General features: G+C 39.6%; 2 protein-coding genes, 1 long non-coding RNA gene and 1 pseudogene across 6 annotated transcripts; 2 read left to right on the forward strand and 2 right to left on the reverse strand.

Moving 5' to 3' along the window:
- Positions 1-2,570: 2,570 nt before the first annotated feature.
- Positions 2,571-34,350, reverse strand: LOC307049822. The gene is made up of 3 exons (XR_013810766.1): positions 34,264-34,350; positions 6,857-6,909; positions 2,571-2,648 (listed from the first exon to the last, which is right to left on the reverse strand). It is a non-coding gene; the product is annotated as an uncharacterized lncRNA (long non-coding RNA).
- A 6,087-nt stretch (positions 34,351-40,437) lies between these two features.
- PCLAF (PCNA clamp associated factor) lies at positions 40,438-47,156 on the reverse strand (the record flags this gene model as incomplete). The annotated part of the gene is made up of 4 exons (XM_079699554.1): positions 47,065-47,156; positions 46,686-46,766; positions 45,497-45,659; positions 40,438-40,483 (listed from the first exon to the last, which is right to left on the reverse strand). Exons 1-4 carry the CDS (start codon positions 47,108-47,110, stop codon positions 40,438-40,440), a joined length of 336 nt encoding a protein of 111 aa, XP_079555680.1. The 5' UTR covers positions 47,111-47,156.
- A 3,105-nt stretch (positions 47,157-50,261) lies between these two features.
- On the forward strand, positions 50,262-120,452 carry TRIP4 (thyroid hormone receptor interactor 4; the record flags this gene model as incomplete). Of its 3 annotated transcripts, XM_079699655.1 has the most annotated exons (14): positions 50,262-50,362; positions 53,195-53,239; positions 55,541-55,710; positions 56,552-56,685; positions 63,953-64,165; positions 66,036-66,114; positions 68,767-68,896; positions 70,785-71,000; positions 74,731-74,857; positions 82,735-82,922; positions 86,161-86,285; positions 87,500-87,591; positions 104,654-104,756; positions 120,154-120,452. In XM_079699655.1, the coding sequence occupies 14 exons, from the start codon at positions 50,262-50,264 to the stop codon at positions 120,219-120,221; spliced, it is 1,791 nt and encodes a 596-aa protein (XP_079555781.1). In that variant the 3' UTR covers positions 120,222-120,452. The 3 variants fall into 3 exon arrangements, with proteins under 3 accessions (XP_079555781.1, XP_079555782.1, XP_079555783.1); XM_079699656.1 differs by lacking the exon at positions 53,195-53,239; XM_079699657.1 differs by lacking the exons at positions 53,195-53,239; positions 104,654-104,756.
- On the forward strand, positions 76,103-77,957 carry LOC307050826 (eukaryotic translation initiation factor 4B-like; annotated as a pseudogene). The gene has a single exon. The product of its transcript is annotated as a eukaryotic translation initiation factor 4B-like (transcript).
- Positions 120,453-135,718: the final 15,266 nt, after the last annotated feature.

The raw sequence follows: 135,718 nt of genomic DNA on the forward strand, positions 1-135,718 counted from the left end.
AATACAGTATTGTTAACTATAGATTCAATGCTGTACTCACCCCCAGAAATTATTTATAACTGGAAGTTTGTACCTTTTAATCACCTTCACCCATGTTGCACCTCCCTTCCCAATCCCCCCACTCCCACCTCTGACTACACCAATCTGTTCTCCTTCTCTATGAATTTGATTTTTACAGACTCCACAGATAAGTGAGATCAAACAGTATTTGTATTTATCTGTTTGACTTATTTCACTAAGCATAAGTACCCTCAAGGTGCATCCACATTATTGCAAATGGCAGGATTTCCTTCATTTTTATGGCTGAATAATATTATTCTGTATGTGTGCCTGGGGTGGTGGTTATTCATTTATCTGTTGACAGGCACTTAGGTTGTTTCCATGTCTTGGCTGTTGTAAATTATGTTGCCAAGAACATGGGGGTGCAGGTATCTCTTCAAGATATGATTTCCTTTCCTTTGGATATATACCCAGCAGTGGAACCTCCATACTGTTGTTTTCCATAGTGGCTACACCAATTTACATTCCCACCAACAGCACACAAGGGTTCCCTTTTCTCCACATCCTTGCCAACACTTAGCTCTTGTGTTTCTGATGACAGTTATTATAACAGGTGTGAGATGATATCACATTGTGGTTTTCACTTGCATTTTCCTGATGATTACTGATGTTGAGCACCTTTCCATGTACCTGTTGGCCACTGTATGTCTCCTTTGAAAAAATGTTTATTCAGTTACTCTGCCTATTTTAAAAACTGATTTTTTCCCTGAGTTGTATGAGTTTTTAAATATAATTTAGATATTAATCCCTTACCAGATATATGATTTGCAAATATTTTCTCCCATTCTGTAGGTTGACTATTCATTTTATTGATGGTTCTCTTTGCTGTGCAGAAGCTTTTTAGTTTAACATAATCCCACTTGTTTATTTTTGCTTTTGTTGAATTTGCTTTAGGTGTCAAATCCAAAATCATTTCCAAGGACATGGAAGCAACCTAAGTGTCCATCAACAGATGAATGGATAAAGATGTGGCACATATATACAATGGAATATTACTAAGCCATAAAAAGGCATGGACATATATACACTACCAAACATAAGGTAGATAGCTAGTGGGAAGCAGCCACATAGCACAGGGAGATCAGCTCGGTGCTTTGTGACCGACTGGAGGGGTGGGATAGGGAGGGTGGGAGGGAGGGAGACGCAAGAGGGAAGGGATATGGGAACAGATGTATATGTATAACTGATTCACTGTGTTATAAAGCAGAAACTAATACACCGTTGTGAAGCAATTATACTCCAATAAAGTCGTAAAAAAAAAAAAGAAGCCTGTGTGCTGCAATAAAGACCCAATGCAGCGAAATAAATAAATAGCAAAAAATAAAAAAAAATTTAAATAAAATTTAGTTGCAATTCCTTTGACTCTTTTTTTTTTTTTTTTTTTTTTTTTTTCGGTATGCAGGCCTCTCACTGTTGTGGCCTCTCCCGTTGCGCAGCACAGGCTCCGGACGCGCAGGCTCAGCGACCATGGCTCACGGGCCCAGCCGCTCTGCGGCATGTGGGATCTTCCCGGACCGGGGCACGAACCCGTGTCCCCTGCATCGGCAGGCGGACTCTCAACCACTGCGCCACCAGGGAAGCCCTCCTTTGACTCTTAAATACCATTTCAACAATCCATAAATACAGAAATTCATGAAAACTGTACTAACGGACTCATATCACATACACATCAACTTTATGCCCTTAGCTAAATAAATAAGTAAATAAAATAGTGAAGCCCATCCCCACCTAACATTACATTCAATAAAGAAATAGCTGAGGGTGCAACAAATTAGAGAAGTGAATCTTGTTTCCTCATACTACATTTATAAGGCTCTCAATGTATGTGAATCTTATAACAAGGAGTGTAATTTTATTGTTTGAAGATAAGCATTTCTCATAGCCCTAGAATGCATTAAAACTTCATCTGGCACTCAACTAAAAAAATAGCAATCCGATCCAGTGTTCAGGGGAAAATTGACCCCACTGGATTTATTTGAAGGCAATATGTGTGTAAATTTAAATTTTTAAATAGTGTAATTATCCTCCACTAATGTGCCAACCCATTCTTCTTCCAGTAGTGGATGTGACTTCTATTTTCTGCATGATGTAGATCATATGCTATACATAAGGAAACAGATAACAGAAGGACTGTTCAGCTTGGTTCAGGGTTCCACTGAATGAGGAAACCACATATTTATAGTGATATTAGCTGTGACATTTTTCTCTATCAGTGCTCAGCAGAGCCCAGGTTTGGGTACAGAGAAGACCAATAGTTAGATTCACACAGGACAGGGACTTTGGCATGATAGTCATTAAAGTAACAGATTACGGAATCTAAGCAGGCTGGAGAAGAAAGTGAAGACTAGAAGGGACTGCTAGAGAATTGAAGGTCCCCAGAGGTTGATGAAATCATAGAACAAGTATAATGGGAGTAAATGAGTGAGAGAGCTAGAGACAAATAAAATTAAAGTGTCCCTGTGTTTACTTCAACTTCTTTATTTATTTTTACTTGAAGAATGAGCAGCTCTGCTAAAAATGTGGAACAAAGACATTCATTTCATTTTAATTTACTTCTTCAGTTGTAGGATCCAGTGATTGCCACAGATCTACAATAAAGAAACAACATTTAAAAGAAATATTATAGATTAAGTAGACATTGTTTTCTGTGCCTTTTTGGGAAGTATAGTAGAAAGAACATTTTTTTCCTCAACCATTTGAGAGTACATTGCTGACAAGATTCCCTGTAAACCCCACTGTTTTGGTTTTATTCCTTATATTATTGGAGTATATCTCATCTTTCAGTGCCATTTAAGTTTTATAAGTTGTACCAACAATGTCCTTTATAGCAAAAGGATCCACTTCATAATTTCAGAATTATGCAAAATATGTTAGGAAGAGGTACTTTCAGACTAAGTAAATATCCCATTCCTAACCAGACTTCCCATTTATTCAGTTATATCTGTGTAAATACCTGGTTTACTGGTTTATTCAGTGGACTATAATCTTTTACTGTCATTTTTTTTTTTTTGCGTACGCGGGCCTCTCACTGTTGTGGCCTCTCCCGTTGCAGAGCGCAGGCTCCGGACGCGCAGGCTCAGCGGCCACGGCTCACGGGCCCAGCTGCTCCGCGGCACGTGGGATCTTCCCGGACCGGGACACGAACCCGTGTCCCCTGCATCAGCAGGCAGACCCTCAACCACTGCGCCACCAGGGAAGCCCCCTACTGTCATTTATTTTGATGTTCACAGTTGGTCGGTAGGAATCCCTGCGAGTTAGTTCCTATGTCCTTTTGACATGTCCCCATCATTCACTGATCACTTTCTTACTTTGATATTCTAGGCTCATCTTGTACTCTACTGCCTCAGCTCTGGAACCAGCTATTTCTGAGGAACTCTGGTTCCTTGAGAATGGTTTTTAAAACCAAGATCTGGGTGACAGATGTGCTCAATGCTATTGGGTGTTGTTCCTCCCAGGCCCTGTTAGTGGATAGAGCTCATAATTATTTTATTGCCGTATTTATTTGTCATGTATACATACGTATATATAAGATCATGAGTTTACACTGATACTTCCAGTGCCAGTTCAACACCACCCAGTTCATTCCACTTTTTTCCCTTTGTTTGTTTATTTATTTATTTGGCTGCATCGGGTCTTAGTTACAGCACATGGGATCTTCGTTAAGGCATGCAGGATCTTTCGTTGCAACACGCGCTCTTCATTGTGACATATGGGCTTCTCTCTAGTTGTGGAGTGCAGGTTTTTCTCTTCTCTAGTTGTGGCATACGGGCTCCAGAGCGAGTGGGCTCTGTAGTTTGCGGCACGCCGGCTCTCTCGTTGAGGCACGTGAGCTCAGTAGTTGTGGCACATGGGCTGAGTTGCCCTGGGGCATGTGGGAGCTTAGTTCCCTGACCAGGGATCAAACCCAAGTCTGCTGCGTTGGAAGGCGGATTCTTTACCACTGGACCACCAGGGAAGTCCCTCCCTTTCCACTTTTGTAATTCTTTTCTATTACAGTGAAAAACCTGACTATCATTTTCCTCAATATGTTTACTTATTTGATCAATATGCCTATATGTAACTGACCTCCCCTTGCCACCTCCACTCACTCCTCATTTCACTTGGGTTCTGATACTCCATGCCAGACTCCCTCTTCCACATGGATGCCATCTTCACCCTGCCTGTGCTCCAACGTACCATGCTGAGTTGTAATTTCCATGCTAGACGAGGACCTACGACCTCCATGCTGGGCTCGTCACCCTTTTCAGGGTCTGACACTCTACTGGGTCCCTCGCTTCTTTCCCACTCCATGGACCTATGCATTTTAAATTTTGAGTTACATGTAATGAAATACACAGATCTTGGATGAACACTTTGATGAGTTTTGATAAATGTATATGCCTGTGGATATTCAACAGCCAAGAAAGTTTCCTAGTGTCCCCTTCCATTTAATTTCCACTTTCCTATAGTCAAACACTTCTGGTTCCTCGCATCATAGATTAACTTTGCCTGTTGTTGAACTTTATATTTTGAATAAACATATGTCTTAGTGATTGTAGGTTTAAAGTGTGTCTTCCAAATTTAAAATTTTTAAAATTGTGGTGTAAAAACAATGTAATACAAAATTTACCCTCTTACCCATTTTTAAGTGTATAGTTCAATAGTGTTAACTATATTCACATTGTTGTGGAACACATCTCTTATTTTCATCTTGCAGAAATGAAGCTCTATACCCACCAAACAACAACTCCCTATTCTGCCTTCCCCCCAGTCCCTGGAACCACTATTTTACTTTCTGTTTCTGTGATTTTGACAACTCTATACATCTCAATATGAGTGGAATCATACCATATTTGTCCTCATGTGTTGTGTGTGTGTGTGTGTGTATTTAAAAGATTGATCTGGCTATTCCAAGTCATTTTCTTTTCCATAAATACTTTTTTTGGGGGGGTGGTACACGGGCCTCTCACTGTTGCGGCCTCAGTGAGAAAGCCCACGCACAGCAACGAAGACCCAACGCAGCCAAAAATAAATAGATTAAAAAAAAAAAGTTAACTAAATGGGTTCAACAGCAGATTTGAGCACGAAAAACAAGGAATCAACAAACCTGAAGGTAAGTGAATTCAAACTATTCAGTCTGAGGAATAGGAAATGAGTGAAGAAAAGTGAACAGAGCCTAAGGAATCTGCAGAACACCATCCAGCATACCACCATAATGGATAATGGGAGTCTCAGAGGGAGAGGAGAGAAAGAGATAGAAATTATATTCGAAGAAATAATGGCTACAAACTTCTCAAATTTTATGAACATGAATCTTCACGTCCAAGCAGCTCAACTAACTCCAAACAGCACGAACTAAAAGAGATCAACACCAGGACACATTATAGTCAATCTAATGAGACACAAGGAACCCTGAAAGCAGCAAGGCAGAAGGGACTTATCACCTACAAGTGATCCTACGTAAGATTAACAGCCAATTTCTCAACCAAGAATTCTACATCCAGCAAAATTTTTCTTCAAAAATGAAAGAAAAACTAAGACATTCCCAGATAAACAAAACCTGAGGGTGTTTGTGACTAGTAGACCTGCTCTATAAGGACTCTGAAAGAGAGTTCTTTAGATTGAAATGAGACGACACTGGATAGTAATTCAAAGTCACACAAAGAAATAAAGAACAAGAGTAAGATAGCTGGGACTTCCCTGGTGGCATGGTGGTTAAGAATCTGCCTGCCAATGCAGGGGACTTGGGTTCAATCCCTGGTCCAGGAAGATGCCACATGCCACAGAGCAACTAAGCCCGTGCACCACAACTACTCAGCCTGCACTCTAGAGCCCGTGACCCACAACTATTGAAGCCTGTGCGTCTAGAGCCCGTGCTCTGCAACGAGAAGCCACCACAATGAGAAGCCCATGCACTGCAACAAAGAGTAGCTCCCACTCACTGCAACTAGAGAAAGCCTGTGTGTGACAACGAAGACCCAATGCAGCCAAAAATAAATAAAATAAAATAATTAAAAAATAAAAGAGTAAAGATAGCTACATAAGTACATATACAAGCCAGTATTATTGCATTAATGACTTGTACCTCCTCTTTTTCTGGCTTACATGATTTCAAATAAGAAAGCATAATAACTATATGTTTAAAACTAGGGCTTCCCTGGTGGCGCAGTGGTTGAGAGTCCGCCTGCCGATGCAGGGGACACGGGTTCGTGCCCCGGTCCGGGAAGATCCCACATGCCGCGGAGCGGCTGGGCCCGTGAGCCGTGGTCACTGAGCCTGCACATCTGGAGCCTGTGCTCCGCAACGGGAGAGGCCACAATGGTGAGAGGCCCGCGTACCGCAAAAACAAACGAACAAACAAAAAAAACTAAACATCTATGTTAATAAGAACACAAGGTATAAAGATACAATAACAAAATAGGGTGCAGGGGGAACAGAGCTGTATAGGAGCAAAGTTTTTGTGTACTACTAAAACTAGGCTGCTATTAGTTAAAACTTGATTGGCATCACGTTAAGATGTTAATTGTAATCCCCAGAGTAACATGAAGAAAATAACTTCAAAATATACAGAAAAAGAAACAAGAAGAGAAAAAAGAACAGTACACTAGACAAAATCAACTACAGTTGACCCTTACACACAGGTTTGAACTGCACAGGTCCACTTATACATGGATTTTTTTCACCACATACACACAGTACTATACAATCCATGGCTAGTTGAATCTGCAGATGCAGAACTGCGGATATGGAGGTCTGAGTGAAGGACTTGAGCATCTGCTGATTTTGGTAATCAAAGGCAGGTCCTAGAACCAATCACCTGCAGACACTGAGGGATGACTGTAATCACAAAAGAAGGCAGTGATGAAGGAACTGAGAAACAAAAAAGATATAAGACAAATAGAAAACAAATAGGTAAATAGCAGAACCAAGTCCCAACTTATAAGTTACTTTAAATGTAAATGAATTAAATTCTCCAATTACATAGCAGAGACTGGTATAATAGATTAAAATCAATCCAACTAAATGCTATCTACACACTTAATTTATATCAAAAAGATACAATAGCTTAAAAGTAAAAGGATGAAAAAAGGCAGTCCATGCAAACAGTACCCAAAAGAGGAATAGGGTGGCTATACTAACATCAGACAAAATAAGAGTTTAAGACAAAAGTGTTACAAAAGACAAATTGTTTCAATGACAAAGGGCTCAATCAATCAAGATGACATAGCAATTACAAACATAAACACACCTAATAACAAAGTCACAAAATAATATGAAGCAAAACCTGATAGAACTGGAGAGAGAAATTGACACTTCTACAATAACAGAGTTCAAAACTTCACTTTCAATAATGGAAAAAACAAGCAGACAACAGATCAATAAGGAAACAGAGTATTTGCACAGCAGTATAAACCAACTAGTCCTAACAGACATATACAGAACATCCCACTGAACAAACAGCGGAATATGTATTTTTCTCAAGTGTACATGGAACATTCTCCAGGAGAGACGTTAGGCCACAAGTCTCCATAAATTTTATTTTATTTTTTTAAAAGATTTATTTATTATTTGCTTATTTATTTTTATTTATTTTTGGCTGCGTTGGGTCTCAGTTGCAGCACGTGGGATCTTTCATTGTGGTGCGTGGGCTCTTGGTCGCGGCATGCAGGCTTTCTCTTCTCTAGTTGTGGCGCTCAGGCTCCAGAGGGCGTCGGCTCATAGTCTGTGGCATGCGGGCTCTCTAGTTGAGACATGTGAGCTCAGTAGTTGTGGTACATGGGCTTAGTTGTGCCGCGGCATGTGGGATCTTAGTTCCCTGACCAGGGACTGAACCCATGTCCCCTGAATGATAAGGCGAATTCTTTACCACTGGACCACCAGAGAAGTCCCCATAAATTTAAAAAGACTGAAATCATACGAAGTATTTTTCATGATAACAGAATGAAAGTAGATATTAACAGAAGAAAAACTAGAAAATTCACAATATGTAAAAATTGAACAACATACTCTTTCTTTTTTTTAATTTAATTTTCTTATTGAAGTACATTTGATTTACAATGTTGTGTTAGTTTCCGATGTATAGCAAAGTGGTTCAGTTATATATGTGTATGTATGTATGTATATATATATATATATATATATATATATATATATATATATATATACTTTTTCAGATTCTTTTCCCTCATAAGTTATTACAAAATACTGAGTATAGTTCTCTGTGCTATACAGTAGGTCCTTGTTGGTTATCTATTTTATATATAGTAGTGTGTATATGTTAATCCCAAACTTCTAATTTATCCCTCTCCCCCTTTCCCCTTTGGTAACCATAAGTTTGTTTTCTATGTCTGTGGGTATTTCTGTTATGTATATAAGTCCATGTGTATTTTTTTTTAAGAGTCCACATATAAGTGATTATCATAGGATATTTGTCTTTCTCTGTCTGGCTTATGCACTTAGTATGATAATCTCTAGGTCCATCCATGTTGCTGCAAACGGAATTATTTCATTCTTGCAAATGGCTGAGTAATATTTCATTGCATGAGTGTATATATATATTATATACATATATATATGTTTTTTATATATATATACACCAAATCTTCTTTATCCATTCATATGTTGATGGACATTTAGGTGGCTTCCATGTTTTGGCTACAGTAAATAATGCTGCAATGAATATTAGGGTGCATGTATCTTTTCAAATTATGGTTTTCTACAGATATATGCCCAGGAGTGGGATTGCAGCATCATATGGTAGCTCTATTTTTAGTTTTTCAAGGAATCTCCATACTTAAACAACATACTCTTAAACAACCAATGGTTCAAAGAAAAAATCACAATGGAAATTAGAAAATGCCTTGAGACAAATTAAAATGAAAACACAACATACCGAAACTTACGTGATATAGAGAAAGCAGTGCTAAGAGGTAAATTTATAGGTATAAATGTGTACATTAAACAACAAGACCCCAAATCGGTATCCTAAGTTTACACCTTAAAGAAGTAGAAAAAGAAGAGCAAGCTAAATCCAAAGCAAACAGACATAATGAAATAATAAAGACTAAACTGGAGATAAAAGAGAATTAAAAAAAAAGATAGAATCAACAAAATCAGAAGCTGATTCTTTGAAAATAAGAACAAAATTGAAAAACCTTTAGCTAAACTAAGAAAAAGAAAGAAAGAAAAGACTCAAATTACTAAAAAATCCAGAGATGAAACTGGGGACAATTCTATGGACCTTAAAAATAAAAAGGATTATAAGTGAATACTATAAACAACTATACACCAAAAAGTAAGATAACCTAGATGAAATGTACATGGTCCTATAAACAGACAAGGTACCAAAACTGACTCCAGAAGAAAAGGAAAATCTGCAGCAAGAAACTGAATCAACAATCAACTTCCACCAGGGAATTTCCTGGAGGTCCAGTGATTAAGACTCTGCACTTTCACTGCTGAGGGCCTGGGTTCAGCCCCTGGTCTGGGAACTAAGATCCCACAAGCTGCGTGGCACGGCACGTAAGAAAAAAAACAAACAAAACACTTCCTCCAGAAGAAAAGCCCAGGACCACATGGCTTCACTGGTAAATACTACCAAACATTTAAAGAATAATCATCAATCCTTCCCAAACTCTCCCAAAATCCAGAATAGGACAGAACCCTCCCTTAACTCACTGTGTGATGCCAGCATTACCTCAATACCAAAACCAGGTAAAAACATTCAAGAAAATTATAAACCAATATCCCTTACAAATACAGATGCAAAAATCCTCAACAAAATACTAGCAAATCTAATCCAACAGCATATTAAGAGGATTACACATTATGAGAAACTGAGATTTACCCCAGGTGGGTCAATAATGAAGACTTACCAATATAATACACCACATTAATAGAATGAAGGAGAAAAAACATATGATCATCTCTATTGATGCAAAAGCATTTGACAAAATCCAACACTCTACCATGATAAAAAATATTCAAACTAGGAATAGAAAAGAAATCCTTGGGACTTCCCTGGTGGTCCAGCGGCTAAGAATCCGCCTCCAACGTAGGGGACGCAGGTTCGATCCCTGGTCAGGGAACTGAGATCCCACGTGCCGTGGGGCAACTAAGCCCAACTAAGCCCTCACATCGCAGTTACTGAGCCTGTGTGCTCTGGAGCCCGCATGCCACAGCTGGAGAGAAGCGTCACAACTAGAGAAGCCCAGGTGCCACAACCAAGATCTCACACATGCAACAAAGATCCCACGCACCACAACTAAGACCCAAAGCAACCAAAAAAAAGAAAAGAAATCCTTCATCGTGATAAAATGACTTTTATTGAGAACCCACTGTTAACAAACTCAATGGTGAAAGACTGAAAGCTTTCCCCCCTGAGAAAAGGAACAAGATGAAGATGCTCTTGTTTGACACTTCCATTCAACACTGTACTGGAAGTTCTAGCCAAAGCAGTTAGGCAAAAAAAAAAAAAAAAAAAAAAAAGCCATCCAAATTAGAAAGGAAGGAAAAAATTATCTCTATTCTCAGATGATATAATCCTATATATGAAAAACCAAAAGAATACCACACACAAATTATTAGAGCTAATAAATTCAGCACAAAAATCAGTTGTATTCTTACACACAGACAATGAACAATCTGAAAATGAAATTAAGAAAACAATTCCATTTATAATAGCATCAAAAAATATACTTAGGAATAAATTTATCTAAGGAGGCATAAGAATTGTACACTGAAAACTGGAAAAAACTGCTGAAAGAAATTAAAGAAGACCAAAACAAATAAAAAGATATCTCACTGCCCAAGGGTTAGGAGACTTATTATTGTTAAGATAGGATTACAACTCAAAGCAACCTACAGATTCAATACAATCCATGTCAAAATTCCAATGGCCATGGGGAGGGTGAGAGAGAGGCTCAAGAGGGAGGGGATATATTATACATATAGCTGATTCATTTCCTTGTACAGTAAAACTAACACAACGTTGTAAAACAATTATAATCCAATAAAGATGTTAAAAAAAATTCCAATGGCCATTTTTGCAGAAAAGGAAAACCTGTTCCTAAAATTCATAAAGAGATTACCATTTTCTGCTCTGACATGTAAAAAGCATGTAAGTCACTGTTCCTGTCCTCACAAGAAAACCGAACAACAAAAACTCTTCTTAGCTCCATCAGAGAATTGAGATCACAGGGTAAATCACTGCCCTGAAAACTGGAGAGAGAGGAGGACAGGGAAAATCCCAACTTACTGGAAGCAAAAGCCCAGGAGTATAAGCCCATTGTTGGAGACATTATTTCTTTTTCATAAATTCTATAAGCAAGGAGAGGATGAAATATTTAAAGTATTTAAAAAAACCAACCTAGAATTCTGGATCCAATAAAATTATCTTTCAGTAGAGGAGAAGTAAAGAATCTGTCAGACAAACAAAAACAGAGGGAATTTATTGTCAGCACATCTGCCTTGCAAGAAATGTCTAAAGAAGTTCTTCAGAGAGAAGAAAGATGACACAGGTCAAAAACTATATAAAGAGCACTAGAGAGGAATAAATGAAGGTAAAACAAAAATTCTTTTTCTTAACTTATCTAATAGATAAGTATAGGTTCAAAATAATAATAGTAACAATGTATTAAGTGATTACACTTTATGGATAAGTGAATGAATCACAGAAATGTTTTAAGGGAAAGGAGGGAGGAATTGGATATCCTGTTACAAGGTACCTGCATAAACCATGAAACAGTGCAGTGTTATTTGGAAGTAGGCTTAGATTAGTTATAGCAAACCATAGAGTAACCACTAAAATTTTTTAATTAATATGCAATTGCAAGGGACAACAAATAGCCAAAATCCAATCTTAGAAAACCTTGAAAAACAAAACAAGATACCACTTATACCCACTAGGATGGCTATAATTACACACACACAGACACACTATAACAAATTTTGGTGAAGATGTAGAGAAATTAGAATGCTTGAAAGTTGCTGGTGAGAATGTAATTGTCACACTTCCTAATATAAGACCCAAATATAAGAGCTAAAACTATAAAACTCTTAGAAGATATACAAATGGCTAATAAGCACACGAAAAGATGCTTAACATCACTGGTCATTGGGAAAATGCAAATCAAAAACCACAAGACACTCATCACACCTACCAGCATGGCTATAATCAAAAAATGGAAAATAAGTGTTGGTGAGGATGTGGAGAAACTGGAATCCTGCTTATGCACTGCTTATAGGAATGTATTTAAAACAACTCAGGAAATTCCCTGGTGGTCCAGTGGTTAGTACTCTGCACTTTCACTGCCTAGGGCATGGGTTCGATCCCTGGTCAGGGAACTAAGATCCTGCAAGCGGCATGGCACAGCCAAAAAAAGAGAAAAACCTCAGCAGTTATAGAAAACAGTAGGTAGATTCCTCAAAAGAACTAAACATAGGGACTTCCTTGGTGGTCCAGTGGGTAAGAATCTGCCTTCCAATGCAGGGCACTTGGGTTCAATCCCTGGTCAAGGAACTAAGATCTCACATGCCAACTGAGCCCAGTGCCCTAGAGCCCACACGCCACAACTAGAGAGCCCTCGTGCCCCAACTACTGAGCCCACAAGCTCTGGAGCCTGCGTGCCACAACTAGAGAGAAGCCCGTGCACTACAACTAGAGAAGCCTGCACACCACAGTGAAAGATCCTGCATGCCACAATGAAGATCCTGCATGCCACAACTAAGACCCAATGCAGCCAAATAAATTTTTAAAAAGAAAAAGAAAAAGAGCTCAACATAGAATTACCATTTGATCCAGCAATTCCACTTCTGGATATGTACCCAAAAGAAGTGAAAGCAAGGACCTGAACGGATGTTTCAAACATGTTCAACATCGTTTCAGTTAAGGAAAATAAAAAAGTTTGGAGATAGTGGTGATGGCTGCACAACAATGTGAATGTACTTAATGTCATAGAACTGTACACTTAAAAATGGTTAAAATGGGGAAATTCATGTTACACATATTTTACTACAATTTTTCTTTAAAGCAAGGAAAGGTAGAGAAGAAACTATTATGTGAATCTGTGCACTAATGACTTAGGAAATATGACAGATTGAGGAGGAGAGTTCCATTTAATGAACAATTATTTAATGAATAATTTAAGTAATGAATAATTACTTAAAATGTGAAATCTGATCAATCATAAACAAATAAAATGGAAACTCTCTACAAAAAAAAAATTGGCAAAGGACTTGCAGAGACATTTCACCAAAAAAGATACACAAATGTCCAATAAGCACTAGAAAATACACTCAACATCATTAGCCATTAAGGAAATGCAAATCAAAATTATAATGAGAGGGCTTCCCTGGTGGCGCAGTGGTTAAGAATCCATCTGCCAATACAGGGGACACGGGTTCGAGCCCTGGTCCGGGAAGATCCCACATGCCACAGAGCAACTAAGACTCTGCGCCTCAACTACCGAGCCTGCGTTCTAGAGCCCAAGTGCCACAACTACTGAAGCCTACACGCCTAGAGCCTGTGCTCTGTAACAAGAGAAGCCACCCAATGAGAAGCCCGCGCACCACAACAAAGAGTAGCCCCCGCTCGCTGCAACTAGAGAAAGCCCATGTGCAGCAATGAAGACCCAATGCAGCCAAAAATAAAAATAAATAAATTTATTTTAAAAAATCATAATGAGATATCACTTATACCCACTAGGGTGGCTATAATTAAAAAATAAATAGGGTAGACTTCCCTGGCGGTCCAGTGGTTAAAACTCTGTGCTTCCACCACAGGGGGCATGGGTTCGATCCCTGTGAGGGAACTAAGATCCCCAACTGCTGCAGCACAGCCAAAAAATGAAAATTAAAAAATAATAAATAAATAAATAGGGGAATTCCCTGGCACTTCAACATGGCCCCAGGTTCAGTCCCTAGTCGGGGAGCTAAGATCCTGCAAGCTGAGCAGCAAGGCCTAAATAAATAAGTAAATAAATAAATAACAAATTTCAGAAGATATAGAGAAATTAGAACCCTTGGACATTGTTGGTGAGAATGTAAAATGGTGCAGTCACGGTAAAACAGGTGGTGGTTCCTCCAAAAATAAAAAGTAGGATTACCATATGACCCAGCAATTCCATTCCTAGGTACATATCCCAAAGAACTGAACACAGGTATTCATACAAAAACTTGTATCTCAACATTCATAGGAGCACTATTCACAATAACCAAAAGGTAGAAACAATCAAAAATGTCCATCAACTGATGAATGAATAAACAAATGTGGTATATCCATACAATGGAATATCATTCAGCCATGAAAAGAAATGAAGTGCTGATACATGCTACAACATGGATGGACCTAGAAAATGTTATGCTAAGTGAAAGAAGCAGACACAAAAGGTCACATATTGGTCTTCCCTGGTGTCACAGTGGTTGAGAGTCTGCCTGCCGATGCAGGGGACATGGGTTCGTGCCCCGGTCTGGGAAGATCCCACATGTCACGGAGTGGCTGGGCCCATGAGCCATGGCCACTGAGCCTGCGCGTCCGGAACCTGTGCTCCGCAACGGGAGAGGCCGCAACAGTGAGAGGCCCGCGTACCACAAAAACAAAAACAAAAACAAAAACAAAAGTCACATATTACATGATTCCATTTGTATGAAATATCCAAAATAGGTAAATCCATAGAGATAGAAAGCAGATTAGTGTTTACCAGGAGCTGTGGAGAGAGAGGAACGGGGAGTAACTGCTTAACAGGTTTGGGATTTTTCATTTGGGGATGATGAAATGTTTTGAAACTAGATAAAGGTTATGGTTGCACAATACTGTCAATGTAGCAAATGCCACCGAATTGTGCACTTTAAAATGGCTGATTTTATATTATGTCAATTTTATCTCAATGAATAAGAGGGTGCTAGAACAGAACTGATAACATCTTATGAAAACAATTACCCAAACATGTTATTTCACTATTTACCGCTTCCCAACTAAAACAAAATAGCACTTAAATATTTCTTAAACTGTCTTAAGATGTTCCTGACCTTTTTCTAAATCACAATATCTCTCTAGAGAGGGAAGAGTGGTATTACAGAAAGCTTCTCAGGCATAATTGACTCAAAGACTTATTTACTCTAAAATCTAAAAGATATTTTTTAAAAGATGGATGAGGTTTTAAACTCACTCACCATGAGCAAAAAGGCCAAACCAAACTCAGAAACTCAGCTATCCCAAGTTACTTTAAACTTTTTACCTAAAAAGCACAATACAAAAATTTCCATTGATTACTTCTCACAATCACTTTTACAATACAGTTTCAAATGGGCTAAATGACTTGCCCTGGTACCCACTGTAAGCACTATTTCCCTTCTGACAGTCACTTTCCCCTTGCTATCTGTCACCTAGGGCTGAAACTTTTGAGTCTTCCTTATCTCTTGGTTTCTAGTTACTATGAGCTGTTTCTTCAAGAGACTTTTGAGGTAGAAGTACTTAGCTTGACATCTGTGTCTCCCACTTATCAACAGTGTGAAAGTTGGAGGTAACCTTTCTTTGCCTCACTTCCTGTCTGTATAATGGGAATAACAGCCACACCTCAGTGGCTTGCTGTGAGAATGAGATAATGTATACAAAGCATTTAGCAAACTCCCGTTATATAAACACTAAACAAACTGCCATCACTATTATTACTGTTCTGTGTTTTCACTAATATTTCCCTAGAACAGGCCCTCCCTGCTGCTAGATTATATCTACTAGATTATGTCTGCACCTCCTCAACTGGCTTCCTTCATTCCTCTTTCAGTAGTCCAAAGGATTCTGCACATCATAAACAGATTTACCTTGTACATACAAATACATCCTGTTACTCCCCAGCTTAAAAAACCTTCAATGGGTCCATACTTATTACAACATCAAATCTAACATTCTCTGCCTTTCATTACCCTCTGTTAACAGCTGTTCTCAAACTTTAGTGTACATCAGAATCATATGGATTGCTTGTTAAAAACATATCGTTAGGGTTTCCCTGGTGGTGCAGTGGTTGAGAGTCCGCCTGCCAATGCAGGGGATGCAGGCTTGTGCCCCGGTCCGGGAAGATCCCACATGCCGCGGAGCGGCTGGGCCCGTGGGCCATGGCCACTGAGCCTGTGCGTCCGGAGCCTGTGCTCCGCAACGGGAGAGGCCACAGCAGTTAGAGGCCCGCGTACCGCAATACAAAACAAAACAAAAAACAAAACAAAACAAAAAACATATTGTTAGAACCCACCCCTGGAGTTTCCAATTCAGTAAGTCTGGAGCAGAGCCTCAGAATTTGCTTTGCAATAAACTTCCAGGTGATTCTGATGCTGTTGGTTGAGGAACCACACTTGGAGAAGTGAGAAGTACTGCTTAAAATACTACCCCCTTCTGCCTCCTTAATCTTATTTCTCCCTACTCCCTAACCAGTACATACGACTTTCATTAGTTTCACAAGCTGTTCCCAATTCTCCCTCCCTGCGTTAACTTTGCTGCCCCAAAAGACTTTCTTGCTTGCCCAAATCATAACCATCCTTTAAGCCTGCACATTACAATCATCTTGGGAAGGCTTTTAAAAATGATGGATGGGGGAATTCTCTGGCAGTCCTGTGGTCAGGACAAGGGTGCAGGTTCAGTCTCTGGCCAGGGAACTAAGATCCCACAAACTGTGGCACGCCACCCCCTCCCACCCACCCCCCCAAACAAAACAAAACAAAACAAATAAAACTGTGGATGTCCCACACCTGAGATTCTGATTCAACTGATCCTGGGACAAGTTTCCCCAAGTGATTCTAATAAGAGGCCAAAGTTGAGATCCACTACTTTACCTTCAATCTCCTTCTGATCAGAATTATGAACACTCACTAAATTTTCTTCCCCCTAAATTCCTACAGTGTTACCAGATTATATTATCAAGTTTGCACTTAGTTACATATCAAACTGTTACTCACTTTCATTTTAAATTCATTCTCACACTTGATCAATGATCACATCTTTAATTTCTATATTACTACAGTACTAGTATGGTGATAATACACAGTAGGAACTCAGTGTTTACTTCCTCACTGACTGGATTCAAACTGGAATTCAAAGCTTTGAGTATTTCTACTCTATACAATTCAGGAAGCTATACTCCTTCTTTTATACTCTGCAAGAAACTCATTTTGTTACTGAGTCATTTAACTCCTTCCTTCCCCAATAAATAAATTGGAAAAAAATACTAATGTATCAAAATGCTGTGGAGAATAATAAAATGATTAATACAATCATAATGGCTTCAGAGTTGCTTCCTTAGAGCAAATAGCCTTTTCTAAATCCATTAAAGACTGTTTCAAAACAGTTAAAGAGAATCAAAGCACACATATTTAACGATGCTGAAGCTCTGAATAGTTCTATGATTTGTTTTCTCAACAAATGTGCATCCTTCAAGCTCTGAATTCACCAGATGCATATTAAATTAATCTGTATTTTCAGTTCTATATAACACTCCACTCTAGTTTTATAAATATACCACCACATAAAGCAGAATTCCATAGTTGCTTTATGACATTAAATATTAACAGATTACCTCCACTGTGCAAAGAAAAAATACATTAAGATTCATGTTAGGGACTTCCCTGGTGGCATAGTGGTTAAGAATCCACCTGCCAATGCAGGGAATACGCGTTCAAGCCCTGGTCTGGGAAGATCCCACATGCCACGGAGCAACTAACCCCGTGCGCCACAACTACTGAGCCCACGTGCCACAATTACTGAAGCCCATGCTCCTAGAGCCTGTGGTCCGCAACAACAGAAGCCACCGCAATGAGAAGCACGTGCACTGCAACAAAGAGTAGCCCCCACACACAGCTACGAAGACCCAATGTAACCAAAAACAAATAAATAAAATATAAATAAATTTATTTTAAAAAATTAACAGATTATCTCCACTGTGCAAAGAAAAAATACATTAAGATTCATTTTAGGGACTTCCCTGGTGGTACAGTGGTTGAGAATCTACCTGCTAATGCAGGGGACACGGGTTTGATCCCTGGTCTGGGAAGATCCCACATGCCACGGAGCAACTAAGCCTGTGCGCCACAACTACTGAACCTGTGTGCCATAACTACTGAAGCCCACATGCCTAGAGCCTGTGTTCCACGCCAAGAGAAGCCACCACAATGAGAAGCCCATGCACCGCAAGGAAGAGTAGCCCCCGCAACTACAGAATGCCCATGTGTAGCAATGATGACCCAATGCAGCCAAAAATAAATAAATTTTTTAAAAAAGATTCATTTTAATACAGCCAAATATGCGCTTGCTAAATATAGGCTATAATATCTTCATTATTTTTGAATTGGCTGATTTCTATCTAGAATGTGAAAAATAACAAATTTGCTCTTAACTAAAGATCCAGTGACACCTGGTATTTAAAGAAATACTAACTCAACACTTCAGAAATTAACCAGGATTTCAACTAAATACCTGAATTCTAATACTGTAGAAGTTTAATTGTCTACTTAAATTTCCTGGAAATTTTACGTCTTATACAATCATTATTTCTTCATTAACTAAAGAGAACGAATTAGTGTATTATGTATGTCAGGAGACCTGGGTTCCAGTGTGACTCATTAGCTATACAATCTAGATCGTCTCTTAGTCTCTCTGCACTTAAGTAGCCTCAGCTGTAAAATGAGAAAGTCTAACTAGACCATTTCCATGTTTTCTTTTACTTTATGATTCCATAATCTATGAAACTCAAGAAACATAAGCATTAACCAGATGGATCCCATTAAAGACAAAGCGAGCTTATGTACTGATTGACTTGGAGAGCAGCTATCTTTGGAAAACCTAAGTGCTTTCACACAAACACATCATTCCTCGTGTCTGTTTTTATTTAACTAGGTGAAAAAGCAAACAAAATCCATCAGACGTGGAGTTATTAAACAATTTTTGCATCATACTATAGATGACTGGAATATGTGGATGTCACAATACCAATTAAATTAACATGTTTAGAAAATAGAAGGTGTCCTAGAAATCCATACAGGACAAGTTTAAAGCCAACTGAAAGAGGATTCTAACAATTACTATTCAGGCTATGTGAGAAACAGTGCCTCAGAACAGCATTTTATTGCTTTTAAAATAGATACTTCCACTCTGAATCCAAATTGGAAATATCAGGCAACTACAGCAGTACCCATGATATCTCTTCCTACTCAAACTTTGCCAGCTCAAGTTTCTGGATGGCCTTCAACAAATGTAACAGAAAGAAGCAAATACTGGGGATGGCAGCCAAGAAATCTGTATAGCTGAAACCTGCACAACTATAAAATGTAACTGGCAAAGGACCTTAACTTTAGTGACAGTTCAAAAATCCTGAATTTAGATCTCCTATCAAGCCCCTTTACCACCTGCAACTGTCATGTGAACAGTACCACATTTAGCTCACACTTCCTAATGCCCAATTACATATCTCAAAGAATTAAAGCACCTGTCAATTAACACCTAATGACCTAGTATCAATCTTTTTGAAAGGGAAACTTGAGACTCTGAACAATGCTTCCAATTACATCTCAGAATGTTAGAAAAATCTCTTTTCAAAACTACCCCCAGGAATTATTTCATACATTTAGTTTCTAAAAAAGAAAAAAATACTCAAGGGTTGGGGTGTGAGGGAGGGATAAACTGGCAGAGCACAGAGGACTTTTAGGGCATTGAAAATGCTCTGTATATTAAAAGGATGAATAATTGTTATGTACATTTTTCCAAACCCATAGTAAGTACAGTACAAAGAATGAACCCTAAATTAAACTACAGACTTTGAGAAATTATGATGTGTCCATGTAGGTTCATCAATTATAACAAATGTACTACTTGGGTAGCGGATATTGATAATCGGGGAGGCTATGCATGTGTGGGAACAGAGGCTATATGGGAAATCTCTGTACCTTACTCTTAGTTTTACTGTGAACCTAAAACTGCTCTAAAAAGTAAAGTCGTTTAAAAAATACCACATTAATATTTTTAGAATAGAAAACATCCTAATAAAACAACTGGACAGGGACTTCCCTGGTGGTGCAGTGGTTAAGAATCCCCTTTGGCAGGGGACACAGGTTTGATCCCTGGTCTGGGAAGCTCCCATATACCGTGGAGTAACTAAGCCCGTGCACCACAACTACTGAGCCTGCGCTCAAGAGCCCACGAGCCGCAACTACTGAACCCGCATGCCTAGAGCCCATGCTCTGCAACAGGAGAAGCCACCGCAATGAGAAGCCCATGCACTGCAACAAAGAGTAGCCCCCCCTCGCCACAACTAAAGAAAGCCCGTGCGCAGCAACAAAGACCCAATGCAGCCAAAAATAAATAATAAATAAATAAAATTTAAAAAAAACAACTGGACATCCTTATGCAATAATATGAATACAGACACAGTCCTTAAACCTTCTACAAAAACTCAAATGGATCTTACAACTCAGTGTAAAATGCAAAACTATAAAAACTCTCAAAGAGGGGCTTCCCTGGTGGCTCAGTGGTTGAGAGTCCGCCTGCCGATGCAGGGGACACAGGTTTGTGCTCCGGTCCGGGAGGATCCCACATGCCGCGGAGCGGCTGGGCCCGTGAGCCATGGCCGCGAGGCCTGCATGTCCGGAGCCTGTGCTCCGCAACGGGAGAGGCCACAACAGTGAGAGGCCTGCGTACCACCAAAAAAAAAAAAAAAAAAAAAAAAACTCTCAAAGATAGCATAGGAGAAAATCTATGTGCCCTTGGGTTTGGCAATGAGTTTATAGATACAACACCAAAAGCATGCTCAATGAAAGAAAAACTTGTAAAGCTGGACTTTATGAAAACTAAAAACTTTCATACTATTAAAGACACTGCTAAGAGAATAAAAAGACAAGCCACAGATAGGAAAAAAATATTTGCCAAAAATATAACTGATAAAGGATTCCTATCCAAAATATACAATGAACACTTAAAACCCAAAAATAAGAAACAATTTAACAATGGGCAAAAAGAGCTAAACAGGCATCTCACCAAAGAATATATATAGATGGCAAACAAGCATATAAAAAGGCAGTTCAACACTGTATGTCATTAGGAAATTACAAATTAAAACACCTATTAGAAAGGCTCAAGTACAAAAAACTGACTATATCAAATTCTAGCAAGTACTCAGAGCAACAGGAACACTCATTCATTGGTGATGGGAATGCATATTGGCATAACCACTTTGAAAGACAGTTTCACAGTTTCCTACAAAATTAAACATAGTCTTATCATATAACCCAGCAATCACACTTGTTCCTTACCCAAAGGAGCTGAAAGCTTATGTACACACAAAACCCTGCACATGCCCCCCCCCCAAAAATGGAAGCAATCAAGATGTCCTTCCATAGTTGAAGGGATAAACAAACTGTTACATCCATATAATACAAAATTATTCAGCAATAAACGGACGGGAGCTAGGAGACTGGTTCAAGATGGCGGAGTAGAAGGACATGCAATCCCTCCCTCCTGAGAGAGCACCGGGATCACAACTAACTGCTGAACAATAATCGACAGGAAGACACTGGAACTCACCAAAAAAGATACCCCACATCCAAAGACAAAGGAGAAGCCACAATGAGATGGCAAGAGGGGCACAATCACAATAAAATCAAATCCCATAACTACTGGGTGGGAGACTCACAAACTGGAGAACACATACCACAGACGTCCACGGAAGTCCACTGGAGTGAAGGTTTTGAGCCCCACGTCAGCCTTCCCAACCTGGGGGTCCAGCAATGGGAGGAGGAATTCCTAGAGAATCAAACTTTGAAGGCTAGTGGGATTTGATTGCAGGACTTTGACAGGACTGGGGAAAACAAAGGCTCCACTCTTGGAGGGCACACACAAAGAAGTGTGCGCATCGGGACCCAGGGGAAGGAGCAGTGACCCCATAGAAGACTGAACCAGACCTACCTGCTAGTATTGGAGGTTCTCCTGCAGAGGCAGGCGGTGGCTGTGGCTCACCATGGGGACAAGAACACTGGCAGGAGAAGTTCTGGGAAGTACTCCTTGGTGTGAGCCCTCCTAGAGTCCACCATTAGCCACACCAAAGAGCCAGGTAGGCTCCAGTGTTGGGTTGCCTCAGGCCAAACAACCAACAGGGAGGGAAACCAGCCTCACCCATCAGCAGACAAGCAGATAAAAGTTTTACTGAGCTCTGCCCACCAAAGCAACACCCAGTTCTACCCACCAGTCCCTCCCATCAGGAACCTTGCACAAGACTCTTAGATAGCCCCATCCACCAGAGGGTAGACAGCAGAAGCAAGAAGAACTACAATTCTGCAGCCTGTGGAAGGAAAACCCCATTCACAGAAAGACAGACAAGATGAAAAGGCAGAGGGCTATGTACCAGATGAAGGAACAAGATAAAACCCCAGAAAAACAACTAAATGAAGTGGAGACAGGCAATCTTCCAGAAACAGAATTCAGAATAACGATACTGAAGATGATCCAGGACCTCGGAAAAAGAATGGAGGCAAAGATCGAGAAGATGCAAGAAACGTTTAACAAACACCTAGAAGAATTAAAGAATAAACACCTAGAAGAATTAAAGAACAAAGAGAGATGAACAATACAATCACTGAAATGAAAAATACACTAGAAGGAATCAACAGCAGAATAACTGAGGCAGAAGAACGGATAAGTGACCTGGAAGAGAGAATGGTGGAATTCACTGCTGCTGGAACAGAATAAAGAGAAAAGAATGAAAAGAAATGAAGACAGCCTAAGAGATCTCTGCGACAACATTAAATGCAACAACACTCGCATTATAGGGGTCCCAGAAGGAGAAAAGAGAGAGAAAGGACCTGAGAAAATACCTGAAGAGATTATAGTCGAAAACTTCCCTAATATGGGAAAGGAAATAGCCACCCAAGTCCAGGAAGCACAGAGAGTCCCAGGCAGGAGAAACTGAAGGAGAAACACACTGAGACAAATAGTGATCAACTAACAAAAATTAAAGACAAAGAAAAATTACTGAAAGCAACAAAGGAAAAATGACAAATAACATAAGGGAACTCCCATAAGGTTAACAGCTGATTTCTTAGCAGAAACTCTACGTGCCAGAAGGGAGTGGCACGATATATTTCAAGTGATGAAAGGGAAGAAACTACAACCAAGATTACTCTACCCGGCAAGGATCTCATTCAGATTCGAGGGAGAAATCAGAAGCTTTACAGACAAGTAAAAGCTAAGACAATTCAGCACCACCAAACCAGCTCTACAACAAATGCAAAAGGAACTTCTCTAAGTGGGAAACACAAGAGAATTAAAGGACCTACAAAAACAAACCCATAACAATTAAGAAAATGGTACTAGGAACATACATATTGATAATTACCTTAAACGTGAATGGATTAAATGCTCCAAGCAAAAGACACAGGCTTGCTGAAAGGATACAAAAACAAGACCCATATATATGCTGTCTACAAGAGACCCACTTCAGACCTAGGGACACATACAGACTGAAAGTGAGGGGATGGAAAAAGATATTCCATGCATATGGAAATCAAAAGAAAGCTGGAGTAGCAATACTCATGTCAGATAAAATAGACGTTAAAATAAAGAATGTTACAAGAGACAAGGAAAGACACTACATAACGATCAAGGGATCAATCCAAGAAGAAGATATAACAATTATAAATATATATGCACCCAACACAGGAGCACCTCAATATATAAGGCAACTGCTAACAGCTATAAAAGAGGACATCAACAGTAACACAATAATAGTGGGGGACCTTAACACCTCACTTACACCAATGGACAAATCATCCAAACAGAAAATTAATAAGGAAACACAAGCTTTAAATGACATGATAGACAAGATAGATTTAACTGGTATTTATAGGACATTCCATCCAAAAACAGCAGATTACACTTTCTTCTCAAATGAACATGGAACATTCTCCAGGATAGATCACATCCTGGATCCACAAATCAGGCCTCAGTAAATTTAAGAAAATTGAAATCATATTAAGCATCTTTTCTGACCACAGCGCAAGAGATTAGAAATCAATTACAGGGAAAAAAACATAAAAAACACAAACACATGGAGACTAAACAATACGTTACTAAATAACCAAGAGATCACTGAATAAATGAAAAAGCAAATCAAAAAATACCTAGAGACAAATTACAATGAAAACACAACGATCCAAAACCTATGGGATGCAGCAAAAGCAGTTCTAAGAGGGAAGTTTATAGCAATACAAGCCTACCTCAAGAAATAAGAAAAATCTCAAATAAACAATCTAAACTTACACCTAAAGGAACTAGAGAAAGAAGAACAAACAAAACCCAAAATTAGTAGAAGGAAAGAAATCATAAAAATCAGAGCAGAAATAAATGAAATAGAAACAAAGAAAACAATAGCAAAGACCAATAAAACTAAAAGCTGGTTCTTTGAGAAGATAAACAAAATTGATAAACCTTTAGCCAGACTCATCAAGAAAAAGAGGGAGAGGACTCAAATCAATAAAATTAGAAATGAAAAAGAAGTTACAACGGACACCACAGAAATACAAAGCATCCTAAGAGACTACTACAAGCAACTCTATGCCAATAAAATGGACAACCTGGAAGAAATGGACAAATTCTTAGAAAGGTATAACCTTTCAAGCTTGAACAAGGAAGAAATAGAAAATATGAACAGACCAATCACAAGTAATGAAATTGAAACTGTGATTAAAAATATTCCAACAAACCAAAGTCCAGGACCAGATGTCTTCACAGATGAATTCTATCAAACATTTAGAGAAGAGCTAACACCCATCCTTCTCAAACTCTTCTAAAAAATTGCAGAGGAAGGACCACTCCTAAACTCATTCTATGAGGCCACCATCACCCTGGTACCAAAACCAGACAAAGATACTACAAAAAAAGAAAATTACAGACCAATATCACTGATGAATATAGATGCAAAAACCCTCAACAAAATACTAGCAAACAGAATCCAACAACACATTAAAAGGATCATACACCATGATCAAGTGGATTTATCCCAGGGATGCAAGGACTCTTCAATATATGCAAATCAATCAATGTGATACACCATATTAACAAATTGAAGGAGAAAAACCATATGATCATCTCAGTAGATGCAGAAAAGGCTTTTGACAAAATTCAACACCCATTTATGATAAAAACTCTCCAGAAAGTGGGCACAGAGGGAACCTACCTCAACATAATAAAGGCCATATATGACAAGCCCACAGCAAACATCATTCTCAATGGTGAAAAACTGAAAGCATTTCTTCTAAGACCAGGAACAAGACAAGGATGTCCACTCTTGCCACTAATATTCAACACAGTTTTGGAAGTCCTAGCCACGGCAATCAGAGATGAAAAAGAAATAAAAGGAATACAAATTGGAAAAGAAGAAGTAAAACTCTCACTGTTTGCAGATGACATGATACTATACATAAAGAATCCTAAAGATGCCGCCAGAAAATTACTAGAGCTAATCAATGAATTTGGTAAAGTTGCAGGATACAAAATTAATGCACAGAAATCTCTTGCATTCCTATATACTAACAACGAAAGATCAGAAAGAGAAATTAAGCAAGCAATCCTATTCACCACTGCAACAAAAAGAATAAAATACCTAGGAATAAACCTACCTAAGGAGAAAAAAGACCTGTACTCAGAAAACTATAAGACACTGATGAAAGAAATCAAAGATGACACAAACAGATGGAGAAATATACCATGTTCTTGGATTGGAAGAATCAATATTGTGAAAATGACTATACTACACAAAGCAATCTACAGATTCAATGCAATCCCTATCAAATTACCAGTGGCATTTCTTGCAGAACTAGAACAAAAAATCTTTAAATCTGTATGGAGAAACAAAAGACTCCAAATAGCCAAAGCGGTCTTGAGGGAAAAAAATGGAGCTGGAGGAATCAGACTCCCTGACTTCAGATTATACTACAAAGCTACAGTAGTCAACACAATATGGTACTGGCACAAAAACAGAAATACAGATCAATGGAACAGGACAGAAAACCCAGAGATAAACCCACACACCTATGGTCAACTAATCTATGACAAAGGAGGCAAGGATATACAATGGAGAAAAGACAGTCTCTTCAATAAGTGGTGCTGGGAAAAGTGGACAGCTACATGTAAAAGAAAGGAATTAGAACACGCCCTAACACCATACACAAAAATAAACTCAAAATGGATTAGAGACCTAAACGTAAGACTCGACACTATAAAACTCTTAGAGGAAAACATAGGAAGAACACTCTTTGACATAAATCAAGGCAAGATCTTTTTTGATTCACCTCCTAGAGTAATGGACGTAAAAACAAAAATAAACAAACGGGACCTAATGAAACTTCAAAGCCTTTGCAAAGCAAAGGAAAATACAAACAAGATGAAAAGACAACTCTCAGAATGGGAGAAAACATTTGCAAACAAATCAACAGACACAGGTTTAATCTCCAAAATATATAAACAGCTCATGCAGCTCAATATTAAAAAAACAAACAACCCAATCCAAAAATGGGCAGAAGACCTAAATAGACATTTCTCCAAAGAAGACATACAGATGGAGAGGAAGCACATGAAAAGCTGCTCAACATCACTAATTATTAGAGAAATGCAAATCAAAACTACAATGAGGTATCACCTCACACCAGTTAGAATGGGCATCATCAGAAAATCTAAAAACAACAAATGCTGCAGAGAGTGTGGAGAAAAGGGAACCCTCTTGCACTGTTAGTGGGAATGTAAATTGATACAGCCACTATGGAGAACAGTATGGAGGTTCCTTAAAAAACTAAAAATAGAATTACCATATGACCCAGTAATCCCACTACTGGGCATATACCCAGAGAAAACCATAATTCAAAAAGACACATGCACCCCAATGTTCATTGCAGCATTATTTACAATAGCCAGGTCATGGAAGCAACCTAAATGCCCATCGACAGACGAATGGATAAAGAAGATGTGGTACGTATATACAATGGAATATTACTCAGCCATAAAGAGGAATGAAATTGGGTCATTTGTAGAGACGTGGATGAATCTAGAGACTGTCATAGAGTGAAGTAAGTCAGAGAAAAACAAATATCGTATATTAACGTGTATATGTGGAACCTAGAAAAATGGTACAGATGAACTGGTTTTCAGGACAGAAATAGAGACACAGATGTAGAGAACAAACATATGGACACCAAGGGGGGAAAGCAGCGGGGTGAGGGGGAGGTGGTGGTATGAATTGGGAGACTGAGATTGACATATATACACTAATATGTATAAAGTAGGTAACTAATAAGAACCTGCTGTATAAAAAATAAATAAAATTCAAAAATTCAAAAAAAAAAAAAAAAAGGACAGGAGCTATCAAGCCTCAGTAAGACATGGAGGAACCTTAAATGCATATTACTAAGTAAAAGAAACCAGTCTAAGAAAAAGCTACAGGGACTTCCCCGGTGGCACAATGGTTAAGAATCCGCCTGCCAACGCATGGGACATGGGTTCGATCCCTGGTCCAGAAAGATCCCATATGCCGCAGAGCAACTAAGCCCGCGTGCCGCAACCACTGAAGACCGAGCGCTGCAACAAGAGAAGCCAGTGCATTAAGCAGCCCGCGCATCGCAACAAAGATCCAACGCAGCCAAAAACAAACAAACAAAAAACCCACATACGGACTTCCCTGGTGGTGCAGTGGTTAAGAATCTGCCTGTCAACACAGGGGACATGGGTTCGAGCCCTGGTCCGGGAAGATCCCACATGCCGCAGAGCAACTAAGCCCATGTGCCACAACTACTGAGCCTGTGCTCTAGAGCCTGCGAGCCACAGCTGCTAAGCCCATGTGCCACAACTACTGAAGCCTGTGCCTGGAGCCCATGCTCCGCAACAAGAGAAGCCACTGCAATGAGAAGCCCATGTACCACAACGAAGAGTAGCCCCCGCTCTCCGCAACTAGAGAAAGCCCATGTGCAGCAACGAAGATCCAACACAGCCAAAAATTAATTAATTAATTTTTAAAAAGCTACATACCATATGATTCCAACTATAAGAAATTTTGGAAAATGCAAACTATAGAGACAGTAAAAAGGTCAGTGTTTGTCAGGAATTCTGGAGGAAAAAGAGGAGGGATGAACAGGTAAAATGGGATTTTTTTCTGGCGGTAAAACTATTCTGTATCAAACTGTAATGGTGGATACCTGTTATTATGCATTTGTTATAACCCACATAACCGTACAACACAAAGAGTGAACCTAATGAAAACTATGGATAATAATAATGTATCAATATTGGTTCATTAATCATAACTAATGTACCACACTAATGCAAGATGTTAATAATGGGGGAGGTAGCCCCCACTGGCCACAACTAGAGAAAGCCCACACACAGCAATGAAGATCCAATGCAGCCAAAAATAAATAAATAAAATAAATGTTTTTTAAAAATGGGGGGGGAACTGGTTGGGAATTAAGTGAATATGGAGAGAGATAGAACTCTCTACTTGCTCAATTTTTTTGTAAATCTAAAACTGTTCAAAAAAATAGTCTTAATTTTTTTTGAAAAAAGTTGGGCACCCACAATCTGAAAGAGTACCTATTGCTACTTTAAACTACAGAAATCCTAGGAAAGTTGGAAAAAAAAAACTAATAAAAGCAAATTTGAATAAGCATTTAAATAAATTTAAATGAAAGAACTTAACTTTTTCCTCTTTTTTTTTGGCCACACAGTGCGGCTTGTGGGATATTCTCCAACCAGGGATTGAACCCGGGCCCCCACAGTGAAAGCATGAAAGTGCCAAGTCCTAACCACTGGACTGCCAGGGAATTCCTGAAAAGAAATTAACTTTAATCTCCTTGCCTTTTTATTGGCTTGGTCATATCTCTGCTCACTAGCACATACATCAGAGAGTGACCTCTAGGAAAGAGAGAAGAAATCCAGCTGGGAAACTGCTTTATCACAGTTATGGTTAGCAATTTAGCCTGAAGAACTGAAATTTGGTAATCATCATGGACACTAAAGGGCGTGCGCGTGCACGCACACACACACACACACACACAAAACTTAAAACATTTTCACATCATTCATTGATGCCAACAGACAATTTAAAGTGTATTTATAAATCTATCAAGATGGAAGTAATGTGTGATACTCTCATTCAGAAGCCCAAAAGTCTTCAATGCCTCTTTTTCTAGGTTGAAGAATTAGAATGTGAAAACTACAGAAATCAATGTGGTCCAATGCTGTTGTTTCTTAGAAAATTTATGTGGCATTTTGATGGAGACATCAAACTGTAGCATTTTGATAGGCTTACCCAGCACCCAGAGGTGTTACACCAAGTTCTCTTTGACAGCAAGGGCAATGGCTACCTGTTCACTCAGCTTCTCTGTCCAAGACAAAATCCAAGAGAATTCCCCTTTCCCCAATATATCTATGCCTCCATAATGATGGGTGAGCAATTATTGAAGAACAATTCCCATCCCTGACACCCCAGCCCCTGCCATAACTACACTGCCTACTTGGAGCTTCTGGGTGAGGAACAGACTACAAGGGCAGTTTATCTGTCTTCCCACATCACCAGAACATTCCTATTGCAAACACAGCATGGCTCTCTTCTATCCAGAAGACTCTCTCTTCAGATCATTTCTGGGATACCATACCAGTTTTACTTTATAGTTTTTCAAAGATGCCTGGGTCTTTCTGGTCCATGCTAAGTGCCCGACTACTGTAACCTGAACTAGACACATTCTTTTCCAGCTCAGTAAATCCAAAAGGCTGTGCTCAGGATTATTAAAGATTCAAACTGAAAAGTGACAAGTATGTGCCCTATGAACTGTATGGTATCACTTAGATGAAAACTATAGCAATTGGCATAAGGTAAGGCAAAACTCACTACTCAATAAGTTTAAGTGGATTCATCAGTAAATAAAAAAAAACAACAACAGAAACTTCTCTTCTGGTTGTAATATCAGAGGAAAAAAAGGATTTATTCTATATCTCCATAATCCATTTTTTAGCAACTTCCACCAATAAGTGGACTGTGGTAAGCACTAACGACAAGAATGGTTTATTAAGCAAATGACGACAAAGATGTATGAAGCTATCTCATGTTCAGATAGTTTGAAATAACAATTACTTTTAACCAATGTCTGTGATCCTTCTGTGTAACTCAATATAAAATGCAAGTTCTTTTAGTTACAGGTTCACCGACATAGCTGAAATTATATAACCTAAATCTACTGAGGGTTTTTATGTAAAAAAAAAAAAATCTGATAAATTCAAAGCCACAAAACATGAAGGGGTGAGGGAACAGGAATCTGAAGCAGATGGCATCTCTCTAATTTTTTTTCCCCGAGTCCATCTTGAACACAGTCCCAATAATGTCAAAATCCAATTTATCTCTCCAAATAAGTAACCTACAAAACATAAAATGCTAATTCTGAAGTAAATTCATTCTTTTTTCTTTTTCTTCCCAGCTTCTCAAAGTTTCTATATTAGGCAGAAATGAGCAGAGACAAGTTAGATGTTAAATAGGGAAAAACTATCGCTCCACAAATTCTTAAGTTCTTTCATGAAAATCTACTTCCACTTATTTGAAGCCATTGAAGCAGTTTCTATCAAGATTGGTGGTAATAAAATCTGTCTATGATATCAGCCTTTTTTTCTGGATACAATGATTATTTATCCTTATTAGAGAGCAAATCATAGTCCAAAAAGAAAGAAGCTCTAAAATAGAAACAAGCTCTGGAAGAATACTCATTTGGTTTGAGGAAAGCACTGCCTGGCATTTTTTAAGCATTTCCACAGTAACTCACTCCTGATTTGGCAGCACCAATAACGTTAACTGTACTTTGTTCATTATATATTCTAGTATGGTATACAAACCTTCCCAATCTTTCCTAAAGTTTTCTGAGATCATCCAAGACATAGACATTAAAGGAAGGTTTAGTCATTTTTAGATTTCCTGACCAGCAAATTCCATAACTGACAATTGCAAAGATCTGTGGAATGGCCACATACTTTGTTTAAGTGGAAAAGGTCATTGAGAAAAGCATTATCTGTAACAGTCTCTATTATTGCCCACATTTTAAATATACCTTTTTACAGCTAGTATCCTAACTCTTATACCAAAATGAATTATTTATTAAAGTGTTATGAGAAGATAGGGAAAAAAATGAGAACTTCTCATGGCTTTACCAAAGCAAGATAATATCGTCTCAACTTTAAGATTCAAAAGATACTGAAAAATAATGATCCAGGAAAACGCAGTTAAATGCTTACATATACACTAAAGACTTTACAGTGTAAAGAACAGCCACTTAGAAAGTTGAATAACCTTACAAAACATGTAGTAAAAACATAATTAGATACCTTATTAATAATTTTAAATATATCCATCCATTTATCAATTTGACCAATATTTATTTGGTGCCTATTATGTAGCTACAGTGGTGGATAAAATTTAAAATAGTATTTCTACCTCAAGAAGCATGCAACATAGCTGGACAGTTTTATGTTTTTTAAAAAAAGTTCAATTCTGCTTAAGAGAGACACAAAGAAGAAATATATTTGAAAATTTCTCTCGAAATTATGGAAAACCTGTAAACTTCTCTAAAAAGTGATACTGAATTACAAAATTTATAACCACTTTTCTCACACAAAAAAATGATTACTAAAGCAAGTTATTTGATTTTTAGCTTTTGAGTATAAAGTACATTAAAAAATTAATAATTAAAAATTACTGCAAATTTCCTGGCTGTCCAGTAGTTAAGACTTGGCACGTTCACTGCGGGGGTCCAGCTTCGATCCCTGGTCAGGCAACTAAGATCCCGCAAGCCACGCAGTGTGGCCCCCCGCAAAAAAAAGAAAAAAAAAATTTACTAACTTCAAGTTACATCAAAAAGCAAACTACATTAGCTGAAAATCTGGCATATAATAGGTTACAAATAACTGTATTGTTTCAAATCTACAAAACAAATGAATATAAACACTTCAATGTGGGCTTCCCCCGTGGCGCAGTGGTTAGGAATCTGCCTGCCAATGCTGCGGACACGGGTTCGATCACTGTTCCGGGAAGATCCCACATGCTGTGGATCAACTAAGCCCGTGCACCACAACTAGTGAGCCCACGTGCCACAACTACACAACTACTGAAGCCCGCATGCCTAAAGCCCGTGCTCCACAACAAGAGAAGCCACCTCAATGAGAAGCCCACGCACCACAACTTAGAGTAGCTCCCACTCACTGCAACTAGAGAAAGCCTGCACACAGCAACGAAGAGCCAATGCAACCAAAAATAAATAAATAAATAAATAAATAAAATTTATTTTTAAAAAAAGTGATTAGCCTGGTACCTGACCCCCCCAAAAAAAAGACTTCATGTTTCTGAGATATATTTCTATATCATCATCACAAATGATTTAAAGGCAGAAATTCATTCCATTTGCATTTATTTTACAGATTATACACATAAAAAGTCTGTATGTTTTGCTAATAGTTTAAATCTAATTAAGGTGAGTGATGCTACTTGTGTTGATTTTATTCTTAAAATTACAACTACTTTCTTCTATTTTATGCCCCAATTTTAATTCTCTCCAGACATGTAATGTTAATTAAGATTTATATACATTACTTTTTAAATGTTTTTCTTACCAATCCATACTACACACATCACAAATCTGAGAAAAACCTTTGAAACGTTATTGGCTATTTCAGTTAATGCACATATTCTGCTTTATTTTTAAGAGTTTTAAGAAACTACTGATAACTGAATTTCATGCTACTTATGATCAATTTCTAGAAGCTACTGAAAGTCCTGTTGTATATATATGTTTTGGAATATTATCCAGTTCTGTTCCTATCTCAAACCTCATTCCACAAAACTGGGCTACCTTGAATGCATAAGATTAAGATTATTAATAATTTATCTTTCAACTGGAAGGTGCTTCCATTTAAAGTGGACTGTTATTTAGATACATTAGCCCCCCCTTACAATACTGATTAGAATTTTAACTCGTTTTACTTATGAAGAAACTGAATCTCTGGTAGGTTCCATGACTTGCCCAAGGTCAACAACTAGCCAGTGGCAGTCCGAGTTCAATCCCAGATTTACCTAACTCAAAACCAATACTTCCACTTGACCATAATTATCTCCTTAAAAGATTATGAGACAGGCTCAAAAGCAGGGAATCTTGTCTCTCCGAAGGTTCACGCAACTATTCTGAGACATTGATAACCACACAGTACCTACAATTCAGTCACTGATTGAAATATAAATGAAGAGGATCTGTGTGCTTCATTTAAACTAGGTCAAGCTCACTGGCAGGTAAGAAAGATGTTGGAAAAGGCTTGCCTCAACATGTCTTGCCTAGACCTCTGTATCTTTACGGTTCCCCCAGTCTATTTTTTAAAAACACGCATATCTACCAAATAAGGCTATGCCAGACCAGCTTACAGTTTGCTGGTTTCCAGAACTGCACTTTTCTAAAATAATTCAGACCAAACTTAATATTGAGCTGGGAGACTTGGTTGAATATGTCAATCTGGCACTCTCCGAACATTCGAAGTATCATTTGGGGCCACAAGCCCAGTTCCACCCTCTTTCTTTTACGCTGTGATGCCTACCCACTTGGGGAGGGGGCTACCGCTCCTGTAGGACACTGGGGCAAGAGAGCAGTAAAGGAAGAAGCGGGGGAAGCGCACGGAAGTTGGGAGGAGGGAGGTCTCCTTACCCACTCTTCTGCCCTAGCTCTGCCAAGGGCGGCTCCCCGCGGTGCCCAGCCGACTCACAACCCCCGAAGCCGGGCTCTGTCCCACAGGGGTAGGCAGAAAAAGCAGGCAATGGAAGTATGGGATTGCCCCATCCACCCCGCCGGGGTCCATGCTCTCCTTCTGGACCCAGAGGATGCTCCCTCTTTCAGAGCTAAACCTCCAGGTGGCAAACTCCCCGTCCACACCGGCCGAAGTCTTCTGCATCTGAGGGGGCGCCTCCTCCGCAACCTCGACACGGCCACCCGAAACTCTCCGCCAGCCGTCATCCCCAGCTCTTCCCTTCCACCCCCGCAACCCGCCAGGGGCACACACGCCGGCCTGCGCCCCACCCAGGATCTCCGCGCTCCCCTCCCCGAGCCGGAGAAGGGGCCCCCACCACCCCCCAGATACACACACACATCCTCAAGCTCCAGCCTCCCGGACCCCGTCGAAGCCGGAGAGAGTACCTGGCAGTGCTTCGGGGTACAGATGGGGCGGGCGCAGCCCCCTCCCGGAGGCGCCGAGTGCTTCTCTACCCACCCGCAGCTTTGGCTTCTCCCGTTCCCAGGAACGGGAGGGAGGAGAGGTGCGGGAGGGGAGGGGGAAGACGAGGAGCCAAACGGCCGCAGAAGCCGAACCGGAACCTCTAGCGCTGGCCCCACCCTCGGCCCGGCGCAGAGCACCCTGGCGCTCCCGATAGGACAAACTTAAAGCAGGCAGTGAGAAATAGACACCACCACTTCCGGGTTATCCCCGCTACCATCCCTCCTTAGCAACCGCGTGGGGTTGCTAAGCGGAAGTGCCTTCAAAGATAACCACCCCCATTACTTATGGGACTAACAGGAGGTAGCTGGGAGCGTGTACTCCTCTTTGGCAACACACTCTTACCTTCTGCTCCTGGTCTTGTGCTGAGCACGGGCTTCGCTGCCAAAGTCACGAAGCCAATCCTGCTTTTCCCTTCACCTGTACTCCCCCTACCAGACCCCAGCCACTATTTACTCCTGTTCCCTCCCTCCTTGAATCCCGGGCGGACCTATTGGCTCCTGTTAAGGCTCTCTCAGGTCCCTCGTGGGAGTTACTTTCTGGCGGTTTAGCAAGCATCTCCCTCTTGTGGATTTTCAGTTGTGTTTCTACTGAGCTTTTAAAGTCTCCTCCAATGTTATGAAACCTTTTTCATGCACTTCGTTCTCCTGTGATAGCCCCTGAAACCGAATGGTGAGAAAGTTTTGTCTTCACCCATCTCTTTTGTAAGGATTGCACATGCTTGTGTATGATCTGGAAATAATTAATCCTTAAAAGAAAAAACAACGAGAAAAGGCCAAAGGAAGCCGGTGATCAAGCTTGGGAAGGAGGAAGACATTTAATCCTCCACTCAGAATAAACTTTCAATCCTATACTGTGGACAAGAAAAGTTAATAAGAGACCTAATTTATTCTTGTGTTGGGGTGATCTGAGCTTGAAAAATACTGGGAAAACCACTGCTCGGAGCAAAAGCCAGCAACATAATTAATCCTCTTTCTAGAAAAATGACCTATATTATTATGGCAGTTAAATATTCAGAGAAATGTAGTTAGGCATTCAGAGAAAAATGAGTAAAAATCTTGGCTTAACTTTCCTATCTTGAATAGGTCTTCTTAAAAGCAATAAAGCTTAATTAATAGTAGCTCCTGAATTTGTTCTCTAGTCCATGGCAGTGAATGTCTTTGCAACTGCTGGCTATTGGTCATAATAATTTGGTCATGATAACCTCTTACTCACTGATATTGGACTGTTGTCCACCTAGCTGGGGCAGAGGAAATGACTTTTGGTAACTTCAAAGAAACAGCAGGTCTGTTGGTTTCCTGTACGTGTGACACAGCATTAAACTGATTCACCAAGAGAGTCAGTTCAGCAAAACCTTTAGGAAATCACTTCAGGTTCAAATGTCACTAGCAGATTGTTAAAGAAGTCTAAAACATTTCCACCCTTGCCACGGACATGCATACATGTGGGAGTATACACACACAAAACTCAAATGGAATCTGAGCACATCCAGTCATTAATTGTTCTTTTAAAAAAACCTGGTTGTACTTGACAAGTGATAAATCTGTTACCATGACAAAATAGAGCTTGGTATTTCAATTGGCAACAAGTTTAAATATTTAAAAATTTTTAATTAGAAAAGTAAATAAAATTATGAGCCCAATGAGCAACAACTTATCTAAAACTATGCTGGGGCTTCCCTGGAGGCCAGTGGTTAAGAATCCACCTGCCAAGGCAAGGGAGACAGGTTCAAGCCCTGGTCCGGGAAGATGCCACATGCCACAGAGCAACAAAGCCCATGCACCACAACTACTGAGCCTGTGCTCTAGAGCCTGCGAGCCACAACTACTGAGCCCGCATGCCACAACTACTGAAGCCCACGTGCCTAGAGCCCGTGCTCCACAACAAGAGAAGCCACTGCAGTGAGAAGCTCATGCACCGCAACGAGTAGCCCCCACTCGCAGCTACTAAAGAAAGCCCACGGGCAGCAACGAAGACCCAACACAGCCAAAAATAAATAAATAAATAAATAAATTTATAAAAAATAAATAAAACTATGGTGGACTTAGATGTCAAATTAAAAACATGAATACGGTAAACCTGTTCTATAGAAAGAAATGTTTTATTGGGTAAAAATAGTTAAGATCAAATGCGGTAGTTTAAGCCAATACAAAAATGCAAATTCCTATGCATCATTCATTTTTCCTGTTGTCTGAAGAAATATGACTTATAATAGCATATAACAGCATTTATTTAGATCCTCTCTTCCTACAGTTTTAAAATAATTATTACTGAGTCACTTTTGTATAGGTGTATGAATACCTGGCTTAACTCCTAAATGATCACGACATGTATAATTCCATCACTTTTAACATACTCATTACTTGGAGACCTCTAAAGATGTATAGCACAGGTATATACATTTTATTGTACACTGAGAACATATACATTTTATTGTAAGTAAATCAACCTAAAATGTTGATAAATGTTTAAAAATTCAAATAAATAAATATGTATATAGCACAGTTCACACCTAAAACTAGGTGTGGGTTTAACTACACTTTTAGGATTTTGTGAGCAGTATCACAGGAATCCATATTCTTTTTAAAAAAAATTATTACCCAAATCAACCTTTTATTTTTTTAATTTAATTAATTTATTTATTTTGGCCACACCATGTGACATGCGGGATCTTAGTTCCCCGACCAGGGATCAAACCAGCGCCCCCTGCATTGGAAGTGTGAAGTCTTAACCACTGGACCGCTAGGGAAGTCCCCAGGAATCCATATTCTTTTTTTGTTTGTTTGTTCGTTTTTTGTTTTTTTTAATTTATTTTTATTTTTGGCTGCATTGGGTCTTTGTTGCTGCACGCGGGCTTTCTCTAGTTGCAGCGAGAGGGGGCTACTCTTCGTTGCGGTGTGTGGGCTTCTCATTGCGGTGGCTTCTCTTTTTTGCGGAGCACGGGCTCTCGGCGCGCGGGCTTCAGTATTTGTGGCACTCGGGCTCCGTAGTTGCGGCTTGCGGGCTCTAGAGAGCAGGCTCAGTAGTTGTGGCGCACGGGCTTGGTTGCTCCACGGCATGTAGGATCCTCCCCGACCAGGGCTCAAACCCAAGTCCCCTGCATTGGCAGGCGGATTCTTTACCACTGGCCACCAGGGAAGTCCCCAACCAATATTCTTAATATGAACCATAATTAAGACAGTGCTCTCAAATCTATGCTAGATCTCAAATAGCCTTCAAGGTCAGTATAGTACCTTCATCCTTCAAATCAATATAGGACCTCTAGCCTTTTTTCTCAATCTCTTGAAAGCTTTTTGTCATTTTTTTTTTTTTTTTTTTTTTTTTTTTTGCGGTATGCAGGCCTCCCACTGTTGTGGCCTCTCCCGTTGCGGAGCACAGGCTCTGGACACGCAGGCTCAGCGGCCATGGCTCATGGGCCCAGCCGCTCCGCGGCATGTGGGATCTTCCCGGACCGGGGCACGAACCCGCGTCCCCTGCATCGGCAGGCGGACTCCCAACCACTGCGCCACCAGGGAAGCCCTTTGTCATTTTTTAATTGTCCCTTGTAATCATTTAAGAAAGAATTAGGTTGTATAACGTTTATTTTTGGGAAAACCAATACTCTGTTAATAATTATTACTTAAAAATTCAAATATTCTTAGGGTTCCACTGGCATCTCCAAATACAAAAGACAAAACAGACAAACATAAAAGATACCAAAATCGATGAATACTTGGGATCAGTTAGAAGAAATATAGCCAGATTTACTTTTTATCTGCCTAAGCAATATACAACACACAAGGCATGGCCCCTTGTACAAGGGACTTAGAGAAACTCACTTAGGATACATGTGACATAAACAACATAATGTTTAGCCTTAGGAAGAGAAGGCTAAAGATGTAACAGCTATCTTTAAATAATTGAAGTTTGTCATGTGGAAAGAGTATCTTGTTCTATGTTATTTCAAGTACAGAACCAAGAAGAGGAGGAGGGGAGTTAAGAAAAAAATCAAATTTTTAACTTGTAGCACTTTCGATTGACATTGCCAGCTAACAAAATAGTCCATCTAATGAAAAGCTATAGCTGGCTTGGGTTGAACAAGGTAGCTTCTATCACTCCTCCCAGTTTTGATTCAGTGACAATCTTTCCCACCTCCATAGGCTATCCTCAAAGGTAAAAGGAACCATTTTAACAACGTTGGTTGGACCAAGGTCCAGCTGAATCTTCAATTTTTCCAAAAGTGAGTTAGCGTGAAGAATTCTAAGTACAGTGAGATTTATAAGCAGTGTATATATACATATGGGAAAAGTTCAGTTAGTTTAGACTTTATTTTCTGCTTTTTAGAAAAATGACAAGTATTTATCATCTCATAACTCTGAGCACACTTTATAATTTTCACTATAGTATTATCTTCCTTTGTGAAACTATGTAAACACAAAATTCCTATGATCCTCACAAATTCCATTAGCATTCAAAAATTCCATAAAAGTAGCTTTAATCATTGTTTGCTCCGGAATTGAACACTAACATTAATTATTTGAATAATCCATTCAAAAAGGAAAATCAGATTAACTTTGTGAAGGGTACAAAATTAAAGCTTACTTTACATTTTTAATGTATAAACTTTATTTTTTGATTCAATTTCAATGTAATTGAAATTTCTCTTATGTTTAGAAGAAGCTAAATTGATAATCTACATTTTAAAAAACCTTTGACAGGGAAACAGATTACATGGGAGCTCTGCCTAATAAAGTTAGACATCACCAAGTATTATATATTTTGAAAGAATTGTATTTGAAAAGACTGTAGGTTCTTTAGGTCAAATTTTTGGGAAACAATTAAATACCAAAATTAGACTTCACTGGACACACCACCATAAAGTTTCTCTCTCCATCAATGAAAAAGCAAATCAGGTTTCATACCCATCAAAAGCCTAATTGTCAAGGAAGCACTTAGGGTGAAAACTCTGGTCTCAATTCAGTATCATTACGTTTAATATCCACCTCTAAAAGACAAAGCAAAAAATACAATCTACAGTCATAAGGACTTATTTTGGAAGTTGATAAAATCAGGTCAGTACGGTGATTTGCATTTAGAAGGAATAAAATAGGAATACCTAGTAGGATATAATCTTAGAAAGCACACATATGGATAGTATTGTGACAATGAGTATTCATTTATTAAAAACAAACTTCAGGAAAGCATTCCTGTTAAACATGGTTAGTTTTGATAACAGGATGTCAGTGAGCAAAAAGCCTGATGAGGAAGCAAGAATATCAGTTACTAAGTACTACTATGCCCACCTCTTCAATTATACCCCTGATTATCTTGAAAAATATAATAGTAGCTCTAAGGACTTTAGACATAGTTCTGGGTTTATGGCATGATTTGCCTTTCATATTTTATTGATTTCCAACTTGAAAAGTATAGGCCCAAAGGGTAATATTTTATGACACTAAACCAAATTCATATTCTAGGAAAATTCCTCTCTTTTAATGTAGTCTATGGAATTTTCCTGCCCAATTCTATGCTAGTATTTTATCTTTTTGTTGTTGTTTTTAGAAGTTTCATCAACCCTTTAAATCCTTAGGGCAAAACTGCCCTTAAAAGAAGGTAGACGGCCATCCAAATTTTTTCAACTTTCCATTTTTGTTCCCCTTTCTTAAAAAGGGTATGGGTTCAGTTTGATTAATACTGACTTTCTTAATGTGCAAAAATCTACCTCTGCTTTTTAAAGCAAATAAAAGGAACAAAAATATGGCATCACTCCAATAATCAAATGCCAATAAAAATGGCAACAGTACAAAAATCTAAGCAAATCTAAAATACAGCAGATTCATAACTAGAACACCATGCAATAATTTTAGCAAGAAAAAGCTTGACAGGTAAAAGAAACCGAATACTGCATTATACTGAATACTAAGTTAAGTAACCATAATTAATCTTATAAACTTTCCAATATCATAACTACTTGCTTTTGAATAACTAAATGTAAGCCTCATTTTTTAAATTAAATGCTTATTCAACAAAGCTAATTGGAACAAATATATTTATGCAAATTTACATCCTAGAATACCAGAGTAAACAGGAGACATCAGTCAAGGGTGAATAAGTAATTTCTATTCTTTTTCATCATCTGTATGATCAGGTGGCAAAGGACATGATCTGTGGAAAGAAGAGAGAACTTCGATAGTCACCTGAGTCAAATGTTTAAAAAACAGAACATAAGTAGTTTTTAAAAACTTACGTAAATCAGGAACATTAACAGTGCAGTGGGTCTCGTCAACTGACCAGAAATGGGAGAAAATTAAACTCCATTAATTGACAAACTCCTACAGATTCCAAATACTAGAGCGACAAAATTTTTAATAATCTATTTTGCCTGTTAATTTGCCAAATCAGTTTCCCCTTTAGGGTATGTTGCCATTTTTATTAAAGAGGGAATCTCTATTTCTATAGCATCTTCTTTCAATATGTTAAGTGGATTGATGAAGAGTACAATCCTTCAGCAAGAACTCTGTGATTATGAAAAGCAAAAGAATTTAACCAATCCACTTGAGCAGAGAAAACAGCAAGTTGACATATTTGACTGTATACACTTTGGAACTATATGAATGTATTATCTAATTAGAAAAACCCCAAAATTGTCTTAAGTTGGCATATGGTAATCACAGCTTTTGAAAAATAATTTATATTATCCCAAAGCCATTTTGTACTCATTATACTTTTTTTAAAAATACATTTATTTATTTATTTTTGGCTGGGTTGAGTCTTCCTTGCAGCACGTGGGCGTCTCATTACGGTGGCCTCTCTTTGTTGCAAAGCACAGGCTCTAGGTGCGCCAGCTTCAGTAGTTGAGGCACATGGGCTCAGTAGTTGTGGCTCGAGGGCTCTAGAGCACAGGCTCAGTAGTTGTGGCACACGGGCTTAGTTGCTCCGTGGCATGTGGGATCTTCCCAGACCAGGGCTCGAACCCATGTCCCCGGGATTGGCAGGCAGATTCTTAACCACTGCACCACCAGGGAAGTCCCTCCTTATACTTTTTATAGAGAAAAAGTCAATTAAAAACTTAATCATAAATCAGAATTTTTTAGAACTGATAAAGATTTGTGAGATCTATTTTAAAATAGTTTTCAAATTAGATCCAGTGAGCCTGGATGGTCACAGGGCAAGTGAGTGAAAGAAGGAAGCTAAAACAAGGATATTCTGACTTGGAATAAGATTACCATTGACTCACTTACTCTTATATTACCAAGAGGTCTTCATTGTACTTTCCTGGAAATTAAATTAAGTTAACAAATGAACACTATCATAACCCAAAATTCTATTTTTTAAAGGACCTGATTTAATTTACTTTAGGTATCATAGTTCTGTTCAAGGTTTTAAGAAGACAGTTTTTCTTGATTCTGATTCTCCCCCTGCATCTGCCTCTGTGAGAATAAAGCCATAGCAGTAGCCATATTCCAGATTAAGAATTAGGGAGACAGAAGTCCTTCTGATATACTGGTAGTTTTCTATTTACTACCAATAGTAAATCTATTGAAAGAGCTCCTATCAAAAGGAAAACATTTTTTCTATTTCTCTAACATATCAGTATGAGATAGATGTTCACTAGCCTATCGTGGTAATCATTTCATGATGTACGTAAGTCAAATCATTACACCTTGAACTCATATAGTACTGTATGTCAATTATGTCTCAATAAAACTGGGAGAAAAAAAGCCAATCTACTGATTTATTATAAATAAAGGGATAATTACAACTCTCTTAAACAAAAACAAATCTAAGACAGAGGCCTAAAGTAATAATATAAACTTCTATTACCTAGTTTTATGTCACAGATTTTATTATACTATGGATCAAAGTGCTTTATGAGACTATATGTGTAATCTTTTCCATATGATAGGAAGCCTGTAATATAGGTTTTATTGCTGTCATGATCAATGGTATAGCCATATTTGGCTATATTGCCAAATATTTTCTTTCATTAAGTCACAAATAATTCAAGAGGACTGTCATATATTCTAGAGCTAATATTGACTATTAGCTTGTTTAAATTAGAATGAGAAAGAACAAGGAAGAATGGTGCCAGTAAGTGAGAAGGAACTAAAGGAGACTTACAGGATCATGAAAACAAGTCTATTAAAAAACTCTATCCAAAAATGTATCCCCTTCCTTGTTGATTTTATTGAAACAGAAATGATAATAGTGATGTAGCAACAAAGTATAAAATTTAGTTACTGCTCCAGAATTTGACACTCCTTTTAAATATCTCATTAGATAACAATTTACTAAATGACCTATGAACAGTATTGAGTAAGTCTTAAAATTTTACATGCATAAACATCATTTTATATGTCAAATACTTTGTTTTAACTGCTCATTAACCATTTATTTTTATTTAGTTGTGTTCAATGCAAATCAATTCCAAACACAATGTACAATCCAAAACAGGTGTACAGTGTTCAGATATGAAGCAAGAGGTGTTCATTCACACACATAGAGCTCACATAACCTGAGATGAGTTGGATCTAGTTGTTCCTGTGTAGACTTCTAAAGATGGCAAATATTGGCTTAAAACTTATTAAGAGTACTATGGCCATATTGGATACTTAACATCTAAGCATCATTGTGTGAACTTGTGAACCAAAGATTTCACAGAGTTTCTATTTCTAAAAAGGTTTCTGTACATCAAGGCAGTTGTATGTAAAGTTTTATTTTCCAGGATCAAGTCCACTTAGGCTTAGAACCATCTAAAAATAATGACTGATGTAGAAAGTGCTCCACGTGTAGCTATTCCTATTCATTAAGTTTTATATTTATATATATACGTTTACGGAAAGGGCACAAAAGAGTTATGAATTATGAATTTAATGCAGGCAAGTTTCCAGTCTTCACTTCCCAAATACCTAATACACATTATTTTTGCTGCCTTCATATATTTGCCTCTTAATTGCAAGATTTGTCAAATATGCCTTCCAAACAGATCAATTTTTTAAGTTGTAAAAATTATTCAATATATGCAGAAATAAAAAGCAATATTTTAAGACTGGTTGAAGTCAATGCACTTCTAATCTTTGGAATCAAGTTAAATGATCCAACTTAGCTAAATAAATCTGGATGAGAATGTGTGATAGGAAATACCTGTTATTTGACTTTTAAGTGCATTTGCTGGGATTACTTATGCTTGGATTTGTAGTAGATTCCAATCCATCATTGCCCTGGAACGTGTCAGTTACTGCAGAAAGTCAAATGCAATGTCAAATCCAAAGCCCCAGAGAAAAGAGTTAAGTTCCCAAGAGAACAGTGAAAACAGTGTAAAACCTGATGGAGAGTATATCAGCATTAAACCAGGACTGCTGAAACAATACACAGAGGATTTGCAGTAATACCTGGTGGTTCCTTCCAGTGTACATCATAAATAGAATCACTGAAGCTTTTTATATTACCTAATCATTTTACCGCCTTCTAGTTTTCGTGAACAAAATGGAAACTGAATCTCCATTCCATAGTTCATCCTTTTTCTCTAGATGAAGATGAAATTATTCTTATTTGCAAGGTACAGTTTGAAGTGTCCATATTTCTTAAGTTATACTTAATCACATCATTAATTCTCGATGTTCTCTCTTTCCAGTCTTGTACATGAAACTCCAGCAGATTTAATATTGGCTTTCATTATCTGGTCAAATCCTTCAGATGCTCTTTAAACTAGTCCAATTTGGGAGTCTCAACATTCTCTGTGTTAATAAAACAAGGGATGGAATTAGTAGACTTGATGAAGACCTGTTTATTTTCCTTGCCACACTGGACTTCTAGATGGCGTATGGATTGGGCTTTAGAATATGGGTTGGTAAACTGTAGATGTTTCTTGGCCAAGTCTCTTAATGGTAGAGATGTAGAAAGGCAAGCAAGACCACAGGAGACTAGCTGTTGACTGCAAAGCACAGCTGACCGTTGTGGTTTCGAACGGAGGACCTTCCGTGCCGGTTAAAGGAACGAATGAATAAATCTGCGTGGGTAGGAGCAGCCCCAGAAGCAGCAGCCCCAGTCTGAGCCTGGCCACCATCCCCTTGCCCATGATGATCACTCCGCCTTGGGCAAGGCTCGCTGCTTGGTGCCGCGGAGGAGGATCACAGGCTACTGGCTGGTGCAGGGGAGGTATTTAGCAGGGTCTTAAATCTAGCCGGAGGCTTCATAATGGCGGTGACGTGGCACCACCAGCGCTCACCACTCCCCACCTCCAGTCAAATAATTTGTTTTTGAAACAAAAATTTCAAAATTCTTTAGAGAGTCTGGACACTATTACTTATAAATCTATTTAAAAAGCAGGTTTCCATTGCTTTTTTCCCCCAATGGTATTTTTTTTTCCCTGATTCTTAAAATATTTGTTGTTGAAACTTGGTAGCACTGAGTATGAGAGGTTTTTACCCAGATATATCACTGTTGATATTTGGTATATTTTGTACAGAGATTTGGTATATTTAGATACATATCTTTTACACAATAATGATTGTACTTTTGTATCAGAATTTTTGCTTAACACTTATCATGAGCATTTTCCTGACATTAAAAGCTTGAAAGCATGATTTAATTATCTTCTTAAAAAGTTTACACAATGAACTCCGCATGTTTGCAGTTTTATCCCCACCTTGTTTTGTTCTGAAGTTTTCTTATGTATTTATAGAGAAGTTGTAAAGAAAATACACCACGGTGTTAGTTTTGGTTGTTTCTAAATGATGGGGATTTCTATATTTTCCAACTTTTCTACACTGGGTATATATTTCCTGTGGAGGCTGAACTAGTAGTTTTTGAAAGGTGAGGTTAATGGAATTCAAGCTGGATAAACCAACATGGAAATTGCTTTTTGAAAAAAGACTATAGAAAACAGACAGAAAAAATTAAAGAATAAAGACCAGAAGTTCATGATTAATAATGTAACACTTATCATCTGAATGGGAACTGATCCTCTTTGAGTGACTGAAATGAGTAAAAATAATACCTTTCATTGATGTTTGAAATTTGGGAGTGACTTATAATAATAGGTTAGCACAGTTTAAAAAACGTCTGGTTTGTATTTTCTTATCTGCTCAAACAGAAATTTTAAAGTTACTCAATATTCTGTTGTCTTTTATTTATTTTAATAAGTATTTCTTTATATTCCAGAATATAAAAACTTACTTTCTCTTTGCTTTTCCCAAGCCACTGCTTCCTGCCTCCTCAGGAATCCTATTCTCTTTTTCTGAATCTTTAGGGGACAGCCTGAAGAATTCTCCGATTCCTTTTTGCCACTTGGGAGTTGGGCGCACACAAACTGGATTCCCTCCTGCATACTTATTTTCAGCTATAAAATATAAACAGATAGAACTAAATAAAAATTAAGAATACAATCACCATTCCTTAAAGGGAAAGTTAATTCTTTAACATCAAATCTAAAGGGTATTAAATGGTGTTACATCCATCTTTAAATTTTAAAATGTGACATGATAAAGCTGTATTCAGTTATAATATAATGTATAACACTTTATTACACTTATCCTTTAGCCTAGAAAAATAGCATTAACAAGATGTTTACAACTAGAAAATATTTTTCATATTTTGTCCACAAGCTGAGCTATTCAGTTAGTCTTATGTACTGTCATACTAAAGTTTGACACACTTTTTCCTGTATGTTCTTAACTAGAGCTTGTGGAATTAATCTTCCAAACTGCTCAACTTCCTCCTAAAAGGAATGAGACAGCAGATGGCATGGTATTTTCTCAACTTCTCCTCGCACAGAAGGAACGATGTGAAACTATTTCCCTGGCCCGGTTTTCCCTCTTAATGTCCCAAAAGCAGTAACAGGAGCTGCAAAGTTGTAAAACACACACACCGACACCAAACTAAAAAAAAAAAAAAAAAAAAAGGAAAGAAAGGAGAGAGGGAGAAAGGGAAGGAAGGACAAAGAAAAATATGTAGAAATGAAAACAAAAACGTGATTAGCACTGTCAACTATAGTTCCGATTCTTAACTAGTAAAGAGGTGCTTAAATAGCCTCTTACAAGAAAAAGCCCAGTTGTCAATACTAAGAAAAATAACAACGCTAAAGTAGAAAAGAAAAACAGGTTTGAAGAGAAACTGTGTCCGTCCCTAACCCGAGACTTGAAATTCTTTACTATGCGACCCACTCCGCCCCGCACCCCTACCCCAGCCCGCCAAGAGACAGGCCCGCTCATTAGAGCAAAAGGCAAGGAAGAAATTCGAGGGTGAGGATCTCAGGAAAAGAAATTCCACGGTGGGGCAGGGAGCTCGCAGGTCAGGAGAACTGTGGTGCCAGGCCTGATCTCCTTTTGAGAAGGTTTCTCCAGGATCTTGCAGGGGCGCTTTTTACCTTTCCTTGACGAAAGCGGCGTGGAATTAGTGGCAGAGGTGGAGGAACCAAGCACCTTCCTGGGGGCTCGAGAAGCCACCACTGCGGAGAGAGGCAAAGAAGGGCATTCAGAAGGGGGCACGAAGAGTCTCAGAGCCACGTTCTCACCACACTCTCCGACCCAGCCTATTGGAGAGGAGAGGCCCGCGATCCAGAACAGCAAATAACCCTCCCCTGTCCCCGCCGCGTCTTCCTCCTGGTTAAAGGGATCGGGCCGCTGCTTCCTGGCGGGCTGGACCAGTTTGGCGGACAGGGTTGTGGGCAGGTCCGGCTTCTCCCGCCCGCGGCGGAGCTGCCCAGGGAACCACCGGCCCTCCACTACCATGCTCGCCTGCCTCACCTTTTCTGTAGGTGCCAGGGACACTGCCTGCTTTAGTCCGCACCATGTTCAAACACGAGATGAGAACAACCAACTGACTCCCCAGCCGAAGATGTTTCACGGGACAAGGCCCCGAAAACGAATCTCCCGCCACAGTTTATATTGGTCCCTTTCCCGCGCGCTCCACTGACTCTCCCAGGCCTCCGCTCCCATTGGTTCCGCGCCTTTCACACGCAACCAATCGCCAGTGTCCAGTGGTGACGGCGGCGGGGTTGGGCGCAGTGCTGACTCGTCCATCAACCTGCAGAAGCTTGTGATTCGTACCCGCCTGAGGTGGGCGGTGCCAGGGCGCTTTCCTGGGGTGCCCCATATGTGGGTGCTAAGATCATGAACTAGGTAAAGGGGCCTGCTTAGAAAAGAAAACCCAGGAAAGACAGCGAATTCCAACATTTCTTTAAAAGTTAACCACAGGCTTAAATCCATAATGTCATTCCTGGAAGTGACACCTGAAATGAAGCGGACTTTTTAATATCTCAGGTATGAACACTCTTTACAGCATCCATAACTAAAACGAGTCTATGGAATGGGAAAAAGCTAATACAATTTATTTACAGGGATTTTTTTTTTTTTTTTTTTTTTGCCAGGCCGTGCAGCTTGTGGGATCTTAGTTCTCCGATTAGGCATCGAACGCTGGCCCCAGCAGCAGTGAAAGCTCCGGGTCCTTACCACTGGACCACCAGGGAATTCCCTATTTACAGGGATTAAAAAAAAAAAAAAACAAAACTTTTTAGGATGGTGTGAAACAAGAAAAAACAGTGAATTGTATATACATACATACATTAGAAGAAACATTATTATAATAATAAAACGTTTTCCCGAGACCTGTATGGTCTCAGAATTCCTTAAAAATATGTCATATGTGCCAAGGGCACATCCCTGGCACATAGTGAACATGATTTTAGAATAAGAGATAACTATTTTCCTTCCCTATGCTTATCTTAAGTACTCACAATACCCCCTGGGCAATGATTTTCACTCTCTGAATACCACGCACAAAACCTGATCAAATGAATTTGCCTTAGGATGTACTTTGTTAAATGTGCACTTGAAAGGCAAACCTGAAAGTGTAAGCATGGCATTAATTCTCTCCAATAAATTATGCTTGAACTTTCAGAATAAAGGCTTCTCAGTACTTTAACAGAATCAACAACTACTTTGTGTTTTTGAATTACAGAATCTAGACAGCAGATGAAATTAACATTATAATAGGAGGAAAGGTATTGCAAATTACCAGTAGCTGTGTCTAAATCTTAGTGTCTAAAATTACAGCCAAAGTCTTATCAGAAAAATCAACAAGCCCTAGGGTATCCCTCCTTGTTCTTTGTCATCCTGCCCCTCTCAATACACAATGTTTCTTCAACGCACATTTTCTCCTTTTCAGTTAAGTGGCTTCTACAAAGGCCTGAATTACCTAATTCCCAGATCCTTGTAGAGATTAGAACTGAGTTGAGAATCTGCTGGTCTTTTCTCTTAGTCCACATGCCAAGTAAATTGCTAGAAAGAATTGCAAATATACCTTTGCACACTGGGGCAATCTACATATTACTACAGCTGTGTTTGTATGTCTGTCTTTTTAATGCCAATTATGATAAGGAAGGATGCAAATTAGAGTAAAAACTCAGAAAAAAAGCAGTGATGTCTAGTAAAAATTCTTAATTTAAATGTTTGCTTTGCAGAAGTCCTTCTCCTTTATAGTTAAAATAGTTGTGTGGTGTGAACCTGAAAATTTTAAAGGCCTAAGGCATTAAGAAAAGTTATAGTATGTACAAATGAAATTTCTGCCTAAATTTATACAAAAGAATATCTTTAAGTCATATTAAATAGGTGTGCTTGCTTTGCTCAGGCATAAATTCATTTTAATAAATGGTAATATGGTAAATGGCATTACATTACATATATTACAAACTAGAGATTTCAATCAATAACATATTCCTTATGAAAAAGAACACTTTTATTCTTGAGGACCTAGTAATTTCATCATAATGTGTGATATACTAAGTCTTATTGTACAAAAAGCTTGTCAGTCTGTCTTCAAGAAGTTATCATTTAGTTATGGGAACAGAACAGATATAAAAACAGGTAAAGGATTTGGATATGTTATAATTAGTATTAAATGTAGCAGACATCTATGAAGAAACAAAACTTGTACCCACTATTTATGAAAATTCAGTCTTTTAAGCTGGAAAGCCATATATTTTCCAAATTAACAACAAAGATAATCTAAACTCAATGTAAATCAACACACATATGATTTTGATTATTTATGTCGGTGAAAACACTAACATAAAAAGGTGGAACAACATCCAATTGATGTAATTATTTAGTATAAATAGCCTAATGGGAATGAAGAGCCTATCCATGTAACACAAAGCCAGTCAAATTGATCCATGAAATATATCAGAAGACATTATGTTATGCTCGCCAGAAAAATCTGGCTAAATTTTCCCCAGTCCGTTGTCCCAATGGAGTAGGGAAGTAGCAAAAGACCCTTAAATCTGGTCATCTTGAGTTGAAATACCTTTAATTTCTTAAAAATCAACACAGAGAATTTATATGGAAGGTCTTCAAAGCCAAATCACATCACCTGTTTTTATTAAAGTTTTTTTTTTTTTTCTCCCTCGAGCTTGCAGAGTTGTCTTGGCCCTCCTGGAAAAGACCTGGTTCAAAAAAGCAAAAAGAGGTTTTAGGAGCGCGAATCAGGTATTAGACTACAAGGGGTATTAATAAAACCACTACCACCGGAGCAAACCCTTACAGCGTTTACTCTAGCCTTCAAGTGCTGTTTTAAATATTTTACATAAAACCAGAACAGTTTAAAAACTGGACCCTCAGGTTACGGGGTATTGTTTTGTTTTTTCCTAAACTGTAGTTTTTAGAGGTATTTGTATTGTCTTAGCGGATTTCCCAATTCTCGAGTCCTACATTTAACGACGCGGAAGAACCACTCGCAGATGGAGCTCTGGTACAAGTGGCAACATCAGGAAGCGGGCAGAAGCAGGAGGAGGCACAGGTGGGAGGGATCTGTGCTGGGGGCGGGGCTACTGCGCGGGGCAGGGCAGGCTGACGGAACCCGCACGAGCGAGGTCGGTGTTGCGCAGGGGACTAGTCCGGCGCAGGACGTTGAGCTTTTGCACCCCAGCTGGTTCCGGCTGGGGAAAATGGCGGTGGCTGGGGCGTTGTCCCGGGAGCAGCTGGTGGGCTGGTGCACTCAGCAGTTGCGGAAGACTTTCGGCCTGGATGTCAGTGAGGAGATCATACAGTAAGACCGGTTCGGGTCAGAGGCGGGAAGGAGCTCTGGGATGTGCACTGGCTGAGCAAAAGGGGAAACGGAGGGGGCTAAAAAGTTGATGAGAGTGAAGTAATGTGATAAAAGGGCTGCGGTTTATCTACGAGCGCCGAATTTTGACCTCCGGCTTTATAGTTTAGCTTCTGGAATAGGGTGCCATGCTCCACAATCGGCTGGTGGGGCCTTTTTTTCCCCAGTAAAACGCCAAATCCCTGATAATTAGACCTGTCTGTCCCAGGAACCAGTTTCCTTATAGATTTTGGAGAGAAGGGGCAAGCCTAATTGTCTTTCCAGAAATTCCTTACTCTGAACATTTTAGTCTGCCCGGTCCGGGTTGTGTCAAATAGGACCTGAAATTTAAATGGGGGTGGCGTGGTACTGTGTAAAAAATAGCTCCTGACTCGGGAGTCCCGGTTCTATTTTCTGTGGTCATTCACCAGTTTTGGAGCCTTAGACAACTTAATTTTCCATCTTTATACCTTAGTTTCCTCGTCTGTAAAATGAAAAATTAGCAGAGATTATCTTTAATAACGCGCTATGATTGTAATGAAGTGGAAATGGTGACATGATTTAATATCTGCTTTCAACTGATTTAACTTTTTTTTTTTTTTTTGGCGAAACTGCATGCCAGGACAAAAAGACAGTTGATGAGTGACGAGGTGGGGGAAGTATCGAGGAGCATAGGAAAAAGGACTCTCGTTAAGATTTGAGAAACTCGTAAGGTTAACTGCAAGGGATGAATTTAACTTGAGAACTAAAAGATGGGTAGGTGGCAGTGCAGAGTTCAGGAGGAGGGAAAAACTTCTACAAAAATTGGACTTAAAGAACCTGGAAGTGTTTCTTGATTTGGTTCCTTGCTCATTGTTGCTGAAACCTAAATTGCAGTTCTAGAGCTTTTGTAGGAAGTAAGGTGAATTTCTGATTTTGGGAGAAAATAGACTTGTTGACAAGGAGAGAGTTAAGAGAGCCAAATTTAAAGGATTATTTTGAACACTGGAATAGACTCAAAAATAACTCAGTTAAGCAAATATTATATGATATCACTTATATGTGGAATCTAAAAAATAACACAAATGATTTTATTTACAAAACAGAAACAGACTCACAGACATAGAAACAAACTTATGGGTACCAAAGGGGAAAGGGAGGGGGATAAATTAGGAGTATGAAATTAACAGATACACACTACTGTATATAAAATAGTTAAACAACAAGGATTTACTATATAGCACAGGGAACTACGTTAAATATCTTGTAATAACCTACAGTGGAAAAGAATCTGAAAAAAATATGTAACTGAATCACTTTGCTGTACACCTGAAACTAACACAATATTGTAAATCAACTATACATCTATTTTTAAAAATTGACAAAAAATATTTTTTAAAAAGACAAAAAAAAAAAAAAAACCCAGCCAAATTGTGTGGCTTCGCTTTACCCTTGTTTGAAGGCAAGATCAGGCTAAGTAGTTTTCAGGCATTTTTTAAAGCAGTGGAATGCTGTCAAATGAAATAATGAAGCTTTGTAATATACCAAACAGAAAAAAGTCAATCAGTTAAAAAAAAAAAAGATTGAGTCTATTTTTGATGAATCAACAATGGAGTATGAATAGTTGCAATCTTCTCAGTCTCAGAATCCAGTTGTATTTTGTTGCTTACACAGTATTAGGAAAATTCCTAAGTCTCATAGATTGTGGTTTAATAGCTCATTGTGCAGCCTTAGATTTTCCTCAGTTAAACTTATCCACACCCTTAAAAGAGGAGTGATCAGAAATTTCTGTTTTAAAGTTGAAGCAATAAGTATGGCTGTACACCTGCTTGCATTTAAAAATATTTATAAATATGTTAGACAAGAATTATTCAAAACTTAAAATAAGCCCTAAAGCTACCTATAATATAATGCTATTGGAACCACTTCCTAGGTTTTCACTAGTTATTGCACAACAGGCTATGATGGCACAATGAAAGCGTTGGCTGTGTAAATTTGCTGTGCCTTGCCTTGCCTGATATTAATTGAGAATTACCCAGGTGTACTATACTAGTGTGCTAGCTAGAACAATTTGACATGAGCAGCCTGAATTTTTTAAAAAGACAGCACAGAGCTACTACCTTCCTAATCAGTGATACATTTATGAGACCTTAAGGTCTATGCACAGAGTTAGCAAAATAAACTTTGTTCCACAATCTGCATTAGTTCATGTTTTGGATGAATCTGTTTTGTTAAGATTTGGTATATAACACATTTGAATGTCTGATGTTCTTTATTATACTTTGTTAAATAGTTAAATGACATTTATTCAATTGTTTCTGAAACTCTTTAAATAATTCCCTAGTGGTTTGAATACTCCAGAGTTAAATGATCCTTGAGGTTCCTTGCAGCTCTGAGTTCTTGATGTCAATTAATCTTTTTTTTAAATGTTTTTAATTTTTATTTATTTATTTACTTTTGTCTGTGTTGGGTCTTCGTTTCTGTGCGTGGGCTTTCTCTAGTTGCAGCGAGCGGGGGCCACTCTTCATCGCGGTGCGCGGGCCTCTCACTGTCGCGGCCTCTCATGTTGTGGAGCCCAAGCTCCAGACGCGCAGGCTCAGTAGTTGTGGCTCACAGGCCTAGTTGGTCCGCGGCATGTGGGATCTTCCCAGACCAGGGCTCGAACCCGTGTCCCCTGCATTGGCAGGCAGATTCTCAACCACTGCGCTACCAGGGAAGCCCACCAATTAATATTTTAATGGGGCCTGGTAAGTTTGGGGATCAAGGTGATTAAACCTTGAAAGTCCTGAAAAACAATTGTGTATTTAAAAAAAAATTTGGTGATGGATTAGAAGATGCTCTTAAAGAGGCACAAAGGCACAGGTTTGTTCACTTATAGATTGTAACTCTGCAAATCGACCACCACATTAGGAAAAGAACCCAGTACTACCAAGGATGGGACAATTACATGATTTTTTTTAATTTAAAGGATATAGCATTATATCCTTATTATAACATTATTATAATAATTTTTCTTACATTTCATACCAGTGTATCTACTTTACAGTTTCTTCAGATCATATAATGCCTTCATGGTCTGATATCTCAATTTTTTCACTTCTTACTTCTCTAATGATGTGACATAGTCCCTGTAGAAAACTAAAAAAATCAGAAAAGCGTAAAGAAGGAAACCAAGATTACCATAATACCACAACCCAGAGATAACCATCATTTCTCTCTTAGTGTTTTTTCCTATGCATATTATAATACATTTTCAAAATATATTCATTGTAGGGAAAAAAAATAAAAATAAACCCAAACTCTTTTTAATCATCTCTCTTAGTGGTAATCATTTTGGTGTATAACCTTCTAGCCTTTTTTCTACACATAAGTGTATGGATATATACATTCCTTTTATAGCAATTGGGATCATATGCTGTATAGTCTGTCCTACTATTTCACTTTATATGAGAGTGTTTTCTCAAGTAATAATAATTACTGAGAAATTACTGAATTACTGAATTCCCTGGCAGTCCATTGGTTAGGACTCCATGCTTTCACTGCCAAGGGCGCGGGTTCAATCCCTGATTGGGGAACTAAGATCCCACAGCTGCATGGCATGGCCAAAAATAATAATAATAATAAAGTAAAATAAACAAGTCAGTGATTTTTTAAAAATAATAATTATTCAAAAATTTCACTTTTTGTGGTCACATATTATATTTTGTAAAGTCCAAAAACTTGAATTCATTTGCCCCTTTCATTGATGAATGTTTAAAATAGTTTCCAGTTTTTCACTAACTCAAATAATGATGTAGTCAAATTTTTTGCATAAACTTTCCTGTCTCTTATTTCTTAGAGAGTTCTGTAAATGGAATTATTGGATTCGTTTTAAAGCACTTTAAATATATTGGCTGATTGATTTATAGAAAAGTTGTACTGACTTGTACTCCCACCCCATTTCACTTTTAGGAACCCTTCATACCATTTTCTTAAAATAGATCTGCTCATTCTGATGTGATGCTAATCTTGATTTATAATTTTTAAGAATGTTAAATCAGTAACTGGTTAGCTTGTAGTATATATTCATATTTTTAGCAAAAAAGAAATTTTAGGTTTTGCAGTATAAAGATGAAGTAATTTGTATTGTTCCTAGGAAAATATAATGACTGCAGATGTGTGGTTATGGAAAGTATTCTTTTTTTTTTAATAAGTTATTTTTAACAGTTTTTTTGAGATGTAATTTTTATTCAAGTCACTTGTTTTAAATGTAAAATTTGATGAGATTTGACAAGTATATATAGCCTTGTAACCATCCCTCAATCAAAACATAAGTAGTCCTTGCTTTGCACAGTAGTATGGAACCATAAAAATAACCATGCAATCTGCAATAAAAAAATCTTAATAAAATGGTCTTAATAAAAAAATGGGGAAATTTTTTATTATTCTATGACCTTCAAAAATGTGTGTCAGGGGCTTCCCTGGTGGCGCAGTGGTTGAGAGTCCGCCTGCCGATGCAGGGGACATGGGTTCGTGCCCCGGTCCGGGAGGATCCCACATGCCGCGGAGCGGCTGGGCCCGTGAGCCATGGCCTTTGAGCCTGTGCGTCCGGAGCCTGTGCTCCGCAACGGGAGAGGCCACAACAGTGAGAGGCCTGCGTACCACAAAAAAAAAAATGTGTGTCAAAATATTAAAAACTCTCCTGCTGTCAGAATAAATTTTAAAAATAGTAAAAACAAACACTTATTTAGTATACTGTAAATTTTTTAAAAAATTTTATTTTATTTTGGAGTGTAGTTAATTAACAATGTTGTGTTAGTTTCAGGTGAACAGCAAAGTGATTCAGTTATACATGTACATGTATCTATTCTTTTTCATTCTTTTCGCATTTAGGTTAGAAAGTATTCCTATGTTAAGGACAGCTCCACAAACCTATCTTCAAAACACCGATTTGATTCTAGAAATACAGGAAGATTACATGAAGGTTATATTATGAACTACTTGAGGTCAGAGTCTTTGTTCTAATCAAATTTATATCCCTAGCATCTAACCTAGAACTTGGCTCAAAATAAACACTGTAATGGATTAATGAATGTTTTTTACTACCTTGATCTCTGTTACGATTATTGAAAAACATAGTATAAGCTAGCCTTGTTTTAACAACTTATTTCTTTGCTTCTTGAGGTATGTTTTGTCAGTTGAGAGTGCTGAAGAGATACGAGAATATGTTACTGACCTTCTTCAGGGAAATGAGGGCAGAAAAGGTCAATTCATAGAAGAGCTTGTAACTAAATGGCAAAAGAATGATCAGGAGCTGATTTCTGATGCTCTGCAGCAGTCCTTCAAAAAAGATGGTAAGTTAAGTTAATGTAATTAACTTAAGTAAATTAAAGTAAAGGTTGAAATATTGGTAAATTAGCTGGTTTATAGGACCTGGTATGTTCTGTCACCCATATTTCCTCACGATTAACTTAAGCAGAATCATATGTATACATGTTTTTAGTTCAGTTCTACTTGATCTGTAATGAGTATTGTTTTAGTTCAGACTTTTTCAACTTAGAAAATATCACAAAAATACTTGTTTATAGATACAAATGTGGCTTCAGAATAACTTGAAAAATTTATACATAGATTAAAGAAAAACTTTAGTTATGTGTATACATGAATGTAAGTAAATGTTGACCAGTTTTAGTATGAATAGCATTTAGAAGTAACTATTAAGTTAAACAGTACAAAAGATGAGCACCAAACTAAATAAGTCATTATTATTATACAGTCTAAAATATCAGATTTTAATTTAACTTTTTTTTTTGGGGGGGTGGTGCCGCACGGCTTGCGGGATCTTGGTTCCCGCACCAGGAATTGAATCCAGGCCCTTGGCAGTGAAAACATGGAGTCCTAACCACTGGACTGCCAGGGAATTCCCTTTAATTTAACATCTTAATTTTAGCCAGTAGTCTTTATTATTGACTACAATCTTGAAAGTGATGGTTTAAATTTAATTCTGATTTGAGAGGAAAAGATAATTTAAAAACCTGCCTGACTTCTTATATTGACTCTAAATATTAAGCATTGCCTTCTCTTTATTAGCTATTAATTCACCAATGAATCCTACTATTTCCAATCTATTTATGTACATATATATATATATATATATATTTTTTTTTTTTTTTGTCTTCTTCTTCTTCTTTAAAGAAATTTTAGATGGGCAGAGGTCAGGAGACCAGCTAAAGAGGAGTAGGCGGAAAGGGAGAAACAGACAGGAAGTTCCTGCATTTACTGAACCTGATACAACCATAGAGGTCAAAACACCTTTTGATTTGGCCAAGGTGAGTGCTTAGAAAATGAGGCTTTTCTGGCTATATGGAGAAGAGCAAACAACTGATACATTTCAGAGAGCAAAGGGTATAAATTGGTCTAGAATGGCAACTTTTCAACAAATGCATGAATTTTAGAGAGTGATAATGATAACATATTACTTTCTATATGGTAGATATTTTTTGACAACCTGATTAAATAAGTATTAAAAGGACATCTTCGGGCTTCCCTGGTGGCACAGTGGTTAAGAATCCACCTGCTGGGGCTTCCCTGGTGGTGCAGTGGTTGAGAATCTGCCTGCTAATGCAGGGGACACGGGTTTGAGCCCTGGGCTGGGAGGATCCCACATGCCGCGGAGCAACTAGGCCCGTGAGCCACAACTACTGAGCTTGCGCCTCTGGAGCCTGTGCTCCGCAACAAGAGAGGCCACCGCAATGAGAAGCCCTCGCACCACAACGAAGAGTAGCCCCCACTCACTGCAACTAGAGAAAGCCCGCGCGCAGCAACAAAGACCCACTGCAGGCAAAAATAAATAAATAAAATAAATAAATTTTTTTTTTTTAAAAAAGGACTTCTTCGCTTAGAGATTGTAGATAGATAGATGTGATAGAAAATATTTAATGAAATACACCAGGACTTCAATTTCAACATTTTTTGTGGCTTTGTACTAAAAGAATGCACAATTCTAGCTGTTTTAAGAGCGTTCCTATTTTAGGCCATTCACTACCCATCATCATCATCATTATTTAGCATTTAGAGCTCTTTCGTATTCTCTCTTGGCTCTAAAAATAGCCCTGTGAGGTAAGCAGAAATATTTATATTCAGGGCAATTTGACAAGCTAAATTTCCCAGCAGAAGGGAATAGTTAATTATGCTAAGACGGAAGAGTAGTGATCAAAAAATTCTGAGTGATGACCATGCAAAAAAACATGGAAAAGTGTTTCCCAAATAATGTGAACTTAAAAAAAATAGTCTTAAGCCTTTTATTAATTGGAATAAAATGAGCAAAGACTATCACAAGCAAAAGAAAAAACACAAATGACCAATAAACATTAAAAATGTTTATCCTTACTAGTAATTAAGAGTCCAGGGCCTCCCTGGTGGCGCAGTGGTTGAGAGTCCGCCTGCCGATGCAGGGGATACGGGTTCGTGCCCTGGTCTGGGAGGATCCCATATGCCGCGGAGCGGCTGGGCCCGTGAGCCATGGCTGCTGAGCCTGCGCATCCGGAGCCTGTGCTCCGCAACGGGAGAGGCCACAACAGTGAGAGGCCCGCGTACCACAAAAAAAAAAAAAAAAAAAAAAAAAGAGTCCAGTTTGTCACCCTAATTGCCTAGACTCTTCTGGTTTTAGCACTGAAAAGTCCTGTATTCTGAGATTTCCCCTAAGTCCCAGGAAAAAAAGGATGGTTGGTTACTTTACTAGTAATCAAATAAATACACATTAAATCCCTGAGATATGGCATATCACATTGTCAAAGATTTTATTTTAAAAAATTTTTTTGGCCGTGCCATGCAACATGCGGGATTTTAGTTCCTGGACCAGGGATTGAACCTGTGCCCCCTGCAGTGGAAGCTTGGAGTCTTAACCACTGGACTGCCAGGGAAGTCCCTCAAAGATTTTAAAAACAGATACAGTGATGATGAAGTTGTATTAAAACAGGAACCTCCTATACACTACTGGTGGCAATGTAAATTGGTTTAAGCTTTCTGGGGGCAGTTTGGCAGCATATATCAAGAACTGTGGAAATGTTCATATACTTCTGACTTATTAATATGACTTAAATATCTAACAAAGTAATCAGAAATGCACACAAAAAATGTATGTTCTGTATAATGTTATTTATAATATTGAAAATATGAACTGACCTGATTTTTTAGCAGTAAGAGACAGATTAAATAAATTATTATTCCCTCATTTGGTGGGATATCATGCAGCTCATTTCTTTTTTTTTTTTATAAATTTATTTAATTAATTTATTTTTCTTTGGCTGCGTTGGGTCTTCGTTGCTGTGCGTGGGCTTTGTCTAGTTGCGGGGAGCAGGGGCTACTCTTCACTGTGGTGCACAGACTTCTCATTGCAGTGGCTTCCCTTGCTGTGGAGCACAGGCTCTAGGTGCACGGGCTTCAGTAGTTGTGGCACACAGGCTCAGTAGTTGTGGCTTGCGGACTCTAGAGCGCGGGCTCAGCAGTTGTGGCGCACGGGCTTAGTTGCTCCGCAACATGTGGGATCTTCCTGGACCAGGGCTTGAACCCGTGTCCCCTGCAATGGCAGGTGGATTCTTAACCACTGTGCCACTAGGGAAGCCCACTCATTTTTTTTAAAGCCGTGGTGTATACAGAACCATTGTTTCTAGGGGAAATACAGGGTTAGGTTTCTGGGAGCCTCTGATCACATTTCCATCAACCAATCAAAACATAACCTCATGGCTTCTCTGGTGGCGCAGTGGTTGAGAGTCCGCCTGCCGATGCAGGGGACACGGGTTCGTGCCCAGGTCGGGGAAGATCCCACGTGCCTCAGAGCGGCTGGGCCCATGAGCCATGGCTGCTGAGCCTGCGCGTCCGGAGCCTGTGCTCCGCAATGGGAGAGGCTGCAACAGTGAGAGGCCCGCGTACCGCAAAAGAAAAAAAAAACATAACCTCATTTTATGTGTGTTTCTATTTAAAGACACTTTATTTAATATATATTGTTGATCATTAACATTGAAGTCAAAGCCAATAGCACTGTAACTCATGCCTGAAGAAAGCTTATCTAATACACCTTTCTTTATTATTATTATTATTTATTAATTTTTATTATTATTTTTTATTGAATTATAGTTGATGTACAATATTATATGTTATAGGTGTACAACATAGTGATTCACAATTTTTATTTTATTTTTATTTATTTTTGTGGGGCTTGCAGGATCTTAATTCCCCCACCAGGGATTGAACTCATGCCCCCTGCAGTGGAAATATGGAGTCCTGACCATTGGACTGCCAGGGAGTTCCTGGTGATTCACAGTTTTTAAAGTTTACATTCCACATATAGTTATTATAAAATATTGACTATATTCCCTGTGTTGTACAGTGTATCCTTGTAACTTATTTTATACATAATAGTTTGTACCTCTTAATCTCCCACCCCTATCTTTTATTCTCTATATATCTGTGAGTCTGTTTCTATTTTGTTATATCCACTAGTTTATTTTTTAGATTTCACATGTAAGTGATATCATACAGTATTTGTTTTTCTTTGACTTATTCACTTAGCATAATACCCTTCAAGTCCATCCATGTTGTTGCAAATAGCAATTTTTCATTCTTTTTATGACTGAATAGTATTCCATTGTGTATATATACCACATCTTTATCCATTTATCTGTTGATGGACACTTAGGTTGCTTCCATATCTTGGCAATTGTAAATAACGTTGATATGAACATTGGGTATATGTATCTTTTCAAATTAGTGTTTTCATTTCTTTTTGGGATATATACCCAGGAGTGGAATTGCTGGGTCATATGGTAGTTCTACTTTTAGTTTTTTGAGAAACTTCCATACTGTTTTCTTTTCTTTTTTAATTAATTTATTTTATTTTATTTATTTTCAGCTGTGTCGAGTCTTTGTTGCTGTGTGCAGGCCTTCTCTAGTTGTGGTGAGCTGGGGCTACCCTTCGTTGTAGTGCACAGGCTTCTTGTTGCGGTAGCTTGTCATTGCAGAGCACGGGCTCTAGGCACGCAGGCTTTAGTAGTTGTGGCTTGCAGGCTCAGTAGTTGTGGCTTGCAGGCTCAGTAGTTGTGGCTTGCAGACTCTAGAGCGCAGGCTCAGTAGTTGTAGTGCACGGGCTTACTTGCTCCGCGGCATGTGGGATCTTCCTGGACCAGGGCTCAAACCCATGCCCCCTGCATTGGCAGGTGGATTCTTAACCACTGCACCACCAGGGAAGCCCCTCCATACTGTTTTCCACAGTGACGATACCAAGTTAACATTTCCACCAGCAGTGTATGAGGGTTCCCTTTTTTCCACATTTTTACCAACATTTGTAATTTGTGGTCTTTTTCATGATAGCCATTCTGAGAGGTGTGAGGTGATTTCTCATTGTGGTTTTAATTTGCATTTCTCTGATAATTAACGATGTTGAGCATCCTTTCATGTAATATACCTATTTTCCATATAAGGTACAGCCTCTTGTGCTTAGGAACATTAGATAGCACTTCCTGTTATGCATGGGGGCCATATTAAATGGTGAGATTGCCAACAAAAAGCACAGAAATGCAAAGAAATGGCACTAAGTAGACTTAGGATACTTGTTTACAGTATGAGAGCTGAAGCAAGAAGGCAGATCACTGCATTGCCCAACCTTAGCTGAAAATGTGTGCATTTGGTGACTCAAATGTTTTGCCATTCTGTGCGTGTCCATGAATGCCTGTGAAAGCACCTGGAGTATTGATTTGGGGGTTACAAATAAATATTAGCAAGTAGGCAAATTTGAAGATCTGGAACCATGAAAAATGATGGTCAGACTGTATGTCCAGTTCCATTTTGGGACTTGTAGGTAAATCTTAATTCTGTCTTCAATTTTCTCAGGCAATTCATTTGGTTATTCAGAAGTTTTTATTGTGTGTCTGTTGTGTGTCAAGAACTGATTTAGGCATTTGAGATATAGCAATAAACAAGACTCATTAAGGTTTCTTGCCCTCCTAGAGTTTACATTTTAGTGGTTCAGAGGAGAGGTAGAAAAGATAGTCAAAGAGATTTTTTAAAGTAATTACATATTGTGAAAACTAACATGAAAGAAATTAAAAGGGCAGTGTGATAGGCAGTTATTGGAAGGGTGGGAGCTAATGTAGGTAGGGTATTCAGGGAAAGCCTTTCTGAGGGAGTGAAATTACAGCTAAGACCTGAACACTGCAAAGGAACCACTATGTAAAGAGATGGGCTGGGAACAATGCCGAAAGAGGGAATAACAAGTGCAAAGGGGAGATGGAGAAAAGTGTTCTCAGAAGTATCAAAAGCCCTGTGTGGCTGGAGCATAGTGGACAGGGGAAGAATGATGTGTAGGTGAGGCTAGAGAGTTCCTGAGGGCCATATGTAAGGCTTTATAGGTCATTAGAAGTAGCTTGGATTAAATTTTAAGCACAATGGGAAGCCAGTGAGTGGTTTTGTTTTTTGTATTTTGTTTTTTGTTTTTTAATTATTTAACCCCTCCTCCCCACCCCTCTGAATGGTTTTAGGCAGAGGAGTGATATGTTATGAATTTTCTGCCTCGCCCTGTTCTCCCCTTCTCTCCTCTATTACTCTGTCTTTCCTCCTTCTCAATAAATACTTGCTGCCTGTTATGGATAAAAGACCTAATCAAAGCACAGCCCTCAATCCCTCAAATGTGTTATTTTAATGTAACTGGATACTTTAAAGGGAGTGAAATAGAAGTTTCTGCTCAGAGATTTTAGTCTTCCCCTCACAAACATCCCTGAGAGCAAAGGTATAATTGACCAGTTTGAAAAATGACAACCTGCTAGAATTAGATGACATCCTTAGCACTTGTCTTAGATTTTAACATTTACCTATGTTGACTTATTTGATACTGTCTGTATATCTCAAGTTTTGGCTTTGGACATTAGGGCGTATTACCTCTCTTTATAGTAACCAAAGAATTGTTACTTTCATTGTTATAACTCTCCTATCCACTAGGACTCCTGAGATTTTTCTTTGAAACTTCAGTCTCTGGAAATGATTGAGAAACTCTCAATTTAAAGGGAAAGTAGGACTACACCAGAGGAGAGGCATCTATGCACCTTAAGTGTCAAAAACTGCTGTGGTCTGAATGTTTGTGTACCACTCAGAATTCATACCTTAAAATGCTAATGCCCAGTGTGAATTAGGAAGTGGGGCCTTTGGGAGGTTCTTATGTCATGGGGGTGGAGTCCTCATGAATGGGGTTAGTGCTCTTATAACAGAGACCTCACAGTCCCTAGCCCCTTTTGCCACGTACAACAAAGAAGTAATTTCTGTGACCTGGAAGAGGGCCCTTGCCCAGCCATGCTTGCACCCTGAACCTGGACTTCAGCCTCCAGAGCTATAAGAAATAAGTTTCTGTTGTTTATAAGCTACCTAGTCTGTGATATTTTGTTACAGCAGCCAGAATGGACTAAGGCAGAGGCTGATACAGTTCTCTTTTTAAAGTTTTTATTTTATAACATACATACAGAAGTGAATAAATGAATTTTCACAAACTGACCATACCTGTATAGCCAGAAATAAAACATTACCATTCCTCTAAAAAACTCCCATGTGCCCCACAATGAAAACCCTCCCAAGGGAAAACACCATTTTGACTTTGAACATCATAGATTAGTTTTGCCTGCTTATAAACTTTGTATAAATGGAGTTAAATAGTATATACTCTTTTGTGTCACATGGTTTATCTCATTGCTATATAGGATTCTGTTAAGTGAATATTCAATCTACTGTTGAACATTTGGGTAGTTTTCCAATTCTAATGCTGCAGTGAATGTTCTTGTATATGTCTTTTGTTGAACATATTTACTCATTTCTGTTGAGTATATGTCCAAGAGGTGAGTTGCTGGGTCACAGGATATACATATGCTCAGCTTTAGTAGATACCAGTTTACACTCCCACGAATGGTGTGTGAGAGTTCTAATTGTTCTGTATCCTTGCCAACACTCTGTATTTTCTGTCTTTTCAATTTAGCTATTCTGGTTGGTGTACAGTAGTATTACACTGTGGTTTTATTTTATATTATCTTGATGACTGATGAAGTTGAGCACCTCTTCATGTATCTGTTGGCTGTTTGGATATCTTCTTTTATGAAGTTCCTGTTTAGGTCCTTTGCCCATTTTTCCACTGTGTTATCTGTCTTTTTCTTATTGAGTCAATTTTTTATAGATTTTTCTTACTTTACTGATTGTTCTTATTTCCAGATCTGTGAATATCATCTGCTTTTAGAGGCATTTTTGTTTTCTATGATCTCCAATTTAGCTGTACCTAAATATGTCACATAAACAGCTTTTATTGCTACATTTACCTTCCACCAGCTATAATACAGGGCTGACAGCTACTAGCAGAAAAAGCAGAGTATATTAGCTAGTTTTTCTAGGGCATAATCTTTACTTAGACCCTTGATTATAACTCATTTGTATTTCTCCTACTTCCTTCTTTCATGGTTGCTGGGAAGGGTATAAGTTATTATTGAACAGAACTGAGGTTTTTCTCTCTTGACTGTTTTCATTGTCATTAATTATTTGATGTTATTTCTGATATCTTTGTATGATCAGGCACAAGAGAACAGCAGCTCCTTAAAGAAGAAGACAAAGTTTGTCAGTTTATATACAAAAGAGGGACAGGACAAGCTTGCAGTCCTGATCCCTGGTCGCCACACTTGTGATTGCCTGGGCCAGAAGCACAAGCTGATCAATAACTGTCTGATCTGTGGGCGTATTGTCTGTGAACAAGAGGGTTCTGGCCCCTGCTTATTCTGTGGTACTCTGGTAAATTGTTTCTTTCCTATTTTACTACTCTTCAGTTTTATACATAGGGACATTCACACCCCTAGTAATTTCTCTTTTTCATAGTAAATTTCTTCCCTAAGGTGTCCAGTAAATTCTTTTTTTATTTTTTTATTTTTTTTTGAAGTATAGTTGATTTACATTGTTGTGCCACCAGTAAATTCTTGTAGCAGGAACTTTAGTCAAAAACCCAAGTTGATATCCTAGAACTGAGGCCTATTTGTGAGAATATTTTGAGAACATACCTTGTTGAGGGATCCAAGTCTTGTGTCAGATTAAGTTCAACTTGAGAAAACTTTAGGGCCTGTAATGTCAAAAATTTTTGTCAGTCTTCAGATGTGGCTCATATTCCTAGGGTTACAGAGCCACTGTGATGTAATCCTCAAGTCTATAGCTTCTTTTTCCAGAACACCTCCTTTTTTTTTTTTTTTTTTTTGCGGTACGCGGGCCTCTCACTGTTGTGTCCTCTCCCGTTGTGGAGCACAGGCTCCAGACGCGCAGGCTCAGCGGCCATGGCTCATGGGCCCAGCTGCTCCGCGGCATGTGCGATCTCCCCGGACCGGGGCACAAACCCGTGTCCCCTGCATCGGCAGGCGGACTCAACCACTGCACCACCAGGGAAGCCCAACACCTCCTTTTTATAGCTCCTCATTATCTGAGTAAGTGACCTCAAAAGTGTAGTTGTAATGACTCTGTTACAAACACCCTAGTGAGTTGTCTGGAAGGCTTATTCTGCCAGTTGAGCTGACTGGCAGAAGCAATGGCATTTGGTATTGGTGAAGGTATACATTTTGTGTTGCTTTGTTTTCCCTTCTCTCGTGGGGCCTTTAATTTTTTAATATACTCAGATAATAAGCTGATAGACAATGGATGACCTGAAAAATGTAGTATCTAATATCAAAAATGTTCATAAAACAGCATCAAATGTCCTCCCATATGGGGCTTTCTCTAGAGAAACACCCTACAGCTTCTGTGTGCGACTCAGGCAACTGCTAGCAAGTACAGTGTTTTCTGTTAGGTCCCTTGGATCCTTCGGTGAATTCAAGAAACAGAGTAATGTAAAGCAGATTGGCCTTGAGGTCTTGCAGTTTCATAAACTTAATATGAAATTGTTTTTAAGTAACCCCTTCTGCTTTTAAGTAACCTCCCTTCTTACACTTCTAGTGATTTTATAATAAACAGAACTTTTTCTTTGCTTAATGTGTTTATTACTTTATAAGCAGGTAATGTTTGAAGGCAAAGAAGCAAAATACATATAAAAGCTAGACTAGTTTTCACTGCTTCTTTTTCTGGCTCTTTTTAATAAGACACTTGTGGGACTTCCCTGGCTGTCCAGTGGTTAAGACTCCCTGCTTCCATTGCAGGGGGCATGGCTTCAATCCCTGGTCAGGGAGATAAGATCCTGCGTGCCGCATGGTGCAGCCAAAAACAAACAAACAAACAAATAAATAAATAAGACACTTGGTTAGCAATTCTCTTGTAAGACTTGGATTTCACGATTAGAACTGGAAGGCTATAAAAAAAAGTCTTGTATATTTTTCAATATTCTCAGTGGTGGCAAATCTTTATCTTTTGAAAGTAGGTTAGATTTTTTTTTTAACTGTCATTCAGGGACACTTGTAGTGATATCAGTTTTTTGTATGGTTCATAAAATAAGGGAGAAATGGAAAGAGACTAGGGCAAAACTCATTTGGGTATACTTTTTTTTGGTATATTTGTCTGGATTAAAAAACACTGACAGTCTATTTTATTGCCATATCTAATGTGTAATTTGAGATTACTTTTTAAGTATATCAGGCAAACACTATCATTTAACTATTGGATCATGTGTCTTACTCTTATTACTTTATAGGTATGTACTCGTGAAGAACAGGATATTTTACAGCGTGACTCAAACAAGAGCCAGAAACTGCTGAAGAAGCTCATGTCAGGTAGGCAGCAGTCTTCTAATTGGGTCACTGTAGTTATGGATACCTTTTGTTGTATCTGTGATTGTTCCTCTTACTTGTATCCTGGTATGTAAGATGCAATTTATTTACTCATTTTTTTAAGTTCTTATTAAAATCACCTAACATTGAGCAAAATAACTAATAATAATACTATTGGATTATAACCCAAAGAATAAAATTAATGTCATGAAGTAACTGAATAAATTAATAAATGGGAGAGAAGGAACTGCTCTTATAGAATTCCAATTAATAAAGTGAAGGAATTATGGTAACAGAAAATCACCATGTCAACACCACAGTAGTATTGATAGTAATTGCTACAGGCAAGATCCACCAGTAGATGCTAAAATTATTGGATGAAAGTTTAAGAATTGGAGATGTGCTAGATCATGAAAGACAAGGAAAGACTGAAGAATCGTAATGGTTTGGAGGAGACTAAGGAGACACTACAACTAATTGCATTGTAGGATCTTGAATTGGATCCCTAAACAGAAAAATAATATTAGTGGAAAACAAGTTGAAATCCAAATAAAGTCTGTAATATAGTTAATGGTATTGTACTATTGTTAATTTCTTACTTTTGATAATTGTACTATGGTTATGTGAGATCAGATGCTAACAAGGGAAGATGAATGAAAGGTATACAGGAACTCTACTTTTTTTGCAACTCTTCAAAGTTTTTTATAGTTGAAAAAAGCATGACAAAAATAATTAAGGACATTTTTAAAGGGAAAACGATATACTCATTACTTTCCATTTGTGCAAATATTTTGTTCCTGCTTTAATTCATAGTTGTTTTTTAAATATAGATAGATTGGTTGGTATTATGAAGTAGTAATCATAGTGTATATAGAATTTTATGTTTTTCCTTTTTTAACTAATGTTTTATAATTATTGTTTATGTTGCCATATATTCTTCATATTTGTAATTTTTAGTGCTTAAAAATAGTCATTAAATTTATTTATTATAATTGATTATCTATTTCCTTATTACTGGATATTTTGACTCTTTCCCAATTATAAATAATACCACAAGTGGTCAACTTTGTTAATATTATATCTTTGACTTATTTCCTTGGGATAAATTCCTAGGAATGGGATTACTGAGTCAAAGAATATTATCATTTTTGACACTTAAGATGTATTTGCCATATTACTTTACCAAAATATTGTACTAGTCTACAACAATATTAGTATTTTACCCCAAAACCTGTCACTATTGGGTTTTGACATTTCATGTTATTTTATTTTTATAGTTGTAATTTATTATTATTATTATTAATGAGGTAGAACATGTCTCCATATTTTTTCCATTTGGATTTTTCTAGGGTCATTATTATGAGAAAAGGTAGTTCTCAGTGCTTTTCTTATATTCAGAACACAAGAATCAATCTCTCTTTTTTTTTGATTTTAAAAGAAAGATTTGACAGGACTTTTTTTTTTTTAGGACTTTAAATAGGCCTAGAGTTTTAGGTATAGAGAAAGGTCAGCCTTCATTATAGCTTAGTTGTTTTCCTAACACATTTTAGATCTTGGTTCTATCATAATTTATGGCTATCTTTTCTGGGATATATAGATTTATGGTGTGTTGTCACAAAGGAAGATAACACATGGGCCGAGGAATGAATGTGGGCTTTAGAGTTAGACAGACCTAACTTATTTTATTTTACTTTAAATTTATTTATTTATTTATTTATTTTTGGCTGCGTTGGGTCTTTGTTGCCGCATGTGGGCTTTCTCTAGTTGCGACGAGTGGGGGCTACTCTTCGTTGCAGTGTGCGGGCTTCTCATTGTGGTGGCTTCTCTTGTTGCGGAGCGTGGGCTCCAGGTGTGCAGGCTTCAGTTGTTGTGGCATGTGGGCTCGGTAGTTGTGGCTCGCGGGCTCTAGAGTGCAGGCTCAGTAGTTGTGACGCACGGACTTAGTTGCTCCGCAGCATGTGGGATCTTCCCAGACCAGGGCTTGAACCCATGTCCCCTGCATTGGCAGGCGGATTCTTAACCACTGCACCACCAGGGAAGTCCAGACAGACCTAACTTTAAATTTTGTTTCTACCTTTTAATTTCTGACTTAATGAACTCAGTAAATTTACTAATGTCTCTGAATTTCAATTTCTTTATCTGTAAAACAAAGATAATATAAACTGTCTTACAGGGTTATAGTGAGAATTAAGTACTATAGTACGTATGAAGTGCCTTAGCATCTGATAAGTTCTCGTTATTCATTTCTGTCCCTCTCTGCAATTTCTTCTCTTTTTTCCTTTTATTATTTAGTTTTTAGCTTTGATATATAAAAGTATGTTCAAAGGTGATATTTAGCCCTACTCAATAAAGTTTTTCTTATAAAGGCATTTTTATATTGTGTTGTTAAACAGTTTGTTACCCTTAGCGATCCACATTTCCATAAGGGAAGAAGTAGATCCTTAACATTTATTGAGAATGTATTATGTGTCAAGCGCTGCTTGATGCCTGACAAGTAAAGCCTGGCCTGTGTACCTGTTTGTTTTCCATTGAAATGAAGGCTATCAGTCATTAGGGGCACAGCCAGATCTACTGATATTTTGTTCTTTGCTTCACAGCGATACAACTAATTGGTATGATTCACTGACACCATTTGATTTCCTTATTGAATTTCAGGGACAGAGAATTCTGGAAAAGTGGACATCTCTACCAAGGACCTTCTTCCTCATCAAGAATTGCGATTTAAATCTGGTCTGGAGAAGGCTATCAAGCATAAAGACAAACTGTTAGAGTTTGACAGGACTAGGTATGATGTGGTTAGAATAAAAAATGCTAAGAAATAGAGTAGTCCATTATTTTCGTACTTGATACCTTCTTAGGGTGGACTATGAAAGTGTTTACAACAAAAGAAGAGCCAGATGCTCTGTGGAGGAGGTCTACAGCTTGTTTTTGAATCATGTCTGAATAAGATAGGCTCCCACCGAGAGGATCCTACCCTGCAATATTTTTTGATTCTTGGCAAATGCGAGTGTACCCCATGGAAAGTTGATTTGGGTTGACACAGTTCCCCACTTGTTTCACTTGAAACCATCCGTTTATTCAGTCAGCATATGTTAGAGTGCCTACCATGTGCAAACTGTTGGGGGGCCTCTGGATACTCCATAAGAAGCTGCCTCTGAGAGAGTGTTAATACCACCTCATGGGAAGACATGAGTTACCCTCCCATTTTCCTTTGACACTAAATTTGTTTTCTGATTCAATAATGTCCCTAAATTGAGTTTTACACTCCTACACTTTTGTCATTGAGCCCACTCACCTCTCTTCAGGAGACAGATGTATGGATTTGTTAGTTCTGTTTTTTATTTTTTTCTCTTTCATTTTTTTTTTCTTTTGGACAAAATGTGTATTGAAGACCAATTACTGGTAAAGAATGTTTAAATAGGACTTAAATGCTCACTTCTCAAGTGGCCATGTGAGAATCCTTAGAAAGACCTTGCATCTCTTACTGTGGTAACTGAATATGTCTATTCCTAGCATTATAATCCTTTGGTTAGACACACCTACTACTTTCAAATCATTTGCTGTGAATACATGAGATATACTTTGAAAGCTCTTCGTTAAGTAAGCCCATCACAAGGTTTGTAACTAATATTTGCTCTTCATCCTTAAATATCACTTTTATCCTTACTCAGTGAAACTTAGAAATAGAGTACATTTTTTGATAAACAGAAACTGGGAAAGGGTCTCTCCCTATTGGTGTTGTTGCCCTTGTGCTGGTGAGTTTCTAAGGGCACCAATTTCATTATGTAGGTTTGTGTATAGTCCCACTCTCAGTCTACTTTAAAACTTTTATAATTCCAGCTGAGTCCTGAAAGAATGAAATCTGAATCTGATTTCAGTATTTCCCTATGCCTGAATATATCATACTAATTATTAATTATGCAGTTGAGACTGATTTACGATTTTGGAGTAGTCACTTAACTTCTTTGAGGCCCAGGTTTATTATTTGTAGAAGGAGAGAGTTGGATCATCAAGATTCCTTCTAGTTCTTAATTTCTTTGTTGGTATGATCTTAGAAATAGGCCTGATTGTCATATCTTGGAACTTGGCCCTTGTAAATATGTTAAATGAGGGACTGGGGATAGGGTTGGGGTGGTGATGGGGGAGGTGGTGAAAACTGACATATAGTAGTAGAGTATTAAAGATATCCTAAGAATAAGCTTATAGGACTGAGAGTCCAGGACGGAACTCCAGTTTCTAAGGGAAATAGCGGCAATTGGGCCTAGCAGGAATAGTCTAGGTCCCAACTGTAGAAGGACTAGGATATTGAGTAAGCTGCCAAGACATGAACTCAGATGTGGCAAAATCAGACATAAGCCCAGTTATAAGAAGGTGAGGGCTGGACTAGTAAGAAAATAGGAGGACAATAGATTTTGGTGCTGTGTCTTTTCCTCCACAAGGGTGAGATTTGTTCTAAGAGCTGAGCTGAGTCTGCAGTGGGAATAAAGTATATGCAGAAGCTGGAAATCAGGCAGAGTTTGACCTAGTTTTGGAACGTTCTAGAGCATCTATATTTGAGATAATAACCTTCAGGACAGCAGAAGAGTGAGCTACTTGAAATAGCTTCCCAGTAATCAAGTCCCTGTTTGTCAACAGGTGACCTAACTGTCATGTGTTCTTTTTTTTTTCCTTAGCATTCGAAGGACCCAAGTCATTGATGATGAGTCAGATTACTTTGCCAGTGATTCTAACCAGTGGTTGTCCAGAATTGAACGGGAAGCCCTACAGAAGCGAGAGGAGGAGCTGAGAGAATTTCGACATGCCTCTCGGCTCTCGAAGAAGATCACCATTGACTTTGCAGGCAGGAAGATCATGGAAGATGAAAATCCTCTAACTGAGTATCACAGCAAGTAAGTGGACAACACCAGAAAGGGTCTGAAAGAAGGGAGCAGTTTAACTGTAAAGGATTTGCCTCCGCCCCTTTAATGAGTCTGTTATTTTTGTTAATTTTTAGAGCAACATATTCATTTGGAGTAGAAACATGGAATAGTAGCTAAGAAAACTTTGGAATTGAACAGTGAGGGCCACTTGACCTACTAGATAACTACTGTAGTTTTATAAAAAACTTTTTAAAACAGTGAGGTACAGTTTGGGCACAGGAATAGATGAATGAAATGTAATAGAATCTGGAAAGAGACCCATGCGTCTGCATTGTTTGTGTACGGGTGTGTGTCTATAGTTGTGTAAAACTTTTCTAAACAGTAAGGGAAGGATTAAATAAATGATGGGCCATCAGCTTTGAAAAAAATCTACATTAGATCTCTACCTCGAAGCATACTGTGAGAATAAGTTTGACTAAAGAGTTAAATGCAGGGACTTCCCTGGTGGCGCAGTGGTTAAGAATCCGCCTGCCAATGCAGGGGACACGGGTTTGATCCCTGGTTCTGGAAGATCCCACATGCCACGGAGCAGCGAAGCCCGTGCGCCACAACTACTGAACCTGCGCGCTAGAGCCCGCGAGCCACAACTACTGAGCCAGCATGCCACAACTACTGAAGCCCATGTGCCTAGAGCCTGTGCTCCACAACAGGAGAAGCCACCACAATGAGAAATAAATAAATAAATGTATGTATGTATGTATGTATGTATGTATGTATGTTAAATGCAAGGGAATTTCCTGGCAGTCTAGTGGTTAGGACTCCAAGCTTCTACTGCTGGGGGCCTGGGTTTGATCCCTGGTTGGGGAGGTAAGATCCTGCAAGCCAAGTGGTGTGGCCAAAAAAAAAAAAACAGAGAAGAAAAGTAAGAGTTAAATGCAAAAGAAATAAAAGGATCAGAAAGAAATAGAATAGTAGAAATTTAGGAGAATATAGTTAATGTCTTGGTATGATAAAGTTCTTTCTAAGCAAGATACAAAACCCAGAAGTCAAAAAGACAAAGATATTTTAAATAACATAAAGAAGTACAAGACTGAGAGAAAACATTTTAAACGGTTTTAACAGTTCAAAAGAGCAATATCCATAGTATATAGAGCTGCAAGTTAAAAAGACACATCCAGTAGAAAAATGGGCAAAGGCTAAGAACAGACAATTTACAGGTGAGGAAATACAAATAGCCAATAAACATTTGAAAAGATGCTCAACTATTTATCAGGGAAATGCACATTTTGAAACATAATGTATCATTAAATTATCTGAAATTTATAATTTATAATATTGCATAATCTTTGAGTGTAGGAAAATGGATATGCCCTCTTACTAAGGACGGGAATATTAAAATGTTCAAGTCTCAACACCAAGGGTGAACCCAAATGGAAACTATGGATTTTGGTGATAGTGATGTGTCAATGTAGATTGATTAATTAATAACAAATGTACCTCTCTAGTGAGGGATAGCTGATGATGGGGGGGGCTGTGCATACGTGAGGGCAGGAGGTAAATGGGAAGTCTCTGAACCTTCCATTCAGATTTGCTGTGAACCTAAAGCTGCTCTAAAAAATAAAGTTTATTGAAAAAAATTTACATCATGGCCAATTTCAAGTTACCAACATGAAGTCACTGAACAGAGTTGAGAAAAGATACACATATTGGCTCTAGCACAGTACTGAAAAGAAAGCATGTGGAGATCTAACTCCATGTTTTGGAAATGGCATACATATCTCTCTGTCTCTGTCTCTGTCTCTGTCTCTGTCTCTCTCTCTCACACACACACACACACACACAAACACACACACACACAGAGAGAGAAAACTGGATATTGGTGAACACAGCAATGCTTTCTACATGGCCCAGTCCTCGGTCTTTCTCTTTCATTTGTGGCAAATCCATCACAGAATTTTCCTAATCAGAGGTTATTCTCTCCCTAAAACAAATTCTACCACTAGCTTCAAAATAATTAATTTGTTTTCAACTATTACATATATGCTATTATATGTAATTACATATATTACACAGATATAAAGAAAAAATAAAATTATTTCTGGGTGATGGGTTTAGGAATTTTTCATTTTCTTTCTATTAATTTGCATTTTCTAGTTTTTCTGTAATAAACATTGATTGCTTTTATAGTAAGAAAAATCATTTTTATGTGTAAGAAAAATCATTTTTATGTTCAATAAAAAATGGTACAGCCTTTTAGAAGTGAAATTGGACAGTATCTCAAAATTTAAATTGTGCATATTTTTTGACTTTTTGACACCAGGTGCCAAGATGCTAGTTTCTTCATCTCTTTCTCAACAATTAAAAAAATACATTTGCCATTCTGATACATGAAAAATGGTATTTCATCATAATTTTTATTCACTTTTTTTTTGCTTTGCTTGTGTGCCAGTAAGTCTGAGCATTCTAAAAATGTATTGATTAGCTATTTATATTATTTCTTTTATAGATTCTAGAGTTCTAGATATACTTAACCAGTGTACTATGTCTCAAATCTATTTCCTTCCTTTAGATTCCATCATCCACATCCTATTTTAGACTTGCCTCTTACCTCAAGTTCTTGTTGTTGTTGTTGTTGTTGTTGTTTTTTGGTTCATGCCTTTGTTTCTGCTTTTTCCTTGCTTTGGATATCCGTCCTCCCATCTTTGCCTTTCAGATATCTACCTCCCCTTTGAACGTACTTGGTACAACACATGGGGTGATGGGGTAATAACCACCAAATGGATTGTATCTATCTTACAGTAATAATTACATCCTTCCTTGTTTTGTTTATCATCTTTATAGCTGTCTTAAACCTACCACTTAGATTTAAAGCTTCCTGAAGGCAGGAGCCCTGTCCTCCTCCCCTTTTAAGTTGCCTTGTGTATAAGAGGTTCCTAACAAATATCTCTTTAATTGTATTCAAGGTCAGGTTCAGCCTTTCCTACTAGTAGAAGCTTTTCATTATATCGTGCTTTAGAATCATCATCCACAAACATTTGTCAAGCATCTGTCAGGGACATGGAGTATAGCAGCAAGTAATGAAGAGCTGTAGAGCAGAATAAGATATGGTTCCTGCAAGACCTATGATCTCTTACTAACCAGTAAGGTTAGTCCCATAATCTTTAAATTAAATCATCACATTCTTTTATAGGTTGAGAGCCAAATACCCATAGCAAACACCATAGACACTGGATAACATTGGGTATATTTGATGACTTTAAATAGTAAGTGCTACAGGACTTCAGAGAAAGGAATAAGTACTTTTGTTCTGGGCTGGTAGAGGGCCTCCTTAGAAGTTTTGGGCCATGAAGCAAGGATAGACTTCAGATCAGCATGGAAGAGTGGAGAGGGACTGCTGAGTGGGCAGAAGAATAATTGAAGGTGTTGAGAAATAGGCTGCCATAGAATACTCTCCTGTGGGTCAGACTGTTTCTAGGCACCTTTTCTAATCTTGGCATTTCTAATATCTTGTTAAAGAGGTGAATGAGTGTCTTGTGCCCTACCTATTTTCTTAGTGTTCTGGAACTTTTACCAACTCCTACTCCTTAGGGTTCTTGGAGTGAAGAGAAGGGGAAGTTGGTAGGGGGAGCAGGGAAGGTCATCCATGGACCCCTCTTTGAGTGTCAAGTTTTATTACTGTTGAAGAGTTTTATGTGTGTGCTAAATAAAGATATTCTGAGCATAGGACATTACCAATTATTGCATCCTTTTGTTATCACAGACTAGATGAGGCAATACATGCCATTGCCAATGGAACCTTGAACCAACCACCGACCAAATTGGATAGATCTTCTGAAGAGCCTTTAGGACTTCTGGTGAATCCCAACCTGTACCAGTCCCCTCCCCAGGTTAGTGGACCTTTACTCTAACTGATGATGAGAAAAGTTTGGGCCCAGATATTTCTCCTTTCAAATGTGCCTGTTTCATAGGCTGTAGATACCAGTCTGCTTTCTCAGTACTCCTACCCACCTTATACTCTGACCTAATTTTTCCAGTTTTTTTGCAGCACTTGTGACAAGTTATCATTTGAGTATTTCCCAAAAGAAGGTTTTGTTAAGTACTATAGAGATTTTAAATAATAATCCCATGGTCCTCTTGTTAATGTTCTTTCTCTATCTTTTATAGAATGTGGGTAGTCCCATAGTGTGGTGTTTTAAATTAATACATTAATTCACTTACTCATTGTTGTCATTCATTTTGCCATCAGGTACATTGAGCATCTAATATGTATAATCACAGAAGTAAGTGATCAACCAGACACTGCTTCTATCCTCAAAGAACGCATAGACTAGTAGAGGAAAAGATTACATAGGCAGCTCTAATATTAATAGAAATATAAATAAAGTACAGTGGAAACCCAAAGGAGGGAAGGACAGTTGAGAGGAATAAAAGAGGCTTTTATAGGGAAGCTGGCATTCCTTAAAAGTAGTTATCCAAGAAAATGGTGTTTGGGGATGGTGGGAAAAAAATTCCAATCAGAATTAACTATAGGTATGAGGCGTGGGATACACACACAAACACGTATATACATATATGCAGTTAAACAGTGCAAGGGAGGGTTGGGAGTACTGACCCTCTGCATAGTCAAAAATCTGTGTATTAATTATAGCTGGCCCTCTGTAAAGCAGTTCCACATCCATAGTAGGTTCCACATCTACAGATTCAACCAACTGCCGATCATGTAGTTCTGTAGTATTTACTATTGAAAAAAATCCATGTATAAGTGGACCCACACAGTTCAAACCCGTGTTGCTCAAGGATCAACTACATAGGAAATAGTGAATTTAGACTACCAAGATAGTACTCATAAAAAGGATTATCGGGATTTCCCTGGTGGTGAAGTGGTTAAGACTCCACACTCCCAATGCAGGGGGCCCAGGTTCGATCCCTACTCAGGGAACTAGATCCCACATGGATGCTGCAACTAAGAGTGTGCATGCCACAACTAAGGAGACAATGTGCCGCAACTAAGGAGCCAGCGAGCTGCAACTAAGGAGCCCTCGAGCTGCAACTAAAGAGCCAGCCTGCTGCAACTAAGTCCCGGAGCAACCAAATAAATAAATAACCTTTGCATTCTCTCTCCCTCTCCAAACATGGCGGCCTCAGCAAAAAGGAAGAATAATAAGGAGAAGACTATCTCTGTAACAGACTTCCTGGCTGAGGACAGAGGGACTGGTGGAGGAAGCACCTATGTCCCCAAACCAGTCAGCTGGGCTGATGGAACAGATGACCTAGAAGGAGATGTTTCAACCACTTGGCATAGTAATGATGATGATGTGTATAGGGCACCTCCAATTGACTGTTCCATTCTGCCCACTGCTCCATGGGCTGCTTGGGAACCCAATATCAACCAGAGCTGTCTTCCCAAATCACCACCCTATACTGCTTTTCTAGGGAAACTGCCCTATGATGTGACAGAAGACTCCATTAAGGAATTCTTTAGAGGATTAAATATCAGTGCAGTGCGTTTACCACATGAACCCAGCAATCCTGAGAGGTTGAAAGGTTTTGGTTATGCTGAGTTTGAGCACCTGGATTCCTTGCTCAGTGCCCTGAGCCTCAATGAAGAGTCTCTAGGTAACAGGAGAATTCGAGTGGACGTTGCTGATCAAGCACAGGATAAAGACAGGGATGATCGTTCTTTTGGCTGAGATAGAAATCGGGATTCGGACAAAACAGATACAGACTGGAGGGCGCGTCCTGCTACAGCTTTGATGACTACCCACCTAGAAGAGGTGATGATAGCTTTGAAGACAGGTATCCAGATCGTTATGATTCAGACTGATATCGTGATGGGTATTGGGAGAATTATGGTGATGGCCCACACCGGGACATGGATCGATATGGGGGCCGAGATCGCTATGATGACCAAGGCAGCAGAGACTATGATAGAGGCTACGATTCCAGGATAGGCAGTGGCAGAAGAGCATTTGGTAGTGGGTACCTTAGGGGTGACGACTACAGAGGAGGCGGGGACCGCTGTGAAGACAGATATGACAGATGAGATGACTGGTCATAAAGCTCCAGAGATGATTACTCTCGGGATCATTATAGGCGTGATGATAGAGGTCCCCCCCAAGGACCCAAACTGAACCTAAAGCCTCGGAGTACTCCTGAGGAAAATGATTCCACTGCTAGCACATCCCAGTCTAGTCGAGCAGCCTCTATCTTTGGAGGGGCAAAGCCTGTTGACACAGCTGCTAGAGAATGAGAAGTAGAAGAGCGGCTACAGAAGGAACAGGAGAAACCGCAGCGTCAGCTGGATGAGCCAAAACTAGAACGACAGCCTCAGGAGAGACACCCAAGCTGGTGAAGTGAAGAAACTCAGGAACGGGAACGGTCGAGGACAGGAAGTGAGTCATCACAGACAGGGACCTCAGCCACATCTGGCAGAAATGCATGAAGGAGACTGAGAAGTCTCTAGAAAATGAAACACCCAATAAAGAGGAAGACTGTCAGTCTCCAACTTCTAAGCCTCCCAAATCTAAACAGCCTCTAAAGGTAATGCCAGCCCCTCCACCAAAGGAGAATGCTTGGGTGAAGCGAAGTTCTAACCCTCCTGCTCGATCTCAGAGCTCAGACACAGAGCAGCAGTCCCCTACAAGTGGTGGAGGGAAAGTAGTTCCAGCTCAACCATCTGAGGAAGGACCAGTAAGGAAAGATGAAAATAAAGTAGATGAGGTGAGTGCCCCAAAAGGCCAAAGTGGAAATTCCAGCCGTGGTCCAGGAGATGGAGGGAACAAAGACCACTGGAAGGAGTCAGATAGGAAAGATGGCAAAAAAGATCAAGACTCCAGATCTGCACTTGAGCCAAAGAAAGCTGAAGAAAATCCAACCTCTAAGTTCAGTTCTGCAAGCAAGTATGCTGCTCTTGCCATTGATGGTGAAGATGAAAATGAGGGAGAAGATTACACCGAACAGACCTCTGCATTCTGTGCTTTCTCCTAGTATCTCACCACCCTGGAACATTCGAGAGCAAATCAAACCTCCATCCAGACAAGACAAAATACAACTCACCGTCTCCTGGAGACCTTTCTTAACTTTTTTTTTTTTTAAAAAAGGTAAAAGGTGAAATTCTTTTGCATGCTGCTGCAGCCTTTAAAGTATTGAACTAACTGGAGAATCACCAGTGTAGCCAGAGAGAGACGTACAGCTTTTAATGCTGTACGTTTAAAGTTGTGGTGCGTTTTTATGACACGTGCAGTTGCCTGTGTGATTAGTGCCTAGGGGCCTCCGTTTAGCAAAATGGCAGTGATAGTGATGCAGTGTCTGGAATCTGGTTGGGCAGCAGGCAGGTATAAGGAAGAGTGTGAGGTTTCTACCTTTAATTCTTATTATCCAGTTATGGCATACATGAATTCTCAAACATTATCTGAATAAATTCTCCATCCTCGGCAAGGTAGGTTTAGTCTCTGATGTTGTTTTAGTCTCCAGGAGGCTGCCAGCCCCTCCTCTTATTTAATTCTGAGTTACTAGGGCCAGCCTATGGGGGAGTTCCTTCATTTGTACCCCCCAGGGGGCTAGGTGGGAGTGAGTCTAAAGGCCACTGAAGAATAGGACTGTTTGGTGACCTAAATGAATGGGAAAATCATGGTTTGAAAAGAAGCTTGGGGATTTGATGAATTATTTTGCACCAGTAATAGGGAAAATGGTATGACCTCCAGTAAACACATAATCATTTACCTCCTGGAGCAGGAAACACTTAAGGGTTGTGGGAATTCCCAGGTCTTTTATGTGTCCTGGTTTCACCCTTTCTTAAACACTATCCCTTCTGAAAGTTCAAATATATCCATATTCTGTTGAAATCTTGAAGCTTTAAAAATTTAGACTCTTGTCATCATCTTATGTTCCTCATGCTACTCTTTCCTGTTACCTTCCCACAGGCAGCTTCTGCGTAAGTCACATACTTGACCTCCTAAGCATCCTCTAGAGCCCCTGGGAGCTGTTCAATGAGGACTCATCATTGCTTTTTCTCAAGCAAATCTTGGCTCCTTCATGTTTTGACACTCACTCCTTCCCTCCAGCCATTCATGGTCCTGCTGCTTTGACCCCTTTGACACCTCAGAAAACTTTAGAATTACCAGTCTTAGGTGGTGAGCGAGGTTGGTTAAATTGGGAGCCTTTCTTACAACCTTGATTGGGGTTTGGGGAGCTTTTTAAAAAACAAAAGTTTCCTTATCTCCAAGTGAAATCCCACACCAATGTTTGGATTTATAATGTGGCCTAGACCAATGTGTGATTTTTTTGGTTCTGTTTTTTTTTTTTAGCATCCCTTGAGAGAATAAATGATAATGGAGAAGAACAATTTCACAAGGTCCTGGCTTCTCTTGCAACACAGTAGCTTTACTTGCCTGCTTTTATGTGCACCTTGGTACTGTCAGCTCAACAGATGGTGTCCTTACGGGCAACATTGGTACCTGCAGAGAAAAGACATCTTGGTCTCCTCTCGCATCAGTCCTAGGTTAGACCCTGTCCAGCCATGCAGGGGTGTTGGCTTATGAGTGCTGCAGCAGTGAGCATAATAATCATTTACCCAGTGGACATAAAAGACACACCAAGTGAGGTAACTTTAAATAATTGGCTTGGAGTGCCTAGTAGCTAGGAAGTGGCTTTTAGAGATACCCAAGTTTGAGAGGGTATTTTTTTTAAACCATTTGCTATAGCTGATGAAAAAGTAGGGTTTGCTCTCTTCATGTCTGCTCCTTCCAAATAGATGTGTCCGAAAAAGCTGTTTTTTCCCCCATTCCTCTACCCTGCCACCCTGTTAAAACAAACAGGGATTTATGACCCACTCCTCAATACATGTAAAATTTGTACAAAAATATCTTCTATGAAAGTGATTTGTAATCTATAGACTTCATACCTGGGAGAGGTCTTGAGATGTAAAATCCCATCCTTTAGGTTGTGGGGTTTTTTGTTTTCTCCAAACAAATCTGATCTTTAAAGTTCAAAATAAATTAAATAAATATTTTAAAAAGGGATTATCATGAGAAATGGAGTAGTTAGGTAGATAGAGTCAGATCACTAAAGAGTTAAGTGTTTAGCTAGGAAGATTTCACATTTTTATTTTGTAAATAAATGTGAATCATAGAATGTTCTTGAGCAGAGAGATGCAATCAGAGCAGTGCTTTAGGGAGTTTAACTGGAGATACTCATTCAGCACTGTATACGTGCCAGGTTCTTTGCTAGGTGCTGGGAAATTAAAAGGTAAGAGCCCTTGAAGTTTTTAAGGACTTCAAATTTAGTGGGAAGATGTGTTTGAATACAAAGAATTTCAGTTCCTTAAGATAATTGCTATGATAGACACATGTCATGGATACAGTAGGAGTTTAGGAGAGAGATTATAAACTCACAGAGGAGTCACAAAAGAAATGGTTTTTGAGAGGAGATTTAAGGGATGAATAGGAATTTCCAAGCAGACAAATTTGGGGAGGGAATTCTAGGTAGGTGGTATAACATGTAGAAAGGCTCAGCAGCTTGAGAGCATTGTAGGTTGGGAGAACCACAAGTAATTAAATACTGTTAGAAATTAAACTGCGCTAGTAAGTGTATTAGTTTCCTAGGGCAGCCATAACAAAATACCACATCTGGTCGGCTTATGACAGCAAATTTATTCTCTCACAGTTCTCAACACTGAAATCAAGGTGTTGGCAGGGCCATACGCCCTCCGAATGTCTATGGGAGAACGCTTCCTTGCCTCTTTGGGGTTCTGATGGCCCCAGGCATCCCTTGGTTTACAGCTGCATAGCTTTACTCTGCCTTTGTCTTTACATGGACTTTTTCCCTGTATGTCTTTGTCTCTGTGTGTTTTCTCCTTTTATATGGATATCAGTCACTGTATTGGAGTCCGCCCTAATCCAGTATGACTTTATCTTAACTTGATTACATCTGTTTCCAAATAAGGTCAATTTCACAGGTTCTGGGAGGACATAAATTTGGGACGGATGCTACTCAACCCAGTATAGCAGGTAACATCTTACCATGAAAGTCCTTATGTCTCATGCTAAGGAGTTTAGTTTTATTCTACAGTAGGCAAGGAAGAGTCCTTGAAGAACTTTAGCAGACAATTGGCATGACTTCCATGCCTATGTAGAGAATGGATTAGAGGGAAGACTAAGACAGAAGCAGGGAAATTGCTAGGAAGATTATTGCAGTAGGGACTTCCCTGGTGGTCCAGTGATTAAGAATCCACGCTTCCAGTGCATGGGGCACAGGTTTGATCCCTGGTCGGGGAACTAAGATCACACATGCCACGTGACCAAAAAACAGGTTATTGCGGTAGCACAGTGGGAAGATGATGAGGGCCCAATTTAGTGTTGCAGTTAGTAAGGCAGTAGAGTTACTTAGAGGCTAAAAATGGAGATGAGACTAGTTAGCAGGCTCTAATATAATGTTATTGAAAGACAGTAAGATTAAGTTAGGAAAGTAGCTGTGAAGTAGAAAAACAGGTAGTATAAACAAGAACTGTAATAGAGATAGAACAGACAATTTGGGCCTCGGGATTGTTCATACACCAACAGTTTTATGAAATCACCTATTTTCCCTGTAATGGATCAGTTCTGCCTCTGTGTTCCCACTTAAGGAATTAAATCCCTGTGTAGTATTTACTCAAATCTGCTTTATGTTTTAGATAATTATTTATGTGTCTGTCTTCTCGTAGGATTGTAAGTTCCTTGAAAGCAAGAACCATACCTTTTTTTATATTTTATATGTCTCCCTACTTTATATGCTTTTCACATATACTGAGTTAAATAGTCAGTAAATGTTTGTGTTTTTTTAAGCTATGACACAATTGATTACAGTCATAAAATTTTATTGCAGAAAGATTCTTAGAGATTCATTTAGTCCAACTCCATCATTTTACAGTTGAGAAAACTGAAACCTTTAGGGGTTAAATGATTGCTTAGAGTCTCTAGCCTACCATTCTAGTATTTTTGTTTTCCCTATAAATTATTAAATAAAACATCAAAAAATTAACACAACTAACTCTAAACCTCATCAACCTAATAGAGCCTTTTTTAAAAAAGAAATAGATTTCAGAGCACTCAGTCTTCTTGCTCTGGAAGAAATGTTACCCTTTGTCATTCTCTGACTGAACTACTGCCAAGACTCTTTAGTCTCCTGTAATTATCTGTATCCTGTAATTTTGTGTTCTCTTTACATGATGGGAGCCTTGTTTCAGTAGTGCTTCATCCTGTCTTTTGGGGGACAAGTTGTTCATTTCAGGATAAGAGAATACTTCATGCATCCAATAGTCAGAACTGCTGCCCCCCGAAAGCATCTGTTTGGCTTTATCATGGTAACAGTATGTGACCCTGTCCTTTAAGCACATGAAGAATGTATGGACCAAAATGTTGAACCTTCATTTGGCTGATAGAATTATATTGGGAAATTGTCCAATACGGATCATTAATCATTTTAAAGTGGAAATAATTACAGACCAGTTATTTGGTCTGATGGTTGCTGGAATTAGGAAGCTGTGTGTGGAGAATTCAACATTATCTATCCTTTAAGATGGGACCATGTTATCATACCTGGGACTCCTACTGAATTTATACCTTCTGTACCTTTTTTGACCCTGTTTCTGACAAAGATGGGATACATTTTTCTAAGAGAATGTTTCCAGTACGATTCATTAATATTAGAATTCATCTCATTTTGTATACCTACCCCAGATTTTTCCCTTGTCAGACAAAATTATATGTTTGGTTTCTTTCCTGTATAGTGGATAGATCAGACGGGTGCAGCCTCACAGAAGAAGGCTTTCCATTCAGCAGGATCAGGACTAGAGTTCAGCTCATGTCGGCATCAGTTTCGAATCCAGGACCAAGAATTTCAGGAAGGCTTTGATGGTGGCTGGTGCCTCTCTATGCATCAGCCTTGGGCTTCTCTGCTTGTCAGAGGGATTAAAAGGTAAGGACAGAAATGAGGCGGACTTCCCTGGAGGTCCAGTGGTTAAGACTCCGTACTTCCATTGCAGGGGGCGTGGGTTCGATCCCTGACCAGGGAACTAAGATCCCACATGCCATGCGGTGCAGCCAAAAAATAAAAAATTTAAAAAAAAAAAGGACAGAAATGAATCTTGGAAGATTTTACATAAACTTGATATAGAATTATGGACTGGAATTCATCTGGGAGGACATAAATTTGGGACGGATGCTACTCAACCCAGTATGGCAGCTAACACCTTACCGTGAAAGTAATCTAGCGATGATTTATAATACTCTGCAGCACATAGAACTTTAAGCAGTGTATTCATGTTATGGACTTGTTCTTTACTGAATAGCTTAAAAAAAACTGAGGTTAGAAGGACTAAGGATCCTAGTCATAATAAAGAATAGAACATAAGTTTTTTCATCTTTGGAAGGAAGTCTATTGAGAAAACTTCTCTTGGCTTTGCCTTTGTACAATAATATATCACTCAGCAACCTTAATGGTTTGATCCTATTGGAAATTCAAAGTTTTTATGTCTATTTATTAGTTTTTTAAAGACACCAGCCTAACTGTGATTTTGTTTTTCTATCTATACATCTGTCTTTTAATCTGAGTAACCATATTGAGAAGCTATTTTACCACAAATTCCTTTTCTACAAAAAGTGGGGGAAGTAGTGAGGGATAAGTAGAGGTATTATAAAGTTAAGTCGTTGTACATGTTGTACTATTGTTGTACTATTCCATGGTTTCATATGTTTCTTCTCAATGCAACTTTTAAAAACTAGTTCTTTCCTTTGCTTTTATAAATGTAAATAGAAAATTGATAAATACAGAAAAGCAGCTAAAAAAAGAAAGATCATCTATAATTCTACCACCTAGAAACAGCTACCGTTAGCATTTTGGAGTATTTATTTATATTCTTTTTCCTGTGCAAATTGTTACATAATGAGGTCATAATATATATTTACGTTTATGTTTTTCTTCTTTCACTTATCATTACATGTTCATTTTCCCTTGTTTTCTCAGTTTTATTGAGATATAATTGATATATAACATCGTCAGGGTGTACAATATAATGATTACATATATATGTATATATTGCAAAATGATCACCACAATAAATTTGGTTAACATCATCACCTTGCATAGTTACAAATTTTTTGTTTCTTGTGATGAGAACTTTTAAGATCTATTCTCTTAGCAACTTTCAACTATACAATACAGTATTGTTAACTGTAGTCACCGTGCTGTACATTACATCCCCAGAATTTATTTATCTTATAATTAGAAGTTTGTACCTTTTGACTACCTTCATCCAGTCTGTTCTCCATATTTATGAGTTTGTTTTTTTCAGATGCCACATGTAAGATCATAAAGTATTTATCTTTCTCTGACTTATTTCACTTAGCATAATACTTCAAGGTTGATCCATATTGCTGCAAATGGCAAGATTTCATTTTCTTTTATGGCTGAATAATCTTCATCCATTTTCTTTATCCATCCATTCATTGATGGACATTTACATGGTCTCCATGTTTTGGCTATTGTAAATAATGCTGCAACGAATGTGGGGATGCAGATACCTCTTTTTTCCTTCTTATTTTATCTCTTAGAATTTTATATCCCTGGGAGTGTCCTAACTCATAACAATAATAATGCCTTATGTATTTATATTTAAATAGAATTTTACAGTTTTCAAAGCAGTAGCTGTATTGAAGTAGATCAGACCAGTATTTTTACAATCTTGAACACCTAAGCAGGCAAAGGTAAAGGAGCTTGCTATGAATTACAAAGCTAGTTAGTGGCAGAGATGGAACTAGAGTTCAGGTTTTCAGAGTGCTTTTTCCACTCTTACTTTGTAAGCCCCAGTCATTTCTCTATTTCCTGAAAGAAAATTTATTATCAGAATTTAGGAACAATCATTTCTACTTTGGTGGTTTCCATGGTTAGTTGAGATTTGCCTCCTTCGTGAAGGTGTGTTACCATTTTTCTCCCCTCTTCAAGGTCAGGCTTTCTTTGGCTCCTAAGTGTTTCATAATCCATGTATGTAGTGGCATTACAACAAGTATATGTGAATCTGCTTCTGCTCCAGGGCACCTGGGCCCTCAGATGTCTATTCTTCTCATTCAGTTCTCTGCAGTTGAGGTGTCTTCCTTTTCCAAAGTAGAAAACTAAAGAGCTTGCTTTCTGCAGAGGGAATCAGAATGTTTACATTTCTCTCGTCCTGTTTTGGATCTGTGTTATCCAGATTTTCTCACTGAAAAGAACAGGATGAACAGCATCCAGCCCACAATCACTAATCCCACAGAAAGAAAGTGGGTGGTTCTGCCACATTTGTGAGAACGTTTTCCCAGTAACCCTGTGGATCATTTGGTGTAGAGGGAGAAATATATTGATTAATTCCTCATTTATTGAGTACCCACTGTGTGCCTTTACTCTTCCAATTCATCTATATTGGAAAACTAAGGGTATGAGAAATTCCGTTTCCCATTATAAGGCAAGTATAATAGGGTTATATTATCAAGCTACTTTATTTCATTTTGTAGGAACTAAAGGAGAAACATCTTTTTGTAATCCTTGGAAAGTAGGCAGTAATACATTCTCTTGATTGCATTTTGTATTCTACTTAAAGATTCTTTCAGACTAGCTAACGGGTTGTTTAATTATCTGCAAAGAACATAACCCTTTATAAAATACTTAGAAAATATAAATGAATGTGGTTGCAATTTAGAGTAAAGATGATAAGCATTAAATAGTAATTATGAAATAGTAATTATGAAAGTACTATTCTTAGGGAGTTATGTGTGGGTGAGGATTTTTCTGTCAGGTTGGAGACCAATGAACAAAATCTTTCATGACTCAAAGGCAAGGATTTTCATTTTTGGGGGACAACTTGGATGCCTTGAAAATAGAAGATTTGGATTATAGAAGTCCCAAGGCTAGTGAAAGCTTCATTTCTGAGTTACAGAGATCAAGTAAAAAATAGGAACTGAGAGAGATGAATTGCCTTTGTTCTGATGATGGGGAAAACTAGAGAACAGGGTTTATACTCAAGTGAAAGATATTGTAGGAAAAATGTTTTTTTACGAAAAATACCCTTTTTGGTGAGGTATCATTTATAGATCTCTTGGTTCAACTGGATAATTTGCTGTACGTTATAAGATCTTCCAAGACACTAAAATTTAGATTCTTTCCACTAAATTTGTATTTGTTTAAGGGTGGAGGGCAGGAGCTGGTACACCCCACATAGAGGACGACTTTGGATAGCAGCCACAGCCAAAAGACCCTCTCCTCAAGAAGTTTCAGAACTCCAGACTACATATCTTCTCCTTCGTGGGAAAGGTAACGGCCATGTATTCTTCTAATTTAGTCTTACTTTGTGGAGAGAAGTCATTGATGTTCATCTTCTTTACCTCCTTCCTGTGGCTTTTCTGTGGTTTTTTTTTTTTTTTTTTTTGGCTGAAAGGGACTTTAAACTTTGTGTTTGTTTGTTTGTTTAGTAGCAAATCATGGACAGCTGTTCAAAACATTAATTCACCAAACAGCACAAATAAAAATATCCGTTCCCAACACCAGAAATCAACCAACTAGTCTTAATTTTCTACATTTTTTTTATCATGAGAGTAAAATAGCTACTATAAATTCTGAGATCTTTAGATTGGGAAGAACAACCGCAAATAAAACTTTTTATTATTGGGAGTGACTCAAATAGACATCTGCTATCGGATTTGGACAGATCAAAGTTGGTTGACTTAAGCAGTGAGTTTTGACAGTCACCCCAAACAGTCAGTTTGGATCCTAAAAAACACTTCTGACCCTTGGATGTCTTGGCTTCCTTCCTCTTATTCAGCCCATACAGTAGTTTTGAAGGTAAAATGAGAGGATAATTACAGAACCACCTTTAAAAGTTAAGAAACCAAGCTTTAGGAATCAAAAGTATATGTTTCCTTAAAAATGCATTTCTGTTTTGACTGATATGACTGGGTTCTTTTATTTATTTTATTGTTATTATTATTATTATTATTATTTGGGAGGGTGTGCACCTGCAGCATTCAGGATCTTAGTTCCCTGACCAGGGATCGAGCCCACGCCCTCTGCAGTGGAAGTGCAGAGTCTTAACCACTGGACCGCCAGGGAAGTCCCTGGGTTCTTTTAAATTCACGTTTTGACATTCTTATGTTTCTTAACTGCATTTTTATGTTTTTCTCTTGATACCTCAAGCTTGTTTCCAGAACCCATCACCACCAAACTCTAGTCTGATCCAGTTGGGTATAGTGGAATTAATTTGTTTCGAGTGAAGTTGTGGGGTCCTTGAACGTCAATGGTATGAGGCTAATTTTCTTATAGTTTAGGATGTGGATAGTGGACTAAGCCAGCTACTCACTAAATGTTTTGCTAAAATACAAACAGTTGTGCCAAGTAAAAAGCCTCATTGTTTTCCTCATGTCCATAAATAGATAATAGAGAAAGTGATTTGTTCAGAATTGAAGACAGATTTGTCAGTTCCAGGGTCACAAAGAAGAAATTTATGTAATCCTTCGTTATTCTCGATTTAGATGTGGAATTTCCCAATGACTATCCATCAGGTTGTCTTCTGGGCTGTGTGGACCTAACTGACTGCTTGTCCCAGAAGCAATTTAAGAATCAGGTGAGTAAAGAGTATTTCTCTGGGACAGATGCTTTGTTTGCCACAGTAGCTGACCTGTAGATCCTTCAACTCAGAGTATCCTGTAGATAGTAAGGAGCTAGAAACTGAATGTAGACATGTTTGGAGAATCTTCTAAGGAGGGAATATTGGGGAGAGAAAAGACCATGGGAGAAATGGAAAAAATTTAGTGATGCTTTGGTTCCTAGAGTGTGGAGGACTGGTATATATACATTTCTGCCTAAAAAGCTATTGCCACAATCCAGCTAATAGTGTAGAGTCCTCATCCCTTAATAAAACTTCTGCTCTTGGCAAAAAAATCCTTCATTATTCCTTGAATTATTTCAATTAGGTAGTGGGAATGGTAGAATTTGTTATTACTTACTCTGGAACGTTTGATCCAGACCAGAGAATTCATGAAAGACAAGTATGTTTGAACTCTGATTGCCTGGACCATGCCAGCTTTGGGTGTGTGTGTGTGTTTGTATGTACATATTGTATATATGTATTTTTATTTATTTTGATTACTGAAGATTGAACTGATGTAACTAGAGTACATTTTTGAACAGCAGAGGGAGCTGAAGGACTTTAACTTAATTGGAAAATTCTTGAAATTTAGAGCCTTATGTTTAGTCTAGCAGGAATCCAAAGTGGGGAAGTCCATCCTTAAAGCCTAAAAAGTCTTACCTAACAGTATGGTTTTCCTGTTTTTTGAACAGTTACTTTACGCAATAGCGGTTCCATCACTGTGCTTAAGAACATATTCTTCAGCTTAATTTTCTCAGTAAATTCTTTGCTTTGCAGACTCTTCTGTGCCTTCCATTACTGCTATTAGTGTCTACTTTTTTAAAAATAGGTGTATTTATTTATTTATTTATTTATTTATTTATTTTTGGCTGCATTAGGTCTTCGTTGCTGCACGCAGGCTTTCTCTAGTTGCGGTGAGCGGGGCCTACTCTTCATTGCGGTGTGCAGGCCTCTCGTTGCAGTGTCTTCTCTTGTTGCTTAGCACGGGCTCCAGACACACGGGCTTCAGTAGTTGTGGCTCACAGGCCTAGTTGCTCCGCGGCATGTGGGATCCTCCCAGACCAGGGCTTGAATCCGTGTCCCCTGCATTAGCAGGCAGATTCTCAACCACTGCGCCACCAGGGAAGTCCCAGTGTCTGCTCTAAAAAAACAAAACAAAACAAAATACTGTTCCCATCCATCTCACTCCCTCTGTTCGTTCCTCACAGGTTTTAGCCAGTAATTATTATCCCTCTAGTTTTCTGTCTCTCTCTCTCTTTTTTTTTTTTTTTTATGCCGTGCCGTGTGGCATGCATGATCTTAGTTCCCCGACCAGGGATCTGCACTGGGAGCACAGTCTTAACCACTGGACCACCAGGGAAGTCCCTCTAGTTTTCTCTTTCATTTGGCTGTGGATTGCCTCCTCAGCCCTTTTCTTACTTTACGTATATAAGTACAGTGCTTGCGTTTTGGACTTTATGTATATGAGTGCAGTGCTTGCGTTTTGGTGTGAATTTTGTGTGTTTTTTTTAATATCTTTATTGGAGTATAATTGCTTTACAATGGTGTGTTAGTTTCTGCTGTATAACAAAGTGTGAATTTTGACTCTGACCCTTTTGTTCTGCTCTTAGTATCTGATCTAGACCTAGGCAAAAGTGTAAATACATGGAGGCCCTTTGTTTTCCACACCCTTGTGCCTATTCTATCTATCTATGGACCTTTTGCTGATTTTTTTCAATGTCTTCTTTCCTCGCCTCCCTTTTTTTCATTCTAGAAGTAATAATTGTAAAAATTCCTTACATTGGTGTAGGCTTTACAGTTTTAGAGACTCATGAAGAGCTTAGTATCACTTGATGTATTATACTTTCTTATGAGGATATTTGCATTCTAAAAGAGAACCCAGGAGCATCTGGCAGTGTGGGTGGTGTTTTGGCCAGGGGCCTTCCCTTACTTTCTCATTTGTTGATCAAGCAGACCACCACTTGATACAAGGTCAAATGAATTCAATTTCTAGGCAGTTAAACAATCTTCTTTCTGCCACAAATTTGTGTTGAGAAGGGTAGGGGGCTGTAATCCTAATCTATAGAGTACCACAAGGCTTATGGGAATTAGAAATATAATTAACAAAACAAATCTTTTTGGTTTCTCAAGGGTACCTCTCTTTCAGGTCAGCATGATACTCCTACCTGAGCTTATATTCTGTCTTTTATCCTGAGGATGCTGAGGGCAGCACATAGAAGTGTAGGAATCCTCCCATATGCTCCCAGCTGGAGGTCCTGGCAACTCTTTATGAATTTCCCTGATGTGTATGACATTAGAATATCCTAAAATGCCAAAAGCCACGAGGTTTCATCAAACAGGAGCCCCATATCCATTTTCCCTATGGTCAGCTTTTCTGTGGCTTTTCCCCATTGTTTCTTTTCTGTGTTTGAGAGTAGCACATGAATGTATTCAGAATTGATATTAGCCCTATTTGGGGATTATTTATTGAGTGAGGATCTTACCACTTTTAAAGGTCGTAGCTTTGGTATTTGGATGTCTTTTGGAAAATGTCTCGAGCACCTTTGGTAATCTACCTGTCTCTGTTTGAGCCAGGGTTCTGTGATGTAAGAATTGTGATTGCTTAGTCTGTTTTACCAATGTTATTCTCGTTTTTTCAAGAATGAGTTGAGAGTTTAGGAGTAATACCCCTAGACTAGCATTTCCCAAACTATTCCATGGCATAGGTGTTCTCTGGAAAAACAGGGGGGTGAGGGGTTTCTGTTGACACACACATTTGGAAAATTTATTTGGATTAAACAAATTTGTTTGTTTACTGCAGAATTTCTCAGAGCCCTGAATGTGCTGGTGTGCATTTTGACTCTGATACAATTCTCTGATTTATCTGGTGAATATAATATGCAGTGTTCTCATACCTTTCTGACCACAACAGCCCCCACCAACATATTTGCATACTGGTATCTTGTGGTATATATATAGTTAGCAAGTGCTAGCCTAAGTATGTTTGGGTTTTTTTGTCCTCATAGGTCGGTTCACTGAGGGAGAATGATCCAGGAAACAGTTTCCTGACTTATGTCTTCTTTCTGCATCTTCACACTCATTCCTCATCACCCAGCTGAATTGCATTTTCCATTTTTTTTTTTTCTTTTCCTTTTTTGGCTGCACTGCGGGGCCTGCAGGATCTTAGTTCCCTGACCAGGGATAGAACCCGTGCCTCCTGAAGTGGAAGTGCAGAGTCGTAACCTCTGGACTACCAGGGAAGTCCCATATTTTCTTTGAAAACCAGTGTGGATCTAGTAATTTTTATTTCAACTGAAACTAATCTCCTGTGTGACTTGGAACCATGTTTTAATTCTCCATCTTGTTCCTAACTTTTTCCTTCCCCAAAGAAACTCAGTAATTTACTTCCTGACCTTGCATTCTTGGCCTTTCTTTGATAAGTTAAAATATACTAAGCCCTCACTATTTTTGGCATAGTGTGATCATTTACTTCCTTTAAAAAAAAATAACAGAAAAGGTTTTATTAGTGGTTGTTTAAAATCAAGTGCACCACTCTATAAGTGGCTTTAAAAATATGTGCTTAAAGTGCTTTCCCCTGAGCTAAGAACTCATCTTCCTTTTATCTTCTAAAAGTAGTATGGCTGGCATGGCTGATGTGTGCCAGAAAAAAAATCCTGCTAGACCATCAGTCCTCCTGAGTAATGGCAGGGGATCTACCTAAACAAGGTAGGAATGATACAGCAAAGGCTGTAGGCTCAACTCAGGAAAGAAAGGTAGATGAGAGCCATCTAGTTAAAACTTCTCCTGTACTCCCCTGGAAGAAGCCCATTGCCTTGCCAGGGTTTTATCTGCCAGCAGCAGATGTAAGCTCTCAAAAACAGCAGGGAGGATGTTGACTGCAACAATGCATCAAGGCTGTGGTTTGTAACCTCAATAGTAAGGCAGTTAAAACCTTTTTTTTAACAAAGACATTTTGATTGCCAAATCCATAACCATTAGCAGCTGTGGTTTGAACAGTTCTCTAGACCTAACAAGTTGTCAAACAGAAAGTTGAGTTGGTGGCTTTTGTTTCTATGTGTCTGTATTGTGTTTGTGCTATTTATATCTCTGCCTTCAATAGAAAATGTGATTTGTCTGAAATCTCTGAGGTCATTGATTATTCTACTTCTTTTGTACTGAATCCATTCTTCTCCTGCCAGCTTACTGACCTTTTAGTCCATTTGATCTTACGGCTTTTGTAATAGCCAAGATCCTGTATTTAAGGAATTACGCTGAGGCAGTTCTACTGCAGGGTGCCTACAAATTGACATCAGCAAAAGAATTACTGTCTTCCAGTGGGGAAGAGAGTATTACTTGTTCCTTTTTATATGAGTATCCATGCGATACAGATCTTCAGGAAGATCGCATATATCACTTCATGTCTGGAAATCATCGGCTTCTATCACCAAAGGATTGTCTGTAAGTCTGAGAGATGAGAAATTAGAGAATGAAGGAAATAATAGTATTCAAACCAGGCATTGGCATTGAAAAATGCAGAGTCTCCAAATTCTCTTTTAAATTATGTGAAAATGTCCTCTCTGTTTTACTAAGAAAACCTGCCAATTCATAGACCTAAAATGAATGATTCCTAAGGGATTGTGAGGGCTGCATCTGAGACCCAACAAAGGGGGGAACTGTGTGTCTGCAACAGCTAGCCCAACCCTAAGCAGTTCTTTAACATCACAGCTCACTTGAAGGAGACAGGGAATGTATCTTCAGAATTCTCATGAAAACTAGAATATTTACTTGAGTTTCTAGGTCAGAACAGACTGTCTTTAGAGTTGTTTGCAACCTGGGTATGGGTATCAAGTGCCCACTTGATGAGTTGAGGACAGCCATGCTCATTTTTAAATAATCCAGGAAGCATTATGCTTTCTGTTTCTTTTTTTAAATTGTTTTTTTTTTTTTTTTTTTTTTTTTGCGGTACGCGGGCCTCTCACTGTTGTGGCCTCTCCCGTTGCAGAGCACAGGCTCCGGACGCGCAGGCCCAGTGGCCATGGCTCACGGGCCCAGCCCCGGACCAGGGCACGAACCCGTGTCCCCTGCCTCGGCAGGCGGACTCGCAACCACTGCGCCACCAGGGAAGCCCTAAATTGTTTTAAAAATATATTTATTTATTTATTTGGCTGCGTTGGGTCTTTGTTGCTGCATGCGGGCTTTCTCTGGTTGCGGCGAGCGGGGGCTACTCTTCGTTGCGGTGCACAGGCTTCTCATTGTGGTGGCTTCTCTTGTTGCAGAGCACAGGCTCTAGGCACATGGGCTTCAGTAGCTGTGGCACACAGGCTCAATAGTTGTGGCTTGTGGGCTCTAGAGCACAGGCTCAGTAGTTGTGGCGCATGGGCTTAGTTGCTCTGCGGCATGTGGTATCTTCCAGGAGCAGAGCTCGAACCCGTGTCCCCTGCATTGGCAGGCGGATTCTTAACCACTGCTCCACCAGGGAAGTCCCATGCTTTCTGTTTCTTATCCTGAAGAGAAGAAGGGAATATTAACACTCTTGCGCATTTATGTAAATTCTTTAATGTTTAGCTTTACATCTGAAAATGAACATATAACTCTTAAGATTTTCTTAATTATTTATAGATCAATAAATACTTGAGTGCCTACCATAAATCAGACATTGTTTTAGACACTAAGAGAAACAAAAAGGTGAATCAGCCATGGGTTCTGTCCTCAGAATGTTTGAAAGACCACTAGGTAGATAAGATATGTATACAATGAAATTTGTAAACAACCAAATACAAAATAAAAAGCAAAGATAACTGTCTTAAGAGAAGTAAGGACTGCCTCTGAGGAATTTAAAGGAGGGAAAGTTTGCTTCCGGGTGAGAGGAAGACTTCAGAATGTGGCTTTTTTTGTTGTTTTCCCTATGGGGACTCAGTATTTCTTCAGGATAGATTCTGAGAAGTAGAACTTAAGGGTCTAAAATACATACATTTAAACTTTGATACAAACTGGTAAGTTACCATTCTTTTTTTTTTTTTTTTTTTTTTTGCGGTACACGGACCTCTCACTGTTGTGGCCTCTCCCGTTGCGGAGCACAGGCTCCGGACGTGCAGGCTCAGCGGCCATGGCTTACGGGCCCAGCCGCTCCGCGGCATGTGGGATCTTCCCGGACCGGGGCACGAACCCGTGTCCCCTGCATCGGCAGGTGGACTCTCAACCACTGTGCCACCAGGGAAGCCCGTAAGTTACCATTCTTAAAGAGGGATCTAATTTAAAATTCCACCAATGGTGTGAATCCTTCCTATACCAATACCCTGACCAAAACTGGTTATTAATCAATTTAGGGCTTCCCTGGTGGCGCAGTGGTTAAGAATCCACCTGCCAATGCAGGGGACAGAGGTTCTAGCCCTGCTCCGGGAAGATCCCACATGCCGCAGAGCAACTAAGCCCATGCGCCACAACTACTGAGCCTGCGCTCTAGAGCCCGCGAACCACAACTACTAAGCCCGAATGCCACAACTACTGAAGCCCATGCGCCTAGAGCCTGTGCTCTGCAACAAGAGAAGCCACCCAGTGAGAAGCCCGGGCACTGCAATGAAGAGTAGCCCCCACTAGCTGCTTAGCCCGCGTGCAGCAACAGAGACCCAATGCAGCCAAAAAAAAAAAAAAATTATAATAATAATCAATTTAATTTCTGCTAATAAAGTGGGTGAGAACATATTTTGTTATTTTCATTTAATTTTCCTGATCATTGGTGACATTTATCATCTCTTCAAATATTTACTAGCTGTTTATATATATATATATATATTTTTAAATTTATTTGTTTATTTATTTTTGGCTGCGATGGGTCTTCCTTGCTGTGCATGGGCTTTCTCTAGCTGCGATGATCTGGCTTCTCATTGTGGTGGCTTCTCTTGTTGTGGAGCACGGGCTCTAGGCGTGTGGGCTTCAGTAGTGGTGATACTCAGGCTCAGTAGTTGTGGCTTGTGGGCTCCAGAGTATAGGCTCAGTAGTTGTGACACACAGGCTTAGTTGCTCCGCAGCATGTGGGATTTTCCCGGACCAGGGCTTGAACCCGTGTCCTCTGCTTTGGCAGGCAGATTCTTATCCACTGTGCCACCAGGGAAGTCCCTATATATTTTTTTAAATTTATTTTTTTATTGAAGTATAGTTGATTTACAATGTTGTGTTAATTTTGGTTATATAGCAGAGTGACTCGGTTATACACATATATCCATTCTTTTTTTTTTTTTTTTTTTTTTGCGCGGTACGCGGGCCTCTCACTGTTGTGGTCTCTCCCATTCGGAGCACAGGCTCCAGACGCGCAGGCTCAGCGGCCATGGCTCATGGGCCCAGCCGCTCTGCGGCATGTGGGATCCTCCCGGACCGGGGCACGAACCCGTGTCCCCTGCATCGGCAGGCGGACTCTCAACCACTGCACCACCAGGGAAGCCCCATTCTTTTTTATATTCTTTTCCATTATGGTTTATCCCAGGATATCGAATATAGTTCCCTGTGCTGTACAGTAGGACCTTGTTGTTTATCCATTCTATTGGGTTGGCCAAAAAGTTCATTCGGGTTTTTCGTACGATGTTAGGGGACAACCGGAACGAACTTTTGGGCCAACCCAATATATGTAATAGTTTGCATCTACTAACCCCAGACTCCCAGTCCATCCCTCCCTCACCCATCCTCCCCCTTGGCAACCACAAGTCTGTTCTCTATGTCTGTGAGTCTGTTTCTGTTTTGTAGATAGGTTCACTTGTGCCACATTTTAGATTCCACATAAAAGTGATATCATACGGTATTTGTCTTTCTCTTTCTGACTTCACTTAGTATGATAATCTCTAGTTGCATCCATGTTGCTGCAAATGGCATTATTTTGCTCTTTTTATGGCTGAGTAGTATTCCATTGTATGTATGTACCACGTCTTTATCCACTCATCTGTCAATGGACATTTAGGTTGTTTCCACATCTTGGCTATTGTAAATAGTGCTGCTATGAACATAGGAGTGCATGTATCTTTTTGAATTATGGTTTTGTCCAGGTATGTGCCCAGGAGTGGGGTTGCTGAATTATATGGTAATTCTGTTTTTAGTTTTCTGAGGAACCTCATACTGTTTTGAATAGTGGCTGCATCAACTTAAATTCCCACCAACAGTGTAGGAGGGTTCCTTTTTCTCCATACCCTCTCCAGCATTTGTTATTTGTAGACTTTTTAATGATGGCCATTCTGACTGGTGTGAGGTGGTAGTTCATTGTAGGTGTGATTTGCATTTCTCTAACAATTAGCAATGTTGAACATCTTAGGAGTGTGGCTTTTGAATTAGCCTTGAAGCGTATTAATGATAAAATCTATCACTTTTTGATCAGTTATTATGTGCCAGACCTATTACATATGTTATTTTCTAATCCTCACAACAACTTGATACCAAGCAAGGTATCTTTACTCCTCTTTTAGATATGAGAGAACTTAAGACTCAGAGTTAAGATAACTTGTGTACTGTCAGTTAGTAAATGGTAGAATTGGGGTTGCTGTTCAAGTCTTCCTACTTCCATGGTAGGAAAGCATATTCTAAGGGAGAGGGAGTAATGTGAGGTGGAAAGTCATGGGCCAGTATGGAGAATAATAGCAAACCACTTTGTTGAATGGAAAGGTATGTTGTGGTCAGATGGTAGATAGCTTTGAGTGATAGGCTACAGAGGTAAGACTTTTTTCTCTAGTCTGTTGTGGGATCGGGGAGGGGTGTTTTGAAGGTCATCGGAGCCAGAAAATGAATCTGGCAGCAATGTGGAAGATGGAATGCGGTGAAGAGACTGAATGGGAAGTCTAGTGAGGAGACACTTGTCATCCAGGTTGGATATATTTTTAAAATCTGTTCTAGGAAATGCCAGTGGAATGAGACAAGAGGGGTGGGGACAGATGCAAGGTTTTATGTAGGTAGATTCAGTCACTTAATGTGACACCTTCATTTTACCTATAAGTAAACCCAGGCTTAGAGAGAAAGCAGTCTGCTTGATCTAGAAGGAATCTGCTGTAGCGTTACAACCTTGCTATCTTTCTGCAATCTGTTGAATGGTTTCTTAGTTTGTTATCCAGTGTACTTTATGAACCAGGGGGCAAATTATCTCCTAATTTAAGACGTTATTACTCGGAATATTATATAATCACACATTCAGCAAGTATTTATTGACTATCTGTCATGTGCCAGGCACTGTGCTAAAGATTAAGGATCTGGAGTTTTAACAAGATATTCCATCCCCTCTTGAACATTTTAAGCCTGCTAGAAGAGACTGAGACAAGAAAACCCAACCGTGATAATTATCATATGACCAAAGGAATGCATAAAGGAAGGGATCTCACTTCTAACTCAGCTTGGCTGGAGGCAGGGTGGGGAGAGTGAAGAAACCTTCAAAAAAAAAGGCAATCCCTGAAGAAAGCAGAATTTATATCTTCCTCAATATACCTTCCTATGTCTCCATGCTTTTGTCCCCCATGAGAGTTCTATTCATTCTTTGAAAGAGCTCAGGTGTCCCTGTCTCCTGTAGAGTCTTCTCTGACCTCAACCCATTTCCTCCCTGACAGGATTAATTACTTCCTTCTCTGGGCTACTGTGTTCATATTTCTATTTACATTTTTAACCTTTTTTTTTTTTTTTTTTGGTAATTATATGTTCACATGTAGTTCCTTTAGGTCACCGTCTATGTCAGCTCACCTTGTTGTCTCCAGTGTCCTAGCATATAGCTTGGCACATAGTAGTTGTTCACTTAACGGTGGTGACAATAAATTGAGGGGCAGGCACTGATTGATATATGAAAAGCCTTAAATGCTATGTGAAAGAATTTGACTTGTATTCTGAAGGCAATCATGTAAGTGATGTAATAAGATAATAAGATATACATTTTAGAAAGATTGTTCTGGCAGCAGCAGGAAAGATGGACTGGATGAGGCAAGCCTGAAAACAAGTAGATGAGTTAGGAAATTATCGTGATTGTCCAGGTGGAGGCATGATGGAGGCCAGCAACAATGCTCTGGCAGTTGAGTTGGAAAGAAAGGAACAGATGTTTGAAATGTTTAGGAGATAAAGTCTGTAGGACTTGGTGATTTGATTGGATGTGAAGGGTGAGAGAAAGAAGTCTAAGATAAACTTTGGTTTCTGGCTGCGGTGAGGGGGTAAATGGTAGTACCATTAGTCTAGATGGGGTATACATAAGAAGAGAATTTTCTTTTAAGGAAAATGACTTTTTAAAATAAAGGATCTGGGCTTCCCTGATGGCGCAGTGGTTGAGAGTCTGCCTGCCGATGCAGGGGACACGGGTTCGTGCCCCCGTCTGGGAGGATCCCACATGCCACGGAGCGGCTGGGCCTGTGAGCCATGGCCGCTGAGCCTGCACGTCCGGAGCCTGTGCTCCGCAACGGGAGAGGCCACAACAGTGAGAGGCCCGCGTAACGCAAAAAAAAATAATAATAAAATAAAGGAGCTGTGTGGCAAAGGAAGCCTGTATTGTAGCAGTAAAGGAGAGGTGTTCTGTAGTATGTGATCGCCATACAAAAATCAGTTTTTCTATGATTTTTCAGTTGGACTTTTTAAAATATTTTAATCTGTTTTCTAAAAGCCATGTTATTTGATAAAGAGGTATTGTTGCTGTTAATGACACTATATTACTTGATAATAATCTTACCTTGATATGTTAACTCATGTCAAAGGATTCGCTGAGCTCTCCCTCAGTAGTTGTTCTCAGTTGAGTCAGATGAGCCATTGGGAGATAAAAATCTAAAATTGGCAGAGCGCTTAACACAAGAGGAGTCTTAGCATTCTGAGATATTAGAGTAGATTTGAATGGTTAAGGACCTTACAATGTAGTATCTTTAATTAAGAGCAATTTTCTTTTGGTTCTCATTAGTTTAAGTTGGAGTGAAAGCCTGCTATATGCAACTTAAGACCAAAAAAAATTGTCATGAAAAAACAACAACAACAACAAAAAAACACAAAAATAATTGTCATGAATGGGTGATTCCCATTTAGGTCTTGAAGAATCAGGGCAGAAAATCTATGAGGTTAATTTTAGAGAGAATATAAGTTCTTGGGTTCTTTTGTGTGTGGAGGTTTCAGTATAGATAGGATTCCCAAGGGCACAGAAAGTCACACTGGGACCAAGATACCAATGCTATGTGGCTTCAACCAGATCATCTTCCACAAGTGTCTGGAAGACCCAAAAGCTGCATCTTGCTTATCCCTTATTCCTCTTACCCTGAGCAAATATGGATGGTCTCTGTAGCACTGAGCTGGAACCCTCTGTATTTGCTACTAGGCACATGATTTGTACTGGGTACTGGTACATGAGTTCAGCTATCCCACTTAGGGCCAGTTGGCATGATCTTTATCCAACTCCAGTCAAATATACAGTAGTCATCTCATCAAAGTATCATGATCAGTATGTTAACTCTGATGTGAGAAAACTCTTATCCTCCAGTATAGTGGGGCCCAAGGTACTAGTTATCCTGTGAACACCTTGAATTGCTTTGAAGGAAAATGAGAACTATTTCTTTTTTAATGAGAACTATTTATCAGAGAACGCAGTTGCTTTCAGGATATGCTTCTTTGGATCTGTTGTGCTTGTGGCCTTTTTATCAGACTCATTTCCTTCTCTCTTTCTGAGTATTATCACCTCAATCTTCTTGGAGTTGGTTTTCAGCTAACTAGATTTCAGAGCCTGATTTCATGTCCTGTCTAGTTCCTCAAAGTTCAGACCAAGAAAACCTACAGCAAATATATGTTCTTTGTCAATGAGTTTCTTCTTAAATGTTTGCTTTAGCTGTTAGTCCTCTGGAGACAGGTGTAAGATTTACATATAGGTCATCTGGGGATTTTTTGGGAAGAGTGACATCATTTAGGACTTCCTGATCATTTCAGTACAAGGATTAAATGGAGGCTTGTGGAGTTGGTGAAAATGCCCACTTGGCTCTGAGTCAGTAGTGGTTGCCAAAAACCACTAAACTTTTTTTTTCTCTTATGCAAATGGCAAGAGAAATGTTTTCTAGATGACTGGTGAACAATTTCCCTCTGGATTGGAGAAGAAAATGGGTGTTTAGTAGTTAATTATCTGTTGTGTTAGACAGCTATGAAACTTATGAGGCATGAAAGAAGAGTAGGCCCACCTCCCACAATCGTCAGGCTGGAAACCAGGTGATAGGAGTCATGTTATTGAAGACAAGAACAGCAGCGTCCTGAAGAGTCTGTTACTGAATTTAAATGGTTGCTTTGAGTTGCTTGGGCTTATAACCCACATTCCCTATCCTATCTATTGTGCCATCTCAGTGACCCTTAGTCTAGCATCCTCTCTAAATTGGATATGACATCGAGAGTTTATTCACGTTCTTCACAAATATGAACCTCCTTTTTCTTAATTTACTCTTTCTTTGAGTCAGCTGCATTTTAGTCTTTTGACTTTCAAACCAAAAATCCCTTTCTTGTAAGTCTTGTTGGTGTTTAATGTGGTCTGTCATGTCTAAGACCCAGTTGCAGAGATTATACTTTTTGCAGGTACTGAGGCCCTGCCAAACTGACTTTGCTTTAATGCATTTTACTGTGAAAAAGAATCCCTTCCCCCAACACATAGGCCTTACTTTTCTTTATTCCTGTAGGCTTCTTTGCACTTCAGCTCTGTTTCTTGTAAGCCCCCTGAAATTTAGTGATAGACCTTGGGAAAAGGAATATTCACATTAGATTCAGCTGGGAAAGTTGATTTTAGTTTTTATATTTATTGTAAGGCATGAATGGGTCCAAGGAACCTCTTGTTCTATAATTTCATTTATCCATCATTTTCCCCGTTATTTGACATTTTCTTACTCTGTTAATATATGTCAGGGTAGTTTTTATTAAACATAGGGCCTTACTGGCCATTTGTCAAGACACAAAATTTCTAATTTAGCTTGAGGGATAACAGGTTACAGAGTAGCACCTGCTTTTATCTAGAGTTTAGTCCTAAGAGTGTCCAGTTCCCAGCATGTGCATACTTAGAATGGTTAAGATAACTTAAAGGCACAAGTTGGTAAATTTTTTTGTTCTTTCATCCAACAAATATTTATTGATTGCCTGCTATGTGCCAGGCATGATTCTAGGTGCTGAGGAGTAAACAAAACAGACAAAAGATCCCTGCCTTTGTGGAGCTTTTATGCTAGTAAGGAAAGTCCAAATGTAAAAATTTAAGTAAGTGAATTACATAGTATCAGATGATGGTAAGTGCTGTAGAAAAAAAAAATAAGGTAGGAGATGGGGGTTAAGAGTGCCGAAGACCCACTACGAAGTTGACATATAAACAAAGTCCTGAAGAAAGAGAGAGGAAACCATGTAGATATCTAGCAGGGAAAGCATCCCAGGAAGAGAGGTAAGCAAGTACAAACATCCAGAGGCAGGAACAAGGAAGCCTGTGTGGCTGGAGTGGAAAGTGGGGAGAGTAGTAGGAGAAGGCATCAGAGAGGAAATGGGGGCCAGATTGTCTAGGGACCTGTAGGTCATAGTGAGGACTTAGTCTTTTATTCTGACTGATGAAAAGCCATTGGAGAGTTTTAAACAGGGGAGTGACATGATCTGATATGTTTTTATAAAATAGCTCAGGCTGCTGTGTTGAGAATAGGCAAGAGGGAGGTTAAGGGCAGAAATAGAGAAACCAATTAGGAAGTTATTTTGGTAATCCAGGGAGACATTGTGATGGCCTGGACCAGGGAAGTAGCAAAGGAGGTCTTAAGAAGTGGTGAGTTATTGGGTATCTTTTGAAGGTAGAGTTAACAGGATTTCCCAGTGGGTTGGTTGTGGGGTTTTTGGCCTGAACAACTAGAAAGATGGAATAGCTATTTATTTTAAAGGGGTATGAATAAGAGAGGGGCAGGTTTGGAAAGGAAATCCAGGACCTTGATTTTTTATTTTATTTTATTTTTATTGTGGTAAATATAACACAAACTTACCGTTTAAACTATTTTTAACTGCACAATTCAGGGGTATTAAGTACATTCACAGTGTTGTGCAACTATTAAGTACATTCACAGTGTTGTGCAACCGTCCATCTCCAGAAGTTTTCATCATCTCAAACAGAAACTTTGCACCCAGTGAATACTAACTCCTCTTTCCTCCTTCCCCCAGCCCCTAGTAACCTCTATTATACTTTCTTTCTGTATGAATTTATCTTTTTTTGCTTGTGGGATCTTAGTTCCCCAACCAGGGATTGAACACCAGCCCTGGCAGTGAAAGCACCAAGTCCTAACCACTGGACCACCAGGGAATTCCCGAATTTGTCTATTCTAAGCATCTCACATAAGTAGACTCATATAATATTTGTCCTTTTGTGTATGGTTTATTTCACTTAGCATAATTTTTCTAGGTTCATTCATGTTGTAGCATGTATCAGAATTTCATTCCTTTTTAAGGCTTAATAATATTCCATTGTATGTATATGCCATATTTTGTTTATCCATTTATCTATCGTTAGACATTTGGATTGTGGAAACCATTGGCTATTGTGAATAATGCTGCAGTGAACATTGGTGTACAAATAATCTGAATCCCTATTTTCAGTTCTTTTGAGTATATACCTAGAAGTAGAATTGCTGGATCATACGGTCATTCTACGGTTAACTTTTAAAAGAGCGACCGAACTGTTTTTCACAGCAACTGCACCGTTTTACATTCACACCAGCAATGCATGAGGGTTCCAGTTTCTTCACATCCTTACCCATGCTTGTTATTTTTCCTGTTTTTTATTTTCGTTTTGTTAATAAGTCATCCTAGTGAGAGTAAAGTGGTATCTCATTGTGGTATTGATTTATATTTACAGGACCTTATTTTTTTCCTGTTTTATTGTGATATAATTGCGTATAACATTGTATTAGTTTAAGGTTGTACAACATGAAGATTTGATATATGATCTATATATTGCAAAATGATTACCACAATAAGTTTAGTTAACACCCATCGCCTCTCCTAGTTACAAATTCAGGACCTTATTTTTTAACTTTGAGACTGAAGGAAATAGCCAAGGTTGTGAATGTAGAGAGAGATGAGGTCTGAGGTTTGACTCTTGAAGTACTCCAGCATTTAAAGAATGGGGAAATGAGGAGCAGTCAGTGAAGAAGCAACACCGGAAGGAGAATTGTATCCTGGAAGCAAAGTGAGGAATGTGTTCAAGAAGGAGGGATAGAAGAACTCTGTCAAGTTCTACATAAATCAATTAAGATGAGAACTGAGAATTGATCGTTTGATTTGGCAGCATGGAAGTGAACGATAACCTTTACAGGAACAGTTTTGGTGGAGTGATGGGAGTGAAAGCCTCTCTATAGTGAATTCAAGAACAAATAGAAGGAGACGAATTTGAGGCAGAGTGTATAGATAATCTTTTAATGAATATTGTTTTGAAAGGAATCTGAGAAATGGAGCAGCAGCTGGAGGAGAATGTGGGATCTGGGAAGTTTTTGTTTTATGGCAGACATTATAGAAAGTATGTTTGTTAATGGGATTGATCCAGTAGAGAGAGAACATTTATTGATGTGGAAGAAAGAGGAGTGAAATGGCTTGTAGTTTTGGAAAAGCAGGGCTGTGAAGTCCTGGCAGGTTTGTCCTCTGCCTTGACACTCTCTAAGACACAGAGAAGAGAGAGCAGGAAAATTGAAGAGATGTGAATGGTGACTGTTGCTGCTCTGGCCTCTGTAGAATTAGGTTTAAAGAAATTGATGGCAGCCTCTGGTTTTATTTGTCAGTAACAGCTGACCCTGCTTTTCTTTGCATTCTGAAGATCCAAAGGATAAGTAAGGAAACAAGAAAGTTTCTCCTTCCATCTTTAGTCTTTATTTTCTATCATGAGCATTTTGAATGTTCATGTGAATATAATTGTGAGTGCCTGTGAATATAAATGTGGCTGATACTTGATATTAAGCTATGTTTTGTCAAAGTACATGCCACACCTGTCCCACACAGAAACCCATGGTATGTGGGCAGGACTAAAAGCCACTGTAAATCCCTTCTGTTTCTTCGCAGCATTAGGACAGAGTAGTCAGTAAAGAAGTTACCTGTTTATGCTTCCACTAGTTACAGAGACATTTGAATTTTCTTATTTATTTTACTGAAGCCTCCATTTTTACTTTAAAGCCTTTTATATCTTAGAGGACACATCTTAGCAGGTGAATAAGAGTGGAAAATAATTTCATACTTTTTAATTACTAGGAGAAAGGCTCCTCTGGTGATGAAGTCTGACCCACAGCCATAGTCAGCTTTTGAGTCGTATTTATCCAACATGCTAAACACAAGACATCCCAAGATAGGAAATAATGAAGTACCTGGTCAGTTGGGCATTGCTAGAGAGCACTTACTGCCAACCCCAGTTGTTCCTTAAGTTGTGATTGTGTGGCCAGATAGTCTTATTCCACGTTCTGTGTCTGTCTTTGCAGAAGGACTAAAAGTCCTAAGTATTCACACAGATTTGTTTTGTGATATGAGATCCAAAGGAGGCTTCTAAATTATTTTCAGAATTGCTCTACCATTACCTTTCACCCTAAGTGAGTCTGGAATGCATCCAGCAAAAGAACTTTGGCATGTTCATACCTTTCAGAATGAATCATCTTCCTTCCCTTTAGTGAGAGAAGGGCTCTGTTGATTGTTTCTGGCAGAATTTCCACAAATGTTCTATTTTTCTTAAATCTTCCACTGTTTCACTTGAGCTGAACCTGGGGGTGCCTGATGTTCCTGAAGGAGACCTCCGAATCTCCCAACTCACAGTCACTTATACTGAAAGACTAGGCAGTTTTGATTCTGTGGGAAGATGTCAGGCATCTTTTTTAAGAAGTTGTTTCCATTATAGGAAGTCACAGATGGTGGGCAAAAGACTGTATAAGAATACTGTGCTAAAGCCTGGGGAAAGTTGAAGGTTTGTTCTTGCTTACTGAGCATAATCCTCTGTACCTGACTGTGTAATGGAGAGTACTATTATCAGAATGTTGAGGTGGATTCTGGGACATCCTTTGATCTCCTTGAAATTCAAAATTTGTTCCAACTAGCCTGAACTTTTTATTTTTATATTTCACAGTATCCAGACATGAGTCAAGAATCTGATTCTCCATTTGTTTTCATCTGCACAAATCCCCAGGAAATGATTGTGAAGTTTCCTATTAAAGGAAGTCCAAAAATCTGTAAGTCACAAGCTTTGATGGTCTAATTGTTTTCTTTTTGTCTTGAATCTCACTTGTTTAACTTAAAAATTTTTTTCTCTTTTTACCCTGTTCTATGTCATCTCAAATATTTGGAGGATTAGTAAAATTCTACTTATCATATACCTGAAACTAACAAAACATTGTGAATCAACTATACTTCAATAAAAAAATTCTATTTATCAATAACGTTAATGTTAGGTTAACTACAGTATAGCCTTTCCAAAACATACCTCGATCCACAATTATTGGTATATGAGTCTATCACTCTAAACTTCCATTTAGGACCCCATTACCTTTAAAATCCTATTTGTCAGCCAAAAGAGTACGTTTGCCCCACTGTACTGTTCTTATTAAAGGAAGTATTAAGCCAGTGCCAGTGGCATTGTCATTTATCCATTGTTCCTCAGTATTCAATCTGAGAATAAGGCTTAACTTTTTAAGTGTCTATTTTTGAATGTCTATTTTGGAGGTACCACTTCCCACTATTCCCTTGATTACTGCTTCCTAGAGCTCTGCTCTAGCCCTCTTGCTTTTCACCCTCTTTTTGAAATCTCCTGATGGTTTTCTTTTCTGTAATGTTTGCTTTTATGTGTTTGTGATTATAGTACCCTCTGCATATTCACTTCTTAGGAAGTGCTTGTGACTTGATTCTTTCAACTTGCAACACTCTTCAACTCCCAACTTCTCTTCCTCTGTCTAGTCCTACAGCAGCCTCTTCTATTTCCAAGGAATCTCAAGAAACATATAGTGGTGTCCACTTTGCCTAACTTCCCTTTTTTTTTTTTTTTTTTTTTTGCGTTATGCAGGCCTCTCACTGTTGTGGCCTCTCCCGTTGCGGAGCACAGGCTCCGGACGCGCAGGCTCAGGCTCACGGGCCCAGCCGCTCCGCGGCATGTGGGATCTTCCCAGACCGGGGCACGAACCCGTGTCCCCTGCATTGGCAGGCAGACTCTCAACCACTGCGCCACCAGGGAAACCCCTAACTTCCCTTTTTTAAAAAAATTAATTTATTTATTTTTGGCTGTGCAGGGTCTTCATTGCTGTGCACGGGCTTTCTCTAGTTGTAGCCAGCGGTGGCTACTTTTTGTTGTGGTGCACAGGCTTCTCATTGCGGTGGCTTCTCCCGTTGTAGAGCATGGGCTCTAGGCACGCAGGCTTCAGTAGTTGTGGCTCGCGGGCTCTAGAGCGCAGGCTCAGTAGCTGTGGCACATGGGCTTTGTTGCTCCACGGCACGTGAGATCTTCCCAGACCAGGGATTGAACCTGTGTGGCCTGCATTGGCGGGAAGATTCTTAACCACTGTGCCACCAGGGAAGTCCCTAACTTCCTTTTAAAAACAACATCAGCAGAGGAGCTTCAAGATGGCGGAAGAGTAAGACGTGGAGATTACCTCCCCACAGATACATCAGAAATACACCTACATGTGGAACAACTCCTACAGAACACCTACTGAATGCTGGCAGAAGACCTCAGACCTCCCAAAAGGCAAGAAACTCCCCACGTACCTGGGTAGGGCAAAAGAAAAAAGAAAAAACAGAGACAAAAGAATAGGGATGGGACCTGCACCAGTGGGAGGGAGCTGTGAAGGAGGAAAGGTTTCCACACACTACGAAGCCCCTTCGCGGGCGGAGACTGTGGGTGGCGGAGCGGGGAAGGTTCAGAGCTGCGGAGGAGAGCACAGCAACAGGGGTGCGGAGGGCAAAGCGGAGAGAGTCCCGCACAGAGGATCAGTGCCGACCAGCACTCACCAGCCCAAGAGGCTTGTCTGCTCACCCGCCGGGACGGGCGGGGCCTGGGAGCTGAGGCTTGGGCTTCGGAGGTCGGATCCCAGGGCGAGGACTGGGGTTGGCTGCATGAACACAGCCTGAAGGGGGCTAGTGCACCGCGGCTAGCCGGAGGGAGTCCGGGAAAAAGCCTGGAGCTGCCGAAGAGACAAGAGACTTTTTCTTGCCTCTTTGTTTCCTGGTGCACGGGGAGAGGGGATTAAGAGCACTGCTTAAAGGAGCTCCAGAGACGGGCGCAAGCCGCGGCTATCAGCGCAGACCCCGGAGACGGGCATGAGACGCTAAGGCTGCTGCGGCAGCCACCAAGAAGCCTGTGTGTGAGCACAGGTCACTATCCACACCTCCCCTCCCATGAGCCTGTGCAGCCCGCCACTGCCAGGGTCCCGTGATCCAGGGACAACTTCCCTGGGAGAACGCACGGCGCGCCTCCCGCCGGCCTCTGCCGCTGCGGGCTCGCCCCCGCATTCCGTACACTTCCCTGCCCCCGGGCCTGAGTGAGCCAGAACCCCCGAATCAGCTGCTCCTTTAACCCTGTCCTGAGTGAAGAACAGACGCCCTCAGGCGACCTACATGCAGAGGCAGGTCCAAATCCAACACTGAACCCCAGGAGCTGTGCGAACAAAGAAGAGAAAGGGAAATTTCTCCCAGCAGCTTCAGGAGCAGCGGATTAAATCTCCACAATCAACTTGATGTACCCTGCATCTGTGGAATACCTGAATAGACAACGAATCACCCCAAATTGAGGAGGTGGACTTTGGGAGCAATGATATATATTTTTCCCCCTTTTTCTCTTTTTGTGAGTGTGTATGTGTATGCTTCTGTGTGTGTTTTTGTCTGTATAGCTTTGCTTTTACCATTTGTCCTAGGGTTCTGTCTGTCCGTTTTGGTTTTTTTTTAGTATAGTTTTTAGCACTTGTTATCATTGGTGGATTTGTTTTTTGGTTTGGTTGCTCTCTTCTTTCTTTCTTTTGTTTTTTATTACTTAAAATTTTTTTTAAATAATTATTTTTTATTTTAATAACTTTATTTTATTTTATGTTATTTTATTTTATCTTCTTCTATCTTTCTTTCTTTTTTTTAATCCCTTTTATTCTGAGCCGTGTGGATGACAGGCTCTTGGTGCTCCAGCTAGGCATCAGGGCTGTGCCTCTGAGGTGGGAGAGCCAAGTTCAGAACACTGGTCCACAAGAGACCTCCCAGCTCCACGTAATATCAAACGGCGAAAATCTCCCAGAGATTTCCATCTCAACGCCAAGACCCAGCTCCACTCAATGACCAGCAAGCTACAGTGCTGGACATCCTATTCCAAACAACTAGCAAGACAGGAACACAACCCCACACATTAGCAGAGAGGCTGCCTAAAATCATAATAAGGCCACAGACACCCCAAAACACACCACCAGACGTGGACCTGCCCACCAGAAAGACAAGATACAGCATCATCCACCAGAACACAGGCACTAGTCCCCTCCACCAGGAAGCCTACACAAGCCACTGAACCAACCTTAGCCACTAGGGACAGACACCAAAAACAACAGGAACTATGAACCTGCAGCCTGCGAAAAGGAGACCCCAAACACAGTAAGTTAAGCAAAATGAGAAGAGAGAGAAACACACAGCAGATGAAGGAGAAAGGCAAAAACCCACCAGACCAAACAAATGAAGAGGAAATAGGCAGTCTACCTGAAAAAGAATTCAGAATAATGATAGTAAAGATGATCCAAAATCTTGGAAATAGAATGGAGAAAATACAAGAAACGTTTAACAAGGACCTAGAAGAACTAAAGAGCAAACAAACAGTGATGAACAACACAATAAATGAAATTTAAATTCTCCCGAAGGAATCAATAGCAGAATAACTGAGGCAGAAGAAGGGATAAGTGACCTGGAAGATAAAATAGTGGAAATAACTACTGCAGAGCAGAATAAAGAAAAAAGAAAGAAAAGAATTGAGGACAGTCTCAGAGACCTCTGGGAAAACATTAAACGCACCAACATTCAAAGTATAGGGGTCCCAGAAGAAGAAGAGAAAAAGGGACTAAGAAAATATTTGAAGAGATTATAGTTGAAAATTTCCCTAATATGGGAAAGGAAATAGTTAGGTCCAGGAAGCACAGAGTCCCATACAGGATAAATCCAAGGAGAAACACACCAAGACACATATTAATCAAATTATCAAAAATTAAATACAAAGAAAAAATATTAAAATCAGCAAGGGGAAAACAACAAGTAACATACAAGGGCATCCCCATAAGGTTAACAGTTGATCTTTCAGCAGAAACTCTGCAAGCCAGAAGGGAGTGGCAGGACATATTTAAAGTGATGAAGGAGAAAAGCCTACAACCAAGCTTATTCTGCCCAGCAAGGATCTCATTCAGATTTCACAGAGAAATTAAAACCTTTACAGACAAGCAAAAGCTAAGAGAATTCAGCACCACCAAACCAGCTTTACAACAAATGCTAAAAGAACTTCTCTAGTCAGGAAACACAAGAGAAGGAAAAGACCTACAATAACAAACACAAAACGATTAAGAAAATGGGAATAGAAACATACATATCGATAATTACCTTAAATGTAAATGGACTAAATGCTCCAACCAAAAGACATAGACTGAATGGATCCAAAAACAAGACCCATATATATGGTGTCTACAAGAGACCCACTTCAGACCTAGGGACACATACAGACTGAAAGTGAGGGGATGGAAAAAGATATTCCATGCAAATGGAAATCAAAAGAAAGCTGGAGTAGCAATTCTCATATCAGACAAAATAGACTTTAAAGCAAAGACTATTACAAGAGACAAAGAAGGACACTACATAATGATCAAGGGATCAATCCAAGAGAAGATACAACAATTGTAAATATTTATGCGCCCAACTTAGGAGCACCTCAGTACATGAGGCAAATACTAACAGCCATAAAAGGGGAAATCAACAGTAACACAATCAGAGTAGGGGACTTTAACACCCCACTTTCCCAGTGGACAGATCATCCAAACTGCAAATAAATAAGGAAACACAAGCTTTAAATGATACATTGAACGAGATGCACTTAATTGATATTCATAGGACATTCCATCCAAAAACAACAGAATACACATTCTTCTCAAGTGCTCATGGAACATTCTCCAGGATAGATCATATCTTGGGTCACAAATCAAGCCTCGGTAAATTTAAGAAAATTGAAATAGTATCAAATATCTTTTCTGACCACAACGTTATGAGACTAGATATCAGTTACAGGAAAAAAGCTGTAAAAAATACAAACACATGGAGGCTAAACAATACACTACTTAATAACCAAGAGATCACTGAAGAAATCAAAGAGGAAATCAAAAAATACCTAGAAACAAATGACAATGAAAACATGACGTCCCAAAACCTATGGGATGCAGCAAAAGCAGTTCTAAGAGGGAAGTTTATAGCAATACAGTGCTACCTTAAGAAATAAGAAATATCTCAAATAAACAACCTAACCTTGCACCAAAAGCAATTAGAGAAAGAAGAACAAAAAACCCCAAAGTTAGCAGAAGGAAAGAAATCATAAAGATCAGATCAGAAATAAATGAAGGAAATGATAACAAAGATCAATAAAACTAAAAACTGGTTCTTTGAGAAGATAAAATTGATAAACCATTAGCCAGACTCATCAAGAGAAAAAGGGAGAAGACTCAAATCAATAGAATTAGAAATGAAAAAGGAGAAGTAACAACAGACACTGCAGAAATACAAAGGATTATGAGAGATTACTACAAGCAACTCTATGCCAATAAAATGGACAACCTGGAAGAAATGGACAAATTCTTAGAAATGCACAACCTTCCGAGACTGAACCAGGAAGAAATAGAAAATATGAACAGACCAATCACAAGCACTGAAATTGAAACTGTGATTAAAAATCTTCCAACAAACAAAAGCCCAGGACCAGATGGCTTCACAGGCGAATTCTATCAAACATTCAGAGAATAGCTAACATCTATCCTTCTCAAACTCTTCCAAAATATAGCATAGGGAGGAACACTCCCAAACTCATTCTACAAGGCCACCATCACCCTGATAGCAAATCAGACAAAGATGTCGCAAAGAAAGAAAACTACAGGCCAATATCACTGATGAAAAGAGATGCGAAAATCCTCAACAAAATACTAGCAAACAGAATCCAACAGCACATTAAAAGGATCATACACCATGATCAAGTGGGGTTTATTCCAGGAATGCAAGGATTCTTCAATATACACAAATCAATCAATGTGATACAACATATTAACAAGTTGGAGGAGAAAAACCATATGATCATCTCAATAGATGCAGAGAAAGCTTTCGACAAAATTCAACACCCATTTATGATTAAAAACTCTCCAGAAAGTAGGCATAGAGGGAACTTTCCTCAACATAATTAAGGCCATATATGACAAACACACAGCCAACAACATCCACAATGGTGAAAAACTGAAACCATTTCCACTAAGATCAGGAACAAGACAAGGTTGCCCACTCTCACCACAATTATTCAACATAGTTTTGGAAGTTTTAACCACAGCAGTCAGAGAAGAAAAAGAAATAGAAGGAATCCAAATCGGAAAAGAAGTAAAGCTGTCTGTTTGCAGATGATGTGATACTATACATAGAGAATCCTAAAGATGCTACCAGAAAATTACTAGAGCTAATCAATGAATTTAGTAAAGTAGCAGGATACAAAATTAATGCACAGAAATCTCTTGCATTCCTATACACTAATGAAAGAGAAATTAAGGAAACACTCCCATTTACCATTGCAACAAAAAGAATAGAATACCTAGGAATAAACCTACTTAAGGAGACAAAAGACCTGTATGCAGAAAACTATAAGACACCGATGAAAGAAATTAAAGATGATACAAACAGATGGAGAGATATACCATGTTCTTGGATTGGAAGTGTCAACATTGTGAAAATGACTATACTACCCAAAGCAATCTACAGATTCAGTGCAATCCCTATCAAACTACCACTGGCCTTTTTTACAGAACTAGAACAAAAAATTTCACAATTTGTATGGAAACACAAAAGACCCCAAATAGCCAAAGCAATCTTTTTTTTTTTTGCCGTAGGCGGGCCTCTCACTGTCATGGCCTCTCCCGCTGCGGAGCACAGGCTCCGGACACGCAGGCCCAGCAGCCATGGTTCACGGGCCCAGCTGCTCCGCGGCATGTGGGATCCTCCCGGACTGGGGCACAAACCCGCGTCCCCTGCATCGGCAGGCGGACCCTCAATCACTGAGCCACCAGGGAAGCCCGAAACCAATCTTGAGAAAGAAAAACGGAACTGGAGGAATCAGGCTACCTGACTTCAGACTATACTACAAAGCTACAGTAATCAAGACAGTATGGTACTGGCACAAAAACAGAAATATAGATCAATGGAACAGGATAGAAAGCCCAGAGATAAACCAACGCAATATGGTCACCTTATCTTTGATAAAGGAGGCAAGAATATAAAGTGGAGAAAAGACAGCCTCTTCAATAAATGGTGCTGGGAAAACTGGACAGCTACCTGTAAAAGAATGAAATTAGAACACTCCCTAACACCATACACAAAAATAAACTCAAAATGGATTAAAGACCTAAATGTAAGGCCAGACACTATCAAACTCTTAGAGGAAAATTTAGGCAGAACACTCTATGACATAAATCACAGCAAGATCCTTTTTGACCCACCTCCTAGAGAAATGGAAATAAAAACAAAACTAAACAAATGGGACCTAATGAAACTTCAAAGCTTTTGCACAGCAAAGGAAACCATAAACAAGACCAAAAGACAACCCTCAGAATGGGAGAAAATATTTGCAAACGAAGCAACTGACAAAGGATTAATCTCCAAAATTTACAAGCAGCTCATGCAGCCCAATATCAAAAAAACAAACAGCCCAAACCAAAAATGGGCAGAAGACCTAAATAGACATTTCTCCAAGGAAGATATACAGGTTGCCAGCAAACACATGAAAGAATGCTCAACATCATTAATCATTAGAGAAATGCAAATCAAAACTACAATGAGAGGCTTCCCTGGTGGTGCAGTGGTTTAGAGTCCACCTGCCGATGCAGGGGACGCGGGTTCGTGCCCTGGTCCGGGAAGATCCCGCATGCCGCGGAGCGGCTGGGCCCGTGGGCCATGGCCGTTGGGCCTGCGGGTCCGGAGACTGTGCTCCACAGTGGGAGAGGCTGCGACAGTGAGAGGCCTGTGTACCGCAAAAAAAAAAAAAAAAAAAACCTACAATGAGATATCATCTTACACTGGTCAGAATGGCCATCATCAAAAAATCTAGAAACAATAAATGCTGGAGAGGGTGTGGAGAAAAGGGAACCCTCTTGCACTGTTGGTGGGAATGTAAATTGATACAGCCACTATGGAGAACAGTATGGAGGTTCCTTAAAAAACTAAAAATAGAACTACCATATGACCCAGCAATCCCACTACTGGGCATATACCCTGAGAAAACCATAATTCAAAAAGAGTCATGTACCTAAATGTTCATTGCAGCTCTATTTACAATAGCCAGGACATGGAAGCAACCTAAGTGTACATCAACAGATGAATGGATAAAGAGGATGTGGCACATATATACAGTGGAATATTCCTCAGCCATAAAAAATGAAATTGAGTTATTTGTAGTGAGGTGGATAGACCTAGAGTCTGTCGTACATAGTGAAGTAAGTCAGAAGGAGAAAAACAAATACCGTATGCTAACGTATATATACGGAATTTTAAAAAATGGTCATGAAGAAGCTAGGGGCAAGACAGGAATAAAGATGCAGACCTACTAGAAAATGGACTTGAGGATACAGGGAGGGGGAAGGGTAAGCTGGGACAAAGTGAGAGAGTGGCATGGACATATATACACTAACAAATGTAAAATAGATAGCTAGTGGGAAGCAGCTGCATAGAGGGAGATCAGCTCGGTGTTTTGTGACCACCTAGAGGGGTGGGATAGGGAGGGTGGGAGGGAGATGCAAGAGGGAGGAGATATGGGGACATATGTATATGTATAACTGATTCAGTTTGTTATAAAGCAGAAACTAACACACCATTGTAAAGCAATTATACTGCAATAAAGATGTTAAAAAAAAAAAACAGCATCAGCAACTCTCCCATTTGCTCATGTCAGTTACTATTTCATGACTCTGTGACATTGCTTTCCCATTGTGTGAACTGGATGCATTGTTGTTGCCTATGCTCAATACTATGTCACCTTGTTCGTCGTGGACCAACTATTTTATAAATCTGTTCTGTAAAGAAGTACTTCTCAGACTGTAATATAAATAAAAGTCACCTAGAGAGCTGTTAAAACACAGGTTCTTGTGCCCTTCTCCCAAGTGATACTAATGCTGTTGATTAGCTGACTGCGCTATGGATAATACTGCTTTTGATCACAAAATGAAATACTTGGAGTATGAATTTAGATTCATGTATATTCACTGCAAAATTCAGGCAACCCTCATGATTTGTGAAACATATTCCTGAGATTCCTGCAAGTCAGAAAATATGAACATAAATTACCCTTGACTTACACAAATTATTTACTTCATACTTTACCCTACCTGTTAGCCAAGTGGCCCTGGAAATTCTTTTTCCTTCTTCTTCACTATTTAGGATTTAAATCTCCCTTTTTCTCTCCTTTTTAGGTTGAGAAATTTTACCCCTTTCTACTCTAGTCCATTCTTACCTTGCTTTGGGCACTGATGGCAACACTGGTGGTAGGAGGAAAACGTGGTCAGTCTTCTCTCCCAGACCCACTGCTACTTGATCTTTAGTCCCAGTTACCTTTTCATAGCTTCCTTTCTATCTTGGTTTTCATCTGCTGCTTAAACTCCTGTGAGAAAATGTTTTGTGTAAGCAGAGTTTATATATTTCTCTGAAACGTTTTACTTCAGTACTTTCTCCTCCCAGAGACCCACCTTCAGCACACATATGGCCTTCATTTTTCTCCACAAGGTTTAATAGGGGGCAGGGAGGGTGATGGTCTTAAGAGAAACCTTTTCCCCGTTCCTTCTGTTGGTTAAAAGCTTTAAAAAGCCAAAATGGTCTGTGTGCTTGTTTTAGGGACAGCAGGGCTGGAGAGAAATTGTGAGACTGCAGCTTCTTTCATGGTAGACCAGACAAGGTGAAACATGGGTCAGAAACAATAGGTAAAGGTAGGGGTTGGTGGGGGTGGTGGTGTTGGGGGGGTGGAGAAAGAATAGGTTGACCGATCCCTGTGTCTCGGAAAAAAACTTCTATTGAGAGGGAGCAAGCCTACCTGAGGATTTAGTCTGGTGTGAAGTTTCTATTCCCTGTAACTCTTCATTCCTTTGTCCTTCATTCATCCTTACTGTCTTTAAAAACTTTACACTCTGCCAGAACTTCCTTCCCTTAAGCCATAGGGACCACCTCCAGTAGTTTACAGCTGGGAAAGTCTTTAATCCCACTGCCATAGGGGAAAATACATACTTGGCTCTTTTTTTAAAAAAAATAAATTTATTAATTTATTTATTTAGGGCTGTGTTGGGTCTCCGTTGCTGCGTGTGGGCTTTCTCTACTTGCGGCAAGTGGGGACTAGTCTTCGTTGCGGTGCGCAGGCTTCTCGTTGCAGTGGCTTCTCTTGTTGCGGAGCACAGGCTCTAGGTGCACGGGCTTCAGTAGTTGCAGCACATGGGCTCAGTAGTTGTGGCTCATGGGCTCTAGAGCACAGGCTCAGTAGTTGTGGTGCACGGGCTCAGTTGCTCCGCGACATGTGGGATCTTCCCAGACCAGGAATCACACCCATGTCCCCTGCATTGGCAGGTGATTCTTAACCACTGCGCCACAACGGAATTCCTATACTTGGCTCTTAATTTGGAATGCTTCACATTTTCTTCTAGAATATTGTTACATGAAGTGGTTAAGTTCCATGGTATTAATAATATTAATATTCTACTTCAGTTACAGCTCTGTGCCTTAAATATTTTTTTCTTGTGGGATGGCTTAGGAACCTAGCCACTTTTCTTTTGTTTTTTTAATTTTTAATTTATTTATTTAATTTATTTATTTTTGGCTGCATTGGGTCTTTGTTGCTGTGTGCGGGCTTTCTCTAGCTGTGGTGAGCAGAGGCTACTCTTTGTTGCAGTGCATGGGCTTCTCTTTGTGGTGGCTTCTCTTGTTGCAGAGCACGGGCTCCAGTAGTTGTCGTACGTGGGCTCAGTAGTTGTGGCGCATGGGCTTAGTTGCTCCACAGCATGTGGAATTTTTCCAGACCAGGGCCTGAACCCATGTCCCCTGCATTGGCAGGCAGATTCTTAACCACTGTGCCACCAGGGAAGCCCCTAGCCACTTTTCATAGATTAGTTCTATGAGAAATTTATTCTAAGTTCCAAACTTCTGACTTGCAAATAAATGTCTACAATATAACTCATTTACATGTTGTATCACGTGTATATATTTGCTTTATATTAAAGGCATATATTTTTATTTATGTTTTTGGACATGTAAACTTGAGCTTGCTTGACCTGAGGATAATTGCGCTTCTTGAAGTTGAAATAATTCAGAAAACAATGTGCAATATGAAATCACTTGGCTGTGTGTCTGCTCAAATTAAGAAATGCAAAACAGTTAAGTATAGTAGAATATGTAGGTTGAATGCTCAAAGAGATGAAGGTAATTTTTTTACTTTAAATGAACTACATGCTTTATAAACTCATGCAAATTCTGCCTTATATCTTATGCAAAGCATGTGAAAATCCCTATGAGAGTTATATCGATTGATGGCAAATAGTTTTTTCCCTTTTAACTTCTCCTCCATCTGCTGCACATGCATTTGATTTTCTTTTAGGCACCATGATTGAGGATGTGGTTTAACACTGAAATGCTGTATGTACTAAATGTAAAAATATTGGGGAAATACAGAAACTAAGCATTATCACTCTGCTTTTAAGAGGGTGTACTGTATATTACTGTAGTTAACTGTCCAGATCCCAAGTCTTAAAAAACCAGGCTAAACTAGAACTCAGAGTTCAGAGGGCATCCACGATAACTGCTTCTTCATGCAAGGAGCCCCAGTCCCTGGCCTTCATTGCCCAGCTAAACCAACTGCTACTATTGGCAGTCACTATGGTAGATATTAGGGTTGCAAAGAAGTTTTTAGTTGTAAGGAGCTCACAGATTGCTGGCACATGTATGGTTTTCTTAGGTTAGTCTAGGGGATAAAAGACTTTCTGAATCCCTGGGAGTGCCCTGGAAATCCTTCATCCTCTGTATCTCCTTCCTCCCATCAGTTTTCCATTTTATGACATCGTCATTGAAGCCAGAGATTAGTTTGCCTGCCATTGAGCGCTCTACTCCAGTGGGTTGATCTTACCTGAGCTGGTCTCACGTGAGGGCTTTCACAGTCAGACTGGAGTTTTATGAAAATTATATTTGGAATATTCTTATACAGTAAAGCTTTGGGGAGCCTGAAATAAATATAGTTAAAAGTCTTGCTAGGGGCTTCCCTGGTGGCGCAGTGGTTGAGTGTCCGCCTGCCGATGCAGGGGACACGGGTTCGTGCCCCAGTCCGGGAAGATCCCACATGCCGCGGAGCAGCTGGGCCCGTGAGCCATGGCCGCTGAGCCTGTGCGTCCGGAGCCTGTGCTCCGCAACGGGAGAGGCCACAACAGCGAGAGGCCCGCGTACCGCAAAAGAAAAAAAAAAAAAAAAAAAGTCTTGCTAGAGTTATCTGGTAAATATGGTAAATTAAAAGTAAAACTGAGACCATATCTAAGAAACACAACTCCCAAGCCTTAGCATAAATAACACGACTACCGTTAATTTATCAGAGAACTTTGAACTCATGAAGCACTTCAATGTATATATTTTTAAAATAAATTTATTTATTTTTGGCTGCGTTGGGTCTTCGTTGCTGTGCACAGGCTTTCTCTAGTTGCGGTGAGCGGGGGCTACTCTTTGTTACGGTGTGCAGGCTTCTCATTGTGGTGGCTTCTCTTGTGGAGCACGGGCTCTAGGTGCGCGGGCTCAGTAGTTGTGACACGTGGGCTTAGTAGTTGTGGCTCTTGGGCTCTAGAGCGCAGGCTCAGTAGTTGTGGCACACGGGCTTTGTTGCTCCGCAGCATGTGGGATCTTCCTGGACCAGGGCTCGAACCCATGTCCCCTGCATTGGCAGGTGGATTCTTTTTTTTTTTGCAGTACGCGGGCCTCTCACTGTGGTGGCCTCTCCCGTTGCAGGGTACAGGCTCTGGACGCGCAGGCTCAGCGGCCATGGCTCACGAGCCCAGCCGCTCCGCGGCATGTGGGATCTTCCCGGACCGGGGCACGAACCCGTGTCCCCTGCATCGGCAGGCGGGCTCTCAACCACTGCGCCACCAGGGAAGCCCGACAGGTGGATTCTTAACCACTGTGCCACCAGAGAAGTCCCTTTGATGTATATTATTTCAATTAATTATTTGATTAAATGATTCAGTGTATGTAAAATACTTGGTACAGTGCTTAGTATATAGAAAAACACTTAGCATTAGCTATAATCCTCTCAACAACTTTGTAAGTTAGTAGAAATTTTTTCTTCCTTTCATTTTATAGCTGAGTGAACAGGTTTACAGAAATCATATTTTGCTGAGGCCTTTCTACCTCTAGGTTTCCTGCTCTTCTCACTTTATCACATTGCCTCAGAAACAAAGTATTCCAATTTACATTTCATTTTTAGGGCACAGTATCACAGAGCTGCAAAGGGCCTTCACTACTGTATAGTCCAAGTTCCCTCATAGCATTGAAAAAGTTGAGGACAAGAGTGACTAGGTGACTTCCTCAAGGTTAAACAGATAGGTAGTCTTAGGACTAAAACTGGGACCTGGGTCTTCTAACTTATTCAGTACAGAGAACTAGAAGTCTGTAGTCCTAGATGGAATTCTAAATTCTGTCCTAGCTTGTCCTAAAAAGCTTAATGAGACGCAATACTTCTTTGTACCTCTGGGTACCACCAGCTTTACAGTGAGTACTCTTTTATGTTTATCTGATATCTGCTATTTTTGGTTACTTAGTAGTCCCTATAAAGTAAAGGTTTTGAAATTTCTGGTGTCTGCTTTTCTTTGTTTAATTCATTTATTGAGCACCTACCATTTGGTAGTCTTAGGGATACAATGGCAAACTTGCCTCCTAACAGGGCCCTTTGCCAGATTGCTGGCACATGTTTGGATTTCCAGCAAGACAGACTGGGGGATGAAAGAACTCCTAAATCCCTGGGAGAACTCTGTGCTCTAAAGCCCAAATTAAAGTCAACATCATTGTGACTGTTGTGGACATCATTTAGGATATCACTTAGTGATGGTTTCTAAGGAAGCCCAGAGAAGGAAGTAATGTTATTCCAGAGGCAGATGTAGCCCTGGAAAGTTGAGGAAGAATAAAAAAATTAAGAAAACAGGGAAACTTGTTAGATTGAAGTAATTTTTTTCACACTCTCCTTGTGCAGTAGTCCGGACATGTATTCTTACCTTAGTTGGACAAATGAGGATATTGAAGTCCAGAGAGATCTAATGACTTGCCCCAAGTCACTCATCTAGTTTGTATCAGACAAAGGAGGACTGGAACCTGGGTTTCCTGGCTTCTTGTCCAGTGCTTTCTCTCTTGTACCTGATTACTGCAACAAATGAAAATGACAACATACAAGGGGCAGTGGTTGTGGGTATAGGCCTGTAGTACACCCAGTTGCTTTTGTTTTTGTTTGTTTGTTTATTTAGTGCCAAGGCTGAACTGAACTATTTCTGTTTCCAGCATCAGCATCTCTATTGACTTAAATAAGACTTTTTGTGGGAGAAAGCAACCTGCAAGCTCTGTTCTCAGGCCAGGCAGACAGGAACTCTGTTAGTTTTTCTTCATGAGATGGATATTTCCTAAGGCAGCTACCACTGAACCCAACTTTATCCTGGCAGATCTGAGGAGTCAGAGGTCGGAGACCACATCCGTCAAGTACCTCTCATTAGGGTCACCTGGGACAGGAAGGTTGCTTGTTTTCTAACTTTAACACTTAGGAGAGTCATACAGCCTATGACCTTTGCCCTTCTTAACTGGTGATAGGGGCCCTTTGTCAGTAAAGCATTCATGTGGATTCTACTCCACTGTTTCAGGTCACTCACCCTATTAAGTCTGAGGCAGCAAAGGAGTGAGTTGAACTGCTTTTCTCACTGTGAGGGAGGTACATGCATTATGCTCAGCCAGTTAACAGGTCAGAGGAATGGGTTTCCCACTGTGTGAAATGTCTTCCTTTATCATTATGTGTGTATTCTTTAAAAACTTGCCTTAGCATCAGGCACTCTGGAAAACGCAATGTTTCTTTTCTAGTAACTACAAAATTAGAAATATTAACTTCTTAGATTTTTAGGTGAATACTCATTGTGTTTGTGTACATACGTACATTTGTGTGTCCCTCTACAGTGTTCCCATTGCTTCCTCAATCTTACAGAATGAAACCCCGAAGTTTGAAAATATCTGAGTCCTGAAGCAAGATAATTGAATGTGACAGAAACACAGTAACCAGAAGACCTGGGAGGCCATGAAAGATTTGCATTGCAAATATAAAAAATAAATAATGAGGCTTCTTTTTCTCCCTTACAGGGAAACTGGATTCCAAGATCCATCAAGGAGCAAAGAAGGGGTTAATGAAGCAGAATAAAGCTGTCTGACCCAGGAAAAAAGGAACTATACAGCATAGTGGAGTTTTGTGTACTAAAATTGCTATCCACTGGTCCTTTGGAATTGAAGCAGTAGACATCTAAAGGCTTGGCATCAGGCTTGAACCTCTCAGAATTTAAACTCATCAAAATCTGTATATTTTTCTTAAAGAGTGGGATTCTTACTTTATGTAGTGGGTCAAAAATCTTTGGATACATTATTTATAAAGACTTATTTTAAAAATTCTAGATCTTTGACATTTTTCTCAGAATGATACAGAAGAAAAAGGAACAAGTTGGAAATTATTTTCCTCTCTGAGGCTTCGATTTGTTTTAGTTAGGAAAATTCTTAACCTAGGTTAACAGTATTTTAAGGGACCACTTGAATTTTAAAGTTTTTTTTTTTTCAAAGTGATAACCTGGTAGAGTATTAGGATGTTTGAGGAATTGTGTTTAATAGAAATGTGTGATGGGACAGAGAGGTTTTTAAACAACTTTGCTGCTCTAGTCTGACATCTCTTCAAGTGAATAGTATTCAGCTGAGTAACCTTCACTGGCAGATTTTGGTGGGGGGTGGGGTGGGGGGGATAACCTGAAGAGGTGCTGCCACTTTGTTCTTTGGTTTGAGACATCAGGACATAAGAGGATCAGACTGGGATGAGATAGAGCCACCTGCTAAAGCAGCATGAAACCGCCCTGTTTATTTTGTTGGTATTGCAAAAGTATCACTTGGATGGAGCAATTAGAAACAAACAAAAATAAAATCCCTTCAGTAAATGCATCCAAATATCCCAAAATGCTGAAACCAAACCCTTTAAGCCATCCATACCCCAAGAAGCTATGAGCTTTGGAAAAATAGGAGGTTGGTTTGAAATGAGATTTTTACTAGTCATTCTGGTCCCACGTAGTGAAGCACTTTTTTTCTGAGGCTGTTCAGAAGAGCTGTCAGAATCTCAGTTGCTGGCATCCTCAGGAAATTCACGGTCTTAAATGTGTATGTTCTGCTTTTTATAAAGCAGCACTACCACACTGGGGAAGTTGGATTCCCTCCAGCAGTTGTGTGCATGACTTAAAAAAGAGAGCGCAAGGGAGAGAAAAAAGTGCCCTGTGTTATGAAAAAGATTAATTTCCCCTTTCTTTAATCCTTCATATTCAGCGTTTATTTGCATTGAAATGCCTCCACTCATTATGCATTGATGCTCACTCAACTGTGAACCCTGCTTGTTGCAGAGCTCTGGGCATTGGTTTTGTGGGGGCCTGATCACTCTGGATTCCCAGGCGAAACCCACCCAATTCTTGTTCTAGTGATGAAGGCATGTTGTATTCTTTTTTTTTTCCTGTTCAACTTCTGTAGAGAAAGTTGGAAAGGATGCCAATGGCAGTTCTTTAGGGGGAAAAAAGTCTCTCTTTGGCCTTCTGCAGACCCTAGTACTATTAATGAAGCCACACTGGGTTCACTATGCAGTTAATAGTTTAACAAGCAGTAGCAATTTGAATTCTGTTCTGGAATTGTCTGGTTTTCTTAATACCAAAATAAAATTGAAAGGCAGGAGGTGAAGAACCTAAGGAGCAAAAAAAAAAAAAGTTTATCTTTCTGCCTTTTTATTTGAACGACAGACAGCCTGAACACAGTATGGATTGATTTTTCCACCTGGATAGATTATGTGTGCATGCCTAAAGTAAAACATCAGGAGATGCAAGAGTTCAGGTTATGCAACCATTTTGTGTGCTGTGATAAGAAAGTTTACAAGAACTTAACAAGTTTATGAGAAACCCACCTCAGCATCCAAAATATGCAGCTGGAGCCACATGAGTAAAGGCAGAGTAACTTGGAAACTTCTCCTTTTCATGGTTAGACTGTGAAAGACTCTCTTCAGTTCACGTGTTGGTGGTATAAGGTCTCTCTTTTATTTGTGGAGACACCCGGGAGGAAGTGTGGGAGAGACTTGGGGGTAGATGGCCGTCAGTTGCTCAGTGATGAATAGCATAATTTAAAGCCTAGTGGAAAATCTTAGCAGCCTGAGTACAAACTCACCCAGGAGTAGCCTTTCAGTACTTTACAGCACTTTGCACTGACCCTGTAACTCTGGGACAGCTTGGCCTGAGGGAAGGTCCACATTTCTGAGCTGGTTTACTTCTACAGCCTAAATATCTGTACCCTCTTTTGGATGGTTGGGTTCATTGGCTCTCAATTTGTATAGTAGCTAAAGGATTCAGCGTTTTTGTTTTTCTAGGCAGGACACAGTCTCAATTATATAAGCTCAAAGTAGGATATATATAAAACTGGAGTCTTTCTCTGCCAGGATTTTTAGGAGGCTTTGGCCTTGCAGATAGATGTTTGGAATGGAGTAGGGGTGGGGTTGGGGCGGGGTGTTTGCTTGCTATAGCTAATCTGGAGAAAGAAAACTAGGTGTCCCTTTTTTTCTTTTTAAGCTGGAAGTTTACAGAAACCCGTTTTTTCCTAGGGAGTAGGTATAAAAAATTGACTATAAAGATTGCTTTTACAAATAATTACAAAGTTATGGCTTTTTATGAGTTATAACCCTAATCTCTTTCCATTTTAACTGCTGTCTCTACTGAAGTCCATTTATGTGGATTTCATTTCGTTTGGTTAATTTTTTTTTTTTTTAATGCTTTTGCTAGAGCTCCTAGCCAAGATAGAGACAGTATTGGGGTTGTTCTCTTGCCCAGTTAGACAAGGCCAGTAAAAAAGCAAGCGTCTATTAAACTACAGAAATCAGCTAACTTCAGTTTATTAGGCCTCGGAGGGCAGGAAAGAAAGTCCTGTGATGAAGGATTTTTTTTCCTTGAGATTCAAATAGCAAGTGCACATCTGCTGTTCTCAGCTTCTGTGAATGTGTTTGGAGGGAGGTGATCCATATCACAGGCTCCAGCAGCATCAAGGAATCTAGCATGTGGAGGGCTTTCTAATTCTCTCATGCAGAGAAGAAAGAACATAGCCACAGTGCCATCCTCTGACACAAAGAAACTTGTGTAAATGTGTGTCCATTTATGTGTGTGCACATAATGTGGATTAATTCATGCGGTGAAACCTGGTAGACTGATCAGATTTCTGTTGTGACAATGACGAGTCTAGAAAGAAAACCTAGTAAATATTGTACCCTTACTAGGGGTCAGGTAGATAAGGTGGGACAGAGAGGGCAACTGAGAATGTGTAGATGTGTCACAGGAAGGGAGTGAGATGTTGGGACAAGGGGCAAAAAATGTCAATACGTAAGATTTGAGGAGCATCTAGAGCTGTGCTGTCTAATATAGTAGCCACTAGCCACATGTGATTATTTAAATTAAGTGAAATTAAGATTCAGTTCTTCAGTCACAGTACCACATTTCAGGTGTTCACATAACTACATGTAACTAGTGGCTTCTGAATTGGACAGCTCAAGTATAGAATATTTCCATCATTGCAAAAAGTTCTATCAGACAATGCTTGTTCAGAGCAGGGGTCAGCACACTTTTTCTGTAAAGGGCCAGACAGCAACTATTTTAGGCTTTCCAGGCCATATGGTCCCTGTTAAAACTATTTAACTCTGCTGTTGCAGTGCAAGTGAAATGAATCCATAGATAATACGTAGGTGAATGAGCATGGCTATGAGCCAGTAAAACATTTTTTATGGACACTGAAATTTGAATTAATATATTAATATAATTTTCACATCACAAAATAGTCTTCTTTTGATTATTTTTCAGCCATCCAAAAATGTAAAAGCCATTCTTATTCTTAGTTCATGGGACATAACAAAACAGGCACTGCACCTGATTTGACCTGTGGGCCATATTTTGCCAAACCCTGGTCTAGAGGAATAAGAAGTCAAAACTTAAGATTCTTTTACTGTATAGGACATCAGTTGCTTGAAAATTTGTAATGGTTCTTCTAGGCTTGAAAAATTTCTGTCTAAAAATTGAAGTTCACTGTAGGAATGTTTGCTTTGTTCCCCATTTTTGCAGTCCAGTCTTTTTCAGTGGTAGAGTCATTCTCTTCAGTAGGAGATGACTACTCAAGTGTTAACCTTTAATTCATACCTAAGTCTCTAAACCCTTCTCTTTGTCTACCTGCAAGTAGCTGAATCCTCACTTGTAACATCGTCCAGTACAGATTAGAGGTCTTCTGTCACCTGGGGTCAGTTTTGTTCTTGTACAGTCCTAGAACAAGCTGAATATGGGTGGATCAAGGGGAGATTATTTTTCCTAGGCCAGATAGGCTTAGTGTTCATCTTTAGCCATCACCCAGACACACACACACACACCTTTTGCCTGTGTATTTGGAGATATAAAGGGATTTTATGACCTGGCTCTATCCCCAAGTCACATACTCTCTTGAGTGGCACTGTTGAAGGATGCCTCAGGGTAAGGGAAAGGAAGGATAAAAACTGCAGAGCTGGGAATTCCCTGGCGGTCCAGTGGTTAGGACTCTGCACTTCCACTTCAGGGGGCACAGGTTTGATCCCTGGTCAGGAAACTAAGATCACACATGCGCAGCCAAAAAAAAAAACCCTGCAGAGCTAAGATGGTCAAGGACATAATTGAGGCTAAGACTTGAGAATTAAGATAAATTTCTTTTCGCAAGGGAAGGGGGTGGACGTTTTAGGGAAGAGGTGGTGAAAAGTATGATAAGTTTCATGAGTGAGAGGTGAGTGGGAGGGTTCACTTAAACAAGGACAGGATGCCTACTAGGTAGTGTGCTGGGCAATCAGGTGAATGGCAGATAAGATAAAAGTTACAATAGTTGGAATGGTGGGTTGGAAAAGAACCGTAGGACTTTTAGATAATAAAAGGCAACAAGATTTGGTGATATGGGGTGGTGAGGTGAAAAGTGATATTAGAAGGATTAGAAACGGGTACTTTTAAGAGGAAAACTAGTGGTAATCCTACAAAAGAAATTGGAGAACAAAGGATAAAAAATTAGGGGATTGATACTTTGCTGAACCAAGGGATAAAATGGGTGAAACACGATGAGCTGTGCTTGCTCTTGTTCTTTGTGGATGTTCACGTTCAGACCCCTTGTGACCCTTTCCTCTCCCCACGGTTGGACACCTACAGAATTGATGTCTTCCGCATTTAAGGTATGATACTTCCCCAGAGACCTCTCTGCGAGGAAGTCTGGTCCAGCGAGAGTTCTTTCCACGAGGAGAGAGCGTTAGGTTCGAGCTCTCCAATCCAGGTTTCTTCGAGTTTATCTCTGTTTTAACCGGCTCGCCGGGTTTTCCAGCATTCCCAGAGCTCCGAGTCTCTAATCCGGGCTCCGAGTCTCTAATCCGGGCTCCGTGTGACCGCGCGTTCCGAGACCCCAGGATTTGGTTCCTCCATCCAGGTTCCGGGTTTCCCCTGCGCTCTACCACTCCAGACTGCACACCAGCCCGGGATCCGGATCCGAGGGCCCGGTAGTCCAGTGTCCGGGTCTTGCGGGAGGCCCTGGTTGTCCCGGATCGCGGCGGCGGCGGCGGTGGCGGCGGCGGAGGGACCCGCGGCCCCGGACACAGCGGCACCGGCGGGCGGGGCGGAGCGGCGCGAGGAGGGGGCGGAGAGCCGAAGACGAGGCGGGGTGGGGTGGGGGGGGAGGGGCCGCGGTAACGGATGGCGGCCTGGGCCCCGTAGCAGCGGCGGCTCGACGGCTCGGGGCCCGGGCGGTTGGAGGTGGCGGTTCCCGGGACCGGCCGCGCGGTGAGTCCGGAGCTTTGTGTGGAGCCGGGGTTGGGGGAGGAAAGAGGCGGCAGCGCCGAGGTGGCCAGGGGTAGCGGCGCCTGACAGAGGAAGTGGGGGTTGCGGGGCCGGGGCGGAGCGAGGGGAAGGTGTGTATGGCGCGGGTGGGGGAGGGGGCGTCGAGGGGCGCGGGGTGAAGTTCAAAGCGCGGCCAGGGCCGGTTCCGGCTGAGGGTAGGGGTGCCCGAGAGGGGATTAGGGTCTGGCCAGGTTGTGGGGACAGGCCAGAGAGTTTCAAAGGCGAGTCTGGGTATCTTGAGGGGGCCCAGGGCGACCTGAACTAGTCAGGGAGTTAGGGGGTTTCAGGGCGAGGGTCTGGGAGCAGGACGTTTGCGCAGCCCAGGAGGGGGGAGCAAGGTGGTCGGGAGTGTGCAGTAAGTAGGTTATGGGTGTGTACTCCTTCCAGTGTTCAGGTCACATTTACTCCTGTCCTTTTCTTCAAGATGGAGGGATTCCTGGGCCTGGCCTTAACTGCTATCCTAGTACCCCCGGGAGGGTTTGTGACCCTGTCCTGTTTGGAAAACCTATGCTGCCCTCTTTTCCCTTTATGTGTAATTACGGTTGGATCATCTCTGTGCTTTGCTCAGATTCTCCTTCCTCCCTCTGGGGTTGAGGAGGAGGAGACACATCTGACCAATTAATGTGTGTTTGTGAAACAGGCAGCAGCAAACAGTCATTTCAGGTTCTAGGAATTAGGCTCACACAGGGTGGAGAGATCAGAGCCCTTCAGGGGGAATATTTCTGAACAAATCACAGATGATTAAATTCTCTAAGAAACAGCTTCCAACCTAAATGAGAGTGGGAAAGATGGGGAAGAAAGCCTGTCTGTTTCCAGCCATGTGTCCAGAGCCCTAGGGGTTGAGGAGAGTCCTCAGTCCCCTACAGGCCTCTCTTTTCTGTATGAGGCTTTGCTCTGCAGCCTTGAGTTAATTTCACCCCTGCTGCTTTGTCTTGGGGGAGGGAGTGCTGGTTTAGGCTGTTGTGAGGAGATGACTGTTCTGCTGCCACACACAATAGTCGTGTCATTTTATCGGGACTGCTACCCCAGGGCTGAGAACTGCTGCTGCAGAGATAAACCGGTCCCTCTCACCCGCCTATTGTGTACACAGTGAAGGTCATAGGTTCAAGTCTTGTCTGAGAGCTTTGGATATGCTCCATCTCCCAGGCTCCTCAGTACGATTTTCTTCCTTTTCCAGACTGGGGCTTGCCATTGGAGGAGGCCAGACAGAAAGGCTCTTCTTTTTGAGTGAGGAACAATGCAGAGCTCATTGGCACACATTTTTCAGAAGAATAGGGAATGCCAGCCATGTTGTGCCTGCCTCTTTGGCTAGCCTGTACTAAGTTGAGGAGGAAGAGTGGCTGGGAGACTCACCCCTGATGTTTGTGTCAGACTTTTAAGGAAGAAGTCTCCAAGGGGAGGGTTTTACTCTTGTTTGAGCCAGCATTTTTAATCCTTTTTATAGAGATGGGACACACACAAAGATTTTTGTTTATTCGTTTAGGAATACCACTAAAAACCTGTGCAGGGTTAAGATAGGGAGTCAAGGACCAAGTACCTTTTTAATGGTGACTTCCTGGTCAGAATAATTGCACAACAAAAAAGCCACAGAATTTGCCTATCTGGGCAAGGGCTGGGGAAACGAAACAACTTTCCTTTTTATCTTTATTTTAATTCTGATGAAAGGAGGTGACTTGTTCATTGTGTAGAAAATCCATATGTGCTTCTGTGTTAGGGACAAGTTTGCCAGAGAGATGAACATAAAAAAAAAAAAATCATTTGAGATCTTGGGAGTTACTAATGAGAGAAGGATGAGAACAAGCTAGAAGGAACCCTGTCCTTGCATTTACCTCATAGAAGTGCCCAAATAGCATTTAGGTACTATTAATTGGGTAACGAATTATTGGGGGCTAGAAATGAGATTTTCCTTTAGGACATTAAAGAAAACTTTTCTTTAAACAGAGATTAGAAATAAAGCTCATTGTGGGAGGACAGTTGTACACAATATACACTGTACACAATAGCCAACCATTTCCTATAGAGTGTTGTTGAAGAGGAACTTTAGCCTTTGGTTGTGGTAAAGGTCTTTCTGAGGCCCTAAGTCTGACCACGTTGCCTGCCTTTTCTCTTTCAATGAGTTTCTTAAAAATGATGGCTTGCCACTTAGGTGTTGGGCTTTTGTTAGGAGGGAACAGGTTGTTCTGACCTTTATGTTTCATGATGACAGAACTGTCTTAAGGTCTTACTAGAGGTGTTGTCTGTCTTTAGACTGTTTCCAACTATATGTCCTAGGTCTCTGAGTGAAGTCTCAGCTAAACTAAGTCCAAAGCTTTTTGCTCTTGGGCTGTTGGCATTCATTTCTTAATCCTGTCAGGTGACAGTGAAGGCAGAAGCCTCAGATTAAATTTGCCCTGATTAGATTTAGTGGTTTCAGAATTGGGCCCTTGCCACAAGGAGTCTTACAAGTCTTCTGACTGTGACCATATTTCAGAGAGCACTTTGGATTTTTTTCCCCCAGCTTCTTGTTAGAAAATGTTTCCTTGTGAGAAGTCTAGATAGCTGGACAGATTATTGCTTATTTTGTGTGAGGATATGGAAGCATAATTTTGGCTCCTGGTAGTAATTATGTTGCAATTAGCATATAGCAACTAAATGACTGGAACAGTATAATTTGTTGAGGGGTTTACTGATTGCTCTGTCAAGTGGAAGTGCCACTCCTTACTTATTTGACTTAGAATACTACTGCCTGGGCTCAGCTGTGGAGACTTAACAAGTACAGGAATGATGTGTGGTCTCTAGAAGTTCACACTCTGTTTTCTCTCTCATCACTGCCAGGTACTGTAGAACCTTCTAGTGCCACTTTCTCCTGCTCCATAGGTAGCTAAGCAATTGTTATTTCCCTTGTGGAAACTGGTCATGGATGGGAATACTGCCAGACAGATGGGGCCACTCTGAGATGAGGCAGCCTTATGTTGTGTGGCAAATTTTCTTTTAAGCAGCTGAATTCTCTCTTCTGCCTGATTTTTAAATATCAGATTCCTTAAAAAAAAACAACCCTGCAAAATACAAAATCACGTAGTGTACTAAACATGCCTTCGTGATATCTCATAAAAGTTGGCTATGACAGACAAAATGAAGAGAGGCGATGCTGATTGGCAGGTTCTGGGCCCACTAAGTGTCAGTGAAGGACTGTTTTCACTAAGGAACAGGTAATTCACCAAAGCACCTGCCTAGCTGGGCATGTGGAATTGGCAGCAGCTGTGCAGTTGAAGAGGGATTATTGAGCAGGTGGTTAAAGAATCACATGCCACAGTGACAAGAAAATACTTGGTCTTCCGTGGTTTAGGTTCAGTTCATATGTGTGAAATTCTTCTTTGTTTCACGTTGCTTAATGCCTGATACTGGTTTGTTAGTGAGATGATAATGGAATAGAGAAAAGAGATTCTTCCTTTTCTCTGTGTTTCTTTTAAATTACTGAGTAGCTTGCCTTAGCATGGTCCTAGACAGCCCTATTGTATTTCTGTGAGTTCTGGCTTTATGCCCTATGAATGGGAAGGGAATAATAGTAATTCAGTGTTTCTAGCACTTGTTTATTAGGGGGATAGGGAATGAGAAAATTCTTTGCTTTTAGCGTGGTGAAAAGGATTTAGCTGCTGGGAGGATACCCAGGTGCAAAGGATGTAATTGACTTTTTGTGTTAAGTCTACCTGACGTACCTTACTCAAGACTTTCACATGTGTTTTTATTTTATGAATGTAATTCTCCACATGAAGTTTGCACCTCTTCTGTTGTTTGTTTTATTCCATTTTTAGTTTCTCCCAGCACCTTTATGACTCTTTTTTTCTGGCTTTGAGATTAACATCACTGTTAGAATCAAGTCATCATCAGAGGGCCAAATCATGCTAAGGAAGTATCTCAACTAAATGTTTATCTTAAAAACAAGTATAGCATTTCCTGTAACTTGGAGGATGACTTTCTATTTTGAGGTTTTCTGCAAATTCCCAGATTTTCCTTCTAGGTTATCATCTTCTGTTAATATCATTTTATTTTTCTTTCACATGTTCATGCCATTATAGTAGGCAGTGGCGTATAGCCTAAAATTTATAAACAAGCAACTTGCTGTTTATTTTGTGACTTCTTTAGTGTCCTCCAGTGATTTTCTGTATTGGGCTGACAAGCTGTGTGCTTGAAACACGTGCACACACACACACACACACACACAATCTAATTGAATTCACAGGGTATTAATTAACAGTTGAATGACAGCAAAGAAGTGACTTTAAATGTTTTGGAGTTCAGAAATCCCTTTTCCAAGTGAAGTGAAGGCTCTGATCTGTCAGAGAGATTGAGACAGAGATTTAGGTAGATGGCTGTCTGTCTGGGTGGATAGAGTTTTTTGATTGATTTAGGGAAAAGGGAGGCAAACAGTGTGACTGAGGCCAGGGCCAGTGGACCACTACAGAGACAGAGACATTTGCAAGAATCTGTTTAAACCTAGTTTGCAACCTAGCTTTAAGTAGGAGCCTAGCAGCCATTTGTATAATGTTCACTTCTGGGAAAAAATATAAACTTCTTTATTTCCCCATATGAAGCCATTGCAGCTGTTTGTTTTAAAGTGTTCACAAACCACCATGTATTTTCCTAGCATTCTCAGTAGTTTGCTTCCTCATGTTTCTTCCCCCTCCCCCATCTCCCATCCACACTCTCTGCTCTGAAGACTTCCCTAGCAGCCTGGAAACACTCTAATTACTGTAGCTATTATAGTCACAACCCAGATCTTCCACCTCCTTCCCACTCACCCCTTTCTATCTTCCTTCCCCCTCCCCTTGCTCTAGCAGCAGGAGTTGAACTGCAGTCTCATGAGCACAGTCAGATCTATGAATGAGCTTTATATCTTGTCAAGGCAGAACTCCAGATCCAACAGGGCTGATTTTTCATGGTTCTCTTGCTGTTTGTTCTTGGATCAGAGTCCCAGAAATAAGAGATGGCAAATACCTATTAGGTCATATCTAATCCATCACTCAGGAGCAAACCTGCGATCTTTCTCTTGTCTCTGTGAGAATTTTTTCCTTCTTTCTTTTGCAGGTGAGAGCTGTCTGATGCCAGGCAAGCTCTGAAACTGCCTTCTTTTTATTGTGCTCTCTGGTCATTAGTGTCAGGCCAGCGTTGGTCCCTTGGATTTTTATTCTTATCCCATTTTCAGGATTACTTGCTCCCAGCAAAATCTCCACCCTCTTCAACTTCAGTCCTCTCTTCTTTTTTTTTTTTTTTTTAATTAATTAATTTATTTATTTTTGGCTGAGTTGGGTCTTCGTTGCTGTGCACAGGCTTCGGCGAGCAGGGGCTACTCTTTGTTGCCGTGCGCGGGCTTCTCATTGCCGTGGCTTCTCGTTGCGGAGCACGGGCTCTAGGCTTTGGTAGTTGCAGCATGCGGGCTAAGTAGTTGTGGCTCCCGGGCTCTAGAGTGCAGGCTCAGTAGTTGTGGCGCACGGGCTTAGTTGCCCCGCGGCATGTGGGATCCTCCTGGACCAGGGCTCAAACCCCTGTCCCCTGCATAGGCAGGCAGACTCTTAACCACTGCGCCCAGGGAAGCCCCCAGTCCTCTCCTCTTGATTGTTGGCACCACATTTGTGGGTTCCTTTTGTACCATCAAGTTATCTATGCCAGAAGTTACCACTTTTCAGACCTTTGCCACAAGAGTCATTGTGGCATTCTCTTAAGGAGTTGCATTTGATGGAGCACAGGACACAAATCCCAGCAGGTGGTAATTAATAAAACGGCTCAGAAAATATGTGCGAGGTTGTGCCCTTAAGAAAGCCCTGTACTGTATGAACAAATGCTCCTTCTTTCTGTTTAAATTGGGGTACTTCCTATTCTAACCCTTTGTTCTCTTTAGATGGATGGATTTTATTTTTGTGTGGCTTAGTTACAGTTATTTTCTGATTTAATAGTGTAAAATGTTTATTTGCTAATATAGCTTTTCAAAGCATAGAGGAAAAAGCACAGAATTGCAAGTCATAAAACCCAGATCCTGATCACTGTTTTGCCTCTGACTAGCCGTGACTTGTGCTAGTCACTCTTATGTTTTCACTTTCCTTATCTGTAAAGTGAGCATATTAGACATGATCATCTCTAAAGGTTCAATATAGTGTTGAATTTTATGCTATCAAGATTATGATGAAAGAATAGGACAAAAATGGTTGATGGTTGACATAAGTTGGCAGTTTTTTATTATTGTGTCAGTATTCAGAAGGGCAAATAAGTGCAGCCTTAGTTCCTGGGGGCTTGACTCTCACTCCTCTTTGATATGTTTATAAAGTTTATGCTGTGCTTTTTTTTTTTATGAAGTTATCTTCTTTTGGAGAGTCTTGTACCTTCATTCTGCAGGTTCACCAGTTTGTCAAATGTACCTTTTTCTAGCCTTCTCAAGCCATAGGAGTGGGGATCAGAAAGCTGTAGAAAAAGACCCTCAGCTTGGGAGAAAGAAATCAAACCTGAAAGGATTTGCCTGATATCATTAAGAAGTAATTTTGCATATTCAGTCAGGAATCTAAGATCTTTAAATCTCTTATATCTGAAATCTTGAGCCAAGGGACTGATTTTGGAGGTGGTTGGGCATTTTTCCATTTTTGTCCAGTTAGTGGAAAACCTACTTTGAATTAACTTCTTGGGACTGAATAAGAGTTGCCCACTGTTTTGTTTACAAAATAAAAGTGTTATTTTTAATGCTCAAAATGCAAAATCTGGCAAAGTTTGACCAACAGGGGGGATCTCTGAAATACCCCCTAAAAGGGACTGAGCAAATTAAAGCTGATGGGTGACTTTGGGAACTTTGAAATTGGTAGTACAGTTGACCCTTGAACAACACAGGGGTTGGGGCACCCCCCCTCCCCCAGGGAAGTAAAAAATCCTCATATAACTTTACAGTTGGCCTTCCAGTATCCAAAGTTCCAACCAACTGCAGGTTGTGTAGTACTGTAGTACGTATTTATTGAAAAAAATCCAGATATAAGTGGACCCATGTTGTTCAAGGGTTAACTGTGATGTTAGAAAATCTTCGCTTTCAAGCAGTTTAAAGGAATAAAATTGTATAACCTAGTTGTTAATTCCCCAAGTTAGGATTTTTATCAGCATTTTCCAGTTAGTTTTTAGATTTGGAACTTCCAATAGTGGCTATTTATTGAATGTTAAGAAGATGATGGTCTTTCAGTCTTTCTTTCTTTTTGGGGAATGTGTTTAACATGGCAAAATCACATGTTTAAGCTACCTTTGAACATTGGAAGAAGCATTCACTCTTCTTAAATTTGTACTTAAAACATCCATCTGTCTGTAATAGAAAAATTCAGTGGGAGGAACTATTGTTTATTTTGGACTCATAAAAAGTCCTGGGAGTGTTTTGCTTTATTCCCAGCCATCTGTAGCACATTACTAATTTTCAGGTAATCTAAAGGTTATTTTGAGAAGTGTTCCACTTGAATGAGATTTTTTAAAGACCTGTATTAGAAATATAAGTGGCTTTTAAGTGTCAAGTGAAGGGTTTTGAATTGGAAAGTGACCAGTGCCGTGCAACCCTTGGAAATCAAACCACACCATGATTGAAATCCAGGCCTGGCAGTTAGGCCACATTGCCTGCTGGTACTGCATTGCATGCTGATACAACATTGCATGTTGGTACCTGTAGTTTCTTAGGCTGCAGTTCAGTATTTATAGAGTAAGGCAGCAGTGTCTGCTCTATTCTATGTACAGAGTAAAGCCAGAGGGCTTTTGGTATGTTATCAGAGTGTTTCTAGTAACATTCCTAGGTAAGCACTTTGGGCTTGGTTAAGATGAACTTTTATTCATGTGAGCAGAAGTGAATGTTCAAGAATGTCCCTTGTAAACTTCAGTTACAAATTCTGAGGTTTGGTGTGAAACTCAGCAAGAATGGTATCAGAAATGGAACTATAGATAAATTCGAATTGTGAGGCTCATGGGGTCTATGAATCTGAAAGGTATAGTGGGAAGGGGGAAATTTTTCTTCTACTTGGTATTTGCTTTTGAGTGTACCTCCAGTCCATCATTTCTGAAACTTGCTTACCCTTTTCTCCCCTAATCATTACAGTTCTTCCAGTTGCCATGGCACAAAACTTTGGGTTCATATTTGGTTCTTTTTTCTTCCTTACCACCTCATCTAATCATTCACCAAGTTTGAATCATTCTAGATACTTTATCATTTAGCTTCATCTTTTTACCTGACCTAGTTCAGGCCTCCATCTGTATATTATTGTAGTGACCTCATGGTTAATGCTTCTTTCTGTATTACATACTACATACTACTGCAATATTATTATAGTTTTTATTTATTTATTTAGTGAATACAGGCATCCCTTGTCTTACTGTGCTTCACGGATACTGCGTATTTTACAAATTAAAGGTTTGTGGCAAGCCTGTGTCGAGCAAGTCTATTGGCACCATTTTTCCAGCAACATTTGTTCACTTCATGTCTCTGTGTCACAGTATTTCTCTAATTCTTACAGTATTTTAAACTTTCATTATTATTATATTTGTTAAGGTGATCTGTGATCAGTGATCTTTGATGTTACTACTGTGACTTGCTGAAGGCTCAGATGATGGTTAGCATTTTAAAATGAAGGTATGTACATTATTTTTTAAGACATAATGCTATTGCACACTTAATAGACTACAGTATATAATAAACATAACTTTTACATACACTGGGAAACCAAAAAATTTGTATGACTTGCTTTACTGTGATATTTGCTTTATTGTGGTGGTCTGGAACCGAACCTGTAATATCCCCAAGGTATGCCTGTATTTATTGAGCACTTATGTGCCAGGCCAGACATCATCTCTGTCCTTTCTGGACTTACACATCTAGTTGAGGAAACTAGCAATCATTTAATGAATGTATGATTATGAGCTGAAGTGCTTTGAAAGGAAAGAATTTGTTTCTAGAAGAATATGTAGCAAGGAATCCCAGTGTAGACTTTTAATTTATTAATTAATTTATTTATTTTTGGCTGTGTCGGGTCTTCGTTTCTGTGCGAGGACTTTCTCTAGTTGCGGTGAGTGGGGGCCACTCTTCATCGCGGTACACAGGCCTCTCGCTGTCGCGGCCTCTCGTTGCGGAGTACAGGATCCAGATGCGCAGCCTCAGTAGTTGTGGCTCATGGGCCTAGTTGCTCCGCGGCATGTGGGATCTTCCCAGACCAGGGCTCGAACCCATGTCCCCTACAATGGCAGGCAGATGCTCAACCACTGCGCCACCAGGGAAGCCCCCAGTCTAGACTTTTAAAAACACAGTTCTGATTATTTCACTTCTTGCTGAAAACTTTTAATGACTCCTTACTGCCTATATAGGCCAGCAGTCAAGATCCTCTATAATCTGACCAACCCTGGCCTTCAGTCTTATTTCTTTTTCACTCTTTTTCCAGCCATTCCTTCTGCTTGCCCTGCATTTTTCAGTCTCAACACCTTAGTTTTTTTCTTTTCTTTTTTGTTGGAATGCCCTTCCCTGCTCCAAGGCATTCAGCTTTAAATCTGACCCTTCCTTCAACCTACCAAAAAATTTCATCTCCCTCCTGAAGACTTTCTTAACTTTCTTCTTCCCACCCGCCTATATCTCCAGAATTGATTTTGTATTCCTCTGTATCTCTTTAACTCTTTGCTAGGATCTCTGTTATAGCACTGTATCACACCTTGACTTTAATCATATGCGAATATATTTTTTTCCCTACCTCATTCTAAACTCCTAAGAGACCTGAGTCTCTTGTTTCCCATGGCTTCCACCCCAG

The sequence above is a fragment of the Hyperoodon ampullatus genome (assembly GCF_949752795.1).
Source record: "Hyperoodon ampullatus genome assembly, chromosome: 3".
Classification (NCBI taxonomy): Eukaryota; Metazoa; Chordata; class Mammalia; order Artiodactyla; family Ziphiidae; genus Hyperoodon; species Hyperoodon ampullatus.